The sequence below is a fragment of the Trematomus bernacchii genome, unplaced genomic scaffold, assembly GCF_902827165.1.
Source record: "Trematomus bernacchii unplaced genomic scaffold, fTreBer1.1, whole genome shotgun sequence".
NCBI lineage: Eukaryota > Metazoa > Chordata > Actinopteri > Perciformes > Nototheniidae > Trematomus > Trematomus bernacchii.
Genome location: NW_022987342.1, coordinates 7,294,507 through 7,418,662, shown reverse-complemented (window position 1 = coordinate 7,418,662; position 124,156 = coordinate 7,294,507). Strand labels below are relative to the sequence as shown.

Genomic DNA, 124,156 nt, shown 5'->3' with positions numbered 1-124,156 from the left:
ATACTATGAAATGTTGACTTTATTTGATAATTTCAGTAAAAAAGTAACGTTCATATTTCTCCTTTTGATTATAATACTGTTGAACGTTCAAAACAAAGCACTTTGGCAAGTTACTACATAAGTTGTAAAATGCTTAATAAGCACCGTAACCTTCATGATATAATTTCTCGGTCATAATCGGTTGTTTCCGTGAATGACGGTAAATGCTGCGGCCGCAAGGCATTGTGGGGCAGCATTTTCCAGTCCAGTGTTTCCTCAGCTAAAGGAGGTTATAAAGGAAGTTTCAAACCTCCTTTCCTATCATCTAGAGAGCACATGTGTCAAACTCAAGGCCCGGGGGCAGTGGCGGCGCCAGGGTATGGCTGGGGTAGGCTACAGCCATACCAAGAAATGGCTTAGCCCCACCATGAAAAATTATGTTAAAGTAAGTATGTTGAGAACACGGATTGCACGTTACTGATGCAATATGGTTGAGACCATTCAGGCTTATGCTAGAAGAGGGGTGCAAGGAATAGTCTAAGTAGTGGGGGAGTTTTATACACTAAAGGTGTGGAAATTCTCTGGCGTTATAATATCAGCACGGCCGCGGTCAGATCAAAATGCCTCCGAATGCAATTTGAATAGACCTACAGCCAATCAGAGCAACGCAACGTTGGGTCTGCGTCATGCCTTACTGATTGAGATCAGTCGGAACCGCCATTCAGTATCCCCATTGGATCTTCAACGTGTACTATCATACGTCACGTTCACAGTGATCCCTTTTACTACAAGACAAATGTGCCGTTTTATTTCATACAGTTCAATTTTGATTGAGACAGGGAAATAATCTAAACCTCACGCGTGGTGTTTCACTGTCAAGGGGGGCGATATAGCGTGTATGTAATTACATTGCAAATACTGATTTGAGCCCCACCACTGTATGGGTTAGCCCTACCATAGATTAACCAACAAAAATACTCTGGCGCCGCCACTGCCCGGGGGCCAAATCAGGCCCGTGGTGGTAACCCCAAACATTGATGAACTTGCACCCGAGATGAGATGCCAAGTATCTGGCTTGAACTAGCATCACAGAGCAGCAAACTGAGTTTAAATGGACTGTAGGAATGTGGAATGTTTCCTTCTGCACTTTTTGTCTTGTGACAACAGGGCATGTTTGGTTTTTTCTTTGAGGGAAATAGTTTTTTTGAAGCTGTTGTTGGCCTGTGGAAAAATGTAATCATAAGAAATGACTCCGGAAAAGCTGCAGATAGAGCCACAAGAAATTAATGCAACTAATTATTTAATGTTTAATGTTGTTTTTATAGGCAATAATTTAAGCTTTGTTAGTTCCAGGTTTAATATGTGCAATAAGTTCATTTCAATAAGTTCTGCAATAAACATTGAAACAGTCCGGCCCTCGACTAGTACCAATTCTTTAATTTTGGCCCACTGTGTATTTGAGTTTGACACCCCTGATCTAGAGAATTCGAACGGCACTTATCATGGCTGCCACTGAGGTACTTCCGGGTAATTTCACTCCGTTAGGAAGGTTCCTAAGCAAAACGGACTATTCGACCGCAACCCAGGTTTCACTGCATTGCATGGACAAGGACATGGTGTCAGTCATTTAAAAGAGGTGTATACATTTGTAAGTGTTAAAATCACTTGAGGCCATTGTCACTATAAAGCAGATGTGCTGCCTTTAAAGGACAGTCTGCAGCTGTTTGGGACAGCTCTGGGAAGCTGCCAGCTGTTATACAATGTTGATTTAAATGCTTGACAATGCAGACAATGCCACAGTGCAGTCTATGTAACTCATGTTACACCGTCAACCAGGACAGGTGTGGTTAGTTTATTTAAATAGCACGGTATTAAGACACATCTCCTATTATGACAAAGGTGCAGTGTTTTACCTCTACCCCACAGAAGATAAAACACTGTAATTAAATCCTATTCTAGATTTATGCTTCTCAATCATCAGCCACCAATATTAGCTTAAGCTTAAGGCATTTTACAGCCAGTCGAGCAGCATAGGGACTTTCCCTTACTCACCGCTCTTCTAAATTTATTTTCAGTCAACATTGCTGAGATCATCACTTTACTGAGTGCACTTTCCTAGGTATAATTGATTTAGGCTTTCCTTTTCCTCTGTTTTTGCTCTTTTGTTGTGAACTATATTCCCTTTAATAAAAAAAAAATTAAAAACCCTCTATGTGTGTGTGCATGTTCAAAGCTTGGGAATTGACAGTACTTCAAAAGTTATTGACAGCAGAACGCATTCAACACTCTCAATACGCTGAGATCAAAGGAAAAAGTGCACATAAAAACAGCAGATATAATATAAGACTACTCTATAGGCAAGGCCATTTTTTGCCAAGGCATCACAATCTCACAGACCTGTGCACCAACATTAATTATGTTTTATCGTAATGACACAACCATGTCATCATAGAGGATAGAGAGGATGTAAGACAAGTACGGCATGATGAACATGTTCTGTTCTCTAATGAGACAGTGAGAAACGATTCTGACAGGCTGCACACATTCCTTCATATAAGTTTACAAGATAAACTGTTCCTGTTCTGTACATGTTGACAGTTTCCATGGGCGTCTCTAAACTGGTGAGAGTGACTCAGGTGACTTCCAGGTAGGGTGAGTCCGGGTTAGCAAAATGCTGCTTTCCCATTGTGAACCGTTAGCATTTGGCTAACCCGGACTCACCCTACCTGGAAGTCACCTGAGTTAAACGGGGCGTGGTTTGCATTCCGCCCAGCCAATCAGACGTGTGAACTTTTTTCTCCCACGAAAGTCCCTGCTCTCTAGCAGGGACTGAAAACGGGGTAAAAATGGTTCTGATGAACTAATTTAGTTCCTGGGGCTTTTTGGTGTGAACGCAAATATATCGTAGTTCTGATGAACTATTGTGGGAAAAGTACTCCGGTGTGAACGCGCTCGGCCACAGACCCTCATTCTCCGGCACTAGTGGTGAAACGGCGGATTCGGTGGCCTGTGAATTGTCCAACGACGACTACTACGAATGTAAAATAAACTACATGCACTGCACTGTTTTAATCTGCACAATACTGGTCTCAGATGTACTTTTATTTGCTCAGTAGATCGAGCTAGCCATGCTAGCCAGAACTGGCTAACACTGCTAGCCAGTTCAGCCTAGCATGGCTAATAACATCATTCTCGGCCGCTATGAAAACGTTTTTGACTTGTGAATAAGTGTGTAATGTTTTCTGTAATTTGCTTCACTAACTCATGGCACTAATCGTGTGTTTCAGGCGAGGCAGGACAACTCTCTGGATTGGAAACAAGTGAGCCTTCCCCTCCGGATCACAACAGCAGCACTTTCTCGTCTCCTTTTCAACCATCCAAACGCAAAAGTACGTACAAACACACTGTAACTACTCTGGTCTTGAAAGAACGTTACGCATCGAACTGATGTCCACTAATCACGTTTTTTCCTTCTTGGTACAATTATGAAACACCGTGAAAATACATCGTTTACACTTTTAGCGCCCTTTTCACTCTCTCATAAACATCCGGGCTAGAGGTCACATGACTTCCGGTAAGAAAACTTATCATTTTTGGACAAAGTTCAAGCGTACATTAAGCACTCTAAAAAAATATAAAACAATAAATAAGGGCACTTTGAGCGTCAGCTATTTGATCCTATCTTATCTTCTACTTTACACCTGCATTTTGTACACTGTCCCTGTCTGCATCATGTCCAATGTTGTCTCTGTTGACAACCTACTAGGCGATTAAACTGATCTTGTATCTTGCTTATTTCTCCTTAGGAAAGCGGGCACGGGATGACAGCTTCCTTGATGGCGATGGAGGACCGCCGTGCCAAGGAGATGCACGACGAACGGCTGCTGCATTCACACAAGGCCCAGGAATCGGACGACCAGCTGCTCATGGTGATGCCGCGCCATGCTGACTCGGCGGCGCGCCAGGTGGAGCAACAAAATACCTTTCAGGCTGGGCTTCTGGCAGTGTAAGCGAGCTGATTAAATCCAACAGGCCTTCAATAAAAAAATTAAGAAAAACTTGTCGTCGTTGATAAACTGTACAATGACTTGTTGGGAGGCGTGTGGTGCAGTGGTCTGGTGCGTTGGTGTTCGGATCAGGGGAGCACAGGTTCAAACCCCACTGCAGTCAGCATGTCGTTGTGTCCCTGGGCAAGACACTTCACCCCAAATTGCCTACACCTGGGACAGTTAATTTTGTATTATTGTGATTATATATATATATATATATGCCACTGTTATTAATACTGACACTTCACTTTGCACTAAGGTGTGTCTGCTGAGCCTACCTATTGTTATTATATTGTTATTATATATATATATATATGTTTTGATACTACTGACACTTTATTTGATATTGAAAATGTTAACTTCTATTTACATGCATACGACACACCTGGGACAGCGTGATGCTGTTATTGATATTGTCTTGAGTGTGCAATAAAAGAGAACCTACATGGCGATTAAACGGAGCCTGTATCTTATATTTTTCATTACATTTCATGTAACTAAGCTTGCTTATTTCTCCTCTGACATTTTATCTTTACAGTGACCTGTGTAGCATCCTATACATCACATGTAAGTGATTATTCTGATACCATCATGTTTCATCGGTAATAAACTGGCGAAGCTTTATTTATTGTGGCTTTCAAAAAGATAATTTCATTGTATTTCAAAATGGCGTCCAACACAAGCACTATGTATTTATAGAAAGAGAAATGGTTAAGTTTGTTATTACCAGTGTTGTGAGTTCAATATTTTTTATTAATTATAGTAAGGGAACATCTTAGGAGTTAGTGTAGTGAGTTTCAGAGCAGTGTAATAAGTATTTGACCTAAAACTAAATGTTTTTATGAACATGACATGGGGATTTGCTAACTTTTGATTTCCCCCATTTTACACGACACAAATGGAGGCCACTATGGGCCACAACTAACACGTAGGTTTCTGTAGGGTTCATGGCAGACGGATGCAGTTGCTCTCAGGAGGATATATAATAAAGGTGTGTTAGCTGCTGAGCCTATTTAGTGTGCATACGACACACCTGGCACAGTTTATTCATTTCATACGTAGCGTAGCGCGTGCATGTCGTCGTCCAATCCTTTTGTCAATCCTTCTTAACCGCCTTCGCTTCCGAATCAGCATTGCTATTGCATTTGACTGGTCGACGATCTGTATTTGTGTTTGCTTAAATAACTCAAGACGAAGCTCATGTCTGAGGTCGGAAGGTAAACAGACGCCTCATACAGCAAGTGGGCGCGGCAGTATACGCGGGAGGTTTTTCCTTCTTCTTTTTCTCTCGGTTTTTTGGCGGATTGCAACTTTAAGGTGCATACCGCCACCTACTGTACTCACCGTGAAGTTGTTTGCGGCCTGCCAGTAAACCCAAAGCAGAAGAAGAAGAAGTGACGTCAGCGGTTCATTTGCCTAATCCACCCCCAGGAACTCATTTTGGTGTGAACGCAATCTGCTTTAGTTCATCAGAACTAAAAGAGTTCTCATGAACTAAAGTTCTCATGTACTATTGTGGGAAAAGTACTTGGTGTGAACAGTTAATGTTGATTAACTGGGTCGTAATCCTGTTAACCCCATAGCCTGTTTTTCAGGTCTCAGGCTCGAAAATGACATTCCCAGAACAAATGACTATATCTTTACTTCTAAAAGGGGTAAATGAATAATATTTTTTCTCAAAGCAATGATACACCTGTGAGTTGGATGTAGAGAAGTCAGAATTAATATAGAATTTTTTTTATTTTAAAGCAAATTCAGATTGAACATAGTAAAAAAATGTAAATGATAGTGTCCGTCCAAAAAAAACCATGACTTATAGTGAAAACCACCCTTGAATGATGAAAGTAGACTAAAAGCTTTAGGAATCCAAACTATTACATATAATAAGTACCCTGTATCAAGATTGATGCAAAACAACAGCGCACGCACGCACACACTCAAACATTATACACTCAGCCAGGCCACTACCAGTTTTCTTTTGTGCCATTTTGCTGGATTTATTTGTCAATATTTACAGTGTTGCTGCCCATAGTGATAGCCCTATAGTTTAAATCTACTACCCAAAAATAAACATATGGACAGGGGTTACTATTTAAAAAAAATGTGCAAATCTATTTAGGAACCTATTCATGTGAACATATTTTCAGTGGGGGTGGACCTCAAATCCTCTAGGGTGGTCCGGGGGCATGCTCCCCCGGTAAGATATTTTTTTTAATGTTGGAGTTAAATGCATCAATCTGGTGCACTTTGAGGGGAAAATAAAGAGACTAGATCTATGGAAACACCCATATGAAACATAAGAACATGGCCATAACCAATAAAATACCATATCCAATATTAAAAAACATTGAAACTTGTTTATTTATTTTCGGTTCATTTATAGTTGCGAGTGTGTCTGGGCTCCTGAACCAGCCTCACCTGTCTCCTTCCTCTCCCCCCTGCTCCTCTTTGAGGCACCAGCAAAGACTTTAAAAGTGTATCTTAGTGTGTCTGCCTTTCTTTCAGTAGCTGAACAACTAAAATGCGGATGACCTCAACACATGATTCTACTGAATGGTTTATGAATGACATTTATTTTTGTCATTGCTGCATTAATAGTTGGGACAACATCATTAGAAACCTTCTTTTTTTTTTGCATTAAAATGTGTGACTATACAGTGACAGTTCTTTTTTTTGTGTTGGTAATATGATTAGTTAGATAATTATATATACATTTTACTTTGAAAAACTATATAGATAAGGCAAATATATAATCATTTAACCTGGTCGCCCGTAATGGCATCATATCCACTTTAGCCTTCTCAGCTTTGTGCCGGAACGAGTTTAAACATTAATTTTAAAACAATAGATGCCGGTTGTTTATAACTACATATTTTAACTTGTTTAAAAATGTTATAGGTCGTCAGAGAAACAAGCTAAGCAAACGTTTGGGCGGCTTTGTGAAGTCAGCTTTACATTGCATAAGGTTTTTATGCAAAGCGACTTACAAACCGTCTCTACACCGTTGGAAAATGCCTACAGGAGCAATCTGTATCTTGCTCAAGGACCATTTGACATGTTGGTCGCAGGGACTAGGGATCAAACCACTGACCCTCCGATTGGTGGAGGACCATTTTCCTCTCATCCGCCCCACAAAGCTACCAAATGTTCTTCTTTCTCTTATTGTTTTTAGACTGAGAAACGCAACTGGATTGAAAAAGGCAAACATTATAAAGAATTTTGCTATTTGTATAACTGTTTGATAATTCTTTATTTTATTACATTGTTTAACAATCAGTACTTAATTCAAAGCATAAAACAAATGACCTGTTGTTCTTCTCAGAGTGTCACTTCTCTAATCTTTCCCTCTCATGTCTTACTCCCTCTCCATCCTCTGCACTTCCTCTCCTGTACTCACGGTCATGTGTTCTCCTCCCCTCACTCTCAGGACATCTCCTGCACTCTGACCTGTGTGCGAGCTGTTTGTGTGCGAGCTGCCAGTGCTAGCGCCAGCCTGCGGAGCGCCCCCTGGTGCTGGGGGAACTCCTCACACACGCGCTGCAGGATGATGCCGGCGGCGCGCACACGCTCCATCTGGCTCTGCAGAGCGGCTGCCACCGACTCGCTGGTGGCCGAGGCTCGGTAGCTGCCCTCACACACCCCCTGCAGTTTCTTCATGCGGCTCTGCAGAGACACCAGGTGGGCCAGGTTCTAGGGGACGGAACGATGAAGAATGAGTGGTTATGCTGGGTGCTTTCAATTCACTATTCAATTTCAAAATAAGCTTTATTGGAATGAGATTTAACATGTTTTGCGAAAGCATAATTACGATTATGAAAGACAATGAATGAAATGAACAAAAAAAGTGTCAATAAAGATATAAGTTAATGGATAATAAAGATAAAATGGGTTAATTAAAAAAAAATATATATATTGAAGAATATATATATCGAATGAATGAATCGGGTTTATTTACAAGTAGGTTTAAACACAATAGGAGGAATTAATTTAAGGGAGCAAATATAGAAGTTTTTTTAAAAGCTATTTAAAAAAGCGTATTAAAATGTAATAAAAAAAAATGTATACGACAAGAATTTGACAAATTCTCTGAAAAAAAAGGGCAGTCTAGAAAAGTTGAAAGTGAAAGGGCTGTGCAGTATTATTGAACAGAAATGTGAGAAATATAAGGAGGAATATGTGTGTACTGTGTATGTAATATAAGTGGTCTTTTTAATAATAACACTATATATAGTAGGTAGGTGTACAAGACAACAATTCAACTACAAATGATAACATGATAATATGGTTGGTACATTAACAAATGTCTTGAGGCAGTGAGTGACACACTTAGCAGCCAGCATTGCGATTGTTGCATTTATTAATGTTCCCCATAACGAAGGGTCATTTATTTAGAATGTTTAGGGCACATTTTTTTTATCTTGCAACAATTCGTTCCTAATATTTTTGTTTTTTTTGTTTTGACATTATTTAAAAAAGTGTCATTGCGTCTCTGCCGTTGGTTCATCAAAATGACTTGACAAAATGTACAACCCTGACAAGAGAAGGTGAAAAAACTGTGAGCAGGTATTTGAGGTATTCTTGTTGGGGGGAATGGTTTTCGGGAGTGGAAACTATGTTGCTCAACTCAGTATATCACAGACTTGACTATAGGACCCAGAAAAATGCTTTCACCACACCGTCATTCATGTTATTCAACCATCAGCGGCAGCAGATTGATGGTGCATACATCAGTTCTGAATGGAGTCTTGATTGACACCAGCAAGTATGAATTACTTCTGTAGCTTCAACTATAGATTTGTATTAGGAGGACCATGTGTATGCAATATTTTGAAGAAAATGTGTATTTGACCTTGCAGAACACGGAAGTTGCTGGTCTCTTGCTGCTCTGATTGGATTGCTTGTTTGTGTTTTTGTGTGATTTTGGTGTTTTAAAGGGTTAGCACACATTCACCAAAGTCACACAATATCACCGTCAAGCAAATCAAACTACCACCAACCCGTGTGTTCTGCAAGGTCAAGTTACTGTTTTTGTCAATGGAGTCAGGTGACTTTGAAGGGAGCATATATGGCAGCTTCAGTTCCTGGTCAGAAAGGGTGACTGATGCTAAGGTAAAACAGTGAAATGATTCGAAATAAAGCACTACTTTAACTTATTGTGGATACATTGGTTTTACTGCTGCTCCTGTCCAAAGCAGTAAATAGCTTCAAATACGTGCTGGTATACTTTTCTGTCTAAACAAAGTGGGGGCATTCCAACTGCCATATACTGTAGGCAATACACTGGGGATAAGGGCCTCATACCACCGAACTTTAAAAAAAAATCTAAACTCTACATTTACTGTGTTGTAATCATCAGTGGTGGAAGAAGTACTCAGAACCTTAAAGGTAGGGTAGGTAATTTTGGAGAAACCAGCTCGAGTGCGCTAGAATTTGAAAATACACAACCGGAAAAAATCTGCCACTTCCTTCAGACTTCCTAACAGAGCCCCTCCTCCAACACACACGAACGCGCACATGACCAATGAGGGCACGAGATAAGTTTGTGCACAGATGGTTGTTATCGGGATGTTAAGAGCATTCCATGGAATATAACAAAAAGTGTTTCTGAAATAAATTACATACCCCACCTTTAACTCAAGTAAAATGAGAAATACTTTGCTCTAAAAATACTCATTACAAGTTAAAGTCATGAATACAAAAAAACCTAAGTAGAAGAACCAAAGTATAATCAGCTAAATATACTCAAAGTATCAACAGTAAATGTACCCTTTATTCAAATATGTCTCCATTAAAGCATTATTTTATCATAGAATATTATATTATTCTGTCTTTAACACTTATTAATACATGTAAAAGCATATCAATGTTATCAGTGTTGAGCCAGTTTTTTACTTTATGGGTATATTAGGAGTACAATATTGCATCTCATCATATAAGCATAACATGTTTTCTTGTGTAAAAAAGAAGCTAGTAACTAGAGTGTGAAATACATGTAGTTGAGTAAAAAGAACAATATTTCCTACCTAAAGTAGCATAGAATGGAAATACTCAATATACTCAAAGTATGAAAAAACGGTACCACTTTACAATAAGACTACCCTTATAATGGATTCTGGATGCTGGCTGATGAAGAAGATGAAGTAAGCTAAGTAGCCAATATAAGGCTTAGCAGTACAGATAAATGTGGGCTCACTATTTGGCAAGCAACCGGTCACAGTCGCCTTGTTTATCTCATGTCTTATAAAAGCTTATTAATGACTTATAAAGTGTTCACAACCTAATTAATAAATGAATTACAAACTATTCGTAAACCCTTTATAAGGGTAGTCTTATTGTAAAGTGGTACCAAAAAACAGTACTATGGTACAGTACTTGAGTAAATGTACTTAGTCACCTTCCCCTGCTGGTAATCATACAGTCTATGGTTGTAATGCAGTAGACATTATGAGCTCCTTACCCTCTCTTTGGTGTCCTGCAGATTTTCGAATTCGGGGTCCAGGACGTAGCTGGTGCCGCAGAGTTCTGACAGCTTCTGCTTCTGCTGCGCCAGCCGCTCGCTCAGCCTCACCTGGCCCTCCTGTAGCTCCTTGATCCCCTGCTCATACTCCACCACACGCTGAGACAAACACACTGCGTGTAAGGTTACTGTGCAGCATGATTCAGGCACATGTGCAGGTATGAGAGCTAACACATGGCCTACCTTGTGTGTGTCGTGGGTCTTGCGCTGCAGGCCCTGTGTGACGCGGTTCACCTCGCCCTTGGTCGTAATTTTTTTTGAGGTGTGGAACATGGCCTCCCTGCGCAGGACGATGACCTCCCTCCTCTCCACTGTCGCCTCGCTCTCCTTCAGCAGCCGCTCCTGCTGCTTCAACTGGTGGTTCAGTCGCACCTGCACAAGAAGTGATTCAATCAATGGCATTTTATTTATATAGCCAAATATAACAAATGACACATTTGTCTCAGGGGGTTTACAGTTTGTAAAGAATGCGACACCATCTTTTCTTAAATCTTTGAAGCGCACAAAGAAAAACTATCCCAAGAGACCCCACAATAATGGGGAAAATGTTGAAGAAACCTTGAGTAGAGCAACAGAGGAGGGATCTCCCAGGACAGATGTAATGTGTAAATATTAAAATACACAACAATATTACACTGTAATAATAATAATAATAATAATAATACATTATATTTATATAGCGCTTTTCTACAACTCAAAGACGCTTTACAATATGTGGGAGGGTAGACAAACAAGGACAGGCAAACAAATAAATAAAATAAACAGAAAAGGCAGTCAAGAGGAAGTTGATTGAGAGGGGGGGGGGGGGGGGGGGGGGGGGGGGCTTATGGGTAGACAGAGTTGAAGACATGTGTTTTGAGGCGGGACTGAAAGACTGTGAGGGTCACGAAGATCTTGGGGGAGGGCATTCCAGAGTTCCAGAGCCTAGGAGCTGCCACTGAGAAGGCTCTGTCCCCAAAGCTGCAGAGTGTGGATGTGGGAATGGACAGGAGTCCGGCTGCGGTGGATCTGAGGGACCGTGGGGGTTGATAGGGGGTGAGAAGGTTTGTGAGATAAGGGGGGGCCAGATGGTGGAGTGCTTTGTAGGTGAGGACCAGAATTTTGTAGTTGATGCGATGGGAGACAGGAAGCCAGTGAAGGTCTTTGAGTACTGGGGTCATGTGATGCCATGATTTGGTATGGGTGAGGAGTCGTGCAGCTGCATTTTGAACCCGTTGGAGTCTATTGAGGGATGTAGTGCTGATGCCGTAAAGAAGTGAGTTGCAGTAGGCATGGATTAGTCGTTCGGATGCGGGGCGGGTGAGAGAGGGTCGGATTTTTGCAATATTGCGGAGGTGGAAAAATGAGGTTTTGACTGTTTGGCGGATGTGAGGTTCGAGGGAGAGGGTGGGGTCAAAGATTACGCCAAGGTTGCGTGCCTGATTGGAGGGGGGAAACAATGGTGCCATAGATGGTGAGTGTTATGTGATGGCGCATTTCCACTGCAGCGCGTAGCACGGTTTAAGCGTGCCGTGCCAAACCCGGCCCGTTTTTTGTTGCGTTTCCACTAGGGGTAGTTCAGGCTAACGGGTACCTTTTCACCGTTTTTCTGGCCCTCCAAAATCGTGGTTCTTTCCGGGCCAACAACCGGGCTGAATATGCTAAACTAGTGACGTGAGTGGCTACAACTATAACACAATGAACATATTTGACCGTGATTTAATTGTAATACACGTTTCAAAAATGATGCCGAAGTAACAACATACTGATACCGGTTAGTAAAAACCATGAATTAATGCTTTGTCAAGTCTGCAGACAGACGGCAGGCGAAAAACCTTTTAAAATGCGTGTTTTCTGAATGGATTGGCTAAGCTAAGCTCCGACCGTCCACACTCACAACAACGGCCTATACAGACATAAATAAAGCAGCGACTGTATTCACCATGACACAGGCAGTCTGTGGTGTGTACTTGTTTAACTTTTGTCTAGTTTCTGAACAGATATGAGGAGCTGTGAGCTCTGAGGGCTCACAGCTAACGGCTGATGTTGATTTTGTGGTTCGCATTGAAGCTGACGTCACGGCTCCACCTACACTGCGTTACTATAGTTACTACCCCAGTTACTAAACTGTAATGGAAACGCAGCATAAAGTGAGCCTGGCCTACCTATACCGTACTAAGCCGTGCGAGGCCCTGCAGTGGAAATGCGCCATCAGTGACCTTGCTGAGGGTGGATTTGGAGCCGATTAGGAGGAGTTCTGTTTTGTTGCTGTTCAGTTTGAGGAGGTTATGTTGCATCCAAGTTTTACACTGTAGACAATACAAATGACATAAATGATGATGATGTGTATGTATGCAAAAAATATTGGGCTGTTGTTTTTCCTGTTAACAATGTTATACCAAAGTTGAAGAAGTTTCAAAACAGTGTTTATGAACTAATTGAAAATAATGAAATAATGCACTTTTTTAAAAACGAAAGTCATACATCAACATAAACTAACTGAAAGAGGCAGCACTAGACCAGCAGGAAATCTTTTAGCCGTTGACCAATCACAAAAGAGCCAGCCAGCTAGCCAGACTGGGCTCTGGTTTCAGACAGAGGGTGAAAAGAGGTGCTGCAGCACAGGCAGTATGAGAAAAATAAAGAGCATTTTGAACATTAAAGCATGGAGACATGTCCCAGTAGAGGCACTAAATACTAATATGAACCTGAAGATGAGCATGATAGGCCCCCTTTAATGTACATAGAGTACATGTTGGCTCATATAAAGGCAAACAGCAGATAAAGACTCAATAACAGTGCTGTTTACTGTCTCTATGTACAATCATATAATGTGTGCTGTGTTTACCTCCATACGGTGTACCTCGGCCTTCATTATCTGGATGTCTCCCTGGCCCACCTCCGAGTCCACAGCTGAACGGGTCTCTTTCACAAGCTGGATCTTCTTCTCCCACAGCATTATCTGTCGCCTGCCACATACACAAAACACATGGACACCGAAAATAGAACATATGCAAGCTGTTACATGAAATGTGTCTTATGAGCTGTGAAAATTACAAATCTGGAATGAGCTGCCAATAACTGAATTATTTCATCACATTTGATATAATGGTACTATTTAACAAAATAAGCTCTAAAAGAATAAAGAAATTCCGGGTGAACCATTTTCTTTATCTGATCTTAATCTCTCCTGTTTAAAAGAAAATCGCAAATCTGTGAAACAGGTTTGTTTAGTCATGTTTGTTGTTGTTATACTAATTCTGAAGTGCACCACTTCCTCATGTTATTAGTAGGACTACAAGCATTCATGTTTTCTTCCAAATGAATTTCTTAATGCAATCTGAACACATGCAGCCATACAGACATAGACATTTCAACTGATATGAGCACAAAGTGAATATGCGACTGACTTAGCCTCCACCACACTGTTTAGGATTCTCTCCTTCTCCTCCTGGATCCTTTCGTGTTTGATCTGCATCTGGATAGACTCCCGCTCTGCCTCCTGAACACATTATATATAACGTTTATGAATCAGTTATGATTGAAATGGCAGACAGAAAATAACAAAATAAACACTCATGCCATGTGCCTTAAGTCTGTGCAGGAAGTCTGTCTCCCTCAGAGCGTTCTCCTGCTCCAGCGCCTGGCTCAGCTGTGAGTTCTTGCTCAGCAGGGTGTTGAGCTTCAGCAGGTCTCCTCTCAGCATCTTGGCATTCTTCTCCAGCTCCGTCTCCTCATGGTGCTCCGCTTCAATCTGACCTGGTAGGGTTAGAGTTGGTTTCAAAGCAGCTTATCTACCACAGAAATGCTTAAGCACATGCTGTACGATTTGAATTACTATCAAAATAGATTTGGAGATGTCAGTTTGAGGTTGTTAAATACAATAAGCATCATAGATACGTAGTTTGATTCTTAGACTTGTAAAGACTTGTAATGACTTTTGTATTTGTTAGGGTTAGGGTTAGTGATTATATTGTGTATGTTTCCCAATGATTTCATGTATTTTGTCTTTCTTTTAGAGAAAGTATGTTATTTTCTTGAGAAGTCCGTTTTTTTAAGAATGTTTCTCATTATTTTGAGATATTAAGTCATTATTTTGAGATACTAACTTGTTTTTTGAGGACATTTCTCATTCAAATAACCAGGAATTAGTTTTTCAGTACACTGTTGGAAATAGACTTCCATATATTACTTTTACATTCGTTTTTGCAACTATGTTACGTACCCTCCAGGCGTATTTTCTTCTGCTGCATGGCAGTGTATTCTGTCTGCAGTTTCAGCATCTCCTTGCTGTTGGCTTCTATCTCGTGGGTCATTGCCACCAGAGTCCCCTGACGCATCATCCAGATCTGCTGGTCACTCTTGATTCTCACCGCCAGCTCCTCGATCTGAGCCCTTATTGCCTCTACCTTGATTTGCAGAGGACTCAGGTCTTCATGCTAGGAAAGGAGGCACATAAATCACAAAGGCAGCATGTGATTTTAGACCTGATATTTTTTAATTGTTTCTCGGAAGAAAAGAAAGACCCTTAAAATGTCTCACTCTCACCCCAGTTTTGGCTGCAATTTGATAGATCTTTTTGTTGCATGTGGCGATGCTGGCCTGCTTTTGCGCGATGAGTGTCACAAAGGAGGACATCTTAGCCTGGATGCTCGTCAGTAACTTGTTGGACCTAGCGATCTTCTCGTCTAAAGCCTCCGTGGTGAGGCCCAGGCTCTCCAGATGTTGGCTGGCCTTGCTGATCTCCTGTCCCACCGCCACTACATCATTCTCCAGCTGCCACAACCGAAAGCTCTAAAGGAGAGGACGAGAAGATGAGTAGCACAACATGTCATAAATGATATATCTTTATACCTATGTGGTTGATATGCTGTTTTGGTAACGTTATTTCTTCAGTACATTATACTTTTTGGCATACTCGTTAACATTACTATAGTTCCCCAAGTGTATTAATACATTGCTGGAGTACTCCTATTAATAACACAGGCCTAGTTTGAAACTAAATATCTCAAATGATACTGTACATATTGTGCCGCACTTATAATGAGTTACATCTCCTAACCATCCTCAGTCCTTAAATATTCCATTTCATTTTCAGAATTTGAACCCTTTAAATGCCAGTTTTTTGAGTACACAATGACACTTTAGTTATAAAGAAACAACAAAACAATTATTTGTAAACTAACTGGGATATGACAATGATTATTAACAATATTGATCTTGCATCAAACACATAATATATAAGAAATATTGCAAAAAACAGGAAAATAGCAGATGCTTTCCACACATGGCAACCATTCAAATGGTCTGAATCTGTTGGAAAATAGTCAAAGTTACAATTGTAAAGCCAGGGTTCTGAATGGAATGTATTAGAATGCATGATGTGTATGCTATAAAGGCCGTGGGATCAAAAACGGTGGTTTTAATGTGTTTCAGTTGGGACATTTATATCCATAAGGGTCTGACTGTTTGTGTTTTGGCTACATAGCGTATGACAGACGTATATAGGGGCTGAGGTCATCCTTGCCAACATTCCTGTGATGTGCACAAGTAAAGACACATGATTTAAAAACATTTCAATGAAAAAGCCCCAAATGTCTCAATGGGAAGGTGGAGAGATTATGTGCCCTTTTTCCTCTTGCTAAACGTTACCTTCTCCCTCTTGAGCGTGGCTATCCTGCTGGTGAGCCGTTGGGAGTACTTAGCAGCCTTGTTGTGGGTGAGCTTCTGCTGGATGTGGGTCATGATCTTGTCCTCAATCTCCAGACGCACAGCACTCTCTTTCTGCAACTGCCTCCTCTGATCGATCACTTCAGCGTGGTGGGCGCTTGTTTCCTAGGGCAAGGAAACAGAAAAAAGAGTGAAATGTTTTGAAAGGGTAATAAGAATAAGAGCGTTGCGGTGATGAGGGATTTGTGTAGGCCGACACAGAAATAAGCATAGAAAGGGCTCCCTCGAAAAGAAGCAATGAGAAAATAAGCTCTGTGATAAACAGACATTTATTATACTTTCATCTTTTGTTCAACAGGATCATCTCCACATATCAACAGCTCGTTTATAAATGTTGAAATGTAAATGCAATGGACAGAATTGAAATGCTAACATTAAGCTAGAAACAAATGACATCACAGTCCCATGGCTGCGCATCACCACCGCTAAGCTAAAGGTGGCTAATGTTTGATATAGTGATGTCAACTTTACATCGTAGAGTACCTAAGTACATTTACTTAAGAACTTTACTTAAGTACAGGAGACGTGGTCAGACTAGTTCATTTCCGGGTTCAAGCATCCTGCCCCACTCTATAGGAGGTCACTGTGGGGCAGAGCTTTAGAAACCTCGTGCTACCTTAGAGAGCCTGGCGAGGGTGCGCTCCGTCTCCCTCAGAGTGCGCAGGCAGGAGCTGTAGTGCGCCTGCAGAGCCTCTCCCTGGGCCTGCTTCTGAATGATCAGCTTTCTGGAGGTGGCCCCGTCCATATGGGACCAGTTCAGCTGCATAGTTAGCTTCTCATTCTCCTCCTGCTCTTCATTGGTGGATCTCTTGTAGCCTTCAATCTCTCTGTCCAGCAAGATCACCTGGTGCTCGACGGTGCTGAGGGAAACAAGAGCAGCAGTTAGGAAAGAATAGATGCCTAGTCAAAAAACAACAACAAATTAAAATAACATTTCATATGATATTCTCCTCTCAGTGTATTCAATTGAACCAACCTCAGTCCTTATCCGAACTACCACACATTGATAAATGTTCAGAATGTTAACCCTTTTAATGCCAATCAATTCACAAAAAGCCACAGCTGTTTTTTCATGAGAGGGCTTCAGCCAGATTATTAACATTAGTTTTGAAGCATTTTATTTTTTCTGGGAGCAAACCAGAAAGAACGCATGCATATCTAATATGGCAAACATGAGAAAGTGAGGCACAACGATTTCATCTCAAGTTATTGTTGTGTGCCCTACCAACAGTCTATCACTGCAGAGCGGCGCCACCCAAAGGTGCTGCTCATGAAGCGTATGTCTCCTGCTGGGACATTAGTCACATGTCCGTTTCGAAGGCATTAGCACATTTGAAGGGGCTCAGTGGCTTATTGATATTCAGTCTCCTCACCGCACAGCGTCCTGCATGGCGCTGAAGGCCTCGTCTCGTCTCCTCATGCCCACCAGGCTGCCGCTCCACTGCTGCAGCAGCTGGTTCCGCGCCAACACCAGAGACTCCATTTCCATCTCAGCCTGCACACAGAGCATTGGGAGTGGACATGTGTCAAGACTGATCTGGTGTATATTCTTATAAACATGCTGTGTACTGCACCAACATAAAAATATGAAAATATGCACACAAAAAAGATTCTTATTTATTTTCATGCACTCTCCTTCTTGTTGACTCTTTCTTTCTGTGTTGCTTTAATATTGTTTGATTTGCTGTTATTGTTATCATTACTGTAGTTCTTTGACAATATTAAGAATATTATTATGTGAAAATGTTTCCCACTGTATGTGTAATTAACCAAGTGTTTGCTTATAACATCTTTATAATGTGATCATTTCTTTTCTTTCGAGCTAGTACCCCTGCCCCCAAGGGAGCAGACATACATGTATTTGATGCAGCTTTAATCTTCATGAATTCCGGCCAATGAATTGGAAATGTTTGTGGTATTAACAGATGCACTAAATGACAGTGCTTGCTTAAAGACCCCTTTAACATACAGGTACATACTGTGTTGTGCCATCATGCCATAGTTACCTCAGAGAGAGCCTCTTTGGCTGCATGCGTCTCCTCTGCCTGAGCTTTGGCCTGGGCTTCATACATGGCTATCTGCTCCGTCTGCCTCTCCTTGTCCTTTGTAAGACGCTCCACATACAAATCCTGATGACACAGGAGTATTGTTTATCAATAACAGTATATTCACCAATGACAATGTATATGACAGTCAACACTTTGAGAGATCTGCAGCAGACTGCCCACCTGCTGGAACTTCTGCTCTTCGGCCTGGTTCTTCTCAGCTCCTGCTTTGCGTCTGGCGTTCTTCAGGGCTTTGACATTGGAGCTCAGATCTTCACTGACTCCTTGTGTGAAGACCAGATGCTGCATGAGGTTGTCTATCTCCGCCTGTAACTGGGACGCTATGGAGAAGACACACAGTCAATTTAGAGTCAGAGTCAATTTAACACAATGCCTTAAAGGGACAGTTCACCTCGCAATCAGAAATAAAAAGAAATTCTGTTATCTATTTTAATATTTATCAATCTTGATCATTTTTTGGTGTGTGTTGCCAAGTATATAAGTTACCATCTTTTTCATATAATAGAACATGATACGGCACTCAGTTTGTATTGCTTGAAGAGCCATGAAATCTTGGTTACTCAAAAGAATCCACAGATCTTTGAGGGCAGTTTCATGGAGGAACAGTTTTCTATCTGTTTGTTTTCCTCTCACAGTGCAATAGAAAGTGTACCTCTACTCATGGAGGTGAGGCTTTTAACATCACGAGATATACACATTAATGGCCTCCACCTGCAGCTCGTTCATGAGTTGATGCACGCTTCATTCTGCCCTGTGATACAAAAATAGAAAGAAAATAGTTCCTGAAACTGCTCACAACATGTTCTGTGGATTATCTTAAGTTACCGTTTCATGATTTCTGCAGAAGAAGAGACGTTGCTTTTGAGTGATTCTAATCTTTATTCTTTGACCCTTTGAGATAAACAAGCATATAAGTATAATCTTGTTCCATTATATACAAGAGAAGGCAGACAGCTGTTTCACTTCTTAGAGATAATGTAGTCATCATAAGCAACGAAAGTGAAGTTACAATAGTCTCAAACTCTATGCTCTTGGGTGTGTCTTTACTTCGTAGACATGGCTGCTCACACAAATGTGTGTTGCTGAGTATTTGAGGTATGTAATAACATGCTAGTCAGACACAGGAGTAGCTTCAGCTTACTTCACCAAGATGCACCACAGAGCGCTACAGGAACTCATTCCTGCCTGCAGCATCAGACTGATTAACCCCACCCTCAGGCAAGCTCAGTCAATAGACTGGCACTGGACTTCCCTGTCAGCAGCCAAACCCTTTTATTGTTTGTAGCCTTTATTTAACCAAGTGAAAGCCCCTTGAGATCAAAATATCTCTTTTTCAAGGCTGACCTGCAGTTTATACTGTGTTATTCAGAAGAATTATTATCTTATTTATATTAATACGTCACAATTTACAAATTTCACTTCTTATGTACCGGTACATTTTTTTAATTGTATCTTTTTTTGGACATCTATCATTAAAGGTCCCATGTCATGCTTTTCCGGTTATTACCCGTCCCCTTGTGTGTTATGAAGGTTTCTATGCATGTAAACGGTCTGCAGAGTCACAAACCCTCAAAGTACACCCTGTAGCGAGTAAAACTCTAACGGCCCGTCCACACGGCGGCGTGCGTTGAAGCTTCAACGCTTCTGCCCATTCACTTTGAATGGGGTGACGTCACGCTTTGCCGAACTGCATTGTGGGAGCGTCGCTTCGCTTTGCTCGCGTTGCTCCGCTTTGCTCGCGTTGCTCGCTTCAAAAGTTGAGCAATGTTCAACTTTTGAAGCTTCGACGGAAGCGTCAGCCAATCAAATCATATGCCAGTACAAGCTCTGGCCAATCAAACCGCGTGCTTGTGTGTCCGGGACGGGAGATTCATGTGATTGGTTGTTGGTCGAGTTTCAGACACGCCCACCGGCAAGCTTCAACGCATGCCGCCGTGTGGACGCTGCGTGACACAGAAAAGACCTGTCTATGCTGCCCCAAAACACCTCGTTGGAGATTTCTCATTTTCCATTGTTTTCTTCCTGGGTTCTGTGACGTGTGAATACCCAAATCAACAACAAATGACCGGATTGGCCCAAATGGACCAATCCGCGGAGCACCTCACACACCAGAATCCCTTGGCTAACTAACAGGGAGTCCCATTGACTTGCATAGAGCTCCCTGAACGCTGGTAATAGACGAGTTGGGATCGCGGAGAAATGCTCTCCGCAGACCCATTCTCACAGCGTTATACTGTAAACCTTTTTCGTTACCACTTTACAATAAGACTACCCTTATAAAGGATTCATAAAGGGTTTATAATTAGGTTATGAATTAGGTTGTAAACACTTTATTAATCATTAACTATGTTAGAACTGGTTTATAAATACCAGTTCTAACATAGTTTTCATACATCAACACAGGCTCACTATTTGGCAAGATGACTAAGCCTTATATTGGCTACTCAGCGAGAATCAACTCAGTGAACAACAGATACCAAGGATGCTGGCTGATGAAGAAGACGAAGTAAGCTAGGTAGCCAATATAAGGCTTAGCAGTACAGATAAATGTGGGCTCACTATTTGGCAAGCAACCGGTCACAGTTGCCCTGTTTATCTCATGTCTTATAAAAGCTTATTAATGATTTATAAAGTTTTCACAACCTAATTAATAAATGAATTACAAACTATTCGTAAACCCTTTATAAGGGTAGTCTTATTGTAAAGTGGTACCCCTTATTCTTACTCAATATCAAGCCACACTTATTGTTTTTACTTCGGCTGTGAGTGTTTGTGTGTGCTCAGGATGAGTTTCGCTGTGTCTCTCTGTATCGCCGACCCGGATACCTGTCCGCTCCTCGCTGCAGCGAGCCTCGCAACGTCCCGACCAATCAGAGCACACTGGGCTCACAGGGAGGGGGGGGCAGGAGCTCCAACAAGCCGTTTAGGACAGAGAGTGAATACCTGGTGAATACACATCCTATACAGAGATGCTGTATGAGAAACCAATGTGAGTTTGGAAAATTGCACAATATAAATCTATTCTAGTATACCTCAACAATGGAAATATGATTAGTAGAAGTGGCCATGACATGGGACCTTTAACTTTTCATGTTTATATAAATATCTTTATATTTTTTGTTGAACAATCTTATTTTCATGTCTTTGAATATATAAATATTTGTATTCTATTTGTGTATCTTTTAATCTAAGATGGAGCAACTTGAACAAAACCCTATGAATAAATCAAGTATTCTGATGTTTTCATTCAGATTTGAAAGGCTACAGTGTATTTTCTGAATGAAGAAACATAGTTCAACATTTTCAGAAAAGAAAGGCCTAACAATAAGAATATATATTTTGATATTAAAACATGGTGTCAAACATGACAATCAACATGGATTTACAGGGGAGTAATGGATGTAATAGTTCAACACAGTTAAAAAGATCCTGGATCAACACCATGCAACACCGGGCTCACCGTTGGCTTTGTCCTTTCTGTCTTGGCCGGTGATATTGGAATACTGTCTCTTGATCTCCTCCAGCTGATCCCTGGCCTGCTGACGTTTGGCCTCCGCCTCGGCCTTGGTGTGCTGACGGTCATCCAGCCTGGTCTGCAGCCGTGCCAGCTGCTCCTGCACCCCGTACATCCCAACTCCCAACTCCTTAAGGTGCTTATCATCTTCCTTCTCATTTGCCAGCTGCGGAGAAGAGGAGCAGTCAGGAATCAGAAAACGTATCATCAAGATGTCAGACCGGTTCTTTGCGCATGCAAACACTCTTTGTCACAGATATATTGCTTCAGGAATAGACTTAGGTTCTTTTTTTAATTATTGCAACCCTTTAAAGGCTGGTTTTTAAAAATGTATGTAATGTATCTTGGAACAAACATCAGAAGACATATCTTTCATTTCTCGCTGTTATGTGAAATACACATATTGTTTCTTTAGAATCTACTAATGTTTATTACTGGCTGCGTTTTCAGTACCTTTATATGTTCACTTAATATTTTTAAATGCTGCTACTTATTTTTTACCGTGGTGCACTTTGTATTAATGTCAGCATGCCTCTTTGTTTAATATGTAAGTCTACTCCTTTTATAATTGTCCTTTATCTGAACTGTGGGTTTGCTGTTGTGGCTGTTCCTGATGTTGGACAAATAAAGGATTTCTAATTCAGATTCTGAAAAAGATAAAGATCAACAGCGCCATCTCCTGGACACATTGAGACCCTACAGGTGTGCATTTGAAAGGGAAACTTAACCTGAATGTGTGTTACATGTTTCTTTGTTCCTATACCTATGTATGTGAGTGTAATTGGGGCAAAGCTGAGGGGGCTAAGGACAAATAAAAGAGTAAAGAGGTACAAAATGTTTAATGTTGAAATAGCTGACCTTCTCCCTCAGTCCCAGGTCGATCCTCTCCAGCTGATTACTGAGCTGTCTGTTCAGAGCAACTTGTTGCCTTCTGACCAGCGGCTGCCAACACAACAAACATGGCATTAATAACATATCAGAGGGAAGCATATCTGGCATTATCTTTACGAACACCAAAGCAGCAGCTCAACTTAAAATGTTTCAAATGCAACTGCTTGACTTACTAGACTCAGAGATCTTTCTTACGGACCAGAATCACAAAGTTAAAGGTCCCATGTCATGCTTTTACGGTTATTACCCATCCCCTTGTGTGTTATGTAGCTTTTTATGCATGTAAACGGTCTGCAAAGTCACAAACCCTCAAAGTACACCCTGTAGCGAGTAAAACTCTAACACAGAAAAGACGTGTCTATGCTGCCCCAGAACGCCTCGTTGGAGATTTTTCTTTTTCCATTTTCCTGGTCATAGTGACGTAACGGTCATAGTGACGTAACGGCTCCACACACACACACACACACACACACACACACACACACACACACACACACACACACACACACACACACACACACACACACACACACACACACACACACACACACACACACACACACACACACACACACACACACACACACACACACACACACACACACACACACACCCTTATCTTTTCTCAGCCGCGGCTCCGCGGATCTCCTCACACTCACAATGAGCTCAGGCTGAGTTCCGCGGTGTCTCGCTGTCTCGCAGACCCCACGCAGCAACCAGGAAACGACACCAGTAATCCAGCTCACACTGTCCGCTCCTCGAGCCTCAAAGGGCGGAGCAGCGAGCCCCGCAACGTCCCGCCAACACGGCACCCAGACCCCACGCAGCATTCTCATCTGTTTGTCATTACTGGTGTCATTTTCTGGTTGCTAACAAACGCCATTGTAACACATAAACACTGATGTTCCGCTGTAACGGTGGTGGACTCATCAGAACAGAGTGGGCGAGCTGACCAATCAGAGCACAGTGGGCTCATAGGGAGGGGGGGGGGCAGGAGCTCCAACAAGGCGTTTAGGACAGAGAGTGAATACACATACTATACAGAGATGCTGTATGAGAAACCAATGTGAGTTTGAAACATTGAACAATGTAAATCTATTCTAGTAGACCTCAACAATGGAATTAGCATCAGTAGAAATGGCCATGACATGGGACCTTTCACCATTTCATAAATACCAATTGTCTATATATTGAAGTAGAAGCTACAGACATGTTCAGAGTCAAGAACGATGAACTCTTCTTCCTCCTCCTCTTCATCCTCCACTTCCCCTTCCTCCTCCCCTTCCTCCTCCTCCTCTTGCAGCGGCTCCTGATCCTCCATGTCTTCTGATGTGTTAAGGTGTGAGGGGTGAAGTGTCAATGGCAACTGGGCAACATTTTCTTGCACTGAAACAAAGATCTCTTTCATGTGTAATATAAATGGACATTTTAGTTTTTTCACCTCCATATATGGACAGTCCCTTTAGAAAGAAAACATTTCCTGTAGCCAATCTGAATCAATTCAAAGGTAGTAATGTTTAATAAAAAGGAATCCTAAGCAAACCAGTTTAAATGTGCAGTTTTACACTTTTTCCTGTATGTCTGTTCTGATTTCCCAGCTTTACTTGCTAATTTAAGTTCGCTTAGGATAATAAATGATATTGTATTGAACTGTGCTATGCTGTGTAACACTGTGTTTCTTTGCGCTTGACTGTAAATCCCAAACAGGGCACCAGATTCGAACTATTTACCAGCCAAAAAAAGCTGCCAGAAAATACAATGGTATTTGTTCGGAGACTGTTACAATTTCCTCCTTTACTAGTCATTTGGTCAGAGGACTAAATGGGTTGAGAGTGCACCCTGTGTGTGACTGACCTGAATTCGTGGCTGCAGGGAAGTCATCCAACCCAGTGTGGACAGGCTGAAGCTGGGGGGTCGTGTCATCAGGCTCTGGTCCTGACTGATTCTGTGAGACACTCTGGGACACATAAAGAAAGCATGTATTCGGTTCTATGTACACGTCTTAGACTATACAGTACATGTAGCATTTGCTGTCTCACAGGACTAATGTAGTAGGCAACTTTGGCTATCCTAGGCTTGAACCTCTTAACAAAATCCCAAAAACAAAATAACTAAAACTAGCACTTGGAAAAAAAGATGAAATAAATATCCCCACGTCTGAAAAGGGAGGCGACGAAGGAACAGAGAGTGAAAATGAATTTGTTTATTCCTCATTCATACATTCCTACCTGTGTAGCGGCTGGGACCGGGGCCCCACGGTCCTCTGCTGCTTCCTCGCCTCCATCCTGCAGCTCGCTCACCTCTTCAGTTTGTCTCGAGCCTTCCGGCCTCACCTCCTCCTCCCCTGCTCCCTCACCACCCTCACCTCTAGTGCTCTGCATTGGACCTGTAATGAAGAACAAAAGGTTAGTTATGTTAGCATACTAGCTGTTATGCTAGTCTCTAAAGTTTGAAGTGTTTAACAACTAAGTAACAGAGATATTTTGTAACGTTACCTATACTACAGCATGATATGTGTCACATAAACACTGTAGCAAACTCGCTTTACGTTTATGTGGTGCAGAAAACACTAAACTCTCGAAGCCAATATTAGCACCTAGCTTAGCGTTAACCTGCTAGCCCTGCAAAAAGGTTAATGTTAGGTTAGTTAGGGTAACGTCACCAGTGAGTGGAGCAGAGGTTGAGGGTAACGCTAACCCACAGTTACAACAGCTAGCGGTTCAACAGGTGAATGCTAACGTCAGCTACAAATGAAAAAAATACAACATATAACAGAATAACATTTGACTGATATTTTGGTTTATGTTGACGCCCCAGTTTAAAGCTAGTTACTTACCACCGTAGCAAGCACTATCAATGACAACCCAGCGAACTGATGTTGCTAGGCAACCATACACATCCAGAAGAGGAGGTGCAGTGCTCACACAGACCAGAGTGTGCGCGTAATGAGGAATGTATATTTGATTATTTGTAATAGCTGTATATTATATATAAAACCGCTTTAAAAAAGGTTTTTTAATGTCTCCATTTATCTGTCAGTGTGTGACACATGTGTTCTCTCTCTGTCTATATATAATAAAATATTGCAGGACATGTTACAATGGACATTATGCTGCCAAATGAATTGTTTTCTTTATAACACACTACAAAGGGCTTTACATCAATCTGGAGTAAATACAAAGTAGACCAGATCTGTATCACAGAATACAAAATCTGAAGCAAAAGACCAAAAAGGCTTTCATTGATATATTTATTTTTGCTCTATAAATAAGGCAGATACACATAATCACTGAATTTGGCCTTACAATTAGTTACACATCTTAAAAAGTCATTAATATTCACAGATACAAATCACGACAATCTTCATATATCCTCAAAAATCTTATTTCATTCTGTTTATTTCAAAGAAGTAGACAAAATACAACCGTAACCCAACTTGTGTAATCATTCAAATACAAATACTTAACATAAAATAACCAAGGCATTAAGAGAAAGACAATTCATTTTGTGTTACAGTGCTTTAGTATCCTAAGAGAGCAAAACAAAATGAAAACAATGTTAATTCAGGTCTGATGGCACATTCGTAAATGTTACCCCACAGGATGTGCTCCTTTGAGAAGAGAGATGTGGCATGCCTATTCAAAGGTCTTTGGTTTAATGAGAAACATGACACGGTTCAAATGTGTTTTTAGAAAAGGAACCTGCAGTTGAGGCTACATTCTTCACACAATTGTATTTACTTTACACTACGTACCTTAACTTCATCCAATTGTTGTACACGTACAGTATGGCAGGTAGTTATTTTTAAAGCACTGTCACAAATCAAATGTAGTCATTTAAATTAACTTCAAACAATACCATCATCAACATTAACACAATTAAGTAGAAATGATGTATAGATAAATACACCACCTATTACTTCATATGATTAAATGACACAAATGGAAAAAATAAGCACGATGACATAGTGTTTATATGGAAACCCTGAGAGGCAAGAGTAAAAAAAAAAAGGGTTTGCAAGGATAATAATTCTTAGTTTCTTAATTGTTTTAAATCTCTAAAACCATGGGGGAAGAAGTCTTGGAAGGAGATTGTGTTTTTGTCATACTCATTGTGGCCACAAGAGGCGGAACGGCACCAATACGCCATTTTCTCAAGACCAAATTAATGTTATCATGGGTGTCCATTTTCTCATGCACTCTATCAAAATATGTTAGAATGCATTGAGAAATAATACATACAAAAAATATCCTTATAATCTTTTTTCACTGCCAAACTTTTGACGTTTTCAAAAGAAAATGATCCTCCTCACACCTGACACATTATTTCCCCCCCCCCCCACCCGTTTCTCAAATTATTTTTAAAGAAGTTTAGAAAGATTTTCCTGATAACACCTGTTCCATAGTAACACACACAGGACAGATGTAAATGGATCACCACATGTTCTTCTCACTTGCCTCTCCGGAACATAGTTACATAAGACAAAACATGTATTTGTGCAATTATTTGCATACCGGTCAAATTTGTCTGGGTAAAAAAAGAAACCAAAAGCATCCACACATACATTCAATAAACATGTTAGAGGTCTCATACTTCTTATCAGACATACACTTTTATACCAGATCACACCATAGTTAACCTTGTGTTTCTATCATTGCACTTATTGTGTTATGTCATTAGTATGGAATTTACATAGTGAATGACACTTTTCCTAGGTAATGTATGCTTACTCTTGTGCATTATTTCCACATGAATAAGGGCATCATTGGCATAAAACAAGGGGGTGTTGGCAGATGAATGGTGGGTTCACAGCACAAATAAATACTGTTAACTGTTAACACCTGAACAAAAACCACTTACATTAAGACAACTAAATGTCGTAAGAAATCGAACATCAAGTATATAAGCTTTTCCGATCTTTGTTCATCCTCAATCATTCAATCATTCAATATGAAAATCCTTCTAATCATATTGTAAAACTGCTTTGACTGTATTTGTATAATAAACGGGCTACTATCTTAGCAGAAACTTGTCGTTTGCAGGCTGTAAGGTATCTGGTGAATGCTTCCACATCATGTTCATAGCAAGTTCTACATTTACTGTACCCATACACTCCCCTTATTAACTTCAACCGGCTGAGCCAAACATGACTCTTCACATTAGTCCTATTCAATAGGTTCTTACAGGTTTATAAATCCTTCAAAGACACATCACCTTTTTCCTCTGGCACAATAAATCCTGCTGAGCAGAGCAGCAAGCAGCAGTTTGTCTTTAGTGTTTGCTTGGTCGACTCCACCTTAACCCTTTAAAACTCATAAGGCTTCCTCTGACCCCCCACCACAGGAATGGATTTGTGTTACAGTTGCGGCTTCGGCTCCCATTTTGAGGCTTCACAAGCTGGAGGAAATACTGTAAACAATCTTCAGGGCTGGCAGGTGTTGTCCTTCTCTGGCTGGGAAGGCTCAGGGTCCACTGCGAGGCCCTCTGAGGGTCCGCCGGCCGAGCGTGGGTCCATGGCGGAGTGCATGACAGTCAGCCACACATCGTCCATGTTTGGCATTACAAAGATTTTCTATGAGGAGGAGAGAGACCCATGGATTCAGAATTCAAATTCAAAGGCTTTACGGTCATATTCATAATAGCTACAGCCCAATGAAAAGCGGAAGTCCTAGACCCCTCCAATAGTGCACAAATATATACATAATAAATAAATAAATACATACAATTCTGCAATAAAAAAAGACTAATAGACATAATGATGCAACTTAGTTAGTTAACATAATGTAAGGTGCAAAACTGTACCGTAAAAACATTTATGTAACGTACTGTAATAAGATGTAAATAAGTTGATATGTTGAATAAAAAGATGAACAGTGTATTTGATGGATAAAGTTGAGATGTGAGATGGCACATTTATTTGGAGTTTTTAACATTTGAGCTTGTAATCACTATTTAAAAGATGAATAGAAAATATGATGCCACTTTATTTATAACAGCAACATTTCAGACAAAATGCAATACGTTTAAATGGAACTGCGGCAGTTAATCACAAGATGTACTCAACTTTGGAAATATTTGATATATATGTGTATATCATCTTGACCGGATGGATTCATATTATATTAGATGTACTCTATGTTTTCTAAATTGGGAAATGTTTTTGTTACTGAAGCATGTTAACAAAGCATTTCACATGAGTTAAAAACAACAGGATTTTTATACATATGAACTGTAGAAAACACAGACAAAGTTGTTGAAAAAACACACACATAAAAAAGGGGTAAAGAATGTATGCAAACACCGGGATCGGCTGCAGCAGGCTGCCTCCTATCACAAGTACTGTGCCTCTGAATTACATAGCCCTAAAAAATATATAGTGTCAATACCTGGAATTCCTGGTCCAGTTTCTTCTCGATCCAGTCTGTAACGTGAGCCAGAGTCACGACTCTCTCTCCCAGCTTAGGCCGCGCCTTCAGCTCCAGGTGAGGCGGCTTCCTGAAGCCATACCTGCGACAGAAAGGGTCACAACTATTTATTATTTCATTACAAGCCATTTCAACAGGTGACACATGTAGACCTAATAGAAATAGAAATCAAGGCCGGTCAATATTTAGAAAATGTCTTCTCTTAAGAAGGTCAAAAAAGTAGTTATAAACCTTAAAATGTGTTAACCTTGTCACGACATCCGGTTACCTCGTCTCAAAAGTCAACAGTTTTTGAACATGTTTTCGGTTAGATGCCTGAAATAAGGTCTGTGGTTAAAGGTGGGGTATGTAATTTATTTCAGAAACACTTTTTGTTATATTCCATGGAATGCTCTTAACATCCCGATAGCAATTAATATATTAAATGCTTTGACAATGTGGAAGCCGTAGTACTGTAAAAAGCACGACCAATCATTTTAGCCGGCCCGGCTAAAATAACTGGATGGCCTACCTGCCTGTCAGCCTTCCATCTGTGCACAAACTTATCTCGTGCCCTCATAGGTCATGTGCGCGTTCGTGTGTGTTGGAGGAGGGGTATTTTCAAATTCTAGCGCACTCGAGCTGGTTTCTCCAAAATTACCTACCCCACCTTTAACACAAGCCTAAGAGATTTTCCCATTTTATTCTACAACATAAAATACTTCAGTAAATACCCCCTTTGTGAACATCTGAAGCTTCTACGTGTCATAAAAACAGCAGTTGATAACAAGTGTTTAAATGAGACAACTAAATGTTATCACAGCAAACATCAGCTGCCTTTAGCTCAGCGGTGTTGACGCGCAGTTATGAGACCATAATGTAGTTTGTTTATAGCCTTGTGTTCTGTACTTCTGCCGATTGCATTTACGCTTCATAAATCATAACGTGGTGTTAATAAGTGAAGATTATCCTGCTTAAAAATGTGTAAGTATGATAAACGTGCGTTGCCACTGATGTTATTGTCTGCAATATACTGAAATAAAATACAAAAATCCTATTGCTTTTTTTAGAGGGAGGCTTTGTGACTCTGCCTTAAAAGATACTTCATCACTTTATTGATACAACACAAAGTATGCACTACCAGCAGAGGGCAGTGTATCAAACAGATTGCTATATTGACATTTTCAATAAAACATGCAACTGCGGTGCAAAATTAATTTGAGTTGTCAGGTGTACACATATCCTTCTTAAGAATGTTTCTCATGAACTCGCCACCATTCAGAAATAAAATAATGTTAAGTTAGAAAGTTGTAATCAACAAGGTTGTCTGTGTTTTCCATCTGTCACTCAAATCACTCTCGCTGCAGATGATGTGATTAATTCACTTTGCACAGCATTCCCCAAATGAGTTAGAAGAAGAACAAGACATCCTTCACATACCAGATCCTGTCAGTGGGTGGGGGGGGAATGTTGACGGCCAGCATTCCTCGGAGTTCCTGCACCTCCACAGTCAGCAGGAGAGGCGTGTTCGACACTTCCTCCATCTTCTTTTTGATGAACTCCGTTTCTGTGGCCTTCTGGAAGTATTTGGACTTTGTGATCTTGTCCACGAAGCGCATGATCTTGCTGGGTTTGTGGCCTCCAACCAAACTGCATTCAATAAAAGAGGGAAAAGAAGATAAGGGTTACATTTACTGGAACACCACAACAAAAATATAATCCTACATTCTTTTGATATGATATTTAACATTGTTTTGTCATGCCTGCCTACATAATAATGGTGGACAGATACCTCTTTTGTCCAAATTAAAATCAGTTTATTTTGTTAGGCCTACTCGAAGATCCATTTCAAAGTTTCATTTTAACATTTTAAAAATACCAACTTTTATGCTTCTTTCTTCCTACTTAAATTGTTAATATACATACGTTTCTCATATAATACTTTTAACCTGGATCAAGTAAATGAAGGTGATATGACTTTTTAAGAATTGGTCCAGTATCAATGTATTTGTGACAATGTACATGTCAGTGAAATGTAATCCAGAAGTTTCTTAATTGTATGCATTAAATAACTGAATATATCTAAATAATAATATAAATGCATTGTCAATCTCATAAGAAGTTACTTGTGGCCAGAAGACATCAACAGACATGCGAGGAGAGATGGGAAACGTTTTTTGTATTAAAGGAGCTTAGTGTTATATACAATATTTTCAATGTCATGACTGAAGATTTAGCTGTTTTTTACACTGTGGAAGAGACACTAAATGTTATATGGAGACCTCTGTGAGTGACACTTGGTTGGCCTCAATAACAAACAGAACATGTTAAGCTTAATATAAAGAAAACATTTTATATATCTGTCAGTAGCCCTTTTTAGCCCAAGGTATTACATGTTATCCCTGTTTTCGTGGCTGCCGTGCTCACGCTCAATACTGAACCAATTTCAAAAATGGTTTTCCTATTAGTCAGAAAACACGCAAAAATAGCGTCCAGGTTGGAAGATACCAACATTATATGAGCACAGAGAAAGCAATAGGCGCTTTCACACCGGAGTACTTTTACCCATACTTTTCCCGTTTAGTTTCCGTTAGTGCCTGGAATTTTGCGTTCAAACCAAAAAGAGAACTTAGTTCGGAGAACTTTTACCCCCATTTGTATTGCCTGCTAGAGAGGTGGGACTATCCTGGGGATAAAAAGTACCAATTTCTGATTGGCTGGGCGAATTGCAAACCACGCCCCGTAAAACTCTGAAAAGTTTTTTTAAGCCGCCATTGTATTTGCTGGCATTAGCATTATTAGCATTAGAATTAGCCCCGCGCACCAACGGAGAGAGAATAACTTATGGCAACACAAAAAAAAACATGGGAGCGGTGGAGATGAGGAGGTGTCGGCGTTCTGGCGATTCACTCGGAAGGCTTCAGTAGAAGCTGCTGGGAGTCCCAGCAGCTTCTACTGAAGCCTTCCAACTCCGGGGACTTCCGGCCGGGGACTTCGGGTGGCAGTATACGCCGTGAAGCTGTTTGCGGCCTGCCAGTAAACCCAAAGCAGAAGAAGAAGAAGTGACGTTAGCGGCTTCATTTGCGTAATCTTCCCTCAGGGAATTATTCCAGTGTGAACGCGATCGGCTCTTATGGCGCATTTCCACTACAGCGCGGATCTCGCTTTAAGCGTGCCGGGCCCGTTTTTGGTTGCGTTTCTACTTGGCGTAGTTCCGGCTAGCGGGTACTATTTCACAGTTTTTCTGGCCCCATAAAATCGAGGTTCTTTCCGGGCCAACAACGAGGCTGAGTCGGGCTGAGTATGCTAAACTAGAGAGAGAATCGCTGGCAAGGGGGCTACAACTACAACAAAATGAACATATTTGACCGTGATTTAATTGTAATACACGTTTCAAAATGAGGCCGAAGTAACAACATACTGATACCGGTTAGTAAAAACCATGAATTAATGCTTTGTCAAGTCTGCAGACAGACGGCAGGCAAAAAACCTTTTAAAATGCGTGTTTTCTGAATGGAGATTGGCTAAGCTAACGCAGTATATGCCCCGACCGTCCACACTCACAACAACGGCCTATACAGACATAAATAAAGCAGCGACTGTATTCACCATGACACAGGCAGTCTGTGGTTTGTACTTGTTTAACTTTTGTCTAGTTTCTGAACAGATATGAGGAGCTGTGAGCTCTGAGTGCTAACAGCTAACAGCTGATGTTGTTTTTCTGTGGTTCTCATAGGGCTGCTCGATTATGGCAAAAATCATAATCTCGATTATTTTGGGTCAATAATTGAAATCACGATTATTAAAAACGATTATCCATTTACTTTGAAAACATCAATTTATTGGAGAATTTTTTTTTGAACAGTATGTTTTTAACAGTTGATTACCCTGAACTTTAAGTATAATTCAACTGAAAAACCAAAAAAAAAAAATTTTATTTGGAAAAAAGAAAAGAAAAAAAGAAATAATAATAATAAAAAAATAATCGTTTTATTTCGATTACGTTGTTTTCGTAATCGTTGCAAGCCATAATCGTAATTGCGATTAAAATACGATTAATTGAGCAGCCCTAGGTTATCTTGAAGATTACGTCACGGCTCCGCCTACACTGCGTTACTATAGTTACTGCCCCAGCTACTAAACTGTAATGGAAACGCAGCATAAAGTGAGCCAGTCCTAACAAGGCCTAACGAGGCCTAGCCATACCGAGCGAGGCCGAGCGAGGCCCTGTAGTGGAAATGCGCCATAAGTGCTGGGAACTAAGTACGGCAAAGTACTTGGTGTGAAAGCGGCTATATACACTGAACTCTCACCCCTCTGCTCCGGCTGAGTCATTAGAGAGCTCTGAGGAGTCTTCCTCATCCGAAGAGCCAGCGCTGGACGACTCTTCATCACTATCAGCCAGGCAGTACGTCCGGGGCCTGCATCTGAAACACAAACAAACACAAACAGATTAGAATAAACACACACACATTCACACTGTTCTGCTCTTCATCTTTCTTTGTACCTGAATTATAGTGTACTGTACAAACAAAACAATAAACACATGAGCATCAGAACGTGACAAGAGTGTTTCATGAGGAGGATCAGAGAAGACTCGATTATTCAAATATCAGGCAACTGGTCGACATGTGCATTGTCGTCGAGCAAATGCTCATTTGTGGTTAACGAATAGTGCAGTAATAAAGAAGGTGCAATGTCTCCAACATAGGGCTAGGCAATGTATAGATGTTAGATTATAAGAGATTGTGTGATAAGAGACTAGATATGGTTTTAGATTTTGGATCTTAACATCTTAAGTGTTTCCTTTTCATGGTTTGAAGGCTGCATGACAGTAAAGTGATTTTCTGAATCCAACAAACTTTTTTTTGTCTTTAGCCACTTATTAATTACATCGACATAACTGATGATAATTGATCAAAATCATGGTTCACGATTTTCTTCATATGGCCCAGCCCAGTTTCCTAAACATAATTTGTTTGGGTCCCTCAACATTAGTTAACTCTTTAATGGTAATATGTGAGACCTTTTTGACAAGTTTAGATTCATTTATATATCTCCTGCAACTACCTGTCTACTTAGTCAATGCCAACTCAAATGAAGCAGCATCATGAATGTCCTAGTGTGCATATCCATGACTGCTTCCATGAGCAAAGCAAGTGATGTCCCTCTGGAAACATCAGTGTTCTGAGAGAGAATGCAGTAAGGTAAGAGTTCAAACAAATATCGGCCTGGTGTGTAGGGGCCTAAGAGGATGTCTTCTGCAGTGTTGTCAATTCTCAGATGTAATCAAAAGTGAAACTGATTCTTATGTGGTTCACTGAGGACTGGCATCTCACTTCTCATTTACTGGCAACTAGTATAGCCATGAGAAGTACCTACGTACATGCACACAGTATTTTCTGGTTGCACCAATACAAAATGCATGATAGGTCTTTGCTGAATTCACCCTGACATATTTGTACGTATTCTGTTCCTCCTCATTGCTGAAAATAGATTTGGGAAAGCAGATGAAGGCACTAGACGCACTGAGAAATGAATCCTAAATGAGATGAAGCTTTGGTGGGGGTAGCATGAAATGAGACAACCCCAAGACTATAGACATACACAAGTAGAGAATGAGAGTTGGAAAGATGAGATCACTGTGGCAGCACTCACCAAGAGCAGAAACATCCGATTAACAGCCGCATAAAGGTGGAATCCAGATAGAGAGGCAACAGCAGAGAAGAGAAAGGAGAAGATATAAAAGGCAGCAAAGATATAGAATACTGAGTGAGAGCAAGACACCTCACAGAGACATGTACACGTTTTAGAGTCAATTAGAGGGGAAAGGCATTTCATCTAACTGCAAAGGTGTGATGTCTCACCCATCTTTCCCAAATTCCCCAAAGCGGTCACTTTCTCCCTCCTTGCCCAGGCGGATCAGGTTCATCTTGGTTTCCAGGGTCATCAGGAAGGAGCCACTGTAGGACATCTCCAGGTCAAACCACAGACCTGAGGGACATAGGGGGTCATTAGAAAAAGGGATCTGAGAGAAAATTCAAGAAGTGAAAGTGTGAAGTGAAAGATATATACCCGTAAAACAGATCACTGTTATGTTAATACATCTAAACACAAGCACAGTCATGATTAGGGATAGATAGATAGATATTCTCCCAAATAGGGACATTATTTTGTGCCAACAGTTTTTAAAGGATACAAATATCATTATCATTAGCGGCAAGTATGTATAGTAAGAATACAAATTAAAATGTATCACAGATTGCAGTCAAACATTGACAGTATGTCTATTGTGGCAAATGTCCAACAGTGGGAACATTGCAAATATCTTCACATATGTACGGTGGCCAAATCCCCTAACGTCAACCAGCACTCAGGTCCCAGCTGTGATACAAGACGTTTCTTTATTTGCATGTGTTTTGGCACATTTGTGTTTTTGTATTTGCATTGTTTTTGAAACTGCAACATGTTTCTCATAATGGAAATGTTTTGGGATGTTGTGGTGCGTTTAAACATATGTCACTCAAAAAAGCTTGCGAGCTTGCTAACATGTTAGAGAAGTGAAATATTGAACCTGTATGAAAACATTTGATATTGATATCCACAAAATAAAAGATCTGTGATGCAGTAAACAAATGGTTCATTTTGTCCGTTACAATCTCATCTTAAAATACTATCATAGTGTCCAGATGCTCTGAGTTTTAACAACAGACTCCTCGACACACGGAGCCCCCCAGCCCTCATTCGTCCTCCCTGCCTGTTAAATCTCTCCATCCTTCTCTCACTCCTTTGTCTCCCCACCTCTAGATACCTTCCTAGCTGTCTTTCTGCAGCACCACTCTTCCCTCAAAGTATCACAAAGCAGGGGACTCAGATGTTATTGTCTTGATCCCTACCACTTAGACACACTGAAGAAAGAAGGAGAGATCACAAGCTCCTTTGAACAGAGGAGAAACCGTTGGAGAGAGCCCAGTATCACCCTCGAGCCTCAGTTTGATATCAGCATGGGAGCACTGGCTGCATAAACAGGGTTCTCCCTCTATTCCTTTGACCTCTGCTCCCAAAATGTGGATTATACGAAATCTTCCAAAGCCTTAATCGATGTTTGCGTGGGGGAAGTTATGTTTCTTTTTTTGTTTCTTTCTCTCTGTCCCTTTCTGGTTACAACACAGGTTGTTATCACATGTTATTGTGTACAAAGAGCAACATCTAAACATGACCTTGGGTATTGTTTCCTTTTAGACCAGTAGGAGGCAGCAGAGGATGACTGATGACGCAGGAAAGATGAATTAAGTGAGGGGTGAGAGAGTTAGAGGATGATAGCCATTAAAGGGGCCCTATTCTGCCCATGTTCAGGTGTATATCAGTATGTAGTGTCTCTACTGGGACATGTCTCCATGCTTTAGTGTTCAGAAAGCTCTTTATTTCTCTCATCCTGCCTGTGCTGCAGCACCTCTTTTCACCCTCTGTCTGAAACCAGAGCCCAGTCTGCTCTGATTGGTTAGCTGGCCGGCTCTGTTGTGATTGGTCAGCCGCTAAGAGATGTGCCACCCCTTAGCCTGTGACATACAATGTGTTGGAGCGTGAGCCAATAGAAGCGCGAGTGTTACATAGTGATGGCACTATGTTACGGAAGTAAACAAAGGAGTCCAAGGATTTGAACCTTTTCAGACTATTTGTATCCACAAAAAGCTATATATCACACTATAGGAAAGGGAAGACCCAAACAACTATAAGATTCAAGATTCAAAGGTTTATTGTCATAACATAAACAACTACGGTGTAGTTATGTAATGTATAAACAACTTAGATAGCAGTGCCAAAGTTGGAGCCATCATACTTCAATATAATAATGGGCCTATTTAAGACTTAACAGAAACACATTGCACTTGGTTGCAACCAAGACACACATGCATGTGTGCAATGGAAAACATTAAGTGCTCAGCTAACACAGTCCTTAGGGTTTAAAATAGCTCTCCTGACAACAGTAGACAGGGCCAAGTACAGAAAGGAAAAAGGAAAGAGTTTGATGAGATAGGATGTACAGTTCATAACAAGTTTGCAACTTTCAAGAGCGTCATCATAACATTTAAGTGCTACAATAAATTCAATTGGGAAAAATACCCTCAAACACACAGATATTATTGTAAAGTGTCAATCTGTTTATTTCACCAGCTGTTCATATCAACCTTGATTAGGTTTTGAACACAAGGATTCTTAAATGCTTAGCTAGCTCCGGTCTTCTCCACCTCTGGGGTGAGTTGCCAGGAGACTACAAATAAATATTGCAATGGGATAGGTTTATTTCAATCATTTAAAGATTGAGTACGCATATTCTCAACCTCGAAAAAACAACTGTTTTGACAAAGCATTTTTTAAATGCTCAAGACTATGTACTAACCCTGTATGTATTACGGGAATGCAACAAACACAAGGACAAACAAAACCAAAACTGGGGACCCAAAGAAAGTCAGAGAAGGTTTGATAGAGCAAAATAAGTGAGGCAGTAAGACAAAGTGGAAACCTTGAGGCATGGATTTCCTCTCCTGTCCAGGGGGGTGTGGTGGATAGTAAGAGTGGCTGGGTCTAGGTTTATGCAGGGCACTGAGGTGTGTTGGATGTGGGAGAGGAGAGAAGCTGCTGGACGCAATACACTGCCTCCTTAATTGGGGAGAAGCCGTACGGCGAAGAGTTGGGAGCGTGTGTTTGCACATCCTGCGAAAGAAATGCCTTCATTCATGCAGGAGGACTGCTAATATGCATCCAGAAATTGACAGTATATGATGAGCATAAGGCAATGTCCGCACAATTGAATGAGCATGGACACTTCCTGAGCAGAAACGCACACACACATAAACACACACAGCTTGAGGCTCATCGATCCATTGCACTCAGTATGCTTGTTCCAGGAAGGAGTCGGTCAGACATGGTGAAGGCAGAACTTGAGTCGCCTAAAAGATACAGCCACTGTAACACCAGTGGAAATCTCTCAAAAGGGGAACTTAACAGACTGTTTCCACTCAAAGTTTTCGAACTTGCACTTCAAGGCCATCCTTTGTGGAAACACACAGCAGACAACAGGAGCATGCACATGGCTCAGTAAAAAAATGAAATACTACTTGCTCGATTTTCACCCTGGTGGAAGGGTGCATGGGCCAAGGAAGATCCCATTACATATTATACCCCTTTCACACCAACGGTGTTTCAGGGCCGGTTCGGTGCTGGTGCTTGAAAAGCACCAGGTTTTCCTGTTCACACCGCAGCGGAGCAGCGTCATAGCTCCGGAATCCGGTTCGTTTCGAGCACCAAAAAGTTGTCCGTCTAGAAGCAAGAACCGCATACGTCACGCTTACGTCGGAGGGGGGCGAGATTAACCTGAGCTAACACTTAAGGCGAGTACGGCAAATAAAAGTTGTAACAAGCAGTAGTGCTGAGCAAAGTGACTAGAACGCAACCACACACTTGTTAAAAAAAAACACACTTTATAAAGTCAGGCAACACTAACCAGGCTTCGTGTGATTCTGTTTATTTGTACCTTACTTTGACCATCCGTTCGGTGTTATTGATCATTGTGGAGAGCAGGCAGACGTTTTGTTTGTTATTATAGCAGCTATCGGATGGAATCAATACATGGGCTGCACAGGTTGTCATGTCCGACTATCACAAGTAGAATCATAATGAAAAATACGTCGGTAAAAAGTGCCTGTAGAAAACTGCTTAGCAAGTAGTCAGTTTAGCTTCGGTTGCTATGCTAACATCACCCATGTTATACCAGAGAAACTTTCATAACAGCGTTTCAGACTGACACCAAACAGCGTCAATTCAGACTGACACACATTCACTTAAGGGGAACTGGGGATATGTATCAGCTGCTTGTGTGACAGTCAGACAGTGAATACTTTAGAGCCGTGTGAGCTAACCCGGAGCTAACGGGAGAATACACTCGTGGAAGAGCAGCAGCACTGCAGCGGTCGGTAAATGCCGCTGAAACACATTAATAAACAATGAACCACGGCACTCTGGAGAAAAGTATAAGGTTGGAGAAGTCGTTATTTAATTTAATCTGGCTTCGTATGATTAAAAGCAACGCAGTCCCCGGCCCGTTGTTATTGTGAGGTGAGCTCCGGCGTTGGGGAGAAACTCAGCGACGTAAACTGTGACGTCATGACGCAGCAGCGGCAGCACCAGTCGGGCTCTGAGCGGTGTGAAAAGAGCCGGCGCTAAACCGAAGAACCGGTTCTGAACCAGAAAAGCGCTAGCACGGAGCTTGAACCGGAGTTGCGTTGGTGTGAAAGGGGCATTAGAGAGGATCCAAAATCAAAGGTCGGACACATCTAATACAGCGGATAACCTTTGCGTTGCACTGCATTCTATCACAATTCTCAAAAAAACGGGGTTGTATCTTCCTCTTCACAACTCAGAAACAGCTATCAACATGTTGCTTGAACACTACTACAACTATTCTTATTTGTAGCTTTTATGTTGTTTCCACATGATGACTTCAAGCTCAACGACTTTCCAACGGTGGAAATGAGACTAGTTCAAAGCAACATGTGAATACACCATCGGCCCTGACAGGGTGTGCCCTCTCCAAGTGCCATTGTTGTTTATCTTTAGTCCTTTGTTTTGGAGCATGTGCCTCTTTCCTGCTTCCTTTCACTTCAGAGAAATATGTGTAAAAAAGGGAACCACTTTTCTGTTTGCGATTGACAGTGAGTGATCTCCATCGATTGACTTGCAATCAAAGTATTTGGCTACATATTGCAATTTTCCGAATGAAAGTGCAATTAGAGCTGAAGATCACTCCACATTGTGTTTGGAGTGAGGTGAGTTTTTCCTGGAATGCTTCCAATAAACACCATCTCAGTTAGAGATCAATTCTTGCTCTCATTATGCCGTTAGGCGAGTGGTACGTTATTAAAAAAGAACGAGGCAGTGACTCATAACACACAGGAGGGAGGAAGAGAGAAACTGAGACAAAAGAGTGAGCGAGGACACAAAGAGGAAGATGCAATGAAAGGGAACGCAAGAGGAAGAGAGAAAGTTGGAGTGTACAAATAAAACGACTGAAGAGACAGATCTGTGACTGAGTGTAAGAGAGAAAGCAATGCAGTGCAAAGGAATGAAAAGCTCAATGATGATGACATAATAATCAGCTGGAAACGTCACTGATACTTCAGGAAACATAGTTGTGCACTAATGTATGGTCCCTCACAAAGCAAAGACCTCACATAGCTCAGCCTCGACTTATCCGACCTACAGACCAGCCTGAATGTATTGTACTCAGCTAAGACCTCGATAACCAATCAAATTCTATTCCTGAACCAAATCCCTCACTTATGAAGTGTTTTCCTGGATCTATTGTACAAAACACGATTGTAATGGAGATTTCTTGGTACTGATCACATTGCTTTTAGACCACCTGCAAGTGTCCAGTAAACAACTGTTCCCTACTGAACTCTGTGCAGTGCTACTGTTGGTCAGACTGGCTAGTGGCCGCTGTAGGAGGGGAAAGGTTTTTACTTCATTTAACCAAATAAAAGGCCTCCATGTAATAAGCAAGTCACTCTAACCTTGGTACCACTGCCTGACAGCTGAGTGGGTATAAGTGCAAGTTAGGCTCCAGTGTGATGCACTCACTTTGCCTGTGCTTCCTGAATGAAGCAGTTACTGTTGGGATGGGCTATATTTATATAGCCCATCCCAACATTAACTGCTATAGCTCATTTATGAGGACAAATAAAGGATATTTTCTTGGCTTTACTATTGCTCTAATACAAAAGGCTTAAAACTGAAGTCTTCTTCAATACAAAATGCGTTCTATTTGATCAATTATGGTCCCATTTATCTTTAAAAATACAAACAAGCAGGGCAGAGGGCGTGGGTTATGTCACTATGCTGGGGAAGTAAACAAAGTGTGTGGGACATAAACTCCTTCTAGAGGGAACACAGGGATTTTAGACATTGCAGACCATTAAAATGCACAAAAAGCTAAATAACACACGGCAGGAAAATGAAAACCCCAAAAAGCATAATAGGGCCTCTTTGACACTTAATGGGATTACATTTTTCTCTTGCTGCATCATGTACTTATTGTTCATTTGATGTTTTTTCGAAATGAAACTCAGAATTCTTAGATTTTTCCATATGTATGGATGAAAAAAATGTTCAGTGCCACACCATTAATTACATGAATATAGATATCTTTAGAGATGTTATCATATATTGTAGGTCTTGCATGTGTGGAATTTCTGCTTCTCTTAAGTGAGTGCCTTCAAGCAAGAGAAATGTTTCATCTGGCCTGCAGAAGAGTTGCACTTTTTAACAGATTTCAGAAAATGTCTGTGGAATGCAATTCGTTGTGTGTAGGGATGCTCCGATCGCCAATTTTGGGGGCGATCGCCGGAATCAGTATCGGCCGATACCGATTGCCGATCCGATCGAGTGGGTGGGGGCTATGGGGATCTTCCATTTAAAGTGATGTTTAAAACTCAGTTAATGGGGCTCATTCACTGGCGCTTCCACAAACAACAACCAACATAATTATTACATTCAAATTATGTATATTATTCAAGTTTACATTAACTTTGGATAATAACACGGGCGGAAGCGCTCTCTTTTCCTCTCTCCCCCCCCCCTCTCTCTCCTGACAGCCCGTCAGTATCTCATGCAGCTCACTGATCCAGTAATGAGTGACCCGACAGTGAAGAATAAACATATGTATAACTAGTTTAGCTTGTTCCAGAGGTAGATCAAATAGCTAAGTGTGTTAGGTCTAACTCTTAGTGTGTGTTTCGCTCCGCTCACCGGTCCGTCACAGCGGGTGGAGCTGCAGGATTTCTGCTTCACACACACGTTGCATACCACTATTTTACTGTCATTTTCAGACACCTTAAAATACTGCCAGACCGGTGAAGCCATTTTGGCGAGCTTGTTTTGCCGCGCACAGAGAAAAGTGTCCTGTATTTTACGTCATGTGATCGGCTCTCCCGATCGGCCTTTATAGAGAGCACCGATCGATCGGCCGAGAGTGAATATCGGCCGGATCGGAGCATCCCTAGTTGTGTGTGTCTTAAAGTGTACAATTCATTGTCCTATGTGGAACCATGTGTTTGTGTGTTTAGATGGCATATGCACTTTAGCTAATGTACTAAACTAACCAGTTTCCGAGGGGAAAACCAGACACTTGAATGACTTGAGTGTGTCAGCTTCATAGCAATGCATCATGATAGACACTAGCTAGCATCTCCACCAGTTATCTTGTTATCTTCAATGTGGACATAGCTAACATCCGCGCAGTGAATGGAGTCTTCCCAGAATGTACCACACAGTGAGCATTACTGGCGAGACATGTGAGTATCTCTTCACAGGAAACAGTGTGTGTGTGTGTGTTTGTGTGAGAGTGTGTGTTAACATTGATTTATTTCTTGCCTCTGTAGTCAATGGAGGGTTTGGATGCCCCGAGGATTCTGGGAGTGGCCGAGCCCATGTCCAGTTCTGTCAGGGTTAGCTCATTCATGAAGTAAGGTAACTGAGGAAGACAAAAGAATAGAACTGAGCTGAGCACACTGGACATGAATAATACATCAGCAGATTATCATCTGACCAAATTGAAGGAAGTGGTTCATCACCATATATCTGTCAAAGAGTATAGGATGCCAGCATGAAAAAAAAGAAAATGGATAATGGAATAAATACACTTCACCACACACACTTTTTTTTTTTAATTAATCATATTTAGTCAGCTTTATCTAGATTACTTTTTTAGTTTTGTTCCATAAAGAATTATAATAATACTATTTTGTAGTCATTCGATTATTTGTGTAGCCACATGATGTTGTGTCACACAGACCATAACAAATAGGCATAACCTATGTGCTGTATCTTCCTAGCTGACGGGATACAAGTGAAGGATGAGGTTTTCCTGTCTTTCTCCCACTGCATCTTTACTAAGTGTGAAGCTGTACAGAGATACACACTGACATTTAGTGAGCTTTATCTCTCTCTGTGTGTGTGTGTGTGTGTGTGTGTGTGTGTGTGTGTGTGTGTGTGTGTGTGTGTGTGTGTGTGTGTGTGTGTGTGTGTGTGTGTGTGTGTGTGTGTGTGTGTGTGTGTGTGTGTGTGTGTGTGTGTGTTCCATCAGTGGAGCGAGAATTGCTAACTTTATTGCCAACTGATTAAGACTTTAAGTAATTTGTTATGCAAAAATGGCATAACATATGTGGATATTTTTCTGCTATTCTCTGTGTCAAGTCAAAGAAAAGGAAATATATTTAGTTTTTGGACTGACAAAACAGGATAATTGGACTTTCAGAAATTAAAATGATCGTTTATTTGTAATCTTCTGTACTCTTAAAAATGTTTCTCTTGTCTGGCTGTTAAAATGTCCAGCCCTCTTACAGTGAAAGCTGGTTACTGTAGTGGCCTTGCTCCACTCACCCGTATCTTGCTGAGCTTCATCTGAATCTTCTTGGACACCAGCTCAGCCCAGTACGGCTCACACAGGAAGTCCCAGAAGACCCGGCCCAGAGTGGCATTCAGCCAGGCAACATGATCCTCCTCCATCACCTCCTCCTCTCCCTCCTCCCTGGGCGGCGGCTGAGATGAAGTGGTGCTCTGGAGCTTGAGAAACAGCAGGCAAGGAAACACATTAGAGGAAAATATACCAAATCTACCCATGTTAAAATCTAGGTGATAAGGAACAATATATTGTCACTTTAAATTCTGTTATACTGCAAATATTTTATAATTCAGAGGTTTGTCATATTCTCATTTTACTTGCTTGTTTGTATATATTTCTGTATAATAATTGTCTGATCAAAAATCTTTTTATTGCATTTCGACAATGCATAAGTAATGTTTGTCATTTAGAAGTGGGAAGCAAAAATATATGCAAAATGAGACAATCGTCTGTACTGATTGTATGTACAAAGAGAAACAAAATAATTACAAAAAACACAAACAAACAATAACAACAACTAAAGTAATCCCCTACATTCACTGCCAGTGAGCCTCATACACACGATTATTTACCAGGAACATTGTTAAATGAATGTATATGCATGTAATACATATGCAGATTATACATACATGCAGCAAATACCTATAATCATACACATCTACTGTATACATACACACATACATACATATGCTGCAGATAAGCTATACCAATAGCAGATCGTCTTACAGAGTGTGGAATGCATTTCAAAAAGGTTCCCAGGCTTCCTGAAATGTCCTGTTTGAGTAAAGAAGTGAATAACTGATCTTTTCAAGTTTCATGCAGGACATAACGTCCTTCAACCACTGTGAGTGAGTGGGCGGGACACTGTCCCTCCACTTAAGCAGGACGGCTTGACGAGCTCGGAGGAGAGCAAAGGACAGAGATCGACGCCGTTCTGCAGTTAAATGCATCTCCTTTCCTATAACCCCAAATATGGCAGCCAGAGGATTTGGAATCAGTTCAGTACTGAAGATGTATATTAATTGTCAACTTTTATTTTGAATTGTATAAAAGTGTTTCTGTTTGCTCCTTTTCTTACAAATGAATTCCTCTTACTGTGTAAATGTACTTGGCCATAGGCTTGTTTCTGATTCTGATGAGCTACTTGTTATTAATTACACAGCTTGTGACACAGTAAGGTTAAATCGCAAATGACAAGACACATTTGTCACCTAAGGAAGGAAATTAGAAAAGGAAAAGGACTTAGTAGTACAAGTGTAGGATGCTACCTTCTTATCTACCCCCGGGCTGCTCTGAGGACTCTGAGGAGCAGGGCTGGCCACTGCAGGGCTGACTACCGCCTGTTTTGGCAGTAAGGAGGCCATGTATACGTTGTAGTCCAGCAGCGGTTTGGTTCTGGCACCGCTTGCTGTTGTTGAGGATACCGAGGAGTCTTTCGACCTGGGCTGAGATGCTAGAGCTTCGTCCAAACTGCCGCGACTGCTGCTGCGACTGTGAGAGATCGGAGCTGTAGACCACAGGGAATAAAAAATAAGAAATCACAAAAAGGGTGAGGAATTAGACAATTCATTATCAAATTGCATTTTGTGAACTACTAAAAATCAGGATCAGAATTGCCATCTTTGTATCTGTAAAGCATACAAATATATCTCACCTTGCTGAGGTAAAACAGCAACATGAAATTACTGTTTTCAATGAAGTCTGGTGTAGGTAACAGGCTGTCTCATAGCAATGTAAATCAGTGTAAATATATGAAATAAAGCGTTCTCTGAAATTGATTCTATGTTTTTAGATGAGCATTTTTAAGGTGGCTAATGATTTGCTTCTTCCCTCGCCACATTGCTTAGCTTCCGTGCTAATACTGATGTCAGTTGATCAAATCGGGGGGACATCTATTGTAGGTCAAAAAATATAGTATGGATAAGTACCTCATACAACCCCACTTCAGAACATCCAAGCTATCCTTTATCCAATTCTGGAAGGAGACAACTGTGGGCACAATCATCAGTATTGCTCACCGTTCTTAGTTGCTGCAACACTTCCAGTTTTCTTTGTGTCCGCTTTTAGCTTGGATGCAGACAGAGCGCGCTGGAACCACTCCTCCTTCTCCCTCCCCGTCCTTCCGAACAGATAGAGGGTGAGCTCTCTACTGGAGGAGGACCCCCCTCGCTCCTGAGCCCCCCTGTCCCTTGTGCTGAGGCTCTCGCTGGACTCCCCCTCAGTCTTTGACATGAAGTCATCCTGTTTGGCAAGTTCAATGCAGATGGGGTATTTTTTGTTCCATATACGTTTCCTGGCCAGGCTCTGAGGGGCTAGATATACCTGGGGAGATACATGAGTTAGACCTGAATCACACAGACTTAGGTTTCAATATATCTCTACCAAATTGCAGGGCTTTTATACAGTGGTGTTTGAGGTACTTCTATTTAAGTATTTCCGTTTTATCATCCCCATCCCACTACAACTTGGAGGAAATGATTGTACTTTAAACTCCACTTGATTTATTCATATACAACATTAGTGACTTTGGTGTAATTTATTATTTAAGAATATAAATCAACTAATGAATGGTGATGTCATATTTTGGTTAAGGTTACCTGGCAGTATAATAAGTCTTTAGAATTAGCTCCACTTTTACTAGCTGTAAAATGGTGTACACATCAATGCATTACAATCCAGTGATATGATACACATCATTCCGAAAAAAGACACTGCATAATACTTGTAGCCACTACTACTAATACTTGTTTTACATTTGGTACTTTAAGTATACGTTGATACTACTACTTTTTAATGCAGGATTTTTTTCTTCTATCGCTGATTTTAGACAATTTACAGACAATTTACAGCCATATAATCCTGTTTTTGTGCAGTGGTATTTGTCATTATCTGTTAAAAATCCCACATTGATGATATATAAAGTAGCATGTTATAATGACCTAAACTTTGACTAGCTTTATACAGACTAATACATCTGTGAAATACACGTATCCCTCACAAGATCTACTAGCTCAACACATAACTGCAGTTGACCTCCAACAGGAACATTAGGAAATCATTTGACATACTTTGCTGTTGGTGATGTCGTATATCTTCTGACTGATGTACTGGATATCAGGTTTTGGTTCATTGTGTGTGGAACGGCGGGCGACGTTATGGTTGGGTTTAGACAGACGAATGATGGAGCCCTCCAAGCGGACGTACACAGAGTGTGTCAGTGTGGCATGGTACGTCTCTGCGTCATAGTTCGATATCTCATTCATCCAGCCCTGGAGGGAAGACACAATCATTTAACATCATGTACATTTTCATAAAGTGAGTTCTACAAAACAGTCTGAAATTCAAATAAGTTTTCCCAAATAGATTGGAATTGATATCCATTTAAAAACATGTGGATGTACTCTGGATGTTTTTGATCATTTGAAGAGAAACTGAAAACAGAGACAAGATAACAATCCAAAACTGTGCCTGGAAAATGAGGACACTGCAAAACATCTGCTCACAGTGTGTTGTCACCCGTGTACCCATGCCTCTACGAGCCGACACTGATAAAAGAGGTTTTCAAGTCAAAGTAGTTTGTTGTCAGCTGCTTTCTGTGGTAGACTTTGAAGGTTCAATCCAGCCCAGGATCCACATTTAGCTCATGTTCTGCTCTGTCACTTAAATACTAAATCTGTCACAGAAGTATGCATCTTAAACGACCGTGTTTCTTTTATTCACAGCAGTCCATAGACACACAGTGCCATAGTAAGGTCACATTCTCTGTTATAAAAGTGTATGTAAGGCATTCAATCAAGCATTATGATAAAGTCCTGAAAGGGGACATTTTTTCAAGATATTTATCGAGTGGGAAAAGGTGTCAATGGGCTCCAACAAGTGATTTCTTATTATTTGTGCACACAGGATAGTTAACTTCATGTTAATAATTGTTAACAATGTTTCCTCCCTTACAGGCAGTTTAGGTGTGAAGATGAAATAGTTGCTTGTCTATTATTATCCCTATGTTGGATCGGTAAACTGTCCAGTGTGTAGCCCACCTCTCACTCAGTGGATGTGAGGCAAACAGAAGTGATTTCTATCAAACATTGTGACAAATGGATTAGATTGCACAGAGCCATGAAACATTTGAGCTGTGATGATGCCTCATGGACTGTTTGACTTTTCCTTGAATACCAGCTAGAACCGACTAGGGCTGTCAACGTTAAAGCGTTAACCTACGGGATTCATCTGGAAACCTAGACTTTTTATAAACATTTTTTATACAAAATAAATCACATTACCAAGTTTGACCAAAAAGGCAATGAAAGCAAAGAAATCTGCACAAGCTGAATGTATTGTACTGACTGGAGACCACTGGATATCAGTAAGCGGCCAAAACTAGGAAAAGCCACATGACACTGGACAATCAGTCAATTACTAATCAGATTTGGTTCCATAAATAAACAAATAACTTGAGTCACAGCTTTTATATAATACTATGACTTATAACACAGTCATTTGTATTTGTGCGGTTGAGAGGTTTGGACAAGTTGAAAACACTGTGGATTAGTGGAGTCAGTATAACAAAGAGTTTGGAAAAAGTGTTTTCATAATGTTATCAATTCATGTATCAGTACCGAATTGGCATATGAGCAACAAGTCCATCAGCAAAATCCTTCAAGGCATTCAGGACAAAATGAATTTAAGGAAGTTTGAAAGATTCACTGACCTTGTAGATTTCTGGTTCCTTAATATCCAACCTGGTGACATCCCACAGCTTCCCACGCTGTATGGAATGTCTAAAAGCACTGCCAGAAGGTTTAGGTCCCGTCAGCCACACAACGCCAATAGCTAAAAGAAACCCAAGCCCAATCCCAAGCAGCACTCCTCCTACGTAACTCGGCAGAGGTAATACAAAACACCCATACACCAGTACAGTAAGGATGACCAGTGTATAGTGTGGAACACTGGGTACAGGCTCAAACCTGTCAGATTCATCTTCGCTGCACAGTTCTGTACTTCCACTTAGTGGCTCTTTAGTTTGACTCCCAGTTCTGGTATCATCAGTTCTATCACCTGCTGTGTTGTCACAAGTCTCAAAGTCCTCACTGTACAGGATGCAATAGTCCTCATCGTCTTGTTTAGCGAGAGCAGACATCGAGCATTTGTCCAATGACATTGAAAGTAAAGATTTGTTGGGGCTCTTAGTGTCAACAGAGGAAAGAACAGATGTTTCAGTTGTACCAGAAGCCTCGCTGTTAAGGGCTTCAGCTTCTAGGTCAACTCCTTCTTCCTCCTTGATGCAGTAGTTGTTGTTGCTCTCCAGTTGAACATTGATAGAGGAAATGGAGAGTTCCGAGGCACTGGCAGACAGAACTTTCGGCCGGTAAATGCTGCTGCCAGTCTTTTCGTCCATCATCTCTCTCAGCAGTTGGAGTGGTTCGGAGATGGCCTCAGAAAGACGCCGCTTAGTGTCTTCGATTCTTGCCTCGACTTCTGAGACCTTGAAGAAGCTGCGGGCATCCGTCGTGATTAATGGAGAAGAAGGTGCAGTTTTAGAATCCCCAGCTGACGTCGTGGTAGCAGAAGGCATCCGAGACTGTGTGAATTGCTTGAAGAGTTGCAGGTTAAGGCGGGAGTCTGGAAGACGGAAGGGTGTGGAGGAGGACGACGACGAAGAAGAAGATTCCTGGGATGTGTCTGAAGACAAGGATTTGACGAGATTTTTCATCAGTTGCCTATGCCTCACTGTGGGAGCAGAAACAGAAGGGATCCCGTCACCAGAATCATTGTCGGACGAGAGAGACTTCACCATGCTGAAGAAGGGGTTGTCACTGGAGGGAAAGCTCAAAGATTTAGTTGGAGAGGGATTGTAAGTTGAGCCTTTTTGCTCAGCAGTATGCGATGGCGAAGTTTCTGCTGGAGAACGATTAGTGTGATGTTTAGAAACTGAAGATAGTCCGGATGAGTCAGGCATGACAGCAGCCTTGGCCGCAGACTCTGATGGAATGCAATCGTACATCTCTTCACTTGCTTCTACGGCTGTCACAATGTTTGAGTCGTCCTGAGCTCCTGAGGGAGTGGAGATAGTTGTCCAGTAGAGCTCTTCTTCGTCCTCCTCTTCCTCCTTCCCAAGAGCTGAGAAGTGGATGGTGATGTTGTCCTTTGATGGCGATCGCAGGACATGGAGCTTGGGGGACAAGGCAGGTGGTGGTTTTTCTGTGGAGTGGGCGCTCTCTGCATGGCTAGGATCTCGGCTAGTCATTGCAGTACTGCCACTGAGTCTGAAAAGAAAAAAAGGCTGGGTTATTACTGACTTCAGAGTTCAGTCGATTTAAATAGTTCACAATAACATACAAGCCATTTACTATTTCAGAAATGTGATAGACAATTACAACTGAAGACAATAAGTTCAAACCTGATGCTAAATTGAGTATATATGGTGACGAGATTGACTCTTCTACAATTCAAAGCATTTTAAAAAGGCCCTTTTAGTCTTTTGGGGGTTTTCTCTCTGTTTTATTGGTTTCTGTGCATGTAAATGGTCTTTCGGCCTTGATGTAACAATATTCATAATTAAGTAAATGTAACACCCTTTTCACCCCGGTTACACTTTTCATTTGCCCTGTACGATGGGCACTGTAAGTGATGAAAGTGGGGGATGTTGGCTTATCAGGCGCCCGCAGCTCACAGCCAAAGTGGGAGTGAGAGAGCGAGCGAGGGAGAGAGAGAGAGAGGGCGCACCGGTACCGGCGCTGTTGTTATTAGAATCTGGTGCTAGCTGCGCTAACGGATATAAGAAGTAGATGTTTCTACAACCAGGGTGGAGGAGAGCTCTCCTCTCAGACTGAGAGGCTCAGTGACGTAAAGGACTCTCTGAGTGTTTAGATAGTTCATTTTAGTCTAAGTTATCTCAGTGTCTCAAACGTTTTGAACACAAATTATGTAAACACATATTTCCAAGGCACTCCTTTATAATTATTAGGATAAATAAAAACAGGTTTGAAATCATTCCAATGTATACTATAGGACAGTAAACCAAACATATCGTTTAAAGTTGGAGAGATACAACAATATGCATAAATAAATGTTAACTAGGTAAAATAAGATATGAATGAACAACAAAAATAAAATAGTTACATTTATTTGTTATTGGCTATGGTAGGTTATTGGTTATGTTCATATACTTATTTGATTATTAAATGTAAACCGATCTTTTTCATATGGGTGTTTTAGAGTTGAACCCCCTAGATCAGGTCTCTAGTAATTGTGTGCTCAAAGTGCACCAGATTGAAGCATTTTACTGCGCGCTCACATTATGCTGGGCCCACGTGCCTTAGCACCGCTGTTATGACTCCATCCTAGGGGAAACACTGTGCAGTTTCTCGTTTCAGACCGTAAGATGCTGTTGAAAGTAGACCTTTGAAACCAGATGATTTTATCAGCAAACTAACATCAGCTTTCCAGGCAAACATAAACATATTTTTATCGTTGGTTAAGGAAGTTGTCTTTTTCTTATCGCTGTCAGGTGATCAGCCATTCCTTGGATTCTTTGTTATGTGAAAGTTAGATTTGTAAAACTGGTAAACCACTGCAACTGCTGATCATTGTAATTATTGAACTGGCTATGAACAACATTTACCTCAATAAATGACTTTCTTTCTCAATCCATCAAAGCTCAAGAATAAGCCAAAAGGCAGTAGAATGACTGAGTCACCGACCACTGACTATGTATTTAGGAAACCCAGCAATAATGTATTATGTATATTACTATTTCCAGAAAAAAGTGTATTTATGTGTGCCTGTGCTGGTGCTGCCAAATGTAGTGTGACTTTTAGTTGGGCCAGTCTGCAGTTCTTGAGCAATCAGTTATATCAAATGACCACTAACATCCTACTTACCATCTGCTGACACTTTCACAAATACCTTTTAAAGACTGCTGAAATATACAGCAAAATCATCAAGAACAATGAGGAGCAATCAAAAATGTAGACTCATTATGCCTACATGGATGCTGCAGCAAGAATTGTGAGCTCTAGCGTCTGCATATTACAATGTGAATTATAAACCACATACATTTTGTTTTACTTTTAATCCATTTTAAAGCTAACAAACGTCTGACAGACATCAGTCAAAGTCCAGATAATAAATCGAGGTTGGGATAAAAGTAGCATGGCAAACTGATGCTAATTATTTGGTGTCACAAGATTCCGTGAGTTCATTGACTGACAAACTGAGGTCAATTTGCCAGGTTTTACTAGGGAAGTATGTGTAACAGAAGATGACATCAACACTACTTTTTTTTTTTCAAACCACTCATGCTTTATGATTAAAATGGTAAATTGGTGGAAACATCATAAAATGAAAAAAAAATAAACTAAACCAAAGTGGATACTGTAAATCAAACGGAAATGATTGGGTTGAATACACCCAAGTAAGTGGACCATTCGAAGGACACACTACTTCATTCTTAGCCTGTGCTTTTCCTTATTTAAAACACTTCCTCATTCCCATTTAAAACGTGATATGTGGCATTTTGCAAAAGCCAAATATAAATACCATACAAAACTTTTTTGTACGTTTGGTGCATTTCATTTTTGGAACCCTGTAAATTGTACTATTGGGAAGATTAGGCCGGGACATACCTGGCAACACAACATGATTAAATTGCACCTTTCCCTAGCATCTAGGACACACGTTGGTGGTGAAAATAGAATGATGTTAATGTCATGCTGACATCTAGCATAGGCCTTCTCAGCTCACAACAGAGGTGGCATGAGCTCATGCTGGCTCACTCTTATACAGACTGAACTTGGTCACTCATTGTCACATTGGTCACGAGTGAGCCTGTTACACAGCCAGGCAGTCTGCCAGCCACCTCTGTCCCTAGCTAGCCAGCCTTCAGTCAGCAGCAATACAATGAGGCCATTCTAATGGACCGCCGCTTGGACATAGATTTCATTTCAACATAAAGGACCCTAAGGTCCTAGCAGTATTTGCTAACAGCACATTAGGATTAGTGGGGAAGTATGCATGTGTTTGTGTGGTCTGTAAGCTGATTCTATCTCCCTATTAAAACTATGTAAAAGGAACAAACAAACTGAGCAAAGGACTTGGCACGTACAGTACATCTTCATGCATTTGGTCGTCAATCCAAGAGTGTGTGTGCACTGACAATGAAGTCCTGGTTTATCTTGTGTTCCCAGTGCCTTTCCCTATGAAGCCTAGGAACAGCCTTAGAGGACAGTGAAGAACGAAGTCTTGCCATTGATGCTGATGAAGCCAATTACAGAAGGGAGCCAGCCCCATTACCCCGCCTGTTTTGTACTCATTAGAGACATGTTCACAGCTCACTTCTTCTGTACCGAGCAGCACACACTGTTAATGAGACGTGACTCACAGAGCTATTACACATACTCAATGTATTCATGCAAATAAACTGACGTGTGTTTAGCTGTAATGCATTGTTCAAACAAACCAGTGATAAAAATACTGGTGAGGTGAGAAGACAGCATTTGCAATTACAAAAATTCTAACTTAATATATTGTTTAATTTAACACAGTTATGTCTTTCAATGTGGAGTAAGCTACAATAAGTCAATATAATGACTAAAGGGATAAGCTCAATGCCTAAATGAATAGTGAATGCGTTTCTGAATCAAATGCGTGGTATTTTGAAGCAGTGACTCACCCAAAAAAAACCTGATACAGTGTAAAAATCAAGATGGATGTTGTGTAAAGATGAATAAAATAAATGTTATGGTAGGAAAAAACGGTATGTATTAGAAAGCCTTATAAAACGTATATAGCTTAACATTGAGTTGAAGAATTCCAAAAAGGTGCCCAGTGGAGTTTTCTTGTAAAACAAACTAAATGTATCTTAACATTTAGTGTTCCCCAAGATTCATTTTATGTATCCTTGAGGGCTAACAGACGTGTTACTGTAAATGCATTTCCTTCCTCATGAAAACATTTGCAAAGCCATTTTTTGGGTTTGACGTTAATGAAAAATCTACTTGCCCAAAGACAAATGTTCCTTGTACACATGGTTTGACTTATGGCGCGTTTCCACTACAGCGCGCAGCCCGGTTTAAGAGGGCTGTGACGTCAGCGGCCCGTCTTTGGTTGCGTTTCCATTTGGCCTAGTACCGGCCGGCGGGTCCTAATTCACAGTTTTTCTGGCCTCATAAAATCGTGGGTCCAGGGCCAGAGACAACGAGGCTGAGTCGGGCTGAGTATGCTAAACTAGAGAGAGCGTCGCTGGCAAGGGGGCTACAACTACAACAAGATGGACATATTTGACCGTGATTTAATTGTAATACACGTTTCAAAATGATGCCGAAGTAACAACATACTGATACCGGTTAGTAAAAACCATGAATTAATGCTTTGACAAGTCTGCAGACAGACGGCAGGCGAAAAACCTTTTAAAATGCTTGTTTTCTAAATGGAGATTGGCTAAGCTAACGCAGTATATGCTCCGACCATCCACACTCACAACAACGGCCTATACAGACATAAATAAAGCAGCGACTGTATTCACCATGACACAGGCAGTCTGTGGTTTGTACTTGTTTAACTTTTGTCTAGTTTCTGAACATATATGAGGAGCTGTGAGCTCTGAGTGCTAACAGCTAACGGCTGTGTTGTTTCTCTGGGGTCCTCTGAAGATCACGTCACGGCTCCGCCTACACTGCGTTACTATAGATACTGCCCCAGTTCCTAAACTGTAATGGAAATGCGCCATAAAGTGAGCCAGTCCTAACGAGGCCCAGCCATACCGAGCGGGGCCGAGCGAGGCCGTGTAGTGGAAACGCGCCATTATTAGCAGTTATCACATACAAAGACTTAAGATAGTTATCACGTTTAATTTTTAAGTCAGTTTATCTGGGGTTTCGGCCACATTCAACGCCACCCAACTAAACTCCTGTTTACAGGATAATTGATTCATTTGTTGCCAAGTGCATGATTGTTACAGTGCATGTGCTTCTGTTAACAGAAGGAAGGGATATGGCTCACTCTTAACATACTTCCATCAGATTCCCTATGCCCTGGACAAGCGGATTAGTGTTTATACAAGGATGCCAATAAGAAAATGACTGAGAAACTGAAAAAAACTGAGATATAATAGCGTACACCAAAGATTGTTGGTTGTAACTAATATGATCAACACGAGGATGTGAAATTGTCCCTCTTGGCTTCCTTAATCTCATTCTGCAACTAATACGTTGCTAAGAGAGTAGACTTGCTTAATTTGATGACCCCTCGTTTTCCCAGTATCGATTCTAAGAACATGACCCCTGACCCTTTAGTTCTAGTCAACAAAGCACATATCTGATTGTGCATAGGAAGACTATTACTTATTCATTATTAGTCATGGTTGCCAAATGAAAGTGGTAACAGAAACACAAAGTAAAGCTGTTATGTTGCTCTTACTCCCAATATATGGCCCAAAATATATATTTAACTGCATAGTAGTGTCAAATAGGCAAAGTTTCCACCAAGAACACATCTTTAACGAATCCCGAATCTCAAATGTTGTCTAGCTTTTTGCAGAAAGGGTCAGATATTGTTTATTTGACAGTATTTCCGTGAAACTGAGAAGCTGGATTTGATACCCAACATGCTTTCAATTAAAGAGAAGTTTGAAGAAAATGATAGTGATTTGTGACTTATTGCAAATGATTAATTAAAAAGGTAGATGTATCATGGTTCACCGATAAGGGAGAAATCCTTTGTGGTGAACATCTTTTGGCAGTACCAGGCTAGACAGCGATCAATGTAGCCACAAGACAAGATGCCTCATTAGTGAGCAGTGCAACTGTCAGTTCTTTCTTAACAAGATGACCTCCTGTTCTTATATATGTTTATTTGAGTTCAATACAAGTTCATATACCATCCTCTAAGGATTTCACAATGTCAAAACAGAAAATGTAGGAAGTCCTCAATTTAGCTAAATGTAGTGAGATGAGGAAAAGTGGGACACTCCAAAAAAAGGGAAAGGAATTTTCAACATGGATAAATCCTTTTACCATCATTGCCAAATGTTATAACATTAAGTATATAAAAAGGGATGGTGCTTTCTTAGAATTATTTTGATTGAAGTGTCACGGGTTGTGTTACTCAGTGTCTAACAATTCGACCACCTACTGCATCACCTCATCAGAAGCTCCAAATAACACTGAGGATGTGACTGTGAGGAAGGAAAAAAAAACTCAGTCATATAATGAGTGTTGCATGGGTGGTTGCATGACCATGTGTCATTCACACAGTCATACAGCACTTGCAAAGCCAGTAGTGTTGTGTTACCACAACCACACTAGTTGCTGCTCAGCTCCAGGACCACCTAAACTCCAACAACCTATTTGAGAAGTTCCAGTCTGGTTTCCGCTCAGGCCACAGCACAGAAACTGCCCTGGTCAGGGTCACCAACGACCTGCTGATGACGGCTGATGCTGGCTCTCCCTCTCTCCTCATCCTCCTCGATCTCACTGCAGCTTTCGACACCGTCGATCACGGCATCCTCCTCCATCGTCTGCACTCCACCATCGGACTCTCTGACTCTCCCCTTGACTGGTTCAGATCATACCTCACCGGCAGAACAGAGTACGTCTCCTTGGGCGAGGCAGAGTCGGGTACCCACAACGTCACCTGTGGTGTCCCTCAAGGATCAGTTCTCGGCCCCACCCTCTTCACACTCTACATGCTCCCCCTTGGCTCTATCATCAGCCGACATGGAGTATCATTCCATTGCTACGCTGATGACACCCAACTGTACCTCAGGATCAACCCTACCTCCTCTGCAGCCCTGCGTTCACCCACACTCACTGCCTGCCTGGAGGAGATACAGGCGTGGATGAAGCAAAACTTCCTGAAACTCAACAGCTCCAAGACCGAAGCCATTATAGTTGGCACCCCACACCAGGTTCGGTCATCCACCATCACCACCATCACCTTCTCCGCCCAGGACATTACCCTCTCCTCAATAGTCACCAACCTGGGTGTTAAAATGGACGCCCATTCAAGGTCTCCGTCCTCACCCACCAGTGTGTCCATGGAACTGCCCCTCCCTACCTCAAGGAACTCCTCACCTCCTTGCGGACCACCCGCTCCAGCAACTCCAACTTCCTCAAACCCCCCCAGGACTAAGCTCCGTATGGGAGACCGGGCCTTCTGCTCGGCTGCTCCCAGTCTGTGGAATGCTCTCCCCGACCACATGAGAGCACCACAGACCGTGGAGGCTTTTAAAAAAGGCCTCAAAACCCATCTCTTCAAAAGAGCCTTTGCCTAGACCTTTTTACCACCCTTTTATTTATTTTTATTTTTGTATTGCTTTTTATTAATTCTACCGTGTTGTGTAATGTTTATTTATACTGTTCATGCTCACTGCTTGTAGCACTTCGGGATTTGAAATCAAATATGAAGTGCTTTATAAATGGAACCCATTATTAAACAATTTCCCAATTTGGGATCAATAAAGTACGATCTATCTATCTATCTATTATTATTATTATTATTATTATTATTATTATTACCACAGAATGTAAGAAGTAGTAGTAGATGTAGTCTCTCTGATGTCACATTGTTGTTGTCGACTACGGTTTTGAAGCCTTGAGTTCGGCGTTTTGGCTGTTGGTTCTTGGCTTTGGCCGGGGCCATCTTGGTATTGCGCAACAACAAGGGACATAATTGGGTTGGAATAACTACAACCAAACACTGAAAATGTGTAGCCTACACAAATATTACCATTAACTTTCATTAACTCAAAACATACTGTAAAATCGTCTATTTTACTCTAAATGTGACTATAATTTACCACATAAACATCATACTATTTAGGAGAACCCTAGCATTGAGACCATCAAATTGTCAGATGTTTTAAAACGAATACTAGATTATATTTAGAAGTAAACATTTCATCTCAAATAGGCTGTGCAACCATACACTGAGAGAAGAAGCTGCTTCATGAGAAGCTACTTCATGAGAAGATACTTGATATGATTTTTTTCCTAAAATCCTTAATTCTATACCCGCTGAATGACAAGACTCCCAAGAAGAAGTCATCAACTCTTTGCAGCTCATCAAGACGTAGACCTGAATTCTTAACAAACAAAAATGGCTGCTACATGACTACGGGAAAATACATGCCATCTGGGGAACACTTCCAACCGTCACAGTCTACAACAACAGACAATGATATTGTGTCAGTTTCCTGAAGCTAAAACATGAGTCTGCATAGAGGCTGGGCAGTATTATTTTTACGACCTCAAATAAATATCTCCTTAACGCATGTGGGCCTAACATATCAGTAGAAGTGGCTGACTGGCTGTGTTTCTGGTGTTTGCAGCTCAGTAACCACACTGCAGGGGGATTTTTACAAGTCATCCTGCCTGTTGCTTTCTGCCAATACAACACCACATGGCAGCCTCCTCAGAGCCTCTCAAATGTCATACACAACTGTTTCCGATGGCATCAGTGGCATAGGGGGGACAGAGTTTACACTTCAGGATAAAAAAAAGACCTTATTAAAGACTGACAAACATGCTCACACATGCCATCCCAGATCCCTAAACCATATCCAGGTTGCTTAGGAAGGGATTAGAAGAAGTCCCACTTCAAAGCCTGCTGTTGATTTGCAGTAGTAATGGTTTTCCCTGTGCTTACACTGTCAGTTTAGCTAATGACTTGTAAAGTGTCTCACAGCCCAGTGCTCACATGAATGCAGCTGCCAGCATTGTATTTACAGGAGCCAACAGCTTACTGTCCCGTAGGCGTGACAGTTTACAGATATCTACTGGCTCCATTATTTGGATATTTTATTGAAAAGTAATTGTAAAAGGAGGGAGAAAGCAAAGATGACAACATATATTTTGTTGTTGTTGAAACTTTAAGGCGTCTTATGTGCTTTTACTGGCTGATCGATAGAAATGGTTGCAATGGTATGAGATGTCGATGATACAGTCTTATCAAATATATTTGTTTTGCCTTATTTACTACCATTAGTATATTTATTAGGTATAATTACCTGTAAAGTATTAATAATAATAATAATACATTTTATTTGTAAAGCACCTTTGAGAAGAGAATAATAAAATAACATGCATGATAAACCCGATAAATAAATGGGATAGATATATATATATATATATATATATATATATATATATATATATATATATATATATATATATATATATATATATATATACACACACACACTTATCCCATTTATTTATTCCCTATAAAAATGGGATAAAGATATAATTAATATACATAAATAAATAAAACAAAGATATTTTTATAAACATAAGAAACTAAAGTAAATTGTCTAAAGAAATAAGTTTAAATAGAAATGTACTCATTGTTCTAAAATATATAACATTGATATTAAAATGTTAGCAGTCTTAATAAGATATCAATGCTGAAACTGCATCAGTTGAGATAAAGGTTTGTCCAGGCATGTTTTAGTGACTAAGAGGCAGTGGTAAACTGGTAAATCAATTTCACATTGTCACATTCAGATTCCAGGTTTTGGAGACAGATAAACAAAAGCAGCCCAACAGAACCGAAACTGTTCTCAAGAATGCTGACAAACTGGTGAGACAGGCGCAGATTGAATGATAGGCGGGGAGAACATAACATCTCTCAGCCTTCCTCTGCCAAATACTTTATCAAAGAAACAAGATAAACAATGTGTATTGACAAAATAGGATTATGTCATTGTCCTGCTTTCAAAACACCAGGATCAGGGAGTAATGGATTACATTTCATGGGATTACGTAACCAGGATACACAAAACAAGGCAACTGTTTTCACTTAAAGTGGGATTACTTGCAAGATTAGAATGTTACAATACATTTTAAAATAAAGAATAATATATTAAGAAGCACATGCGAACAACACAGATTGCAACAATCTCAAACCAGATTATCATTGAGATCTCTAGTTTAAAGAATGCTTTCACTTTCTTGCTTCATTTGTTCTTGTTTAATTCAGTAGGTGAACCCATATGTTTATAAAATATAGTGTGCAAGTTTAACTGTGTGTATTAAAGGTCCCATGTCATGCTTTTCCGGTTATTACCCATCCCCTTGTGTGTTATGTAGCTTTTTATGCATGTAAACGGTCTGCAAAGCCACAAACCCTCAAAGTACACCCTGTAGCGAGTAAAACTCTAAAGGCCCGGACACACCGGGCCGATTTTTGGCGTCGATAGATGTGTGGCCGCCGATGAGCGTCCTGTCGCCCTACTCAGATTGGTGTGTCCCGCACCGTCGTGTCTTTTCGGCCGTGCCGACACTTTCCGCCGCCGATTCAACAAGGCTGTCGGCAAAATAAATCACTCTGATTGGCTGTTCAGCTTAGCGAATCAGTGCATGAGAAGCGAAACGGAAGTGAGGGACCCAAACAAACTATTAAGAAGGCAAATCTGAGATTTCATTTAACATTTTTCCGTGAAAATGGAACGCACACGCTATTTGTTGTTTGTTTATATCACGCAGTTTGTTCTTCTTCTCTCGGTGTATCACACAGTCTGTCTTCCGGTTGTTGCCTCTTTTGAATGACGAATACACACTACCGCCGCTTGCTGGTAAGAAGAGTTATTGCCACTCACGCATGCGCAGTGCCGTACGTGCTAGTTGGCCGTCGGCTGAAGTCTTTGCGGTGTGTTCCAGTGCGAAACATGGCCAAGACGCAGGAGACGTGAGGCGACAACAATCGGGTCCGTCGGGACGTGTTCTTTGATGTCAGTTTGGTGTGTCTGGGCCTTAACACAGAAAATACCTGTCTATGCTGCCCCAGAACGCCTTGTTGGAGATTTTTATTTTTCCATTTTTTTCTTCCTGGTCAGTGACGTAACGACGACCAAATGGACCAATCTGTGGAGCTCCTCACACACACTCACTCAGCCGTATCTTTTCTCAGGCTGTGAGTGTGTGGCGAACTGAGTGGCGAACAGCCTGGCTGTGAGTGTATGTGTGAGCTCAGGCTGAGTTCTGCGGTGTCTCGCAGACCCCACGCACCAACCAGGAAACGACACCAGTAATACAGCTCACACTGTCCGCTCCTCGAGCCTCAAAGGGGGGAGCAGCGCTCCTCACAGCGTCCCGCCAACACGGCACCCAGACCCCACGCAGCATTTTCATCCGTTTGTCATTACTGGTGTCATTTTCTGGTTGCTAACAAACGCCATTGTAACACATAAACACTGATGTCCAGCTGTAACGGTGGTGGACTCATCAGAACAGAGTGGGCGAGCTGACCAATCAGAGCACAGTGGGCTCATAGGGAGGGGGGGGCAGGAGCTCCAACAAGCCGTTTAGGACAGAGAGTGAATACACATACTATACAGAGATGCTGTATGAGAAACCAATGCGAGTTTGGAAAATTGCACAATATAAATCTATTTTAGTATACTTCAACAATGGAATTAGGATCAGTAGAAATGGCCATGACATGGGACCTTTAAACTGTTAGTTCAGATTTTATTTCTGCTATTTTCTTTATATTTGCACTTCATTTGATATTTATGTAATTAGACAGCATCAGAAAGTAATCAAGTAACATTACTTTTTTACTGTGATGCTTAGATTAGGTTACCGATTACATATTTTTCAAGGGGCCCTATCATGCTCATTTTTCAGGTCAATATTAGTATTTTGTGTCTCTACTGTGACATGTCTCCATGCTTTAATGTTCAAAAAGCTTATTTTTCTCATACTGCCTGTGCTGCAGCACCTCTTTTCACCCTCTGTCTGAAACCAGAGCCCAGTCTGCTCTGATTGGTCAGCTGGTGGGCTCTGTTGTGATTGGTCAACCGCTTAGGCTAAGGGGCGGGACAGCTCTATCACGTACAATGTGTTTGAGCGCTAACCGAGAGAAGTGCGAGTGATACAGAGTGATGTCACTATGTTACGGAAGTAAAACAAAGGAGTCCAATGGAGGTTTTTTAAGGCAGGGGGGTGAGTGTGTGGGAGAGAAACTCCCTCTGGAGGGAACACAGGGATTTAAGCCTATGCAGACATTTATATGCACACAAATCTATATAACATACTACAGGAAAGAGAAAACCCCAAAAAGCTCCTTTAAAGGTAACTACCATTACATCTTTAAAGCAGAGATGGAGTACTCGAGTCCTGGACTCGGACTCGAGTGCCGATTTTTGGGACTCGTGACTCGACTCGGACTCGCGCACTGATTGACGCGACTCGGACTTGGACTCGTGAATTCTCGCGCACGATGACTTGGACTCGGACTCGTGAACTATCGCGTACGCTGACTTGGACTCTGACTCGGACTCGTGAATTTTTCCCCCAACGATGACTCGGACTCGACTTATACATTGAAGCTCCGACTTGGACTCGGACTCAGACTCGAGCAAGTTTTCTATGGAATCTGATGTCCTCTATCCTGGCATGTGCACCGGCTGCGAGGCGAGTTCACGTACTGGGCCCCGCTATTCCAGTCTAAAGATGTCGAGAGACACACCCCGCATCGTGCTGTATGCTTTCACACATTCTGCTTCCACATTGGAAAAGAGCAGCGCAAAATGGTCTATGTGGAAACAATATTGAAGAGAAGGCTCCGTAACACATTACTCTAAACATCGAGTTCAGACATATAGGCTGTCTTGAACACTATCGTCAGAGTAACGTGATCTAATCAATAAATAAAGATTCAGCCGATAACACGAAAGCATATGGCTACTTAACATGCAGAATGACGTCATTTTGCATGTTAAGTAGCCATGTGCTTTCTGGGGCTTAATCTTCATCAGTAAACCGATTTAACCGGTAAAAGTTCCTTCAAAATAAGAGTCCCGATCTTATTTCTATCAAAATAAAAGTGCAAAACGAAAACTTTACCGTAGGAAAATATTGGCATACAAATATAATCACTTCTCTAAAAGGTAATTAGTAATATTAGTAATAAGCTTTATAGCACCTATTACAAGAATTGTAGCCAAACTGGCTTCACAGCAGTTCAATAGACAGATTAGTATAACATGACAGGATAAAAGCAATGTAGAGGAGCAGCTACATTTCAACACATATATCCACGAAGATTAATACATGAAGACTTGTGACTCGGACTTGACTTGGACTCTTCTTAGGTGACTCAGACTTGGACTCGAACACAGGTAATGATGACTCGGACTCGACTCGGACACTCCTTGGGTGACTCGGACTTGGACTCGGACTCGACTACGACTCTCCCTTGGTGACTCGGACTTGGACTCGGACTCGAAGAGTGGTGACTCGAGAGTGACTTGGACTCGTGAATTGGTGACTTGACTACAACACTGCTTTAAAGTAACCTTCACAACCCTGTTTAACACAAACAAGGTGTACTCCATTTTTGTCAGGCCTAACTCAATAAGCACATTTTACAGTTGCATGTGTGAGAATTACTCCCGTGACACCCAGTCAAATCAATAAACAGATGTATGACTAAAAGTTTCACGATGTGTGCCGTTTGCCGCTATTGTTATAAAAAGAAGTCAAACAGAAGTTACTTGTTTTTCCTGTTCTCCAACATTCTGATGACTGAGCGGTTATGACAGATTTGACAGGCTTTAACCCTTGTTCTCCGCTAACCATCAGTTTAGATGGATTGCTCCATTATTGCCTGCAATAATGGCTCAGCTGTTGTGGATCACAGCAGTGAAAACACTCTGGCTCGAGGAGAGCATGTGACAGAGCGTCCACCAGGTCAGGGAAGTACAAAATAATCCTGTATTTAGAAACAGAGAGGGAGAAAGGGACTGTCTCTGTAGGCTGTCATAGCACATAGACACTGCATTCCACAGAAACAGGTATTATTAAAACAAAGACATTTGTGGAAGGAAAATACCATACATTACAGTTACAAATTAGAATACACATGTGTTTTAACTTTCACGTCAGGCTTAGTCTCAGACAAAATAGAATCGTGTTGTAAAAAATACTCAGTACAGTATCTAATCAATGCAAATTTGAAATTCAAATAACTGTTTAGTACAAAATATTGACTTAACAAAACAGCAACTGGAATACTGCAAGAATTGTACACACTGTAAGGGTGCAAGGGTCAGGACCATTGTAGTGTAGCAATACACCATAGACCTACAAAATTATCATGTGATAAATTACAATGAGGATATGGAGAAACAAAGATCATTTTAGAATCCAAAAAGCAACGCAAAGCATCGTGTTTAGGACTGGACCACGGCCTTAAGGAAGTGAGTAAACAATAATCCTGTGTTAAGCAACAGAGTTGGAGAAAGAGAGAAAAACACTGTAAAAGTAGCACAGTCTAGGCTTCACACGACTAACCAGACCAAACCATAAAGACGCTGTGTGTTTCTATGCAGTTAATAATTGGTAAGACTCAGTCATGTCAAACCACGTTCGTTTACTGATCCATATGCTGTTCTTTGTAAATAATGCACTGCTCACTTAACTGCTTAACCTTGTCAACAAGACCTCATTATTTTTAAATGAACACCTTGGCTGAAAAAACTGCGACATGGATCAAGCTCTGCCTCTACTGCGGTTACACACACCGGCTCAGCCTTAATATCAGAGGAGACCCATCGATTTTTACTGAAAACTAAAGAAATATGTAGATTATTTTCATCATTTCTTTAAGTTGTTTTCAAAGCAGATTTTTAGCTTTTGCTGCTCTTTCGTGGGTTTGCTTGAAATTCCATTGAGTTCTTTCATTGCCGTTTTAATTACCAGCCTCCCTGCAGTAACTATTCAATAAAAAGCTGGTCACATGTAGCAAGTCGCCCATTATTGGCACGCAAATGTTGATAAGAACAAAGAAGAGTTAAGATCTGTTTTAATTGTGGGCAAGAGGTTAACTGTGTAATCATGTTTCGCAGACAGGCTATCAAGACAAACCAGGGCTCTTTTCGCTCGGCCTCGGCCTACTGATTTAGTTTAGTTATGGTTTATCTTTCTGAGAAATGATTGTGTAAAACAGTCAGCTACACTTTATCTTTTTGGAATAAGTTGAAGAAAAACTGAAAAATGGTCTGTCAGCCAAACAGGCTAACCAAAAAGATTCATCCAGAACCAAGTCACAGTGGAACTAATGCTCATAGCCAACACAACAACATGGGAATGGATCAATAAGCAGAGCCACAGTTTGCATCCAGGCCTTTGGGGCAAACATCTGCCCAGTTTGCCACATCTGGCTCAACCCCGGGATAAGACGGAACCAACTTCCTGCTTTGTCTCCACAAAGCATCTTCTGTTTCCAAACACATTACATTCCAAATGTCAACATACTACAGTAATTCATTTCAACAAGTTCAGAATGGAAAATGCCATAAACCAGCACAGCTTATGTGATCGTCTCTCTGTAGAATTTGGGCTGTGGATGTGTCCTGTTTCTGATGACATTAACCTCACCAGTAACTGACTGTCTGCCTTTCTCTGGGGTAATTACATTTCCCTGCAACCCAATACGGTTTCATCACAGCAGGCTTTGAAGCACGAGAGACATCACACACTGATAAGAACAACAGATGTTAGGTCTCTCCACATATAATCATTAGTTTAAGATATAAGATACAATAACTGATACAATTCTAATACATTTTCTTACCATCAGAATTCCTTCAATTTAATCTAATTTAGAAACAGTTGTGCCCTCCTGGCCAACAACCAACCAAACAGAAACCCAACTTAAAGTGTGGATTGCATTAATGACTTGTTATCAGTGTTGGATAAAGTGAAACGAATTGAAAAAAGCACTGGTCAGCCAAACTGTAATGACAAAAGATTTCATTGTTATTGAGTAATGGAGCCATTTCATCATATTCTGTCTAGTCTAGTCTAATCTGTATATCATGGTGAATGACTGCTAGCATTTCTAAAAGGAGTGGATTTAATCTTATAAACGACAGTTGCCCTATTCCTCAGGGCTGAGAGCAAAAGAGCAAGTTAATTCACATCTCAATTTTTTCCCCCTGCCTTTTTCTCTCACCAAAAAAGCCCTGTACTGTGGCTTTGTGAATAATATCTCAGTTTGAGTAAGAAACTGAGGTAGTATTTATAGACAGGCTATATTTATACATGTTCCCACCTCCCACCTCGCCTCTGTCTCTTTCCTTTGGTAACAAGTAATTATTATGAAGGTAGCGAAATGAATGGTAGTGTCAGCGTACAATGTTGGCAGCACCTGAAACAGCCTGCTGGATGGCAGTCTGACACATTCTGTGGATGTCTCAGTAATGGTCATTATCTCAGTGGTTGGTTGGGTGAGGGGGAGCACCTGTCTGTAACTACTGTGATGTTTGCTGAAGAGAAGCCAAGGAGAAGCAATGCTTAGCTACATAACCAAAGGCTTTAACCTGTTAAACCACAAGCCTGTTTTTCAGGTCTCAGGCTCGAAAATGACATGCCCAGAACAAATGACTATATCTTCACTTCTAAAAAGGGGTATATTAATTATATTTTTTCTCAAAGCAATGATACACCTGTGAGTTGGATGTAGAAACGTCAGAATCAATATAGATGTTTTTATTTTAAAGTAAATTCAGATTGAACATAGTAAAAAAATTTAAATTATAGTGTCCGTCCAAAAAAAAAACATTACTTGGAGTGAAAACCACCCTTGAATGATGGGATAGTAGACTAAAAGCTTTAGGAATCCAAACTATAACATATAATAAGTACCCTGTATCAAGATTGATGCAAAATAAGTGACATTTTACCTTTTTAGAAAAAAGAAAACACTTCTGGGGTCATTTGGGTGTATTTGCCATATCTCTTTTGAACCGTTAGAGCCAATAGAATCGAGGGGAAGTTCCGAAATCCATCTAAACATTACCATTGAGGATTAGAGTGATGCACACGCAGTTTGCCCAAAACCGGAAGTCCCGTTACACTCTACATGAAAAATACGCTTATTGCCATAAATGTTATGATGGAAGGGTTTCCCACACATAGACTTTACTTGGGCGGGCCGCCCAGGTATATTAACGTCATATATCGAAAACATGTACGTCTGGGCTTTGTATATATTGCACTGTCCATTAGATTACTAGTAGGCAAAAAGTAGAAAACGCTCTGATTGGGGTGTCTCTTACTGAATAAGGCAGTCTGCGTTTTAAACCTGCAAAACAGGCTCTGTTGAATGAGGGCCTGACGGAGCGTGAGAAGATGTTGAATAAGCAGGGAGCGAATAACCCTGAAGCAAGGCACCAATAACCTTTTATTAATAAAATGAACTGTTGTTAGAGGAGGAGACTTTGTTTGTATTTATCTTAATCCAAATAAGCCTCAAGTCAAGGGCCTGACAACGGACATGTTTAACAGCCAAAAGCCAAATTAGGCTAGCATGTGAGAGAAGGCAAACTGAGCAAAGTTTTTCAGAAATGTTCTTATCTTGTAGGTATTGATCAGGCATAAACAAAGAAAAACAGATCACAATGGAACAGTTTTGTACAATTCTTGAGCATTATGAAGCACGCCGCTCCTCCGCTCACTTCACTGGCTTCCAGTAACTGCTAGAATCCACTTCAAGACACTGGTACTTGCATACCATGCTGCGAATGGATCTGGCCCTTCCTACATCCAGGACATGGTTAAACTGTACACCCCAGCACGTGCACTCCGCTCTGCATCGGCCAAACGGCTCGCCGCACCAGCACTGCGAGGGGGACCCAAGTTCCCATCAGCAAAAACATGTGGGTTTGCTATCCTGGCTCCAAAATGGTGGAATGAGCTCCCCATTGACATCAGGACAGCAGATAGCTTACACATCTTCCGGCGCAGACTGAAAACTCATCTCTTTCGACTCCACTTGGAGCGATAGAATTACTAACAAAGAATTGCCAACAAAGCACTTATATACTAATAAAGGACTGGCTTATCTAAAGCCAGTTGAGTAGCACTTGAAATGTTTTGGCTCTATGAAACCTGATGTACTTATATGATTTTTTCTTCAAGTTTGTATCTTCTTGGTCGAATGCACTTATTGTAAGTCGCTTTGGATAAAAGCGTCAGCTAAATGCAATGTAATGTAATTCTATAGACAATACTCGCTAAAACGCCATCGAAATGGATTGTGTGAATGGAGGAGATTAATATTAGCAGATGTATGAAAAACTAAAGTACAAGTACAAGTCCAATTGTCGTGCTGAAGAGGGCTACATGGGTGGCAGACCTGATTTTATTAATTAAAACATTTTAATATTTTAACTGATGAAAAATATATTACACTGGCTCTGACCGAGAAAAAGAAGACAAATAATAGTTTTATATTAATAGTTCAGACATGGTGAGAACTTGGAAGGCCATATGTGAGTCAAAGCTACAAGCAGCTGTTCAGTCAACAGGGGTGTAGGCCGGCTCCTACGCAGAGTATGATAAGCGGCACATGTTCCTTGTCTCGGCGTGAAAGATTCATATGACACACTCCTTCTGAGGAAAGTAACAGTGGGGAAAGGTCACCGCACCTGCTGCTCAAACCCAAAACCTCCATCTGTCTCTCACATGTTAGAATCCTGATTTAGTTTTCCCTTTCTCTTGACAAACTGACAGCTTCCTCTTTCTCTCTCACCCTGTCTAACTTGACAGCTAAGTGTAACAATGTACCAGTGTCGTATCCGAGACAGATGTCAGATAAAGGATAAGCATTATTTTTTGTATAAATCAACACAAATCCTATATCCCTCCAACATGTGATGTGTCTGTAGCAGCCTTCAAGGTATTCAGAGAATACCCTGGAACACTCGGATAAAACAAACAAAAGACTCGAATTAATTATATAAATAAAATGAATAAATGAGAATGTTATCGGTGTTGTTGATCTGTAATATTACAGTGTTACGTTGATTTGTTTGTCCTTCTCGGTCCATGCACTACGCATTTCAGTGGTTTTGTGTTAGAAAAGAAATGCAACCAATCAGATACTTTTCTGGGTCTCTGTAGAATACCCTTCAACTAAGGTGTAGAATATCCTTCAACCAAGGTATTCTATATCCTTGATAGAATGCCCTGGCCGTTGCACTGAATGAGAGCGTACGTTTGGATTGACAGTTTGATCAACCAATCATATATTGATTTGTAGCCAATGGGCGTGTTCTTTCAGAGTTTCCCTCGGTTCCAGGGTATTCTAGAAGGCCCAGTTCGAGACAGAGGATCTAGATAAATGCGACGTAGCAATTCATTTGAAGTTTTATTCGTTTTTTACATCGAGATGGCAACAGGTGAAGATGATGTTGTTGCGGAATTGTTGTTAGTACCCTTTTCAAGACGATCATTCAGTGAAAAAATGGATATTATCAAAAAAGGCCGACACTGACTAAAGTATGAGCCATTATTCCTCATTAAGAATTGTCTAAAAAGTAGCTAATGATAAACAACTAGCAACCAGCGTAGACATAGAACGTTGTTTCCATGATGTCAGAGCTAAATACTTTCCAGGGATAAATAATAAACTCAATCTGTTATTTGGTGTTTATTTTAAGGAATATAAAACCTAATAAATTGACTTAGCTTGTTTTAAATCTTTGGGGATATATGCTCTTCTAGGTCTTGAGGACACAGAATTGTCTTATTTATAGGATAGTAATTATTGAGTTGTTCACTCATGGGAAGTTCTTACTCTTCCTATGTCATGCAGGCTCATTTAAATACACCGCTCCGGAACCAGTATCTCCAACAAGAGCTTGAAAAGAAGATCTGCAATATTATTCTCGCAAACCAATCAGAGCAGGCTGGGCTTTCTGTTTTTCTCCCTTAAAGGGATCAGCACTATGTGAAGTGTTTCAGTCAGAGGAGGAACACAGGTATATTCAGGGTGTTTCTCAATGTCGAGTACGCTTGCTTGGTAGCACATGTCTTCCGAGTCACTTGCTTCAGCAGCGAGGCAAGAATACTTCCTGGCATTCGGAAAACGAAGAGTGGAACAGGCGAGCAAGTGTGCAGGTGTGCTTCACATGAGAGGCCCCGCCTTACATTTTCCACCACAGATTTGGGGAAATTGGTCCGTGCGCAAAGCATTGTGGGGATTTTAAGACCGCGGAGTCTACACATGTGCAGCTTCGCTACGAAGTACGCCGGCCTCGGTAGAATTCCAAGTATGCTGAACATTGGAACAGTCCTTCGGCGGCACTCGATGACGTAGTATGCTTGAAATAGTGGCTCTGAAGCAGCTTTACTAGACATTGAGAAACACCCTCAGTCAGACAAAATTAGAAAAATGGTGTGTTCTTTAAACAATAAAACCTGTAAGCATGTTCTAGTACAAACCCTAAACTGAAATATTAACCTAAAAAGGGAAATTATATTTCCCCTTTAATGAAAGATACTACATGTATTCTTTGAGTAATGCCAAGTTTTGGCATTTTTAATCATATAAATAGGCAAACTGGGGTCAAATACTTGATGTATAGTAAAAAACCAAACCTATGATATATGCAAACAATACCTTCTATATCTTAATATGTCAGTATTTGATTACATAAGACAAAGAATCAGGTATTTATTTGGAAATACAATGTTAGAAAGCTAATCCCATACGTTACAGTACAAATAACACTACAATGCTGTTGGACTTGTATGTCAGCCTTAGTCTCAGAAATAAAGTCACGAAAATAAATGAAGGGATTGTGTTGAAGAAAATTCTCAGTGTGTACAGTAGTCTGTTATATTATACAAGATTTAACTGGTGCATGCACATTTGAAATTCAATTCACCATTAAGTGTGAAATATTGACTCAACAACACAGCAACTGTATTCTCAAGTCATTCAATTCTATCAGAAGCCTAAACCGAAAAACATCCAAGAAAATGACAAAGAGAACACTGTGGGAGTGCAAGGGTCAGAACAATTAAAGTGTTGCAATACACCATAGAACTGAACATTATCATGTGATCATTTACAATGAAGATATGGAGAGACAAAGAGAATTTTAGAATCCAAAAAAAAGCATTGTCTGGTGTTGAGCGCTGTGCCATGGCCAGGAGCTTTCTTTGTGCAGATCCCTTTGGCACATTTTGTGACCAATTAAACTGCATTACATAACCTTGGCTGCAAGATATCAAAGCCTGTTTTTAGGTCCATAACAATCAGCGCAATATTAGCATTCCTGACAACAGCAGTTGTAGCCTCGTCACTCGTAACACTAAAGTGACATGTTGAAACTCCCCAAGGAGACACTGAACTCAGACGAGCGCTGATGTTTTTCTACAGCTACATGTCACAAACTGAGAGCCGAAAAACTGGAGAGACAGAAAACCGGTTACAGTGTTGGAGGAAAGACATCTTGCATAGCGAGATACTTAACATTTGAAATATACCTTAAGCTGTGCAAAGAAACCTGTAGAACACCTTGCTTCTATTGACTTTAACCAGGGCTTATAGTTGAAGGCCTTGAATGTGTGTGGCATTTCTAAAAGCTTCGAGAGAGGCCTTTTAAATATTCAAATGTTTTATGCACCAGGATCACTACAGGTGATTGACATAGATGGCAAACCTGCTCTTAGCAATTAAGAGTTAAGTACCTCGCTATGCAAGATGTCTTATGATTCCCATGCCAAAACACAGTATGTTGACATCTCCCATCTCTTTGTGTTACTTCAGTTAAGAAATATCACTTCATATAGACTTTGCATTTCCCTTAAGTGTCCTTTTATCACCCTGAAAGTAGTAGAATTCCTGCTCCGATCTTAATTCTTCTGAGCTATGTTTGTTCTCCCTCTCCCTTGTATCTAGACGTTGCCCTCGCTGAGGTCATTTGTAGCTCAGGAAACGGATCAATAATGAGTTCAAATTTACTGGCAAATGCTTACCTTGTATCCTCAGTGCCATTCAATCCAGCCTGGGACTTGCATTTGCCTCCTGCAGAGTCAGGTTGCACATGTCCATGATGCTAAGGGGGCTTCTGAGAAACACATCCAGCAAGAGAAAAGGCAAAATAAGTACAGGTGTCGGTGCAAAACACACTCATAAAAACTGGCAGTATATAAGGGAGGGTTTATGCTTTTCTTGGTGAGTAGGTTCTTATCAGGAAGAGGTGAAAGAAGAACTCAGATCTTGTACTTTAGTGAAAGTAGAAATACCAACGTCTAGGAATACTCTGTTACAAGTAAAAGTCCTGCATTCAAAATGTTACTCAAGTAAAAAGTACAAATGTATTGGCATCTAATTATACTTCAAGTACCAAAATGACAGTACTCATTATGCAGATTGGCCCATTTCACAATCATATTTATTGTATTTTTTGATTATAATGATTGATGCATTCAAGTATTTATCAAAGCTGGTAAAGGTGGAACTCATTTTAATGATTTAATGTACTGCTTGGTAGCATGTGAATTGAAACCAGGTGTTACTACAGTCTTATGTAAGTGTTGATTATCATTAATCCAAATCTGCAAAGTATCTAGAGGTACAAAATAAATGTAGTGGAGGAAAATGACAATATTTATAGATTGTGACAATATGGCAAACCATCATTCTCATTTCAATCATGTAACATGTGTGTGTTGTTGGAAGGAGCATCGGCTAATACGCATGCTAACGTGCTCTAAATGGAAACTTGTCAGGATTTAATGGGAAAACAACGACTAGTGAAAGCAGTCTGTTAGGAATGTAAAATAACAAGCCCACAACAACGACAAATGAACGAGATGTTTCATTAGCTTATATTACACTTTACAGACGGACCTAAACAACTAGCTTCCTAAAAATTAGTTTTAAAGTCACTGCTAGTCGAAGTCATCTCACTAAACTCGCTAAATGTTTTTTTTTAAATGAGAAAGATAGCTTACCGTGTCCGGGGGGCTTCATTTTTATACGGAAATACTGATACAAATGTGAACTTCCGAGACGAGTCGTATGGTTTTTCTCCACACGGTAACGAACAGTAACGTTTGTATTATCAGCTCCACGTACCATGTAGTATCTACGGCTCGTTTTCTCGCTCAGCCTGTTGACAACTGACTATCTGCACTCAGTTCCTTAAAAAAAACGCAGCAGTTTATCAGACCAGAGTAGTCAAGCCCGAGCCGAGGGATAACATAACTGGCTGGCGGTTTGGGTTGCCAATCTATTTCTCGGCCGAGCTTCTTTAAATGCCTTGAGGCAGATGTCAGAATGTAAACAGAGTGAAATGTGAATAAATTATTAATTTCAGTGTTGCCCAGTGGCTTATCAATGCAAAGAAACAAGCACACTGATACAGTAAGGCAATGTTAGCACATTTACAGGACTTCATAATTGATTGCAATTCCTTCAAACATATTGCAATTACTTGATTTCATACATTCAATGTATTGTAATTAAACAAACATTTTTATTATTATAATGTAGTCAATCTATATTTTTCTGTACTCCACTGTTATTGTGGGATTTTTATCATTTCATTTCATTATTTTATTTGTATGTATTAGTTGTAATAGTAGTAGTAGTTATAGTAGTATTAGTAGGAGTAGTAGTCTTGTTAATATTATTAAGCCGGTTCATTTCCCATAATTTTCAATGTACATTTTTGAAAATTATATTCTATAATAGTGAATAGCATGGCCAATTACATAAACATTAAACAGAAACTACTGTAGCACGGGAATGTATATTTCTATTTATTATGCTACGTGTTTAGTCAATTAGCAAATCCATATCATGTTGATTGAAATCCCTCACAATAAAAAAATATATATATTATTATTATATAAAAACAAGAGCAATATATTGTACTGTAGGTAAACAATTGGTATATTTTACACAAACCCAGTCCTGTTATTTAAGTAGGCGTATACCGTTATTGAGTGTTGCCACCCAGTGTTAGTAAATTGCAACTGTTCACATTGAGCCTTTTTAAATTCACACTAGCTTGATTTGTGAGCTTTAACATGAGCATTACCTGTTATTAGCCTGAAGATTTTGGTGTCACTTTTTAGTTTTGAATGACATATACTCCTCAGTCAACTGTTTAATATGTTAAGTCTTATCAGTGGTGACTGCTGTTCAGCTGCCACAAAATACACCAGGTTATTATGTCCAAGGATGCCGTCAGTTCACACATGTTTATTATACCATAAATGTCCCGTGACTGACTGGTAAATACACTGGCATTTTTACAGCCAGAGGTAAAGGTATATCAAGGTCAAATTCTCTTTCACACAAATACTTATGTACATCCTTCAGGAGCAACGTCACACAACATGCGATGGCTGACCCGCTCTACCTCCTGATACATAGCTGCCTCATACGTTCACATGTCAGATAAATTATGCTAAATTATTAGTTTGTTAGTTTTTTTGTCTTTTGTCTTTATAAACAACTTATACAGGACTTATAAGTTAGCAATTTATATATGGAAATATACATTGGTAACACAGCAATAGTTTACAGCAAAAGCATCCACTTAGTTTGACTTTTACATACTTGCCAATGACATGATTTTTTCTTGACTTTTCAGGACTGTACATCTGAATATTGCAATACATTCACTGTGTTATTTTATGCATGACTCCTGTCACACAACAGTTTAATAGAGAAGGCGAGGTCCACTGTGTAAGCTAACAGTGTAATACTGGCAACCACTGTTTCCATGATAATCAGTTCTGTCACTCCAGGGCGGGCTATATTTCCGAGTTCTTTCAGCTGCAGGATCTTAGTAAAACAAATCACGGTGGCAACCATGTAGAGCAACACCCCAATCATACTGAAAGCAGCCAAGAATTTGTCAAAAGGTAAAAAACATCGTCCGGCTAAGTCTCCTAATATCACCACATGAGTGACGAGAGACATGAGAACACAGACTCCGTACAACGCGGTGGAAACCCACAGCTGCCAACTTAGTACTCCACTAGGTAGTCCCGATGCAGACACCTGCCTGTGGACCACCTCCATAACCAGGGGTATCATGTTACAGCCTCCCCAGAGTTGGAGTATCTTCAGCAGGCCAGGGTTGCTGCCCATGTATCCTCTTTGTTCATGGGCTTGGGTGCGAAGGACGTAAGTCTCTGAGGAGTAGGCCAGGAAGGTGATGCAGGAGGCCACAGCAGCGGCCACAGTGCGCGTCAGCCTCCCTTCATGATGCATCACCATCCAGGGGAAAACCACAGAGGCACTGAGACCCATGAGCGCGCCTAAGACTGCCGTCGTCATAGTGAGGTTCTTCCAGGATATCGGGATAAGGCTGTGAAACTGGATGATGCTGAGAATGTGGATGAGGAGCGTCAGGGTGAAGAAGAAGCACCAGATGAACATGCAGAAGATCCTGAATGTGGAGTGGAGGTTGGACGGATCCTTTGGAGGTTCAAGGGAGGCCACAAGGCTGAAGGTGATGCATCCGGATAAGACCTCCCATGTCCGTACCAAGAAAAGGGGACTGGTGAAGTCACTGGCCTCTAGTACGATCACAGGCATTGTCACAATGTTGAATCTGGTTGATACAGTATCCAAGAGGCAAGATATCCCTACTTGTGCAACAATAGCTTAGTCTTAGTTCCTCCAGATTGAAAACCAAAAACCTTTGAATTGAAAAGCTTTACAATAAGCCAAAACCATTCACAAATTATTCGTCTAATTTTGAAGAATAATCCAGTACAGTCCATGGAATCAGTCCCCTCCAACAGATTTCCACTTGAACCATCAGGTACGGTGCTTTCTTCAAGTTCTGTCCTGTTTCTCAACAGTGCTTCATCGTTATTACACTCAAAGTACAAATTCAAAACTCCTGGAACATGTTTTGCAGCACTGTCGCTGTCAAAAAAGGCCTCGCCTACTTCCTTTTTGAGGCTGCAGCAGTGCTTTCAGTCTCACTAAAGGTAGGTGCAGATAACCACAATAAAACTCATGCAAACACGGTTATCTTCCTCCCACTCTCTATTCTCATGAAACGCTGTTCCCTTTTCTCTGAGGTAATAAAACGACTGTGGGTACATTAGGCATTACTCTGACCTCATGTTGGGGACATAATATATGGTGGCAGGTTAGGTAGTTCTCTGTTTAATAAAATTTGGTTACAGGTAGTTATCTGAACAGTTGTTTCCATGGTGCCTGTGGAGCGTTTGCATTAAAACAAGATGTGATGATAAGTTGAGTGCTGTAAATCATTTGAGTGTTGCTCAGAAAATCTGCTTTCCCTTCAGGGGAGAAGAAGCTGATATCATGAAGAGCATCATGTCTCGACTTTTATTTTAACACACTTGGAAATGTGTTTGATTTGCTTTGATGGAAGATGTGTATTGATGTCTGTGTTTGTGCCAGTGGCAAGCTGTTCATCTGTTATTGTCTGAATGTATGCATGTATAGAAATGCCTTGTCTTGAATACATATAGGCATGCATGCATGTATGTGTGCATCGACCATGATGAATGTTCTTGTGCATGCATGTTTACAGAGGGCATATGCAGGTATGTTCCTCCTGTGTGTGTGTGTGTGTGTGTGTGTGTGTGTGTGTGTGTGTGTGTGTGTGTGTGTGTGTGTGTGTGTGTGTGTGTGTGTGTGTGTGTGTGTGTGTGTGTGTGTGTGTGTGTGTGTGTGTGTGTGTGTGTGTGTGTGTGTGTGTGTGTGTGTGTGTGTGTGTGCCAGCAGCAAGCTGTCAATCACTTATTGTCTGAGTGTGCATGGTAATATATTGTATAGGCCCTGACACTTTAAGCATGTTTCATGTGTACATAAATGAATGCCTGTAAGTTCCTTGTGTGTGTGTGTGTGTGTGTGTGTGTGTGTGTGTGTGTGTGTATTTACACAAGCAAAGTCCTCTGGAGATCCAGCCAATCACTTTGCCTCTGTGTATCGGCACACCTGCTCTCTGTGTGTTATAAATAGACGGTGGATACATCAATTCCCTCGTGTCACACACACTGCTCAAGTTCAGAAACTTGTGTTTGACAGAAGGGAGAAGACAGACGATAGCTGATGAAGCCCAGAATCATGGCTGTAATGTGTTTGTTTAAATGTATTTGTTTATGTGATCAGTTTATGATTCAAATCAAATAAACATTATGACATAACGTACATTTTCAATAAGGTTGCTTATATACAATGCGACTTAGAATAAGTGCATTAAAACAGAGGTGAGTTTCTTTACTTATGTATTCCTTTGGACAAATACTCTACTGTCCAAACAGATATCTGTATCAAATTTAAAATTACATTCTGGGAACAGCTTCCTTATGATGGGCAGATAGTATCCATCTGATTGCAACAAAATTAAATATAAAAATTGTTTTGGTGTAATTCTTGCCAAGGGAAGCACAGAATGTTCTTGATAGATAGATAGGCAGACAGACAGACAGACAGACAGACAGACAGACAGACAGACAGACATCTGTCATCTTTTCATCAGAAAAGAGATGGGGGCTGTCTGTAATACTGGAGGAGCAGCAGCAGAGGGAGAACATCTCCATGTTATGAACACAGACGCTGTGAGAGGAAACCCTGTCTGCAATAACTACAGGAGAGTACATAGATGTTGTGTAACTGGATGGTAAAAAGACTTGGATTTTGCCAGAGGTTTAGGGTCTGATTTAAATCTATTATGCTCATTTTCAGGTTCATATTTCACGTTTCTTATTAGTATTTTGTGTCTCTACTGTGACATGTCTCCATGCTTTAATGTTCAAAAAGCTCTTTATTTTTCTCATACTGCCTGTGCTGCAGCACCTCTTTTCACCCTCCTAGAAGCTTAAGTGATATGGTGAGGTCGTTATGTTGCGGAAGCCCGCCTCCGCCCCTCACTCTCCTTCCCGGCTGCTGAAACCCTCATCCACGCATTCATCACTTCAAGACTGGACTACTGCAACAGCATCCTGTATGGTTCATCATCCAACATTCTAAATAAACTACAATATATCCAGAACTGCGCTGCCCGCCTCCTCACCCACACCCGCTCCAGAGACCACATCACCCCCGTCCTTCAAAACCTGCACTGGCTCCCTGTCCGTCAACGAATACACTTCAAAATCCTTCTGCTAACACACAAAGTTCTCAATAGCTAGCCCCCCCCCTACCTCACCGACCTGATCCACCACTACACCCCTTCCCGCAGCCTTCGTTCATCAGAAGCGAACCTCCTTTCTATCCCCACACGAACCAAGCTCCGAACCTGGGGGGACAGAGCCTTCTCCATCGCTGCCCCCACCCTCTGGAACTCCCTTCCACAACACATCAGAGACTGCACCGACCCCCCCACTTTCAAAACGCTGACCAAAACACACCTCTTCAGATTGGTTTTTAATTTGTGAATGATGTTGTGTTGCTGTTTTAATATTTTTTATTCTATTTTATCTCGTTTTATCACCACTGTAAAGCGTCTTTGAGCACCTGAAAAAGCGCTTTGAAATCAAATGTATTATTATTATTATTATTATTAATAAACAGAGGAGTCCAACGGAGGCGTTTCAGGCAGGGGGGGATGTGGGAGACAACGTTTTAGCCTTGCAGACCCTCATGCAAAAACCCTATAACACACTGCAGGAAAGGGAAAACCCCAAAAAGCATAATAGGACCCTGTTAAATAATATTTTTAGACACTCTCAAACACTTAAGTCCAGCCTTCAGGGGCTTTTTGGGGTTCAGTTTCTTGTCCAAGGTCACACAACATGCAGACTGAATCTTCCCATCGATGGACAACCTGCTCTACTTCCTATTAACGCCTGCCCGTGCCCCTTAGTTCAACATGACTTTTACACACTTGCCCAAGACATGATTTGATCTAACTCTTCAAAGGACTTTAGCCATCATAAGGAAGGAACAAATGACCAAATACTGACAAAAATCACAAGTTAGACAAATACATAGTGTATCTGTACAGAAAACTAAATTTAGCCGGGCCGGCTAAAATGATTGGTCGTACTTTTTACAGTATTACGGCTTCCACAGATGACATTTTTTAATGGATTTTTTGTCAAAGCACTTAAGATATTCATTGCTATCGGGATGTTAAGAGCATTCCATGGAATATAACAAAAAGTGTATCTCGAGCCGGTTTCTCAAATGTACCTACCCTACCTTTAAGTATAATTCTGAGGTACTTTACATGTTGCTTCCTGCTATTTCCTCCCATTTATAGGGAAATATTGTACTTTTTAATATATTATTTGAATTTTTGCAGATGAATGATGTGTTATTATAGACAGGTTAACATAAGACTTCACTGATTTCAGGAGAGAATTTCACAAGCTACCCAGCAGTATGTACCTTAACTAGCTAACATTACAGGGTACATCAAACATTATTATTCAATAATTAAATATACATTTTTTAGAAAAATTACCATTTTGATGAGTATTTATACTTTTGTTAATATAAGTATATATCATTAAAATGTCATTTAATTTTTATAAAAAATATCTCCTTAAAAGTAATCAGATATTTGCTTAAACAGTATGTGTTGTTGTTACAGTAGTTACTAACACAAGCCCTTAAATAACCTGGTCATGTGATTCTGTGTTAATGAAGTGCTACTGTATGACATTCACACACAGCTACACAAGTCTTTTTGCAATTTCAGAAGTTTAAAAGCATCTTGGACTGTGATAGATTAACAGACAAGTCAGATATTTTCTAAACACATTCAAGAGAGATTGAGAGAGCAAAAGCATTGACATTTTGTTTGGTTTCTTGATCCAAAATGTTTTGCTACAGTGTTGGAAGCTTTCATATATCTGACAGAAAGTAGGAAGTGAAATAATGCATTGAGCATGGGAACAAGTACTTCTTCGACTTCAGTATATAACATCAACAAAATGGAAGAGCAACCCTAAGAAATAAACTAAAAGTGTTTTCAAAAATAGCCACAGTACAAGAGTTTAGGGTTTTAGTTAACACACTACCGTACTTACACACAGTAAGCAAGCTACATAAATAAAGCTTTTAGTTTGTTGTTATGATTGATTAAACTCATTTAATAATTTCAGAGGCTTCACCAAAAAAAAAGATTTGTTGAAAAATGAAACTTCCTAATTTCAGAGAAAGACGTTGACCACAAAGGACGAGGTGGAAACACGTCAGATGAGAAACAATAAAAAGCTGCAAACCTGCAGCATAGAGAGAGTGCACGGCTCCATCATGTGACACAGGAAGTCGTGCATGCATCTCGTAAGATGACTGTTTTTGTTTCAAAGTCACAACTGTGATTATAACTCTCAATAGGCGCGTTCACACTAAGTACTTTTCCCACAATAGTTCATGAGAACTTTAGTTCATGAGAGCTCTTTTAGTTCTGATGAACTAAAGCAGATTGCGTTCACACCAAAATGAGTTCCTGGGGGTGGATTAGGCAAATGAACCGCTGACGTCACTTCTTCTTCTTCTGCTTTGGGTTTACTGGCAGGCCGCAAACAACTTCACGGCAAGTACAGTAGGTGGCGGTATGCACCTTAAAGTTGCATAAAGGGGGGGGGGGGGGGGGGGGCAGGAGCTCCAACAAGCCGTTTAGGACAGAGAGGGAATACACATACAGTAGATGCTGTATGAGAAACCAATATGATTTTGGAACATTGCACAATGTAAATCTATTCTAGTAGACCTCAACAATGGAAATATGATCAGTAGAAATGGACCTTTAAAATACAAAGTGGCATTTATTCGCCCACCATGTAATTTAGTGCAAAACTTTCACCCCATTTGACCTTTTTGATGGTAAATTATTTTACAAATAGGAATGGGAAAGAAAAACTGTAGGATGAAAAGATACAGACTGCCAAAAAAAAAAATTGATTTAAAATGATAAACTGCCATATACTGTATAGTACAATATGTATCCCACAAGATATGTAAATCATCGCTGGTTTTGGACGTTTTTAAGACACCAAATATTGACTATAATGGGGATAACTGTTCAAATCAAGGTGTTAAAAGTGGTTTCCTAACAGTATTTTTGTAAGTATAAATAATTTACAGTTTAAGAGTTAAACAAGTAAAGGCAGCATGGGTCAGAGTAACTTAATGACAAAATGCCAACATGGACATTTCCATACATGGTGTTTTTACTTCCCTCAAACTGCTGGCAAACAAAGCTTCCTCATTCAAGTAAAAGAGCTTCACCACATGACACACAGTGAGAAATGTGTCAGATAAACCGGATACATCCACTGAACCAACAGTAAATGTGTGACATTTTGGATATCTTTGTATTGGAACAGCAACACACTGCTGCTGTGATGGATTACCATTCAAACAGTACAAAAGATTGTGTTCAGATAACACATGTTGTTGCTTTGTAAGCACAGGTTATTATTTTAAACAGTATTTAGAATATGAGGGTAGATATTGTTTGTCAATGGAGATGATTGTTGTCCTTTAAAATCACAATTAGTTTTTTATTTATCCATTATGAATCACTATTACTTAGTGTTAAGGGTTGTAATCCATTATGTTATTTGTCCAATCACCAGTTACACCAGCCTATACAAATGACCCTTGGATTTCATGTTTGTTTTCTTTTTACACTAAATCAAAAATACATCCAAAATTAAAACAAAGTCCTGAAAATTAAGTAGGTACAAAACTAAAACCTGACTGGTATAGTGAAAGCCAGGAATATTCAGTGGTGCTGCCAAATTAATTTCAGAAATGAGGAGAAAAGTTATCAGGAAGATCCAATAGCTAGTTGGTAATGTTCTTATTTTCTTCAGTTGCAGAAGATATTGCAGAAGATGAAGTGGAGGTCGACAGGAAGACATGAGGACATCAGCTGGGCTCAGCTCTGTGGCCTCACAGAAGGAACATTTTGTGTAAGAAGGTTCTATCCCCATGCCAGTGTGGGGTCCTTCCACAGTCCCAAACATATGCAGTTTAGGTTAATTGAGGACTCTTAATTGCCAATTTGTGTGTATTTATTCATATTTGTATTCTTCTGTCCTTTGTTTATATACAGTGTTTTTGATCCCTTGCCGATTTTGTAAGTTTAACCACTTACAAAGAAATGAACAGTCTATAATTTGAATGGTATGATTCTCTCACTAATGAGAGACAGAATATCAAAAAGAATATCCAGAAATGTACATCATATAAGAGATATACATTGATTTGTATTTAATTGTGGGAAATAAGTATTTGATCCCCTTGCAACAAACAAGAATTCTGGCTCCCACAGACGGGTTACAGTCCTCTTCCTTTAATTAAAAAAAGTACTCCTAATATCAACTTGTTACCTGTATAAAAGACACCTGTCCACATAATCAATCTATCAGATTCCAACCTCTCTACCATGGGCAAGGCTAGAGAGCTGTCTAAGGACCTCAGGGACAAGATTGTAGACCTGCACACGGCTGGGATTGGCTACAAGACCATCAGAAAGCAGCTTGGTGAGAAGGATACAACTTCTCACCATGGAGGTGGAAACATTCTGCTTTGGGGGTGTTTCCCTGCTCAGGGGACAGGACAGCTCACTGCATCGAGGAGAGGATGTACGGGGCCATGTAGCGTGAAAATCTTGGCCGATAGCCTCCTTCCCTCAGCCAGGACATGGATGGGCCTTCCAGCAGGACAATGACCCTGAACATACGGCCAAGGCAACACACACTCTAAAAAGTCATTCAGGGGACCTTTTACCACCACTTAATTAAATGCATGGTTGCAAGATACACATTTGGATTAATTGATTTAGATAAACATTTTAAGTTGCAAACATTAATTTATAAGTTGTGTTGACGTAATAATGTTGGTAATTACATCAACTTAATATTGTGTGTAAGTTAAACTCGGATTTCTGCGTTAATTGACTTAAAACTAAATTCAAGTAGTAAGTAATGCAATTGGCTTGATAACTTAATTGTTCTACACCTTGAGTTAAGGATTTCAAGTCCACTCCCACTTAACATGCCTGGACAAGTTCTTTGAACTGTGAATAGTTCTCTGAGAGGGTACAAAGTAGTAGAGGCTACTGTGAGTGTAAAAATACTTTGGTTACTATTGTGATATACATTTTTATATATTTTATAAAAAAATCTTGGTGAAGCAGATCAAGGACATGCTTCTTGAGGTAGGATCGTTATTTAGAGTTGTCATTGAAATGCAAGTTGTTGGCAGTCACCCATTCAGAATATATTAATTTAGGTCATTTCTCTTTTTTTCCTTTTTCAAAAATAGCACAATACAATTGAAGTACGCAGAGAACTATAGCCATCCGCTGCCTTGTTGTATAGATTGGAGAAAAGGAAGAGGACCTTTTCAAGGAGTTTAGCGACGTAATTTAAAATCTTGAAATAAAATAAAATCCATGGGCACAGGACAAAAGCACTGCTCACTGTCAATTACATTTTGAAGCATATTGCACTTTTGGGCACACCCCAATCAATAATATCTTAGCAACGTTCAGCATGGATAGGTGTTGACAGCAATGGCATGGGAAATGGATTGTGTAAAATTTGAAAAGTGGCTTCTGCTCTTCACTTAACCAGTTCAAATATTGTATGGAACCTGCAAAAAAGATGAGAAGGTACACTAAAACTTGCACGGTTGTGATTGACAAAATCTGTCCACATGCATTTTTAAACACGAGGCAAAGTACTCAAAACCACCTCTGTGTGTCTTCAGGACCACATTGCCATGATGACACACACATGCAGACTCAATAGGTGAAAACAATACAGCGTTGCTTTAGCAGCTGGTAATAATGGCTCTGAATTAGCTAAGAGTGACAGTTTAAAAAGTATGCAATTACCTAATTCATTATCTCTTATGCGCTAACCTATTATTTAATGTGCTTCAAAAGGACATGAATATCGCCATCATCAGTGACCGGTCCACCCCAGGCGGACGATGGCAACCATCGTGGTCGAGGGAAACAAATGAATGAGCAAGCATTCTGCGTTAAATGTGTTCATACTGTTTAAAATAATGACTGTCGGCAGTGTAAACATCTTTGTTACATCTTTTGTAAAATTGATGTGTGTGATCTGCAGATTGGTGGCAATTGAAAGTTTGTTACTGTAGTTTTACAAAAACTTTACAGATTTTACATATTTGGCACTGGTTTTAAATATGCAAAGGCCTCTAACTTCGATGTGATGGCAGCATTTATTTGCTGTGTCCCCATTTCCCATGGTAATATGGCTAATGTGTTTATTTATTATTTGTGGGGCAATTTAAATTTGTGTTATTTATCTTTTTTTTCAAGATTTAAATGAAGCTCAGCGCAAGTTCTTTCAGGTAGACTGGGTGTATATACATTCACTCCGCAGCTGCATATAATCAGCTCATCACAGGCGTTCTCTTTAACCTATTACATTTCACCTCATTCTCCAGCAGCCAATCAACGTGCTGCAGCCAAACTTTAAAATGGTTCTCCTCTCTCCTGCAGTCAGCTGTGATTTCAGGTGTTCATGCTCCTTATCATATGGCATGTGCCAATAAATGTTCAAACAAAATGAAGTCTCTCCTGATTGAAACATCATGTGTTGAAATAAACAACTGCAGTTCAAAATAAAAAGTGAATTGCCTAATATTTTTGTTGTGAAAAAACTATTGAATACAATATATTTGAAGCAACTTAATTTATAAATGGTTGTCAACTTAAAAACGTGTGTTCACAATGATGGTAATTAAGTACATACAACTTAAAATTCCTTTTAAATCATGTGGTAATCAACTTAAAAACTTGTGTTTATGCTACCAATTATTAAGTAAGTGGTAATTAAAAACACCTCTGATTGTAGAGGAAAAGCCTTCTCCCCTAACTCAAATAAGTTTGTTGGTTTAACACAATTTCATTAGAAGTTGTCATAACTCAATAAACATTGATGCAAACTGTTGCGTTGATTTTCTTTGTTGAGCCAAAGCATTTGTTTTAAAGCTGGCTACACACCAACCCGATTTTGGGAGTCAGAGGCCGTCAGAGGCAGTCGGGCATTCGCGGCGCCCTACTCAGGTTGGTGTGTCCCGCACCGTTGTCTCTTTACGGCACCTTTTCACACCTCCCGCGGCCTCAGAGGTCAGAGAAAGTCGGCCCAAGCAATCACTCTGATTGGCTGTTCACACTACCGCTGCCTGCTGGTAAGGACAGTTATTGCCACTCGTCGACTGAAGTATTTGCGGTGTGTTCGTAGGCGGGCGGCGTAGGCGGGCGGCGTAGCCGACGCAGGCGACGTAGCTGACGTAAAAGTCGGGACGCATTCGGTACGCATTCTTTGGTCTCAGGTGGGTGTGTAGCGGCCTATAGAGTGCAGGAGGGGCTAAAGAAGAAGCACATTTAGGTGATGGAGGGGCCTAGCCAGTCTCCAGACCTTAATCCTATAGAAAATATGTGGAGGGAGCTGAAGCTTCCAGATGCCGAGCATCAGCCTCAAAACCTGAAGGGTTTGGAGAGGATTTTCTGCTAATAAGAATAGGGGTTAGGGGGGTGAGACAGATAATCATTATCATGTGAAACATTTGAAAAAAAAATGAAATTAAACTTAGTAGGCCCTACATCCCTTCGAATTTGTTAATATGGGTATACTAACTGAATGCTGGATGATAACTGCGTTTTTAAGTCAACATATATTTGGAAAAATACATTACAAGACGTGATAAGGATATAATGCACTTGTTTGACAAAAAGTTCACAATATCTATTTATGTTATGCTCAAATATCCTGCTCTAAAATGTGAGATTCAACCAATTGTATATATCCTTTTTAATGACAGGAAAACTAAATGTGCCTTTCATTAAAGTGCATTCAACAAGTCACAAGCTCACATGCAGAAACACACTCGCACACACATGCACACATACTGTATATATAATATCTGTGAGATCACAAAGGCAATCAAGACTCCTCCTCCACATTAAACTATAAGTTGGGGCATCTATTCTGAGCCACTGAACAGAGCTTGCTGTCAGCATTCACGGTAAGACCCCTGAGTTCTCCCCATGAATCTAATAGTTTGAGTGGAATCATTTTTTCTTACAATTTCTGTGTCAGATTCAGTGTCTTATGTTCCTTTCTATTTATTCCATACAGATGGCAAGGCTGTGGCCTCTCCTGCTCCTGTGTGGGTTATGGAGTCCTCTGTGTCTGTCAGCAGGTGTAAGCTACATCGGGACACCCCAGGAGTGTGCAAAGGCTGAATTTGTCCCAGGCTACAATCTGGGTGGAGAAGGCTTCGACATCGTCACAATGGAGCGGAAAGGGGCCTATGTCATTGACATGGAAACATGGAATCTTGGCAATGGCACTTGCAGGCTTTACAGCAACAGCATAGAGAGCGGAGAGAAACAGAAGGTCCCAGCCACCGTGATCGACTGGAGAATCTACCCAAAGTGCAATCTACATGTCTCCAGCATACTCTACGATTCGGTCGAAACTCTCGTCAATGACAGCACGTCATCGGTGTCCAATAACTGGAAACTTGGCCTTAAACTCCCTGGAGTCGGTCTTGGTGTTGGCGTCGGGGGTTCCCACTCCAAAGAATCAAAATTTGCCATCCAGAAGTCGAAAAAAGACCGGTACACCTTCTTCAGCCATTCTGTCGACTGTCGCTTCTACGGGTAAGTGTGTGGAGTGATATTCGTCCTCTAGGCTTTAACTCTGAAATGTACCTAGTCAGTCATTTTACTGAAACATGCTCTGAAGTATATTGTTCTGGATAATTGGCAAAAATGGCAAGCAACATGAACAGTGATTTGAATGAAATGGGACTGTGAACCACTGTCACAAATATTTTCTTTCTTTCGTTCACAGCTATAGACTGGAAAACAAACCTCCACTGAGTCGTGCATTTCAATCAGCCGTGAACTCAAATCCTTCATATCACGAGCTGATTGACACATATGGTACACATTTCATCACACAAGTGTCCCTAGGAGGCAAAATAAAAGCAACCACTTCTGTCAAGACCTGCGAGGCATCAATGAAAGGACTAACAGCAACCGAAGTAAAAGACTGCTTGGAAGTCGAGGCTTCTGCTAGCTTTGCAAACACTGCCAGCATTCAGAGCATGATCAAAAACTGTCAGGGTAAGAAGAAAACTTTCAGCCATAGCCAAAGTTTCAGTAGCGAGTTTAGTGAGCGTACCTCAGAGGTCGTTGGTGGAGACAAAATTGATGCTGATGTGCTCTTTAATGGCCAATCAAATCCTTCTGTCTACAACCGCTGGGTTGACTCACTGAAAAGCACACCTGATGTGATCAAATACAACTTAAAGCCTCTGCACACGATACTTCCAGAGAATCATCCTGCCAGGGCCGGACTGAAGCGGGAGGTGGAGAAGTACATTAAGAACAACGCAGTGTTGAGTCAATGCTCTGAAACCTGTAAGATTGGCCACAAAACCAACAAGAGGGATCCTTGTGCTTGTGTTTGCAACAGTAATCAGAATCTTAGGTCAAACTGCTGTCCGGCTGGGAAAGGTCTTGCAACGTTGGAGGTCTCTAAACTCTATGCTAATGGGCTGTCTGGTGATTTCTGGACTCAGACAGATGGCTCAGTGGAGGTGAAATTTGGGGATCAGACTAAGCGCACTGCCATCATCGATGACAATGACAATCCTAGATGGCCGGAGAAATTTCAATTTGGACCCATCAATATCAACTTGGCAAATACACTTGTGTTTAGGGTTTATGATGAGGATAGTTACTGGAATAGTGATCTGCTAGGCCAGTGTTCAGTTGTTTTGCGAGCCGGGGCTGTGGTGACAGATTCTTGCATGTTTGATGATGGTACCCTCTTCTACTCCTACGAAGCAAAGTGTGCACCAAGTCTTGGTGGTCAGCAATGTCAGGAATACATACCCTCCCCTATGAGTGCGTCCTTGGCCAAGGTCTTTTACTCTAGAAATGGGGTCCTGCTTGGAGACACGGGGCAGAAGTAGTCGGGGTTAGGTCAGCACTTGACCTGGGATGTTCTAGCCTGTTTCCCTATCTTTGTTTGCAAAAATAATTATGTTAATCCTCAGATGTAATCCAATATGTGTGTGATAATTGTGTTTCATAATCTAACCTTTTACTTTGCTTCTTTCTTCATCGTTACTAAATCTGCCAATAAAGCATCAGCAAAGACAACAACGGTGTCATGATTTTATGCATTCCAAAATACTTTGTGTTGTTTACATGTAATATTGAAAAGATGATTAATGCAGGAGCATGTACAAACCTTATAAACTCTGTTTGGTTACAAAGTATGTCAAAAATGTAAACCAATTCAAATACAATAGAAACATAATAACTTAACTTTTACTTTATGTTCACCAGTGTATTGAAATAAAAAGTATTTTTTTAAAGAAAGGCTGAATACTAAACTTAGAGAGTCATGAATTGTGTTTGAGTGGGAGAAACAGAACCCCAAATACAAGGAAGAGAAACAGATAGTTAGAGTTCAAAATATATCATTATTAACACAATAAAGAGGGTACAAGAAAAGTCAATACAAAACAGTTATTCTACTAAATATAATTTAATTTGAGTCCTCAGTATCATTATATCTAATTGGCAACATGGGGTAGGAACCAAAATGCAGAGACAAGAACGGTGGCATGTATAAATAACTAGAACTATATTAAAATGAAAGCCATGCAAAGAGGCAGATTATTACAAAAATAGCAAAAGCAAAGACACACAGAAATGAAAAAGAAAGAAGACACTGAAACCTAATATAATTCTCTTTACAGTAGTAAGAGACACATTATGTCATGGCCTTACAGTACATGTGCGTAGTCAAATAGAGCAACAGACATTTGGCATCATGTTCTGGACAGACTGTGTGTCCCAAAAGGTGAACTGAATGAACTGGTGGGATACTATTTCATGGAAATGTACCAACTTGATTTCAGCTGACAAATAAAATGTATTGATTGATTGATTGATAGATACTGTAAGTCATGGTCATAAACAGGCAGTATGTTTGTGGAGGCTGCACATTTAGCCTTAATCTGACTGAAAAACGATCTAACTGACAAGGCATTGGTGGCCTATTAATAATAATAATAATAATAATAATAATAATAATATTAATGCATTTTATATTAAAGGTGGGGTAGGTAATTCACTTCAGAAACACTTTTTGTTATATTCCATGGAATGCTCTTAACATCCTGATAGCAATGAATATATTAAATGCTTTGACAATAAATACATAACAAAATGTCATCTGTGGAAGCCGTGGCGCTGTAAAAAGCACGACCAATCATCTGAGCCGGCCCGGCTAAAATAACTGGATGGCCTACCTGCCTGTCAGCCTTCCATCTCGTGCACAAACTTATCTCGTGCCCTCATTGGTCATGTGGCGTCCGTGTGTGTTGGAGGAGGGGCTCTGTAAGGAAGTCTGAAGGAAGCGGCAGATTTTTTCCGGCTGCGTACTTTCAAATTCTAGCGCACTCGAGCTGGTTTCTCCATTCTTACCTACTCTACCTTTCAGAAGGAAAAGCTTCTTGACCAATCACATAAGCTCATGTCAACCCCTTGAAAAGAATGGTCAGATAAAAGGGACCAGAAGGGGAATAGGAATCAGTGAAATTAAAAGAAGTACAACACTACTTGAAATGCCCCTTATATTAATATTCATCACCATAAATCTACGTTTAATATAATTTTGGCGAAAGAACATGTGTATATTGTAACAGTGTAAACATATGGTGTGCATAAAAGCACTGGAGGTGAATCAAATCGTGTTGCAGTGTCCTAATATAACACCTATGTTAAAAGTTGCACCTATATGTTCTAAGTTAGTAATTAACCATAATAAAAAGCGATGATGACACAGCTTGATTTCATTTGCTTTTATTTTCTCTTTTGTTTGGGCCTTGAGAGGCCTTTTAAACATTCTTACTCTTATTATTGTCTCTTTCTATTTAAATGTTGGCTGTCAGCAGAAACAACTGTAGTATATACACATCATTTCTGCTTTAGATATGTCACCTTTTACTTTGATGTGGATGTCATATTTCTGTGTGCTCAGTGATCCTGTCCACTATGTCTGGTAACGGTGACCAGGTGGTTCACTATTTTGAATACTGATTTCTTTTGAATTGATCACTGAAGAAAAACACATCCACAATTATTTTATTTTGTAAATCAGGAAAGAGTTTAAGTGGGTGAATATTACATATTATCATGTATTTATATTTTTTGAATATTATTTGTATCTATTGTTTTTTTTGGGAGGGAGGGAGGGAGGGGAGAGAGGAGAGATTCCTGGCTAGGAGGAAGCAGAGGGCCTGTCAAACGTGATGGCAAAATAAAGCAAAATATATCAAATAAATAAAGTAAAAAAAGAAAGGATGTGTGATTATAAAAAGTGTATGAGTATGTCAGCACTGAAACCTGAGAAGTACGTCATACTGTGTCGATGTCGACCCAAACAGCCACAATATCATATCTCTGCCCAATCTCTGACAGTAGCACGCTGCGGGATCTTCAAATATGAGAAGGAGAAGTGAGATGTGTTCGTGTGAACAAAGCTCTGTGGCTATCAAAAATCTAGTTAAAATATGTGTTTACTTGAACATCATAGACATGTTTTACCTAGAAGTGATACACTGCTACATCTCAATAGGCAAAGCGATACTCCCCAGTGCTGGGAGGGTGACTTTAAAAATATATATTCCGTTACAGTTACCCTTTAAAAAAGAAAATAATCAGTAACCTAATCTAAGTATCAAAATATAAAACGAAGTTTCCGCAGGTAAAACAGTAGCCTATACGTCACCAACAATGAAACACATGAGCACATACAGTTTAAAAAAGCAGAAATAAAATCTGCTCTGACAGAAAATGCTCCGTTTTAGTTTAATACACACAGTTAAGCTCACACACATTATTTTGTGAACATAGGTTGACCAACTGAATTAAAAACAGATCAAATGAACCAAAGAAAGTGAAAACCATAAAGCAGATTCAGGCAGTAGGCGTATAGATTCACACTTAAAGTATGAGCCTACAGAACAGTACAGTTTACAGAGAAGACATCTGATCATTTTACAACAGACACTATACGATCTTTTTAGTGTCTTTGTAACATTGTAATCCTGCTAGTAATCCCCCATTTTTTTAAAAGTAACAGTAATCTGATTACATATTTTTGTATGTTACCGTAAGGGAATACAGTTACCTTCTTTGCAGTGGCGGCTGGTGGAAAATATTTTAGGTGGGGCTGTGGAAATGGTGATCAAACAATACTAGGGGGGTCCGGGTAGATGCTCCCCCGGTAATTTCTTTTGAGAAAAGACCCCTTAAATGATGACTTCTGGTGATGTTAGAGGGGGGGGGGGAAGGACAATTTGAGGCTTAAAAATATGAGAAGACTGATCAATACCTCCATAACTTCAGTGTGGTTAGCTATGAATCTTCAAAAACTTCCTTGTCCTGGACATAGTTTCTACAGCATAAACTGTGCAACAGTACAGTAGGCCCACACAAACTGCAGAACACCGGGGCTTTGGGAACACTGATTTAATTCCCATTTAACCTGTTAAGGGGCTTTTTCCCCCCGTTTTTTTCCCACGAAACTGTGTCTCAGAGCTTCTTAAAATGTAATAAACTATTCATGTGTCCTACTCAGAGGAAACACATCTAACTGATGATATGAACCATGTTTACCGAAACAAAACACAAGTCTCACAAGAAGCGTCTAAATGAGCCCTGAGCGAAAAAATGCTAACGCACTCTAGGTATAAATCAATCGATATACTTATCGGATATGCACAAACAAGCTTACAAGCTGAGATTCCACAGATTCTAGAAATATAAGTATCATCACTGAGCGATCAGAACTCGCGACAGGGGAAGCAAATACAGACATCACACGACGTAGCTTTAGGTAGCAAAACATGGAGATATGCTCACCTTTTGCAGAATAACAATTCTGATCAAAAACGACAAAAACGCAGCTGAAGGTTAATCCATAGGTTAATCCAATGTGTCTGTCACTTTGAAAAATGATTGATAATCCATAATTCCATTTTTATGTCAAAAACTGAGTTTTCATTAGCTGCTAATGGTAGCTTCCAGAGTGTATGACAGCTTCCTGTTTTGTCTCCTTGGATACGAGTCCAAACAACTCACAGACTGCACCGGGCGCTCACGTACAGTAGGAGCCCTGTGACCATCAGATTTGACGACGCTGATTGGCTGAAATTATGTTTCGGCGTCATAGTTTAAAGATAGCAACAGTTGGTTTCTGCTGCACTTGCTGCACTCTCGTCTGAGCGCTGTGCATAGCGCCCAGACGAGAGGGAGTAATGATACACGGGCAAGGCCAGGCAGGAAACATGTGACTTATCAGTAACTTTAGACATCGTAACACAATTTTAAACGAGATTTTATTGTAGATTATACATTTTACTGATACCAATTATATAATATTTACCTTGTTTATTAAATTAATTTTTTTATTTTTAAATATATATTTTTTAAATATATATATATATATATATATATATATATATATATATTTTTAATGTGGGAAGAGGGGGGGGCGGCGCCCCTAGCGCCCCTATAGGCCGGCCGCCACTGCTTCTTTGTATCCTGATTATGTAATCCGTTACTCTCCAAGCCTTTCTATATCCAACCGTTAATTGCATTGGAGGGGTCTCCTGCTACCACACTAACAGTAACACACATTTACATTCCCAAGTTATAAGGTTCCTAGCTTGCTTGTCTTGGGGACTGCAGGAGGAGAACCTAAGAGTTTAGGGCCAAAAGAACAATGAAACATTTTGTTAATGAATTAGGAGGCTTACAAAACAGTCCTATTCGTCTCAAAAACTTGTCTGTTTTCTATTGACACTACATTTGAACCATAAGAAGGAAGATATTGTGCTGCGGCACGGTGAGCTTCCTTTTCTGAGAGTTGTAGGCCTTAAAGACTGTCTGTCACAGGATAGAAACATAATAACATAATAACTTAACTTTTACTTTATGTTCACCAGTGTATTGAAATAAAAAGTATTTTTTTAAAGAAAGGCCGAATACTAAACTTAGAGAGTCATGAATTGTGTTTGAGTGGGAGAAACAGAACCCCAAATACAAGGAAGAGAAACAGATAGTTAGAGTTCAAAATATATCATTATTAACACAATAAAGAGGCTACAAGAAAAGTCAATACAAAACAGTTATTCTACTAAATATAATTTAATTTGAGTCCTCAGTATCATTATATCTAATTGGCAACATGGGGTAGCAACCAAAATGCAGAGACAAGAACGGTGGCATGTATAAATAACTAGAACTATATTAAAATGAAAGCCATGCAAAGAGGCAGATTATTACAAAAATAGCAAAAGCAAAGACACACAGAAATGAAAAAGAAAGAAGACACTGAAACCTAATATAATTCTCTTTACAGTAGTAAGAGACACATTATGTCATGGCCTTACAGTACATGTGCGTAGTCAAATAGAGCAACAGACATTTGGCATCATGTTCTGGACAGACTGTGTGTCCCAAAAGGTGAACTGAATGAACTGGTGGGATACTATTTCATGGAAATGTACCAACTTGATTTCAGCTGACAAATAAAATGTATTGATTGATTGATTGATAGATACTGTAAGTCATGGTCATAAACAGGCAGTATGTTTGTGGAGGCTGCACATTTAGCCTTAATCTGACTGAAAAACGATCTAACTGACAAGGCATTGGTGGCCCATTAATAATAATAATAATAATAATAATAATAATAATAATAATATTAATGCATTTTATATTAAAGGTAGGGTAGGTAATTCACTTCAGAAACACTTTTTGTTATATTCCATGGAATGCTCTTAACATCCCGATAGCAATGAATACATTAAATGCTTTGACAATAAATACATTAAAAACAATGTCATCTGTGGAAGCCGTGGCGCTGTAAAAAGCACGACCAATCATCTGAGCCGGCCCGGCTAAAATAACTGGCTGGCCTACCTGCCTGTCAGCCTTCCATCTCATGCACAAACTTATCTCGTGCCCTCATTGGTAATGTGGCGTCCGTGTGTGTTGGAGGAGGGGCTCTGTAAGGAAGTCTGAAGGAAGGGGCAGATTTTTTTCGGCTGCGTACTTTCAAATTCTAGCGCGCTCGAGCTGGTTTCTCCATTCTTACCTACTCTACCTTTAAGAGGGAAAAGCTTCTTGACCAATCACATGAGCTCATGTCAACCCCTTGAAAAGAATGGTCAGATAAAAGGGACCAGAAGGGGAATAGGGTTGCGGTCGGATAGTCCAAAAATCAGCTCCTACTGTAAGTTCTAACCCTATCGTCTATTCCTTGACCTCTGTGTGAAACGTCATGGGGTTAAGGGATAGTGGATAGGAGAATTCAAAAGGACTTAGGAGAAGAGACTGTGGTACTTTAGAGAATCCGACTGCACTTTCACTATCCAACGTGTTTATGATGCGCCAGCGGACGTCGTAAATGTGCGTCTGCTGCTGTGGGGAAACTATGGAAACTACAGTTATATGTCTCACAGGCTCCGCCCTCTACTGGACTCTATGGGTACTACCTTATCCCGCGTGCATTCTCCCACTGAGACTTCTATAGACGTAGCCGGCCCAGGGCGGGCCTACCTGAATGCGCGCGCATCACACCGTATAAAAGGAGGCCTCGCCTCCTGACTATCATCCTTTTTCTCTTCAGCAGCGGAAGTGATTCCACGAGCTTCGAGACGATTGAGAAAGAGAGAGTAAAGGCCCTGACACACCAGGCCGTCACCAGAGAACTCGCCGACACCGACACCGACAGTTCCATCGACGAGTTCTCCTGCGTCTTGGCCATGTGTCGCACTGGAACACACCGCAAAGACTTCAGCCGAGCACGTACGAACTGCGCACGCGTGAGTGGCAATAACTGTCCTTACCAGCAGGCGGTGGTAGTGTGTATTCGTCATTCAAAATAGGCAACAACCGGAAGAAAGAGAAGAAGAACAGACTATGATATAAACAAACAGCAAATAGCGTGTGCGTTCCATTTTCACTCTCGTCCATCGAAAACATGTTTTAGAATATAAAAATACATGCATGATGAAATGAGCACATAAAGTGCAGACATACTATAAAATCACAGTTAATAGACCTGCATCTGATGATCGCAGTGTTCTGGCGGGTGTGTAGTTTATTGAGTCAGCAATGTAGTAATGTATGTAATGTAATAATGGCCACTTCTTGCTAAATTTACATTTCCATGTGATGCTTTTATCCGAGGCGACTCACAATAGGTAAATGAACAGCAGTAGACACTATCTCATTTACTTAGACACTGTACTTAAGGACAATGTTGAGGTACTTGAGACTAATCCTACAACTTTATACTGACAAATAAACCGATGAGATGAAAAACCGGACTTGACCAAAAAAATCACGGAGCTCTCAGCAGAGGACAGCCGTGGACGCTCCCGCCGATATCAGATATGTCCCTGCTATGTGTGGGAGGTAAGAGAGGACATTTGAGGGCTATGTTTGATGTCTTTAAGTATCCCCTGCTGGTGTTTAGCTGCTGTCCTGTGCCTTAAATCGTTTGTTTACGTCCCTCACTTCCGTTTCGCTTCTCATTTGCTAGCTGAACAGCTTATCAGAGTGTTTTCTTGGCCCGATAGCTTGTGTCCGACACCCGGCCGATTCAACATGTTGAATCGGCCGGGTGTCGACCGTGAAAGGCCAAATAAGGCGTGTCACGGCCGAGGGTTCGGGACACACCAAATTGACTTTGGGCGACAAGGAACGTGTTATCGCCAGACAACCAAAGACGGCCGATATCGGCCTGGTGTGTCAGGGCCTTAAAGTGTAGGACCTGCCCGAAATGCCCGAATCTAATTACCCTTCTGCTTCACGTCCTTGGGGCCTGACCACGCGGTGGGTAATATGGGCCCGACGCTGACATGCCCAGACTGCCAGATGATCCCGCGGCTCACACGAGAGCATCGTGGGCAGCACTTCCTGGTGAGGGCTACCCCGCAGGAGGAGTCGGTGGATCTGGAGCTCGGCGTCGTGGACGTAGGCGATTCGGGGAGCGAGGTGACGTCGTCCGGGTTCTTCCGATGGGGGACGAGGAGGACGCCTTGCTGACAGGAGGTCCAACTCTCAGGTCTGCACGGATCGATTTCCCGGCAGTGATGACTCTGGTGGCGGAGCGTGTAGGCTTACCGCTCCCCCCACCGCTGCCACCGAGGCCTGTAAACCGCCTGAGATTTACGGCCCGGTGCGTCCGGCGCAGCCGACCTTCGTTTCGCCCCAGCTGCCAGAGGTATGGCGGTGTGTGGAGGCGACATGGCAGCAGCCATTTAAAACGAAGGCCCCGATAGCCGCCATGGCGGGTATCGTTAAGGTGGTGGATCGCTCGGACACGACATGTCCAGGTGTGCCCCCCCCCTCGATGAGAGCCTGGCGGCCCATTTGCTTCCGCGGCTGGTTGGGCGGAGGGTAAACGTCCTCTGCCCCCGCTGCCCCGGGACCGAGACACCTGGAATATCTGGATAAGTTGTTCAAGCTCGGTACGCAGATGGCGGATGCGGCCAATAATCTTGGCGTGTTGGCGTCTTCCTGATCACCCCTCAGGCAGACGCCCCCGCCCTCCCGTCTCAGGACGAGAGCGATGATTCGGACCGCGCTGTTAGTCAGATGAGTAATCTGATTTATGGCGTGGCAACCGCAGTAGGGCGGATGATTTCCCTGGCCACAGTGGCGTCTCGTCATGTGTGGCTAGGGCTCACGGCCCTATCTAAGAAGGACCGAGAAGATCTCCTCGGAGCCCCCGTGTCCACGGAGGGGCTCTTGGGTCGGTCTCCTCGGTCACCCAGCGCTTCAGCCGCCTAGAGGAGGAGAGAGTCCAGCTTAGCCGCATGCTATCGCTGGCTCCTCCTCAGGCCCCGCTATGTGCCCCCCTCGCGTTGCCATGCAGGGGAGGGAGCGTAGTGCGACAGTGAAGCGGAGGGAGAGGCGCCGGCACGGGGGTCCCGTAGCTGCGGCGCCCTCCACCTCTACGGCCCACCCCGTGGCACCGGCATACCGGCAGTCACGGGGAAGGACTGCCCGACCGAGGCAGGCTCCGCAACAGCAGAGCACCCGGGTGGGGAGCTCCATCTTCGCGGAGTTGACTCCCTGTTTAATGCCCAGATCCCTGTCAAAACTTTTCAAATAAAGATGGTGTTGATCTGTATCCAAGTCTGAGTGTCCTTTGTTTCCACAATACACTTGCACATGTTGATGACTGTACAAATTCCCCACTCGCCGCCCCAGCTATAGCTCCCGTTAGGGAGGAGGCTAGTGGGAGTGCGCAGATGAGAGTGATAAACCGCAGGCAGCACTGTTATAGTGCGGTGCGGGTACAGGGACATTATGGCCGACGTTTTTCTGTTAGAAAACATTCTATGCCTGAAGCTAAGACTCCAAATAATGCTGTTTACTAGGGATGCTCCGATCGCCAATTTTGGGGCCGATCGCCAGAATCAGTATCTGCCGATACCGATCGCCGATCCGATCGAGTGGGCGGGGCCTAAATGGAAGATTTAAACATCACTTTAAATCTTCCATTTAAAGTGATGTTCAAAACTCAGTTAATGGGGCTCATTCACTGGAGCTTCCACAAACAACAATCAACTTAATTATTACATTCAAATTATGTATATTATTCAAGTTTACATTCACTTTGGATAATAACACGGGAGAAATGAGCAAGCGCTCTCTTTTCCTCTCTCTCCCTCCCTCTCTCTCTCCCTCTCTCTCTCCCTCTCTCTCTCCCCCTCTCTCTCCCCCGCTCTCCCTCTCCTGACAGCCCGTCAGTATCGTCTCATGCAGCTCGCTGATCCAGTAATGTGTGAGGCCGACAGTGAAGAATAAACATATTTATAACTAGTTTAGCTTGTTCCAGAGGTAGATAAAATAGCTAAGTGTGTTAGGTCTAACTCTTGTGTGTTTCGCTCCGCTCACCGCACAGCGGGTGGAGCTGCAGGATTTCTGCTTCACACACACGTTGCATACCGCTATTTTACTGGGGAATGGAAACTCAGCTGTGGACTGACAAGGTGGATGGACAGGACGCTGAAACGGGGCTATTCACTCCAGTTTGCAGCATCCCACCTCCTTTTATGGGCATGCGAGAGGTAAATCTGTCTTCCCAGGAGGAGATGGGTTTCCTCTCAGCAGAGATTCAGGCTCTGGTGCAGAAACAGGCTGTGTCTGTTGTGCATCCTCAGCACAGAGAGAAGGGTCTTTATTCCATGTATTTCCTGGTTCTCAGGAAAACAGGGGAATTCAGACCTATTCTAGACCTCCGGGGCCTGAATCGTCATATTTCCAGCAGGAAATTCCACATGTTAACTGTGAAACAGTTACTAGGGCTTGTGCAGCCAGGCGATTGGTTCACCACCATCGACGCGTACTTTCATGTGGAAATTGTTCCAGAGCACAGAAAGTATCTGCGTTTTGCCTTCCAGGGAATAGCCTATGAATACAACAGGCTGCCGTTCGGTTATTCCCTATCCCCACGCACATTCAGCAAATGTGTGGCCACAGCGCCTCAACCGCTGCGCGCACACGGCATGAGAGTTTTATTTTACATAGACGACCTCATAGTCATGGCTGGGTCCCGGGAACAGGCAATGTTTTGCACAGCACAGTTGATCACACACCTAACCAAATTAGGTTTTGCGATCGATTGGAAAAAGAGCACCCCCATACCTCGCCAACAGGCGTTGTATTTGGGTGTGGTGCTCGATGCAGACGCGCTGCGTGCCACCCTGTCAGAGAGCAGACGTGCGCCCCTTCTCAGGGCGGTGCACAGGCTGCGACAGGGGGCAACAGTGACAGCTTTAACTGTCATGCAGACTCTGGGTCTCATGGCGGCTGCTCACATGGTGGTCCCGCTGGGGTTACTACATATGCGCCGCCTGCAGAGGTGGTTCTCCAGCCTGCGTTTGGTGGCACAAACGACGGCTGGTGACCATCCCTCCCCCCCTCAGTGGAGGGCAACCTCCGGTTTTGGGGGTCTCCGGACCACCTCCGGAGGGGGTCTCCACTGGGACGGGTGACCTCCTACATCACAGTGTTCACGGACGCGTCCGGAACAGGATGGGGAGGGACCTGCCTGAAGAGGGCTATAGGTGGGCGCTGGGCTCTGACAGAGTTTCGACACAGCAACCTCCTAGAGCTACGGGCAGTAGTGTTAGTCCTCCGGCATTTCATGCCCCTAATTCAGGGGAGACATGTAATGGTCAGGAGCGACAACAGCACCACAGTGGCTTATATCAACAGGCAGGGCGGAGTCCGCTCCGCCTCCTTGTTGACCACAGCGGAGGAGCTGTGGTTATGGGCCTCAGAGGTGGTGTTATCTCTGAGAGCCCTCCATGTCCCGGGACTGGAGAACAGAGGGGCCGACCTCATGTCGAGGGGCGGCCCCCTGCCAGGCAAGTGCTTCACCCGGAGGTGGTGAAGCAGATCTGGGCCCAGTTCGGGAGAGCAGAAGTGGACCTGTTCGCCAGCCGGCGCAACAGCCACTGTGCCCTGTGGTTCTCCATGGCCCTGAGCGACGACCCGCCCTTGGGGGTGGACGCGTTTGCACACGAGCCATGGCCAAGGAAGCTGCTATACGCCTTTCCACCGCTGCGTCTCATTCTCCCTCTCCTGGGGAGAGTGAGGCGCGAACGTCTGGCAGTCATTCTGGTGGCACCGAATCGCCTCGGGGCTCCGTGGTACTCAGAAATGACACAGATGAAGGTGGGCAAGCCCTGGGCGATCCCCCAGTTCTGGGGGGCGATGTCTCAAGGGGCAGGTGCAATCGGGGCGTTACCCACTCTGGGCCGTCCTCTTCAGGCTTGGCTCCTGAGAGGGACAGGCTGAGACAGGGTGGATTGTCTGACAGCGTTATTCAGTCTATCCAGGCAGCTAGAGCAGAATCCACCACAGCCTGTTACAGGCCAAAGTGGCTGAGATTCCAGCATTGGTGTGAGGAGCGGGGAATAGAGCCCCTATCTTGTGAGTTGGGCTCTATTTTATCCTTCTTACACTTACTGGTGGACAGAGGGCTGGCACATTCCACAGTGAAAGTGTATGCAGCAGCCATCTCGTCCTGTCATGAGGGATATTGGTGGCAGGTCAGCCTTTAATCAACCACTGATGTCGCGGTTTTTACAGGGGGTTAGGAGACTGCGCCCTGTAGTGCACGTCTCCACCCCGCAGTGGGACCTGCCCCTAGTGCTCGAGGCTCTGGCCTCGGGACCATTGAGCCTCTGGAGCTCTCCTCTCTGAATGCATTGTCGTGGAAAACAGCTTTGCTTCTTGCCTTAACGACAGCCAAAAGAGTGTCCGAGTTAACTGCTCTGTCGGTGCACCCGAGTTGTTTACTAGTTCGGGGTGACCGGAGCGGCGCGACACTGAGACCGAACCCCTCCTTTGTGCCTAAAGACCTAAGGAGTGCGTTCAGGTCGAGGGCTATTCAGTTAGGGGCTTTTAGTCTCCCCCCCATGGGGGGCCAGGGAGGCTAAACTGCACCTCCTTTGCCCGGTGCGTGCGCTAGCATGTTATGTGGAGGGCACGGCTGCCCTTAGACGCACCGAACAGCTGTTCGTGTGCTTCGGGGGCGGGGTGATCGGGAAAGCTCTGTCCAAGAAACGCCTGGCAGGCTGGCTCTGCGAGTGCATTGCACATGCCTACGGACAGGCAGGGAGAGCCTGCCCCACGGGGATTCGTGCACACTCCACACGGGCTGTATCTGTGTCAACAGCCTTATTCAACAGTGTGGAGGATATATGCACAGCGGCGTCTTGGTCGACGCCAGGCCCCTTTATAAGGTTTAATCTCTTGGACATGTCTGGCTCTTTCTCCTCGTCTGTGCTTGCTGGGGCAACACAGGATTTGTAGGGGGGGGGATTGTGGGTCAGTTGGCATCTGACCCCCTCCCCGGACGTGATGCGCCTTTCCTGGGCCCTCTGAGGGTCCCGGGATAGGCAAGGGGGCGCGCTGGCCCGTTATGGGGCGGAGGGGCTGCCCCCCCACATTTTTAGTCCTCTCACACTCTGCACGGGGTCAGTGCTTGAGTGTGAAGCATGGGCGCTGGCGCTCTCCCTGTGATCCTTAGGGATTCAGGAAGGCAGGTGCGTAGTAAGCCCATACGGGGCCGAGGGGACTCTCCCCACCCGTCTATGGGCTTTTTTGAGCACACTTTCTGCGAGGTAAGCGCAGCAGGGTGTGCTCTGTCAGCCGCAGCCCAGACTTATCCTCGGTCACAACCGAGTTAAGGGAGAATGTGGGGCAGCAGCTGCTGACCAGAAAAGCCGTTCAGGGGCAGTAGGGTGGAATGGTGTTGGACGACAGTGCGCGTATACATCAGGGCTCCACCCACTGTACCCATAGAGTCCAGTAGAGGGCGGAGCCTGTGAGACATATAACGGGGGGTTACTGTCTCAGGGCACTGTCTGTCCTATTCCGCTCGCTGAAGAGAAGTATAGGATGATAGTCAGGAGGCGAGGCCTCCTTTTATACGGTGTGATGCGCGCGCATTCAGGTAGGCCCGCCCTGGGCCGGCTACGTCTATAGCAGTCTCAGTGGGAGAATGCACGTGGGATAAGGTAGTACCCATAGAGTCCAGTAGAGGGCTCCGCCTGTGCTTATATAACTAGGGTTACAATACGTTTTCTATACAGCGGACTACAACATGGATGTATAATAAGAACGAGGGACTACTGTAAACTCATCTAGAGACTCTGCACCACGCTCTGATGCTGTTGTTTTATGCTTTATGAACGGGGACAACAGAGAAACAAATTCAAAAACAAATTTCTCTTTTTGATTATAATACTGATGAAAGTTCAAAACAAAGCACTTTGGCAACTTACCACATACGTTTTAAAATGCTTAATAAGCACCGTAACGTTCATGATATCATTTCTCGGTCATAATCGGTTGTTTCCGTGAACGGCCGACTGTTGTGTGGCGGCAAATGCTGCGGTTGCAAGGCATTGTGGGGCAGCATTTTCTCCTCTCCTTTCATCAAGGGAGGTCCAGTGGTTCCTAAGCTAAAGGAGGTTATAAAGGAAGTTTGAAACCTCCTTTCCTATCATCTAGAGCAGGGCTCTCCAACACGTCGATCGCGGCGAGCTACTGAAAAGCTGCCCGCGAGCTACCGGTAGCTCGCGGGCAGCTTTTCAGTAGCTCGCTGCTCGATTATCGATGATAGCGTATGGTTGCTTATTGATTTTTCGGCCGCGGGTGGACAATAAAGTTTTTTTATTTTAGAATTTTTTCTGTCACACGAATATCAAATGGTCGGTGACGCAGAGATCAAGGAACAGACGTGACAGCACCACAGCGACAACACACACGGAGCAGTCTGCTTTCTCCACCAGCACCAGTCCAGAACCAACAGCAGAATGACCCGCTCTGAATCAGGCCCTGTCGCTGCGGCTCAGAGACACACAGGGAGGGATTTGTGTTTTTTGAAAAACACTCGTTATCGTCATGTCAAGTTTTTGGTGGATGTAATCAAGTCTTGGATTGCAGAGTATGAATGTCCTCTTGCTATTTTCAGTTGATAAATACTTGTGTAAAGTTTGTGAAGGCAGGAGGAAAGCTTCCGCGATCACCGTCTCCTCTGTTCCTCCAAACCCCGCCCCCTCCCTGAAAATAATGAGTGACAGGCTGATAGTGACCCGATAGAAACTTTATTATTCACTTAATCACTGATTGAGATATGATGAAGCTAACTTAATCTCATACATTCATGGGATTTATGTAACAGTAAGACAGAGAATGTAAGTGTGCACCCACATGCACTATTTTTTTTTTTTTTTTAAATACTCCTGTTGTCTGCTGTGTTCAGACTCAAGTCCTGTGTGTGATGCCACATTCAAGACATTCAGTGTCTTTTTTTTTTAACAGAAGACCGTTGCTAGAAGCTGCAGCTAGACTGCAGAAGTATTCGTTTTTTGTTTTTGAGGATGGAACCATTTTCACACACAGATATAGGGAGGCTAGACCTATACAATTGATTTATTATGGTTTATAATTTAATGTCAAGACGAAGAAGAAGAAGAAAAAGATGGCTGAACAACTGTTCAGTGTCAATCCTGTGGAGATCTCCAAAATAATGTTCAGCTTAAGTCTCAGCAAAACTCACAACATTTCTGGAGCCTTGTAGACCCAGAAAACTATAGAACATTCACCAAGCAGCACTGAAAATGTCTGCTTTATTTGGTTCTGTTCTACATACCTTTGTGAAGCAGCTTTTTCTGACATGAATGTCATGAAATCTAAATACAGAACAATACTGACTGATGAACATTTAAATGACTCTATTAGAGTGAACCTAAGTGGGTCCAGCATACACCTGTATGGTGGACTCCATGCAGTGCCATTCATCTCACTAACAAAAGAGTGACATGCTTGTAAGGTGGTGATTAAGGACATTTATGTGAATGTTCAGTGATGTACTTATTATGTGGGCCATAATAATATGTGAGAAATCTTCGTTTTCTTGGACCTTGATGTGAAGTTAAGATTTGTGATAAGCTTTAGTTATTGCAATTTCACACGTGTACAAAAGTATAGCTTAATTCAACTGATGAGGGCTATGTGAATAAATGTAAGCGATGTGATGCAAGTAGCTCTTGGCCACTTTCATTTTTTGAAAGTAGCTCTCAGATGAAGAAAGGTTGGAGACCCCTGATCTAGAGAATTCGAACGGCACTTATCATGGCTGCCACTGAGGGACTTCCGGGTCATTTCACTCCGTTAGGAAGGTTCCTAAGCTAAATGGACTATTCGACTTCAGCCTAGGAATCAGTGAAATTAAAAGAAGTACAACACTACTTGAAATGCCCCTTATATTAATATTCATCACCATAAATCTACGTTTAATATAATTTTGCCGAAAGAACATGTGTATATAGTAACAGCAGAGGTGGGAGTAAGTCCTACATGTGCAAGTCATGAGCAAGTCTCAAGTCTTGACCTACAAGTATCAAGCAAGTCCCAAGTCACTGTGGTGAGAGTCAAGCAAGTCAAGTCAAGTCATTGCTCAGGTCAAGCAAGTCAAGTCAAGTCATACGAAATTCTGATGAATAAGCCCAGTTTCCGCATTTAAATCAGTTAAAAGACAGTGGTTATGAAAATGGATTCAACCCACACTATGATCTTCATTACATACACAGTTAATCATTTGAAATCTAATTTAGACCGATGACAATCATATTAGATTCATATTAACCCTAGAACTGCAGACAATATAGCTAGGACTCAGTCAAAGAGTCTGTTCAAAAAGGCAGAATTCCAGGTAAGAAAATCATATATGGCATTTGCCATTACACATATTTAATTTAAATGTCTGTTAACACTAGAACCGCCAACAGCGTCAGCACCTACATAGATATCATTTTCAAATAATTTAATTTGTTCCTCTTCATCATTTCCTTATAAACTAAGTAGGACGATTTAAAACTCACTTAATTGGGTTAATTTTGAAATTGCTTCAGTTTATCATCATAACAGATAAAAAAGTTCAGATTCATTTTTACAATAAATCAAGGAATGATGCACTTCTACAAACAACAACAACATAATTAAAACATTTAAACAAACTACTAAAAGTAGATGAACTACATGATTCAACAGTTTACAGTAACTTCTGATAACACAGGGGAAATAAACGAGGCATCTCTTTTCCTCTCTCTCTCCCCCTCTCCTGACAGCCCGTCAGTATCAGGGTTAGTCAAAATGAATCCCTTGGCGGTTCTAGTGTTCATTTACCGTTTTGTCTTCTCTTTGCTTAATCGATTTGAAACCAAGTCTAACGTAGCTTAAACTTAACGTTAGCTTCCTAGCTAACACAACACATTCACGCACCTTTCTCTGTGGGTTTTTTTGTAGTGACGAATGAAGTTGGATGTTGTGGTGGTCGTGTCACTGATCTTTATGCTGCAGACCCTGCATACCGCTGTTCTCTTCTTATTAGCGTCATCGACAACATAATCCTTGAATCCAAACTTCACTATTTGTGGAGTAACTCTAGCCGCTGCCATGTTAACTGACGCTCCTACTGTACCTGCCGTCTAGTGGGTTGCCAGGTTTGCGCGCACGGCGCTATAATCACCCAATCACGTTTTTCAAAAAAACTAAACGTAATATCTCACTACAAAAACAAACGCAAATATTTAATTTTAAACAGTCAAGTCCTTTCAAGTCATCTGTCTCAAGCTTAAGTCAAGTCTCAAGTCATGAATACCAAGTCAAAGTCAAGTCAAGTCTTTTATCAATGTTAGTCAAGCAAGTCTCAAGTCCAAAAATATGCGACTCGAGTCTGACTCGAGTCAAGTCATGTGACTCGAGTCCCCACCTCTGAGTAACAGTGTAAACATATGGTGTGCATAAAAGCACTGGAGGTGAATCAAATCGTGTTGCAGTGTCCTAATATAACACCTATGTTAAAAGTTGCACCTATATGTTCTAAGTTAGTAATTAACCATAATAAAAAGCGATGATGACACAGCTTGATTTCATTTGCATTTATTTTCTCCTTTGTTTGGGCCTTGAGAGGCCTTTTAAACATTCTTACTCTTATTATTGTCTCTTTCTATTTAAATGTTGGCTGTCAGCAGAAACAACTGTAGTATATACACATCATTTCTGCTTTAGATATGTCACCTTTTACTTTGATGTGGATGTCATATTTCTGTGTGCTCAGTGATCCTGTCCACTATGTCTGGTAACGGTGACCAGGTGGTTCACTATTTTGAATACTGATTTCTTTTGAATTGATCACTGAAGAAAAGTTTAAGTGGGTGAATATTACATATTATCATGTATTTATATTTTTTGAATATTATCTGTATCTATTGTTTTTTTTGGGAGGGAGGGAGGGGGGAGAGAGAGGAGAGATTCTTGGCTAGGAGGAAGCAGAGGGCCTGTCAAACGTGATGGCAAAATAAAGCAAAATATATCAAATAAATAAAGTAAAAAAAGAAAGGATGTGTGATTATAAAAAGTGTATGAGTATGTCAGCACTGAAACCTGTGAAGTACGTCATACTGTGTCGATGTCGCCACAAACAGCCACAACATCATATCTCTGCCCAATGTCTGACAGTAGCACGCTGCGGGATCTTCAAATATGAGAAGGAGAAGTGAGATGTGTTCGTGTGAACAAAGCTCTGTGGCTATCAAAAATCTAGTTAAAATATGTGTTTACTTGAACATCATAGACATGTTTTACCTAGAAGTGATACACTGCTACATCTCAATAGGCAAAGCGATACTCCCCAGTGCTGGGAGGGTGACTTTAAAAATATATATTCCGTTACAGTTACCCTTTAAAAAAGAAAAGTAATCAGTAACCTAATCTAAGTATCAAATTATAAAACGAAGTTTCCGCAGGTAAAACAGTAGCCTATACGTCACCAACAATGAAACACATGAGCACATACTACAGTTTACTGTCTTGGAACAGTCTGCAAATTAAATGGAAACTGAGCAATCTGGTGCCACTAAATGTTTTTAAAGCTCGGTTGGATGCTACACAATCGGATGCTGTTGGTACCTGTTCATGTGGATAGTTATTGTAAATTGTAATCCCTGTAATGATGCTGTATGATGTCCTTTTTGTTGTTCTGTTTTATGTTTTTATGTTTCATGTGGAAGCTACTTGAGCAGGTCTCCCTTGAAAAAGAGAGCAATTGATCTCAAGGGATTCACCTGGATAAATAAAGGTTTGAAATGAAATGACTATAGTTTAAAAAAACAGAAAATGCTCCGTTTTAGTTTAATACACACAGTTAAAGGTGGGGTAGGTAATTTTGGAGAAACCAGCTCGAGTGCGCTAGAATTTGAAAATACACAACCGGAAAAAATCTGCCACTTCCTTACAGAGCCCCTCCTCCAACACACACGAACGCACACATGACCAATGAGGGCACGAGATAAGTTTGTGCACAGATGGAAGGCTGACAGGCAGGTAGGCCATCCAGTTATTTTAGCCGGGCCGGCTAAAATGATTGGTCGTGCTTTTTACAGTACTACGGCTTCCACAGATTACATTTTTTTATGGATTTTTTGTCAAAGCACTTAAGATATTCATTGCTATCGGGATGTTAAGAGCATTCCATGGAATATAACAAAAAGAGTATCTCGAGCCGGTTTCTCAAACTTACCTACCCCACCTTTAAGCTCACACACATTATTTTGTGGACATAGGTTCACCAACTGAATTAAAAACAGATCAAATGAAGCAAAGAAAGTGAAAACCATAAAACAGAGTCAGGCAGTAGGCGTAGAGATTCACACTTAAAGTATTAGCCTACAGAACAGTACAGTTTACAGAGATAACATCTGATCATTTTACAACAGACACTATACAATCTTTTTAGTGTCTTTGTAACATTCTAATCCTGCTAGTAATCCCCCATTTAAAAAAAAAGTAACAGTAATCTGATTACATCTTTTTGTATGTTACCGTAAGGGAATACAGTTACCTTCTTTGTATCCTGATTATGTAATCCGTTACTCTCCAAGCCTTTCTATATCCAACCATTAATTGCATTGGAGGGGTCTCCTACTACCACACTAACAGTAACACACATTTACATTCCCAAGTTATAAGGTTCCTAGCTTGCTTGTCTTGGGGACTGCAGGAGGAGAACCTAAGAGTTTAGGGCCAAAAGAACAATGAAACATTTTGTTAATGAATTAGGAGGCTTACAAAACAGTCCTATTCGTCTCAAAAGCTTGTCTGTTTTCTATTGACACTACATTTGAACCATAAGAAGGAAGATATTGTGCTGCGGCACGGTGAGCTTCCTTTTCTGAGAGTTGTAGGCCTTAAAGACTGTCTGTCACAGGATAGAAACATAATAACATAACTTAACTTTTACTTTATGTTCACCAGTGTATTGAAATAAAAAGTATTTTTTTAAAGAAAGGCTGAATACTAAACTTAGAGAGTCATGAATTGTGTTTGAGTGGGAGAAACAGAACCCCAAATACAAGGAAGAGAAACAGATAGTTAGAGTTCAAAATATATCATTATTAACACAATAAAGAGGGTACAAGAAAAGTCAATACAAAACAGTTATTCTACTAAATATAATTTAATTTGAGTCCTCAGTATCATTATATCTAATTGGCAACATGGGGTAGCAACCAAAATGCAGAGACAAGAACGGTGGCATGTATAAATAACTAGAACTATATTAAAATGAAAGCCATGCAAAGAGGCAGATTATTACAAAAATAGCAAAAGCAAAGACACACAGAAATGAAAAAGAAAGAAGACACTGAAACCTAATATAATTCTCTTTACAGTAGTAAGAGACACATTATGTCATGGCCTTACAGTACATGTGCGTAGTCAAATAGAGCAACAGACATTTGGCATCATGTTCTGGACAGAACAGGTGAACTGAATGAACTGGTGGGATACTATTTCATGGAAATGTACCAACTTGATTTCAGCTGACAAATAAAATGTATTGATTGATTGATTGATAGATACTGTAAGTCATGGTCATAAACAGGCAGTATGTTTGTGGAGGTTGCACATTTAGCCTTAATCTGACTGAAAAACGATCTAACTGACAAGGCATTGGTGGTGGCCCATTAATAATAATAATAATAATAATAATAATAATAATAATGCATTTTATATTAAAGGTAGGATAGGTAAGTTTGAGAAACCGGCTCGAGATCGCTAGAATTTGAAAATACACAACCGGAGAAAATCTGCCACTTCCTTATAGAGCCCCTCCTCCAACACACACGAACGCGCACATGACCAATGAGGGCACGAGATAAGTTTGTGCACAGATAGAAGGCTGACAGGCAGGTAGGCCATCCAGTTATTTTAGCCGGGCCGGCTAAAATGATTGGTCGTGCTTTTTACAGTATCACTTCTTCCACAGATGAATTTTTTTATGGATTTTTTGTCAAAGCACTTAAGATATTCATTGCTATCGGGATGTTAAGATAATGGGTTCCATTTATAAAGCACTTCATATTCGAATTCAAATCCCGAAGTGCTACAGGCAGTGAGCAGGAACAGTATAAATAGACATGACACAACACGGTAGAATTAATAAAAAGCAATACAAAAAATAAATAAATAAAAATAAAGATAAAAGGATGGTAAAAGGGTCTAGGCAAAGGCTCTTTTGAAAAGATGGGTTTTGAGGCCTTTTTTAAAAGCCTCCACGCTCTGTGGTGCTCTCATGTGGTCGGGGAGAGCGTTCCACAGACTGGGGGCAGCCGAGCAGAAGGCCCGGTCTCCCATGGTACGGAGCTTAGTCCTGGGGGGTTTGAGCAGGTAGGAGTTGCTGGAGCGGGTAGTCCGCAAGGAGGTATTGGTGGTGAGGAGTTCCTTGAGGTAGGGAGGGGCAGTTCCATGGACACACTGGTGGGTGAGGACGGAGACCTTGAATTCTATCCTCAGTTCTACGGGTAGCCAGTGTAGTGCTTTAAGGATGGGGGTGATGTGGTCATATTTGCGCACCCTCATCAGGATCCTAGCAGCGCTGTTCTGTATGTACTGGAGCTTCTGGATGCTTTTGTTAGGGATCCCGATGAGGAGTGCATTGCAGTAGTCCAGCCTGGAGGAGACAAAGGCGTGGACCAGCTTTTCGGCGTCGGACAGAGTGAGTGTGGGGCGGAGTTTGGCGATGTTCCTGAGGTGATAAAAGGAGTTCTTGCACAGCTGTTTAATGTGGGCCTCAAAGGTGAGATGGGCGTCCATTTTAACACCCAGGTTGGTGACTATTGAGGAGAGGGTAATGTCCTGGCCGGAGAAGGTGATGGTGGTGATGGTGGATGACTGAACCTGGTGTGGGGTACCAACTATAATGGCTTCGGTCTTGGAGCTGTTGAGTTTCAGGAAGTTTTGCTTCATCCAAGCCTGTATCTCCTCCAGGCAGGTAGTGAGTGTGGGTGAAGGCAGGGCTGCAGAGGAGGTAGGGTTGATCCTGAGGTACAGTTGGGTATCATCAGCGTAACAGTGGAATGATACTCCATGTCGGCTGATGATAGAGCCAAGGGGGAGCATGTAGAGTGTGAAGAGGGTGGGGCCGAGAACTGATCCTTGAGGGACACCACAGGTGACGTTGTGGGTACCCGACTCTGCCTCGCCCAAGGAGACGTACTCTGTTCTCCCGGTGAGGTAAGATCTGAACCAGTCAAGGGGAGAGTCAGAGAGTCCGATGGTGGAGTGCAGACGATGGAGGAGGATGCCGTGATCGACGGTGTCGAAAGCTGCAGTGAGATCGAGGAGGATGAGGAGAGAGGGAGAGCCAGCATCAGCCGTCATCAGCAGGTCGTTGGTGACCCTGACCAGGGCAGTTTCTGTGCTGTGGCCTGAGCGAAAACCAGACTGGAACTTCTCAAAGAGGCTGTTGGAGTTTAGGTGGTCCTGGAGCTGAGCAGCAACTAGGTTTTCCAGCACCTTCGACAGAAAAGGAAGGTTGGAGATGGGTCTGTAGTTGGCCAGGACTCCCGGGTCAAGGGAGGGTTTTTTGAGACGAGGTTTGATGACAGCGGTTTTTAGGGAAGAGGGGACATGGCCAGCCTGGAGAGAGAGGTTTGCGATCTTAGTGATCATGGGGCTCATGGTACAGATGTAAGATTTCACAATAGCTGACGGAAGGGGGTCCAGGACACAGGTGGAGGGCTTCATCCTCCTAACGATGCCCTCAACCTCTCGCTGAGAGACGTCCGTGAAACAGCGAAGAGGTTGGGTTGTCCCAGGCTGTGGGTCAGCAGTTGGAACTGGAGGTGTAGAGGGGCTAGAGAGGAGGGAGCGGATGGTGTCAACTTTGTTGGTGAAGAAGGCGGCGAAGTCGCTACACTGCTTCTCAGTGGAGTCGGAGTGTAAAGGACTTTGGGGTTTGAGGAGATGGTTAATGGTGGAGAAGAGTTGCTTGGAGTTTCCAGAACTGTTGTTGATGAGGGAGGAGTAGTACTGGGACCGTGCATCTCTGAGGGACTGTGCGTAGGCCTTCTGGTGTTCACGATAGGCTAACTGGTGAACAGTGAGTCCTGAGACATATTATCATGTATTTATATTTTTGGAATATTATTTGTATCTATTGTTTTTTTTGGGAGGGAGGGAGGGGGGAGAGAGAGGAGAGATTCTTGGCTAGGAGGAAGCAGAGGGCCTGTCAAAAGTGATGGCAAAATAAAGCAAAATATATCAAATAAATAAAGTAAAAAAAGAAAGGATGTGTGATTATAAAAAGTGTATGAGTATGTCAGCACTGAAACCTGTGAAGTACGTCATACTGTGTCGATGTCGCCACAAACAGCCACAATATCATATCTCTGCCCAATCTCTGACAGTACCACGCTGCGGGATCTTCAAATATGAGAAGGAGAAGTGAGATGTGTTCGTGTGAACAAAGTTCTGTGTCTATCAAAAATCTAGTTAAAATATGTGTTTACTTGAACATCATAGACATGTTTTACCTAGAAGTGATACACTGCTACATCTCAATAGGCAAAGCGATACTCCCCAGTGCTGGGAGGGTGACGTTAAAAATATATATTCCGTTAGTTACCCTTTAAAAAAAGAAAAAGAATCAGTAACCTAATCTAAGTATCAAAATATAAAACTAAGTTTCCGCAGGTAAAACAGTAGCCTATACGTCACCAACAATGAAACACATACTACAGTTTACTGTCTTGGAACAGTCTGCAAATTAAATGGAAACTGAGCAATCTGGTGCCACTAAATGTTTTTAAAGCTCGGTTGGATGCTACACAATCGGATGCTGTTGGTACCTGTTCATGTGGATAGTTATTGTAAATTGTAATCCCTGTAATGATGCTGTATGATGTCCTTTTTGTTGTTCTGTTTTATGTTTTTATGTTTCATGTGGAAGCTACTTGAGCAGGTCTCCCTTGAAAAAGAGAGCAATTGATCTCAAGGGATTCACCTGGATAAATAAAGGTTTGAAATGAAATGACTACAGTTTAAAAAAGCAGAAATAAAATCTGCTCTGACAGAAAATGCTCCGTTTTAGTTTAATACACACTGTTAAAGGTGGGGTAGGTAATTTTGGAGAAACCGGCTCGAGATCGCTAGAATTTGAAAATACACAACAGGAAAATGTTAGGATTATGTTTTAAACAGGACCCAGGCGCAGGCAATGACTGGAGATGTTTAAAAGGTTTATTGTTCTGAGACTCAGGCGGGTTTGGAGACTATGGAGGTCCGGAGTGGAGGTAGGCAGTTCAGGCTGGACTGAGAACAGGGCAGGCAGGTATGGTGAAGGAAGAAGCAGGCAGGTTGGCTGGAAGCTCTGGTGGCCGATGGCTGAGGGATCGTACTGGAAGTACAAGGAGAAACTAATTACAAAAAGTACAGAATAACACGCAGACAGGATAACTGAAATGAGCAGCCAGGAGGATGCAATACCACTGGTGTAGAAAACAATCTGGCGGTGAGTTGCTGGGAGACTGGAGTAGATATGCTGTGTCTTGATTGGATTGATGAGGGACAGCTGAGCCGGTCGGCCAGGTGAGTGCAATCAGGCTGCTGCCTGCAAGGGAAACCACACCCCCTCCACACACACACAGGGGAACAAACAGGGACACAGTTTGGGCCGTGACAGAAAAAATCTGCTACTTTCTTACAGAGCCCCTCCTCCAACACACACGAGCGCGCACATGACCAATGAGGACACGAGATAAGTTTGTGCACAGATGGAAGGCTGACAGGCAGGTAGGCCATCCAGTTATTTTAGCCGGGCCGGCTCAGATGATTGGTCGTGCTTTTTACAGCACTACGGCTTCCACAGATGACATTTTGTTATGGATTTTTTTGTCAAAGCACTTAAAATATTCATTGCTATCGGGATGTTAAGAGCATTCCATGGAATATAACAAAAAGTGTATCTCGAGCCAGTTTCTCAAACTTACCTACCCCACCTTTAAGCTCACACACATTATTTTGTGAACATAGGTTCACCAACTGAATTAAAAACAGATCAAATGAACCAAAGAAAGTGAAAACACAAAGGGCTGGAAAACACTGGTGTCAACTGGGACACATGAAAGGTAGGGTGAATTCTCATGGAGGGAGGCAGCTTGAGTCTAACAGCAGATGGATTGATTATGCGCTCGATCACATAAGGACCAATGAAGCGTGGTTTCAACTTCTTAGACTCAGCTTGTAAAGAAATATTTTTAGATGAAAGCCAAACTTTCTGACCTGGTTGGAACTGGGGAGCTGCGGTCCGGTAGCGGTTTGCAATATGCCGATTGCGTTCAGCGGAGCGGAGAAGGGCAGAGCGGGCATCCTTCCAGATCCTCCGACAACGACGGAGATGGGCTTGGACAGAGGGAACTGCGATCTCGTCCTCTTGGGCTGGGAACAAAGGGGGTTGATATCCAAGAGAACATTCAAATGGGGACATACCGGTGGCAGCACTAGACAGTGAGTTATGAGCGTATTCAATCCAGGGCAGATGTAAACTCCAGGAGGTGGGATTCCGGGAGGTGACACAGCGAAGTGCAGCTCCAAGGTCCTGATTGGCTCTTTCGGCCTGCCCGTTAGTCTGCGGATGATAGCCTGAGGAGAGACTGACAGATGCTCCAAGTGCTCGACAGAATGCTTTCCATACCTGAGATATGAACTGTGGCCCTCGGTCGGAAACAATGTCTGTTGGAATGCCATGAAGCCGGACCACATGATTGACTAGGAGGTCAGCAGTTCCAGAGGCTGTGGGGAGTTTAGGAAGAGGCACAAAATGAACCGCTTTGGAAAAGCGATCGACAATAGTGAGAATGGTTGAGTTACCCTGTGAAACCGGGAGGCCGGTAACAAAGTCTAGGCCGATGTGACTCCAGGGACGACTAGGGACTGGGAGAGGCTGGAGTAGACCGATAGGAGCCTGGTGTGAAGACTTGCTACAGGCGCAGACAGTGCAGGCCAGCACAAAGGCTCGAGAGTCCGCTTCCATGGAAGGCCACCAGAAGTGTCGTCTCAGGAGGGACAGGGTCCGATTCACACCCGGGTGGCAGGCAAAGCGGGAAGCATGGGTCCATAGGAGAACCTGTGAGCGGACAGAGTCAGGTACAAACAAACGGTTATCTGGACCATTTCCTGGATCTGGCTGGTCTCTCTGTGCATTCCTCACTGAGTTCTCAATCTCCCATGTCACAGCGCCCACCACTCTGGTAGCAGGGATTATGGTGTCAGGAACTATGGGGTCCTGATCCACTGCAAACTGCCGGGACAATGCGTCAGGTTTAAGGTTTTTAGAACCAGGTCGGTAGGTAAGGGTGAAGTTGAACCTGCCAAAAAACAATGCCCAGCGTGCCTGACGGGAGTTTAGTCGTTTGGCAGTTTGTATGTAGACCAGGTTCCTGTGGTCTGTCCACACAATGAATGGATGTTCACAGCCTTCCAGCCAGTGCCTCCATTCTTCCAGCGCAAGCTTTACAGCAAGCAGCTCCCTGTTGCCAACATCATAGTTGCGCTCAGAGGTTGTCAGTCGTCGGGAAAAAAAAGCACAAGGGTGAAGCTTTTGATCGGAGACTGAGCGTTGTGATAGAACAGCCCCCACACCGGTGTTGGATGCATCAACCTCAACAATAAACTGAAGAGATGGGTCAGGATTCATAAGAATAGGAGCCGAGGTGAAACGTCTCTTCAGCTCAGAGAAGGCAGCCTCAGCCCGAGTAGTCCATGAGAAAGGGATTGCTGGGGAGGTGAGTTGGTTGAGAGGACCGGCAACACGACTGTAGTCTCTGATGAACCGGCGATAGAAATTTGCAAAGCCCAAAAAACGTTGGAGCTGCTTCCTGGTGGAAGGTTTGGGCCATTGTGCCACTGCTTGTACCTTCTCTGGGTCTGTTCTCACCTGACCTTGCTCAATAATGTAGCCCAGGAAGTCCACTGAATCCACGTGAAATTTGCATTTCTCTACTTTGACAAACAGCTTGTTCTCGAGGAGCCTTTGTAGAACCTGCTGCACATGTTGGGTGTGTTCCTCCATGGTCTGTGAGAATATCAGAATATCATCCAGATACACATACTGAACGGTTCAGGAAGTCACGGAGGACATCGTTCACAAGAGCCTGGAAGACAGCTGGGGCATTAGTGAGTCCAAAGGGCATCACTAGATACTCGAAATGGCCTAGTGGGGTGTTGAACGCGGTCTTCCACTCGTCTCCTTGACGTATGCGGACCAGGTGGTAAGCATTCCTGAGGTCGAGTTTCGAGAAAATGGTGGCCTTCTGTAGGGGTTCGAAGGCTGAATTGATGAGGGGCAGTGGATACTTGTTCTTGATGGTGATGTTGTTAAGGCCCCGGTAGTCAATGCAGGGGCGCAGGGAGCGGTCTTTCTTGGATACAAAGAAGAAGCCTGCTCCGACGGGGGAAGAAGAGGGTCTTATGATGCCAGCAGCGAGTGAGTCTTTGATGTATGTCTCCATGGCCTCACGCTCAGTTCGGGACAAGTTAAACAGGCGACTGGATGGGAGAGATGCCCCAGGAAGAAGATCTATTGTGCAGTCGTAAGGGCGATGAGGGGGCAGAAAAAGGGCTCGCTGCTTGCTGAAAACCTCTCCCAGGCTATGATAAACCGGAGGGACAGCGGACAAGTTGAGTGGCTCCTGCTGAACTGGGGGAATACCGACCTCTGCTGGGGGAATTGCAGACCGCAGGCATGAAGAGTGACAAAAGGTACTCCAACTCCTTACTTGATTCTCCGACCAGTCTATGTGGGGGTTATGCAGTCTTAACCATGGCTGGCCCAGAACTAGGGGTGTGTGAGGGGAGGACATGACGTGGAACTGAATCATTTCATGGTGATTACCGGACAGGACGAGATGTAGGGGTTCGGTGACATGGGTAACGTGTGCCAGGAGCTTCCCATTCAGACCTCGAGCATTGAGAGGAGCTGTCAGAGGTTGAGTTGAGATGCCGGCTGAGGCAACCAGTTGGGCATCCAAAAAGCTCTCATCAGCCCCAGAGTCCAGTAGGACAGGCAGAGAGAGAGACTGTTGGTTTAACAACAGTGTGGCTTCAAGTGGCTTGCGGGTCTGGGGGGTTGAGGAAGAAACAGCCTTGCTCACCAGTATCCCCACCTTTACTGGCGAGCACCCTCTTTTGGGCGCTGGGGGCATGTGTCCACGAAATGACCGGAGTGAGCACAGTAGACACAAAGTCCTTCTCTTATTCTCCGGAGACGTTCTTGGGGAGTGAGTCGGGCTCTGCCTAGCTGCATCGGTTCCTCTGAAGACAGGAGAGGAGAAAAGACTTCAGATGGGGCACTGGGACTTGGGAAAGTTTCCGACCCGAATCTTGCGAGAGGAGACGAGACAGGGCGAGAGTGGAGTGACCCAGGAGATCGGCTGGCTCTTTCCCTACGGCGCTCCCTAAGGCGATTATCCAGTCTTATGGCTAGAGAGACCAACTCATCCAAGTTAGCTGATTCGTCCCTCACTGCTAACTCATCCTTAACCGAATCAGTTAGCCCTGTTTGAAAAACCCCTTGAAGCGCTGTGTCATTCCAACCTGCCTCTGCAGCTAAGGTCCTAAATTCCACTGAGTATTCGGCTACACCACGGGAGCCCTGTCGCAGTGAGAGGAGGCGTTTAGTAGCGTCCCTACCGCTGACGGGGTGGTGGAATACTTTCTTCATTTCCTCTGCAAACTCTGGATAAGAATTACAAAGGTTGGACTGACTCTCCCATACAGCTGATGCCCAGGCTAGGGCGCTACCTGTAAGTAAACCTATCATATAACAAATCTTAGCTCTGTCGTTAGCATAAGTAGACGGCTGCTGCTCAAACACAAGAGAACACTGCATTATGAAAGACTTACATGTCCCTAAGGCACCTGCGTACCGCTCTGGAGTGGGAATATTAGGCTCACGTGAAGGGAGAGCGGGCTGGGCTGGAACCGGTGCTAACTCTTGTGGGGGAGCTGGATCTTCAGGAGCAGGCGGAGCAAGATGAGTTGAAACCAGGTTGAGGTGATGTCCCATCTGTGCTACGTTGGCAGCTAGTGATGCAAGGTTATCCATAACCTCTCTGAGCATCTGGTCATGCCGGCCCACGAGGACGCCTTGGTTGGAGAGAGCCTCACGAATTGGGTCCGAGCCTGCTGGGTCCATGGTGGCCAGATTGTTCTGTTAGGATTATGTTTTAAACAGGACCCAGGCGCAGGCAATGACTGGAGATGTTTAAAAGGTTTATTGTTCTGAGACTCAGGCGGGTTTGGAGACTATGGAGGTCCGGAGTGGAGGTAGGCAGTTCAGGCTGGACTGAGAACAGGGCAGGCAGGTATGGTGAAGGAAGAAGCAGGCAGGTTGGCTGGAAGCTCTGGTGGCCGATGGCTGAGGGATCGTACTGGAAGTACAAGGAGAAACTAATTACAAAAAGTACAGAATAACACGCAGACAGGATAACTGAAATGAGCAGCCAGGAGGATGCAATACCACTGGTGTAGAAAACAATCTGGCGGTGAGTTGCTGGGAGACTGGAGTAGATATGCTGTGTCTTGATTGGATTGATGAGGGACAGCTGAGCCGGTCGGCCAGGTGAGTGCAATCAGGCTGCTGCCTGCAAGGGAAACCACACCCCCTCCACACACACACAGGGGAACAAACAGGGACACACAGGGACACAGTTTGGGCCGTGACAGAAAAAATCTGCTACTTCCTTACAGAGCCCCTCCTCCAACACACACGAGCGCGCACATGACCAATGAGGACACGAGATAAGTTTGTGCACAGATGGAAGGCTGACAGGCAGGTAGGCCATCCAGTTATTTTAGCCGGGCCGGCTCAGATGATTGGTCGTGCTTTTTACAGCACTACGGCTTCCACAGATGACATTTTGTTATGGATTTTTTTGTCAAAGCACTTAAAATATTCATTGCTATCGGGATGTTAAGAGCATTCCATGGAATATAACAAAAAGTGTATCTCGAGCCAGTTTCTCAAACTTACCTACCCCACCTTTAAGCTCACACACATTATTTTGTGAACATAGGTTCACCAACTGAATTAAAAACAGATCAAATGAACCAAAGAAAGTGAAAACCATAAAGCAGATTCAGGCAGTAGGCATATAGATTCACACTTAAAGTATGAGCCTACAGAACAGTACAGTTTACAGAGATAACATCTGATCATTTTACAACAGACACTATACGATCTTTTTAGTGTCTTTGTAACATTGTAATCCTGCTAGTAATCCCCCATTATTTTTTTAAGTAACAGTAATCTGATTACATCTTTTTGTATGTTACCGTAAGGGAATACAGTTACCTTCTTTGTATCCTGATTATGTAATCCGTTACTCTCCAAGCCTTTCTATATCCAACCGTTAATTGCATTGGAGGGGTCTCCTGCTACCACACTAACAGTAACACACATTTACATTCCCAAGTTATAAGGTTCCTAGCTTGCTTGTCTTGGGGACTGCAGGAGGAGAACCTAAGAGTTTAGGGCCAAAAGAACAATGAAACATTTTGTTAATGAATTAGGAGGCTTACAAAACAGTCCTATTCGTCTCAAAAGCTTGTCTGTTTTCTATTGACACTACATTTGAACCATAAGAAGGAAGATATTGTGCTGCGGCACGGTGAGCTTCCTTTTCTGAGAGTTGTAGGCCTTAAAGACTGTCTGTCACAGGATAGAAACATAATAACATAATAACTTAACTTTTACTTTATGTTCACCAGTGTATTGAAATAAAAAGTATTTTTTTAAAGAAAGGCCGAATACTAAACTTAGAGAGTCATGAATTGTGTTTGAGTGGGAGAAACAGAACCCCAAATACAAGGAAGAGAAACAGATAGTTAGAGTTCAAAATATATCATTATTAACACAATAAAGAGGGTACAAGAAAAGTCAATACAAAACAGTTATTCTACTAAATATAATTTAATTTGAGTGCTCAGTATCATTATATCTAATTGGCAACATGGGGTAGGAACCAAAATGCAGAGACAAGAACGGTGGCATGTATAAATAACTAAAACTATATTAAAATGAAAGCCGTGCAAAGAGGCAGATTATTACAAAAATAGCAAAAGCAAAGACACACAGAAATGAAAAAGAAAGAAGACACTGAAACCTAATATAATTCTCTTTACAGTAGTAAGAGACACATTATGTCATGGCCTTACAGTACATGTGCGTAGTCAAATAGAGCAACAGACATTTGGCATCATGTTCTGGACAGACTGTGTGTCCCAAAAGGTGAACTGAATGAACTGGTGGGATACTATTTCATGGAAATGTACCAACTTGATTTCAGCTGACAAATAAAATGTATTGATTGATTGATTGATAGATACTGTAAGTCATGGTCATAAACAGGCAGTATGTTTGTGGAGGCTGCACATTTAGCCTTAATCTGACTGAAAAACGATCTAACTGACAAGGCATTGGTGGTGGCCCATTAATAATAATAATAATAATAATAATAATAATAATAATAATAATAATAATAATAATAATAATAATAATAATTAAAGCTGCAAGCAGCGTTGAGCGGGTCTTCGACGCTCCGCAGGCTGTTGTCCACACGTCGACGTCAGGCAGATGTCTCGAGGACTCGGCCGTTGGCAAACGTGGGAAGTTTCAGGCCGATCGGACAATGTATTTAGGAGTTACAGCAGTATCATAAACATTGTGTTTGATGGCGAGTGATCTGTCGCCGTGGCAACGTAAATTGATGACACCCCATAATACGCCTAGATATGTTGAGGGCTGCATCGTTATCAAACCTGGGAAGTTTTGTGCCGTTTGGAGCATGTTAACTGGAGTTATGAGAAAATCGTGTTTCATGGCGACCATTTTGTTACCATAGCAACAACATTTGATGAAATCTCAAAACTGACACATATATGTCTCGAGGGCTTGATGGTTAGCCATCATATGAAATCTGGTGCCGTTTGAACGATTTTCCATCGAGTTAGGACAACACCGTGTTTTTTGGCGAGGGATCTGTCGCCATGGCAACGGCATATGATGACACCCCATAATGGACTTAGAGCTATTCAGGGCCGGACCATTAGCCATCATATGAAGTATGGTGCCGTTTGGACCATTTTCATAGGAGTAACAGCGACACCGTGTTTTATGGCGAGGGATCTGTCGCCATGGCAACGGCATATGATGACATCCCATAATTGGCGTAGAGCTGTTGAGGGCCAGACCATTAGCCATCATCTGACGTCTGGTGCTATTTGGACGATTTTCCATTGAATTAAGACAACATCGTGTTTTATGGCGAGTGATTCGTTCCCATGGAAACGGCATACGGTGAGATCTCAGATTTCACGTAGAGCTGGTGAGGCATGGACCGGTGATATAAAAGTGAAGATTGGGGGACGATGGGACCGTGTCCATTGCAGTTACAGCGACACCGTGTTTTATGGCGAGGGATGCGTTGCCATGGTAACGCCATATTAAGTAACATCACATTTGACGTAGAGCTGTTCAGGGCCGCAGTGTTAACCATCACGTGAAGTGTGGTGGCGTTCTGAGTATGTCAGTTGGCGTTATGACATCATCGTGTTCCATGAAGAGGGATCGCCAAGCATCGAGCGAACGCGAACTTTGGCGCCAAATCACGGCTACGCCGTGCGAAAGAAAAAAACTTCCGTGATAACTTTGAATTGCCCATGTCTCGAGACGCTACCTGACGAATTTCGAGTCGTACGGATAAAGTCCCTGGGAGAAGATAGATTTCATGCGGAAGACGAAAAACGCGATAAATCGCGTTTTTCCGATGCCAAATTCAAAATGGCCGGCTTCCTGTACGTTATTTTATACCCCTCAAAGAGGCTTTTTGGTTTGTCTCCGCACCCTAGATATGCGTAGCGAGTTTCGTTCGTTTACGTGAAAGTTAAAGTGGGGGGAGTTTACGTTAAAAACGGAAGTGGGCGTGGCCTACGCAATTTTTGACGCAAAGTTCCGGAACCAATTACACATGTGAAGTTGCACCACTTCTGACGCGCGTGCACAATTTGGTGAGTTTTCACATATGTTGCGGGGGTCAAAGGTTTATCGGTCGCTGCGCGACCGATTTCAATAGGGTCTTCGCCGACCGAGGTCTCAGACCCTAATAATAATATTAATGCATTTTATATTAAAGGTGGGGTAGGCAATTCACTTCAGAAACACGTTTTGTTATTATATTCCATGGAATGCTCTTAACATCAATAAATACATAAAAAAAAGTCATCTGTGGAAGCCGTGGCGCTGTAAAAAGCACGACCAATCATTTTAGCCGGCCCGGCTAAAATAACTGGATGGCCTACCTGCCTGTCAGCCTTCCATCTGTGCACAAACTTATCTCGTGCCCTCATTGGTCATGTGCGCGTCCGTGTGTGTTGGAGGAGGGGCTCTGTAAGGAAGTTTGAAGGAAGGGGCAGATTTTTTCCGGCTGCGTACTTTCAAATTCTAGCGCACTCGAGCTGGTTTCTCCATTCTTACCTACTCTACCTTTAAGAGGGAAAAGCTGGGGTGACGTAGGAGCAGCGACATGTGAGGACGCAGTTTTCTGAGCTCTGCTTGGAAAGAACATTTAAAAAGTTATTTTCGCCTCTTTTCTTGCTCCCGTGGGGCAAATGTGTCTCTAAAGTGTTCAGCTATCTAAAAGTGACCGTGTTTTGATTTGGTTGTACATAAAACTCTCAAAAAATGCCGAAGAGCCAAAGATCGAAGCCAGGCCCAAACGCCACGGACTCGCCTGAGAAAGTCACGGCCGGGTCGGCGGAGCCGTTATCGGATACACAGACAATCATGGTCGCCCTAAAGCAGACTGAGCAGTGTGTGCTAACTAAGATCGACTTAACGGTGACGGCGGCTGTAGGTGAATTGCACACCAAAATAGACAACTTGTCGAGGGACTTAATATCGGAAATCTGCAATGTGCGCACAGAGTTTGCTAAGGTTGTTGAAGATGTTAAGAAGGAGAACGCAACTTTCGTAACGCGCATTGAAGACCTTGAGGAGGGGGCTAATTGCTATGCTAACCGGGTAGTGGAACTCGAGGCTAAAGTTACTACGCTGTCCTCACAAGTAAACAGGTTGGTGGACAAAACCGAATATCTAGAGTCTCGACAACGGAGAGATAATTGTCGACTAATCGGTGTGGCGGAAGGGACTGGAAATATTCGACCAGAGAAAGCCATAGCTCAACTACTGCAGGATGCTCTGAGCCTGGACTACACACCGACGTTTGACCGTGCACATAGGGGCTTACAGCCGAAACCAGCTGATGGGGATGCCCCGAGGCCGATCATCATTAAATTCCACTACTTTCAGGAGAAAGCAGATATTATACGGAAAGCCATGGGAGCGGGGCCCATCTTCCACAACGGCAAGCGTTTCTACATCTACCCGGACTACACGCTCTTGGTGAGGAAAAGGAGGGCGGCCTTTACTGAGGTCCGGGGGCTGCTGCGCAGATGCCCTGGTGTGAAGTATGGTCTTGTGTATCCAGCCACACTTAAAATCACAACCTCAGCTGGTGAGCAAAAGTAATTTGAAGACCCAACCAAGGCAAGGCACTACATTGAGAGGGATTTGCACCCGCGGGACCCGGAGGGAGAGTGATAATCAATATTGGGGCCATGACAGGTACTGTTGGAGCTGCAGGATAATGTCACAGCCTGTGTCACAGTGACTAAATGTTTGACTGTTAATTACACTACAGTTGGTTGCGCTTTATGTGTGGACTATGGACAATGATGAGTCAGGGAAATGACAACAATGCAGATTTTCTTAAGTTATAGCTGTTTGTATCTCCCAACTGTAGGTATTTAAGGCTGTTTTAAGTTATGACCACATAAGTGCAGCAATGTCGGTGCTATGAGAGGGGCCATGTTTCATCTAAATTCATATTGTTCTGCCCTTGCACAGTTCAGTTGAGAGTTTAGGCTAGTCTTGACGTGTTATATGCCTAAGAGTAGGATGAGTGTTTGTAGGGCAGTCTCAGGTTTTAAGAAGACCAGCCCAGGGATCCAGGATGGTAAGAGTTTATTTGTTACTTTTTTAGCTTTTGTCTGTTTTATGGTATTTTTTTGTTTTTTTATTGTTTCATGCCTTAACCCAAGATTGCACATATGTGTTCAGATTTTGCCAGCTTTCAAGTCCAGACCATGTATCCAGTGGCAGAGTTATGGCTCCTGATGCTGTAGACAAACAACAAGGTGCATTCTCTTTCGGAATGTCAAAGGCCTAAATAACATGGTGAAACAGAGTAAAATATTTGCCCATTTAAAATCATTGAAGCCGGATGTGATGTTTCTGCAGGAAACACATCTGAATATTAACTCCCAAAAGAGACTAAGATGCAGTTGGATTGGACAAGTGTATCATTCACGTTTTGATTACAAAACCAGGGGCACAGCAATTTTAATTAGAAAGGGGATACCTTTTGAACTGTCTGAAATAATATCTGATCCCAACGGTAGATATATTGTTGCAGTTGGCAGGTTGTTTAATACTCCTTTAATATTGGCTAACATCTATGGACCGAATTGGGATGACTCACAGTTTTTCATAAACTTCTTTTCAGCTCTCCCTGACCTCAATACCTATAAATTGGTATTGGGTGGTGATTTTAACTGCGTTCTCCATTCCCACCTTGAGAGATCCAACCCTAGACCTAATAGTACCCTGTCAACATCTGCGATAGCTATAAACTCCTTCCTGTGCTCCTGTGGCCTATCTGACCCGTGGCGGGCAAAACATCCTAATACTAAACAATTTTCGTTTTTCTCCTCTGTCCACCATAGCTATTCCAGGATTGATTATTTCATTGTAGATGACCAATTACTTCCCTTAATCCCCAGGAGCCAGTACCACAGCATTGTGTTATCAGACCATGGTCCAGTACAAATGGATATGATGTTTCCTGGTAATATAGCACCCCAACGCACCTGGCGTCTAGACCCCCATTTGCTTTCATATGAACACTTTAAAACTTACCTCAGTGACCAGATTGACTTTTTTCTAGAAATTAATGACACCAAGGATATTTCGAGGAGTGTTCTATGGGAATCCCTAAAAGCTTACATCAGGGGACAGGCTATTTCATACACTGCACATAAAAACAAAGAGCGATCTAAGAAACTTAAAGAACTGACACACAGCATTGCAGATGTTGATAAACGGTATGCTCTCTTGCCGACGGCAGATCTTTTTAAAGAAAAAGTACTGCTTCAATCTGAATTTAACACACTTTCGACGTGGAGAGCTGAAAAAAATATTTTAAAAACTAAACAGGTTTACTATGAACATGGGGACAGAGCAGGAAGACTCCTTGCACTTCAGCTTAAGCAGCAGGCGGCTGGATAGACGATCCCAAGGATCAATACAGGTGCCGATTCGGCTTCGCATAATCCCCAAATAATTAATGACCAGTTTAAGAAATACTATTCTACTTTATATCAATCAGAGGTAGATGTTAACTCGTCTGGAATTCAGTCGTTTCTGGATTCCATACATATCCCAAAACTTTCACCAGACTCCCAGTGCTCCTTGGAACAGCCATTAACGGTTGGAGAAATAGAAAACGCAATCAGACTGTCTAGTACAGGGAAGGCATCAGGTCCGGATGGGTTTCCCATCGAGTTTTATAAGGAATACTCCTCAAAACTTGTGCCGGTTTTAAAATCGGTATATGAAGAATCACTGGTTAATGGTAAATTGCCACCAACACTCTCTCAAGCGACAATTTCAGTGATATTGAAAAAAGACAAGGATCCCTCACAGTGTAGTTCCTATAGACCAATCAG

At 42.0% G+C, this 124,156-nt stretch overlaps 3 protein-coding genes across 3 annotated transcripts; 1 reads left to right on the top strand and 2 right to left on the bottom strand.

Moving 5' to 3' along the window:
• Positions 1-7,261: 7,261 nt before the first annotated feature.
• Positions 7,262-25,116, bottom strand: ccdc40 (coiled-coil domain containing 40). The gene is made up of 18 exons (XM_034130869.1): positions 24,954-25,116; positions 24,580-24,682; positions 23,936-24,051; positions 22,693-22,776; positions 21,781-22,000; positions 18,483-18,640; positions 18,261-18,383; positions 17,628-17,749; positions 16,871-17,114; positions 16,177-16,359; positions 15,073-15,318; positions 14,750-14,963; positions 14,114-14,283; positions 13,935-14,026; positions 13,373-13,493; positions 10,729-10,917; positions 10,486-10,644; positions 7,262-7,718 (listed from the first exon to the last, which is right to left on the bottom strand). Exons 1-18 carry the CDS (start codon positions 25,104-25,106, stop codon positions 7,452-7,454), a joined length of 2,964 nt encoding a protein of 987 aa, XP_033986760.1. The 5' UTR covers positions 25,107-25,116; the 3' UTR covers positions 7,262-7,451.
• Positions 25,117-25,956: 840 nt separating this feature from the next.
• Positions 25,957-72,545, bottom strand: LOC117481760 (testis-expressed protein 2-like). The gene is made up of 13 exons (XM_034129651.1): positions 72,345-72,545; positions 71,364-71,455; positions 48,299-49,853; positions 46,659-46,859; positions 45,609-45,912; positions 44,859-45,097; positions 43,569-43,751; positions 42,561-42,660; positions 34,997-35,123; positions 33,443-33,556; positions 30,570-30,779; positions 29,112-29,232; positions 25,957-28,297 (listed from the first exon to the last, which is right to left on the bottom strand). The coding sequence occupies exons 3-13, from the start codon at positions 49,832-49,834 to the stop codon at positions 28,148-28,150; spliced, it is 3,285 nt and encodes a 1,094-aa protein (XP_033985542.1). The 5' UTR covers positions 49,835-49,853; positions 71,364-71,455; positions 72,345-72,545; the 3' UTR covers positions 25,957-28,147.
• Positions 72,546-85,451: 12,906 nt separating this feature from the next.
• Positions 85,452-87,514, top strand: LOC117482824 (perforin-1-like). Its single transcript, XM_034131041.1, has 2 exons — positions 85,452-86,002; positions 86,196-87,514. Exons 1-2 carry the CDS (start codon positions 85,476-85,478, stop codon positions 87,322-87,324), a joined length of 1,656 nt encoding a protein of 551 aa, XP_033986932.1. The 5' UTR covers positions 85,452-85,475; the 3' UTR covers positions 87,325-87,514.
• Positions 87,515-124,156: the final 36,642 nt, after the last annotated feature.

Bases quoted from the DNA above. Each gene is read 5' to 3' on its own strand.
- ccdc40 (XM_034130869.1), bottom strand. From the start codon at position 25,106: ATGCAGAGCACTAGAGGTGAGGGTGGTGAGGGAGCAGGGGAGGAGGAG. The intron at 24,052-24,579 runs GTCAGTCACACA...TTAACACATCAG, and splicing joins CCCTGCAGCCACGAATTCAG to AAGACATGGAGGATCAGGAG. The intron at 18,641-21,780 runs GTGAGCCCGGTG...TCTTCTCCATAG, and splicing joins CAGAAAGGACAAAGCCAACG to CGTCCCAGTTACAGGCGGAG.
- LOC117482824 (XM_034131041.1), top strand. From the start codon at position 85,476: ATGGCAAGGCTGTGGCCTCTCCTGCTCCTGTGTGGGTTATGGAGTCCT. The intron at 86,003-86,195 runs GTAAGTGTGTGG...TTTCGTTCACAG, and splicing joins GTCGACTGTCGCTTCTACGG to CTATAGACTGGAAAACAAAC.
- LOC117481760 (XM_034129651.1), bottom strand. From the start codon at position 49,834: ATGACTAGCCGAGATCCTAGCCATGCAGAGAGCGCCCACTCCACAGAA. The intron at 45,913-46,658 runs GTATGTCAAATG...GTATCTCCCCAG, and splicing joins ACGACATCACCAACAGCAAA to GTATATCTAGCCCCTCAGAG. The intron at 35,124-42,560 runs GCAAGAAATAAA...TATGTCCCTCAG, and splicing joins ACCCTCCATTGACTACAGAG to GTCTGTGGTTTGACCTGGAG.